The sequence below is a fragment of the Miniopterus natalensis genome, chromosome 2 (assembly GCF_054644295.1).
Source record: "Miniopterus natalensis isolate mMinNat1 chromosome 2, mMinNat1.hap1, whole genome shotgun sequence".
NCBI classification, from domain to species: Eukaryota; Metazoa; Chordata; class Mammalia; order Chiroptera; family Miniopteridae; genus Miniopterus; species Miniopterus natalensis.
Window position 1 is genome coordinate 91,941,256 of NC_142082.1, and position 144,179 is coordinate 92,085,434.

Below are 144,179 nucleotides of genomic sequence, written 5' to 3' on the forward strand. Positions count from 1 at the left end.
CCTGGCAGATATGCTTGCTTTTGATTTTGTTGTGTTTCTTTTCCCCATATGTAAATTAAAAACACTTTATCTAGTTAAAAATAATTATTGGTGTTTTATAGGAATTGCATTAAATTCATAAATTCATTTAGGGAGCATTGACATTATTCTGAGATTAAATCTACTTATCCTAGACTATGGTGTTTTTTCCCATGTTCTTCTGTGCCATTTGGTAGTTATACTTTTAATCATATTGATCCTGAATGATTCTTATAAAAGTGTATTACTAGGCATTATATTGTTATTTTTATATGTTTATTTTCCCTATAAGTAACCTTGTACAAAAGAAATCTTTTCTTCCATTATATCTTTTAACTAGTTGTTATTTAAATACATGATAGCTTTTTTTTTTCATTTTGATTACTCCTTGTTGATGAATTCTCTTATTCTTTGTGTACTTTAGATGATCCCACCAGCTTTGGACCTGATGCTTAAGTGAGAAATAAACTTCTATTGTGTGAAGACACTGAGATTTTGGGCCTGTTATTGCAGCATTTCCTGGCTATCTTGACAGATGTGATTTTTTTAAAAAAAGATGCCCAATACACTATTAGGGTAAAATTTTGTAGGAGCAGTGGAATGGAAGCAAGAATTCAAACAGAAAAAGGAACAACGAAATTTCATACTGTTACAGAACTTATTCATGTACTTTTAAAATGAACAATAGTGGCAATCAAATCACCATGATCTCTACATTCCAGTAGATGTTTCAAAGAATGACATCCAGTTTTATTTAAAACTCTCTGTATTTACAGTGTTCCAGAAATCACGTCCTTTGCAACTACCTTAACTTGCACTGAAATCTTATAGATGCTAAGTAGAGTCTTTAGGAATGGTATGGGGTGTTCCTCAAGAACAAGTTGTTCTCTGCTCCATCAGGGCAAGCTAGACTGCCTGGGCTCTTTCTGATAAATACAGGTTCACAGGGTTGCCCTTTCTCTTGGCCCTAGCCAGATGACTTATCCCAGCCTGCGCCAGAGGACTTCTCAACCTCCCTTCAAGGAAGACCCATTGGTTCTGAGCTCAGGCAGGGAACTTGTAGTACTTGTAGTACTATTAATGCTACAGAGACAGTGAGAAGAGTTCTGAAAGTCAAAAGGTCACTGCCATCAATCCAGTGTCAACAGGAGTCCCCAATTCAGGGTGCAGTAAAAGGACAGGCTTAATTCAGGTGAACAAGAAAATGCAGCCTCCAGCAGAAATGGAAAGCACACTCCCACGAACAGACAGGAGGCTGGCTGTTTGTACCTGCCCTAATCCTTGATTGGTTCATTGTTATGCAGTCCAAATTTGCCTTCTATTGATCCAAATTGCACTGTCCTGATTGATCCTTATGGAGCCACTGCATTGGGGTAAAGATGCAAATAAGGATATATCTGTGCACCTCCAATTGGACAGGCAAGTCTCAGCCAATTGGTCAAAACAGGATTCCAGGAACTCCTTTATAAGATTGGACTCAGAAGACAGGAATGTAGTGCAGGAGGCTTGGCAGCTTAGTTTCTGACTTTTCCTGACATGCAGGTGCATGGGAGACCTCTGTAAATAATGGCTGCTAGACTCTGGTTATGACTTTGGAGCTCAGTTAACCAGTTTTTTGACATGTATATTTCTTCCTGGGGTCAACATGGGAAAGCTAAAAGCCAGAACTTCCCCTTTAAGAGCAAACACTCTGAAGTCAGAAACGAGTTTGAATCTTGGGTCAGCTTCCTAGTAGTTGTGTGTTGAGCAAGTTTGTCAGCCTGTGTCTGAATTTCTTCATTTGTAAAATGATTTATTATGTGTATTAAGTGACTTAATGAATGCAGAACATTGAAAAGTGTCTGGGAGAGTGAGTGCTGTGTCGACACTGGTAGCCACTGCGTGGTACTTCTGCTTCATGGCTGAAGCATGCTCTTGGCGAGGTAGCATATACCCCTACCCTCACCACCGCTAAATCAGCCCTGGCTACAGGAGTTAGGCCTGGTGCTCAGCTCTCTAGAGCATCACAGCCAGGAGTGGGTCACCCACCAGCATCGCCCCTTGGCATGTTTACATGAAGGTTCTTCCAGGGCAGAGGCTATCTTTAAATACAAAATCAAATACATTTTCTCATACCATTGTAATTAACCTAGTTATTAATAACAGGAAAGGAGCCAAGTTAAGGCCAAATATCATGGGCATATTCTTTGTTCAGCTTTGCCAGGAAGCTGCAGTTTAACACTCCGCTGGTCTATTCCCTGCAGGTCGATGGGGGAAGGGACTGAACAGGTGGAGCATAGCCACAGGCCCAGTAAAGTCTGAGTGTAATAGGGAAGGTGTTTATCTGTCAGTCACACCTGGGAACAGATCATTGGCCAAAGTAGGTGTCTCGGCTGCAAGCACGGGAAGATTTGTGATAGTTAATCCCCTAAACAAAAAAGTCCATTCTTTTGCCGCCCCTGCATCCACCTACATGGCTAACGGCCTGTGGACCCCACACAGTGGACTGCAACTAGGCTGATGCTGTATCAGGCCCAACTTCACCATGGAAACTTTAGACTCTGGTGCTGGCTTTGCTTCTAGCTCTACTGAATCCCCAGCTCCCCGTCTTTCAAAACTGAATTAAAGGAAATGGGACTTTGGAAACTTGGAGATGTAATTCCACTCAAGTAAAAATCACTCATCCCTCCCACGCGAGTCTCAGAAAATTATTTTTCTCTAAATATAAGGACCCCAGCACTCAATAGGAAGAGGGATACCCCACTTCCACTGATGATAATAAAATGTTAATAAACCGGTACAATTACGTTCCAATATGTTCTTTCCATAATGCATCAGTAGGAGCAGCAAAAAAGGCTTGAGGAAAAACATTCCATATGAGCGCTTGAAAAGGGAAACAGAAACCACCCCGCTGGCGCCATGGGCCTCTGGCTAAGCGCCTTTCAAACCATCTGGATGCTGGGAGGGTCGCCACAACACTCCTTCATTTCCGTCTCCCGCAGAGGCACCAGGCGCCGCTTCGAGGCCCAAGGGAACTTGCACGTCACCTCCCCAGCCCGGAAGGTGCAGTGGATTGACGTGCTCCGCACCCCAGCCTGGGCGCGCTCCAAGCGGAAGTCAGAGGTCCGGGCTGCGCAGCTTCAGTGGGGAAGCGGGGTTTTGGAGACGGGGGCCGGGCCTAGGGGGCCCCAGAGACCCGACAGCGAGGCTCAACCCACGCGACGAAGTAGGCCTCCGCGGCGCTCTCTGCTTGCGGAGCCCCAACGTCAAGCCAGTCCCGAGCAGACGTGTACTCGTCCTCCAGGCCTAGAAGGCCACCGCTGCGCGGTGAGTGCGGCGAGCGTCCCACTCGCTAGGCGCTGCTGCCCGCCGGAAGTGCGGTGCTTTATGCAGCCCGCTTGGGGCGGCACCGAGGTCGAGCTCGTCACTCTGGTCCTTCCGCGCCCCGGAAGGAATCCGCTGCGCTTTGTTCCGCTGGGCCAAGCTGGGCGGTGTTGGGTACGGGGTCCTGGGACGCGGAACCTGGTAGGGGAGCGGGGCGCGGGCAGGTGCGTTGTGGGTCGCGGGAGCTGCTGCGTAGGTGGAGACTTTGCACAAGAATGTTCTCTGGGTCTCTTTAAGGTCTGAGTTAGATCAGATTAGGAAATTGGATGAAAAATGGGGAAGCATCGGGTTTTTGTTTCTGTAACTTAGGTTTAGATTCTTATGATTTTAATAATTTCATATATGTAAACTACTCTGTCTACCCACGAAGTAAAAATTTCTCTCTTTGCCTGACAGAAACCTAGTGTTTGCCCTCCAGCTGGATGAAAGGCTTTTAATGTTTTCTTCAGAAAGGGCATTTCGTGGCTCAGTCTGGGTTAACTTTGAAAAGGAGTGGTGGAGTTTTACAACCTGTCTACAAACAGGGTATTTCTCCTTTATAGTGTAAGTGGGCACTCAATGGGTTGTATAAGTTAATGCTTAATTAAAGTCATACATAAAAATATTTTGGAATGTCTTGGCATGCAAGAAAAATTTTTAAATGAAAAGGTTTGTCTAGTTTCCACTCCTTAAATTTTCAAGTCACCTTTGTGTTTGTAATTTAAGGTTACTTTCCCAAATAGTATATGAAAAACTAGATTAAAAGTTTCTGTATTTGGCAATAATAGGGGCGCATTTTTAAACTTTGGTAGGTATAGAAGTAGTGGATTATTTTTGCATTGACAGCCAAGAATTGAACAATTCAAAGCTATTTTTTCTAATGTTGAAGCTACTGTGGTACACATTGTGAAATTTTTTTGTCTCTCTTAAGCTACGCGGGCTCCCAACGAGTGTTTGCATACATTACTTATGTTTAGTCCTGGTGTGGTCTGGTAGAGGTCCCTGAAGGCTTTAAGAGTTGGAGACAGCCTGCTTCCTTGGGTTCTGCTTGGTGTTTTTTGTGTAGTGGTTGCTAGAAATGCTGAGCTGGTAGCGCCCCCCTCTTCCTGCCTCTGCTTTTCAAAATAGTGGATTGGGCTCTGTGTGTAGAGCAAGTGCTTGCTACCCATGAGGAGGGAGGAAGCATTATCTGCTGCAGTTGGTACCCATGCCATCCTATCAGGTCCTCCTGTATTTGTTAGGATTTTCAGTTATTCCACTCCACAACTGCGTTTCAGATCATTTCCATTTTAAGGTTAGAGAGAATTGCAATGCCAAAATTATTTGAATTTTCAAACATTGGGACAATGAGTAAGTAGTGTAATGCTACAGAAGTAGAGGATTAGAATTGGAAAAAAAACTTAAGTACCCTTAAAAATATTATTTTAACTTTTTATAGGTTTTGTAGTTTAAAGGGAAATTTTTGTGTACCAAACTTGTCTTACATAAACATCTTCTTTTCGTGGATCAGTTAACAATTTAAAAAGTGCAGTCAGTATATGTGTTCCACTCTATACCATTGAAGTTTCTCCAATTGTTCTATGCAGAAATACATGAATTTATCCCAATAGATTGCAAACCTTGGTAGTGAAGGTAAAGTTTGTGGGAATTGAGAATTTTCTCCTATTACATGCTCTTGATGATGTCATAACGTCACTGAGAATTTCCAGTGTTGATTGTACAAAGGGGTATCGTATCTTGTATATTAGTGTCTCATAGGTAGAATTTAAGCCCCTTAAGATTAGTTTTGTTGACATGAAATACTAATATATAAGGCCTTTAAAATTTTATAATTACTATTTTGTGGGGGAACTTTATTTAGGTCATATCATGTTTTGAAACTAGAGAAAATAGTACAGTGATGGGTTTTAAATATACTTTTCCTGTGGTTATTATTGGATTTTCAAATTGAAGACTTTTTACTGTCATCTCTTCTAAAGGTAAACCTGAGGTTTTTCTTCTGATGCAGGTATCAAACCACTCATAGGAATTCTGACAGTTGAGTCATTACAAATGGGAAACTTAAAAAAAAGAAAAAGTGATATCCTCTGGATCCAGCCTCAGATTTGGGATTCTTGGTCCATACCAACCAAATCAGACTGGGAAATTGAGGGTTTCTGAGTAGCCAAAGGCACTAGAATTCCAGACAGAGTAGTGATGGTGTGTTTTTTCCTTACATTTTCATTATGCAAATTTCAAAGTATAACAATCCAGTATACAGCCACATACCCAACATCTCAGTGCAACAATTATTAGCATTTTGTTGTAGTTTTTTTAATTACTATAGGCATCATATCATTTTTATTCTTATGTGTGTTAGTATGTATTTCTAGGGGAAAAAAGACCTTTATTAACCGAAATACTATTATCACACCCAACAAAATTCACAATTATTTAATGCCATTTGATACCTAGTGCATATTCAGTTGTGTCCCAAAATCTTTAACATACCATTTTACAGTTTTTTCCAATGTAAATCAGGATACAAACAAAATCCACGTATGGCCTTTATGTCTAAATATGTTTTAATCTAGAACTGTCCTCCCCACTCCTCCACCTTTTTTCAGACCATTGACATACTGAAGAAACTGGGTCATTTGCCTTCTAGAAAGCCCACCTTTTGGGTTTGTCTGATTGCTTCATGGTATTGTTAGGCATATTCCTCCAACTCCTGTCTTTTCCTGTAAACCAGAAGTTATGGAACGGTTCCGTTAGATTCAGATTTTAATGTTTTTGTAGCAGTACACCTTAGATAATGCAGAGTAATGTCATCACATTAAGATGGACATAACATTAACTACTTTGACTTTTAGTGATGTTAAGATTGGTCAGTGGGTTCAGCTTTCATATTCACTAACCAATAAATAGATGTATTTCATCAATTATGAATTAGATTTTAAAATGTCTCATCATATTTATTACTATGAAAAGTCCTATATTTTCTGTTGGATAGTTCTTTTATTCAGGAACATTCAGAAGATATTTATGAGCCACCTCTGTGCCAAACACTGTGCAGGGAGACAGGGCCAAATAAGTTGTTTTCCCTCCCCTTGAAGCACACAATATTGGGAGGGAATCTCTTTTTAAAAAAAAAAATTTTTTTTAATTGAGAGAGAGAAATCGGTTGCCTCCCCAACAAGCCCCCCAAACATGCTCCTAGAACATGCCCCGACCCCACAACCTGGGTATGTGCCCTGACTGGAAATCAAACCACAACCTTTCGATGTATGAGATGACACTCCAACCAACTGAGCCACACTGGCCAGGGAGAGAAACTCATTTGATCAAGTAACTTAAGGTGCTGTTTGACGTGTTCATAGACCTTATTTTTGTATTACCCAATGCAAGCCCTTTTGTTGAATTGGAGAGGGAACTGCAACATTTCTTTCATCAATTCTGTTACCATGTTTTCTTACCTATAATTTTTATTTATTTTTAAACATATCTTTATTAATTTCAGAGAGAGGAAGGAAGAGAGAGAAACATCAATGATTAGAGAGTCATTGATTGGCTGCCTCCTGCACACCCCTGAATGGGGATTGAGCCCACAACCTGGGCATATGCCCTGACTGGAAATCAAACCATGATCTCCTGGATCCTAGGTCAATGCTCAACCGCTGAGCCATGCCCAGCTGGGTCTTACCTATAATTTTTAATTCACTATGACTTTTTAATCACTTTAGGAAATATTTATCATTAGCTTCTGGGAAGTAAAAGTGTTTTCAGGAAAGGTAACCTCTGGGTGGTTTGGAATTAATGGTATTTAGAATTCAAATGCAATTCTATAAATTTTTTAGTGGTGAGTGTAGAGTATATTTTTATTATTGGTTAAACTATAAGTCAGGTCATTTTGGAAGGAGAGCCTTGTGGTGTTCAGTGCTTTGAGTTGTTTGCAATTGTTTGCCATTATGCATAACATTTGTGTACAAGTTTTCGTGTGATTGTATATTTGCACTTCTCTTGAGCAGTTTTCACTTAGGAATGGAATTGCCAGGTCATCTGGTAACTTGTTTTTAACTGCCATGCTATTCATGAGCTTTATTGCCTGCCAGGTGACATCTCCTACTCAGTTCCACATTTAAGATTTTCTACATGATGGTTCTAACTTAACCTTTGTCTCTATATCATCTGCTGATTCCCTACATATAGCCTAAGCGCCGAATGAGACTTGTTGCCCAATATTCCTAAAGTGCATCTTGCATTTTCTCATTTCCATGACTTTTTGAGATCTTACCTGCTGTTTAGAGCTGATTGGAAATACCTCCTCTGTAATCAAGTTTTCCCTGACCATTCCTCCCCCACTCAACCCTCACTTTATTCTTTTATGGCGTTTAACACTCTATGCCTTGTATCACCATTATTTGTGTCTTGTCTTATAGACCTGTGTTGTCCAATACAATAGCCATCACCTACTGGTGACTGTTTAATTAAAACTTAAATTTAAGCTAAGATGTAGTTCCTTAGATGTGCTGGCCGCATTTGAAGTGTTCAGTAGCCATTAGTGGCTACTATATGTGGACAGCAGACACATTTCCATCTTCACAGAAAGTTCTATTGGACAGCACTTTTCTATTTTGTAAACTCAGAACAGGGACTGTGACTTGATTTTTTGTTTTCTCTATGGCCTTTGCCTAGTGCTTTGCTTGTCTTGAATTCAATTAAGGAAATATAATTAGATCCTGGAACAGAATAGAGAAATCATTTTGAGAAATACTCAATTCTTGAGAGATGATAGTTGAACCAGAAAGCTAGATGAAATATGTGAGGGACTCCACAATTCTTATGTTGTAAATCTACCAAGAATGGGTTAAAAGTGCAGGATAATAGGGATTGGCAGTTGCCAATTTGGTTATTCTTAAACTATGGGGTAAAAATTCACAATTGATTCTCCTGCTTACTTGTTATATACCTTCCTATCCTTGTTTTCTCTGTAGTCTGTTTGTAGGCCTGTGCTGTTCAATGTGGTATCCCCTAGCCACATGTGAGTAAATTGAAATTGAAATTTAGTAAAAGTAAAATAATCATATCTTATACTAGCCACATTTTTGGGGTGCCCAATAGTTCCTTTTAGCTAATGGCTATCACGTTGGACAGCACAGATAGAGAATATCTGCCTTGTTGCAGAAAGTCTTCTGGATAGCATGGATCTAGACTTATTTTTTTCTTAGCTCTAGTTGTAGATGTCATGGAAAATTTGGCATCTGCCTTTGGTTTAGAAGTTTAAATAAATTAGACAGTTATTCAGGTAGTGAATGTCCCAGTCACTGATGTCCCCAGTTTATTCCTAATTTGGATTAGAACTTGTTACAAAGGTTAAGGATGTGACTGATTATATTTTTTGTGTGTATGGAACTGCTTGGTTGTGAAAATTCTAAAGGAGTCGCGTGAACTGAAAATTTGAAGTGGTTTGTTTTTGTATTTTGTCTTTGTAATGGAATTTGATATCTAGAGTTTTGAGGTGCATGTTTTTTTAGATAGCCAGCAGGTAGTTGCACCTGTTTTGTGCCAGACATTGTTACTGGTGCTGGAGGTACTGCAGTAAATAGGTCCAAGTCCCCTGTTCCCTACCTGCATGGGGCTACATTCTAGTTGGGGGTGTAGTGGAGAAGGCTGAACAATGCATGTGCATTTTATGTGTTTTTATTTTTTAAATAGACCTTATTTTTTAGAGCAGTTTTAGGATCACAGCAAAATTAAGCAGAAAGTACAGAGAATTCCTGTGTACTACCATTTGCCCACTCCCCCCCTTCCCCTTCCCGCTTCCCATGGTATTTTTATTGTTAAATGTAAGGTTGCCTTAATCCTCACTACCACATAAATCAGTGAGTGGTTAGATGAGAATACTGAAGAGTCTTAATTAAGCTCACACTTTAAAAATACATTGGGTGATAAAATTCAGACTGGCTTGCTGGAGATATTAAAGATAATCATTTTTGGGGGAAGAGTGTAAAATCATGATTGTAGATGTGCAAGTTCTTGAACTTTTTAGGAAAAAATGTTATGAACGATAGAACACTGAATGGGTAATAGAGTTGCTGTACCGTAGCTAATTTGTCTTTTTTAGGAAATATATGTATATTTAACAGAAGGTATTTAAGAAATAAGAAAAGTGCAAAAAGAATACTAAACCCACCCCATCTAAAGACAGTTATTCTTTATTTTTATTTCCTCCCAGACTTTTTTCTGTTTGTGCTGGGGGTGCCATGCCTATACGTCTAGGTACAAATTTAAGATCATGCTGCATAATGCAATATTGTCCCCTTCTGTTTTTCACTTAACATTTTTAAAAGCAGCTGCATGAGCCCTAGCCAGTTTTGCTCAGTGGTTAGAGTGTTGGCCGGAGGACTGCAGGGTCCTTTGGCCAAAGGCACATACCTTGGTTTCAGGCTCCCCTGGATCAGGGTGTGTGCTGGAGGCAACCAATTGATTCACATCGATATCTGTATCTCCCTCTCTTTCTCTCTCTCTCCCCCATCCACCCACTTCTACTCTCCCTGAAAAGCAATGGAAAAATATCCTCCAGTAAGGATTAAAAAAATTTTTTTTAAATATAAGCAACTGTATGATATTTCATGTTGTGGGTAGATCTGTTTTACTTAACTATTCTTTTCTGTTATAAGGACATTTAGGTTATTTACAGATTTGTTTTCACTCTTTTAAGCAGGGACATAGAGAATACTTTTTTTCCTTAGCTTGTGATGAACTGAAGCAGTTGTAAAGAAAGTTTACAGTGTCCTGGTGGGTACCTGTGAGGACTTTGCTGTTGATTTTCTGTTCACTGTGGGTTGGCAGCAGCATGAGATACCTTGTTTATGTAAAGGAGAGGAAGGACTCTTACTACCTGCTTTTTTGAGACTGATGCTGGAGGAAAACCTGAGAACAATAGTGTTTGACTAAATCACTTATTTTTTCTTTTTAGTTCTTAAAGTCATGAATCCTGTTTATAGTCCTGGTTCTTCTGGGGTTCCCTTTGCAAATGCCAAAGGGATTGGTTATCCAGGTAAGCAAGTACAATTTTGTTTTCATTATTGAACTTTGAATTTAAACACTGGTGAATTTCCATGTCACTAAGAATGCTTTCAGTTGAAAACCCAGCACAAAGTGGCTTAGTTAAGGAAGAAAATGCATTGGCTCATGGAACTGAAAAATCAGGATACTGGAAAATCGAGAGCTCTAGTGACTCCTGTGGTTTGGACTAGGATCTAGTTTCTCTGCCTCCTGGGCTCAGCATTACTTCCTCAGTATTAGCTCAGTGTTTGTCACAGGTCATACTTCTCCCCATTGTGGTTGCTCTGTTTTTAGTTTTTACTATCTGTCCCTTGGCTAGCAGCCTTTTTATCTCTGACTTACAGGGAGGCCCCATGGGCATTGTTATTCTCTGTTCAAACCAGTAGTGTGCTTTGTTCTAATTAGTGTCAGCTCCTATCCGTGGACCACATGCCCACCATTATTATTATTATTTTAAAATTTATCTGTATTGAAAGTATTACAGATATCCCCTTTTCTCTGCATTGACCCCTTCGACCCCGCACCCACTCCCCACCTCAGGGCTTCACCACACTATTGTCTGTGTCCCTGGGTTATGCATATATGCATATAAATTCTTTGCTTAATCTCTCCCCACCTACCCACCACCACCTTCCCTCTGAGATTCGGCAGTCTGTTCCATGCTTCTCTTCACTGAATCTGTTTTGTTCATCAGTTTATTATGTTCTTTACATTCCACATATAAGTGAGATCTTATGATATTTGTCTTTCTCTGCCTAGCTTGTTTTGTTTAGCATAATACTCTCCGGACCCATCCATAATGTCCCAAAGGGTAAGAGATCCTTCTTCTTTGCAGTTACATAGTATTCCGTGGTCTAAATGTCCCACAGCTTTTTTATCCACTCATCTACTGATGGGCACTTGGGCTGTTTCCAGATCTTAGCTATTGTAAATTGTGCTGCTATGAACATAGGGATGCGTATATTCTTTCTGATTAGTGTTTCGGGATTCTTAGGATATATTCCTAGTAGTGCGATCATTGGATCAAAAGGCAGTTCGATTTTTAATATTTTGAGGAACCTTCAGACGGTTTTCCATAGTGGCTGTACCAGTCTGCATTCCCACCAGCAGTGTACCAGTATTCTCCTTTCTCTACATCCTTGCCAGCACATGTCGTTTGTTGAGTTGTTGATGTTAGCCTTTCTGACAGGTGTGAAGTGATAGCTCATTATGGTTTTAATTTGCATCTCTCTGATGATTAGTGATGTTGAGCATTTTCTCATATGTCTCTTGGCCATCTGTATGTCCTCTTTGGAGAAGTGTCTATTTGGGTCCTTTGCCCATTTTTTAATTGGATTATTTGTCTTATTCCTGTTGAGTTGTATGAGATCTTTGTATACTTTGGAAATTAGCCCCTTATCAGATACATCCTTGGCAAATATGTTCTCCCATACCATGGGATTCCTTTGTATTTTGAGAATGATTTCTTTTGCTATGCAGAAGCTTTTTAGTTTGATGTAGTCCCATTTGTTTATTTTTTCCTTTGTTTCTCTTGCCCTATGAGATGCATCAGTGAAAGTTCTGCTGCTTGAGATGTCTGTGATATAACTGCCTGTTTTCTTCCAGGATTTTTATGGTTTCTTGACTTACATTTAAGGGTTTTTTTAATCCACTTTGAATTTATTCTAGTATATAGAGTAAGTTGGTGGCCTAGTTTCATTTTTTTGCATGTACCTGTCCAATTTTCCCAGCACCATTTCTTGAAGAGACTGTCTTTACTCCATTGTATGCTTTTGCCTCCTTTGCAAGTATTAATTGACAATAATGGCATAGGTCGATTTCTGAGGTCTCTGTTCTTTTCCATTGATTTATATGTCTGTTGTTGTACCAGTATCAGGCTGTTTTGATTACAGTGGCTTTGCAGTATAGTTTGATATCCAGTAAAGTGATCCTACCAACTCTGTTCTTCTTTCTCAAGATTGCTGTGGCTATTTGGGGTCTTAGTTGGTTCCATATAAATTTTTGGAATATTTGTTCTAGCTCTGTGAAGTATGCTGTTGGTATTTTAATAGGGATTGCATTGAATCTATAGATTCCTTTAGGTAGTATAGACATTTTAATTATGTTAATTCTTCTAATCCATGAACACTATATATTCTTCCACTTGTTTATATGTTCCTCTATCTCTTTTTGCAATGTCCTGTAGTTTTCCAAGTACAGGTCTTTTACCTCCTTGGTTAAGTTTATTCCTAGGTATGTTAATTTTTTTGTTGCAATGGTAAATGAGATTGTTTTTTTAGTTTCTCTTTCTGAGAGTTCATTATTGGTATATAAAAGGCCATCGATTTCTGGGTGTTAATTTTGTATTCTGCTACTTTGCTGAGTTCATTTTTTAAATCTAGTAGTTTTTTAGTGGTCTTTAGGGTTTTCTATATACGATATCATATCATTTGCCAATAATGACAATTTTACTTCCTCCTTTCCAATTTGAATACCTTTCATGTTTTCTTCTTGTCTGATTGCTGTGACAAGGAATTCCAGTACAATGTTGAATAAGAGTGGTGAAAGCGAACAACCCTTGTTCTTGTTTTTAAGGGAAATGGTTTTAGTTTTTGGCATTGAGTATGATGTTGGCTGTAGATTTCCCTCTATTCCCACTTTGCTGAGAGTTTTTATCGAAAATGGGTGGTGGATTTTGTCCAGTGCTTTTTCTGCATCTTTTGATATGATCATATGATTTTTGTTTTTCATATTGTTTATGTGATGTATTGCATTTATTGATTTGCAGATATTATACCAGCCTTGCATCCCTGGAAGAAATCCCACTTGGTCGTGTTGTACGATCTTCTTAATGTATTGCTGGATCTGGTTTGCTAGTTTTCTGTTCAGATTCTTTGCATGTATATTCATCAGGGATACTGGCCTGTAATTTTCTTTCTTTATAGTGTCTTTATCTGGTTTTGGGATTAGGATGATGCTGGCCTCATAAAAAGAGTTTGGGAGTTTTCCCTCCTCTGAATTTTCTGGAATAGTTTGAGGACAATAGGTATTAATTCTTCTTTGACTGTTTGGTAAAACTTGCCTGTAAATCCATTTAGTCCCAGACTTTTGTTTGCTGGGAGTTTTTTGATTACTGCTTCAATTTCATTAATTGTTATTGGCCTATTCAAATTTTCTCATTCTTCCTGATTCAACTTTAGAAGATTGTATGTTTCTAGGAATTTGTCTATTTCACCCATGTTGTCCAGTTTGTTGGCATATAGTTGCTCATAGTGTTTTCTTACAATCCTTTGTATTTCTGTTGGGGCAGTTGTTATTTCACCTCTTTAGTTTCTGATTTTATTTATTTGGGTCCTCTCTCTTTGTTTCTTAGTGAGTCTGGCTGAAGGTACATCAATCTACTTATCTTTTCAAACAACCAGATTTTGGTTTCATTGATCTTTTGTATTTTTTTTTTTAGTCTCTATGTCTTTTTTTTTTTTTAATATATCTTTATTGATTTCAGAGAGAGGAAAGGAGAGGGAGAGAGAGACAGAAACATCAACGATGAGAGAGTCATTGATCAAGCCTACAACCGGGCATGTGCCCTGACTGGGAATCGAACCCTGACCGCCTGAATCCTAGGTCGATACTCAACCGCTGAGCCACACCCGGCCGGGCTCTATGTCTTTAATTTCTGCTCTGATCTTTATTATTTCCTTCCTTCTACTTCCCAGGGCTTTTCTTGCTGTTCTCTTTCTAATTCTTTTAGTTATTGTGTTAGATGGTTTATTAGAGGTTTTTCTTGTTTCTGAAGATATGCCTATAATGCTGTGAAATTTCCTCTCAGGATTGCTTTCATTGTGTCCCATAGATTTTGAGTTGTGTGTTCGTTTTCTTTTGTTTCCAGGAGGTTTTTGATGTCTTCCTTGACCTCCTTGGTAACCCATTCATTGTTTAATAACATACTATTTAGCCTTAATGTGTTTGAATATTTTTGAGTTTTTTATAGTGGTTAATTTCTAGTTTCATGCTATTGTGATCCAATAAGATGCTTGATATTATTTCAGTCTTCTTGTAGAGACGTGTTTTGTGTCCTAACATGTGGTTTATCTTTGAGAATGTTCCATGTGCACTTGAGAAGAATGTATATTCTGCTGCTTTGAGGTCAAATGTTCTGTATACATCAATTAAATTCATTAGCTCTAGAGTGTGTGTCAGTTAAGGTCTCTGTTTCTTTGTTGATTTTTTGTCTAGATGATCTATCCAGTGATGACAGTGCAGTGCTAAAGTCTCCTACTATGATTGTGTTGCTGTTGATCTCACCCTTAAAGTTCACCAAAATTTTTTTTATATATATAAGTGCTCCTCTGTTGGGTACATATATGTTTATAAGGGTTATTTCCTCCCGTTGGATGGATCCCTTTAGTATTATGTAATGACCTCCTCTGTCTCTTATTATGGTCTTTATTTTGAAGTCTATTTTGTCAGAAAAAAGTATTGCTATCCTAGCTATTTTTTCATTTTCATTTTCATGGAATATTTTTTTCCATCCCTTTACTTTCAGTTTTTCTGAATCTTTTGTTCTGAGGTCGGTTTCTTGTAGACCACATATATAGGGGTTGTTTTCTTATCCATTCAGCTTCCCTATGTCTTTTGATTTAAGCATTTAATCCATTTACAATTAAGCTTATTATTGATATGTACTTGTTTAATGCCATTTTCCCCCTTTATGCCTGTATGCCTTACTCTCTATATTTCTTCTTCTTAAAGCAGCCCTTTTAGCATTTCTTCAATGCTTATTTGGTGGTTCTGAACTCCTTTAGCCTTTTTTTTTATGGGACACTCTTTATTTCACCATCAATTTTTTTTAAAAAATATATCTTTATTGATTTCAGAGAGAGGAAGGGAGAGAGAGAGACAGACAGAAACATCAATGATGAGAGAGTCATTGGGGATCGAGCCCACAACCCAGGCATGTTTCCTGACTGGGAATCGAACCTGGATCTTCTGGATCCTAGGTCTATGCTCAACCGCTGAGCCACGCCCGGCTGGGCTCCACTGTCAATTTTGAATGACAGCTTTGCTGGATAGAGCAGTCTTGGTTGCAGGGTCTTGCTTTTCATTACTTTGAGAGCTTCATGCCAATCCCTTCTGGCCTGAAGTCTGTCTGTTGAGAAATCCGCTGACAGCCTTATGGGGGTTCCCTTAGATGTCACTGATAGTCTCTCTCTTGTGACATTAGGATTCTCTCTTTTTCCTTAACATTTGCCATTTTAATTATGATATGTCTTGGTGTGCATCTCTTTCAGTTCATCTTGATTGGGACTCTCTGTGCGTCCTGAACTTATGTAGCTTTTTCTTCTACCAGGCTACAGAAGTTTTCTGCGATTATTTCTTCAAACAAGTTCTCTATCCCTTGCTTACTTTCTTCTTCCACCCCTATGATGTGGATGTTGTTACGTTTCATGTAGTCCCAGAATTCCCTTAAACTATCCTTGTTCTTAATTCATTTTTCTTTTTGTTGCTCTGTTTGGGTATTTTTTTCTACCTTGTCTTCCAAATCACTGATTTTATCCTCTGCCTCGTCCAGCCTACTTTTAATTCCTTGCAGTGTGTTCTTGATGTCAGTTATGGTATTTTTTATTTCCAACTGGTTTTTATTTAGAGTTTCTATCTCCTTCACATTGATGTAGTTGTCATTAAGTTTTTCGTAGTTCCACTAAGTTGTTTGAGCATCCTTATAAGCATTATTTTGAACGCTGTGTCTGAGAAATTGAGTGCTTCTCTTTCATTTAGTTCTTTTTCTGGGGATTTTTCCTTTTCTTTCATTTGGGGGTGGTTTCTTTTTCATCCTATTTTAGTTGTTTCTTTGCTTTTGTTCCTATGTATAAGATAGAACTACTATAACTCCCAGTCTCTGTGGGGTGGCCTTATGTAGTAAGTGTCCTGTGGGACAAGGTGGTAAAGTCTCCTTGAACTCCTGAGCTGAATGCTTTAGTAATGTACCTTGTGTGAGTTATGCAGACCCTCCTGTTGTATTTGGGACCTAATTGTTGTTGGCTCGTTTGTGGATGGGATCGACTTTCACCCCACAGAATTGAGCTTAGCAGGATGGAGCCAGCTGGAGATGGGAGTGCAAATCCAATCCTCCCTTTAAATGGAGTGACACAAGATCTCAGACCTCGAGTGGGGAGCTAGCTTTTTGCCTTCTAGCTTAGTGGTGTCAGAAACCCTGAGGGGAGGCTCTGAGGGGATCTTGCCAGATGCCCTGGCTCTGGGATATGTCCCCTTTCTCCTGTGTGTCTTCCTCTGCAGGGATGTGTAGGCAGAGCTTGGAGGAAGAGAACAAGGCTGCCCCCCATCCACTTGGGGTGTCACCTTTCCTTGGAAGGAGTGAGAGAGAGCTGTTTGCTTCCTTCTCTCTTTGCAGTGCTCTGCCACAGGCCCTGTTGGAGTGCTCTGAGTCAGGTCCAGTGTCCAAGCTCTGCTTTACGCCCCGTTCCCCCGGTGGATATGAGATCATGAGGGCATTGCCAGCAAAATCTGGGAATGCTCATCTAATCCACCCTTTGACTGAGGTGGTGAGGGTCCTTAGCCCTCAAGAGGGGAAGGTAGGTCCTCTCCTTTAATCTCCATGCCAGAGCTCTGGAAGGGAAGCTCCAAGGGGGACACATCAGATTTCACAGTTCTGATTTGTTACCTCTTTACCATGTGAGATTGCACCTACAGGACAGTGGAGGCAGGGCTTAGAGATTAGATCAAGGCCGCCCCCTCTACTTGGGGTAGCACTGGCTCTTGTGGGGGGTGGGAGAGAGCTTTTCACCCCCTCTCTCCTTGCAGCCCCCTTGGAGACGCCCTGATGTAGTAGTCCTCCAAGGGGGTAGCTCCAGATGCCTCGGTTCTGACCTGCAGTTCCTTTCCTCTTTTAGTTTGCACTTGGCTGGTGGTGCAGACAGGCTTTGGGAATGCAAATCCAGGTCGCCCCTTGTTGGGGGCGCTCAAGAAGGGAGCTAGGTGCTTGCCCTACAGCTCACGGGCACCCCACCAGAGCCCTGGAAGGGAGGCTTCTAAGGGACATACCAGGTTTCACAGTTTTGATTTGTGACCCCTTTTCCCAGCAAGTCTGCTCCTGCAGTATAGAGTAGATGGGGTTTGGAGTGATAGCACAAGGCTGCCCCCTCTGCTTCGTGTTACAACAGCTCTTGTGGGAAGAGTAGAGAGCTTTTCACCCCCCCTCTATCCCTGCAGCTCACTGCCAGAGGCCCTGGTGAAGGCCTCTGAGGAGGGGGGGCCTCCAAAGTCCCAGCTCTGGTTTGCTCTTTGCTCCAGCTGTGGATCTGCTCTTGGCTTGTTGTGCTGGTAGGTTTTGGAATGCAAATCCAGGCTTTGGGAATGCAAATTTAGGCATCCCTTTGTTGGAGGTGGTGCAGGATCTTAGCAGGTTAGTTAACTGTTGGCTTTCTAGCTTTGTAGCACCTGGCCAAAGATGTGAAGAGATGTTTGCAAGTGCATACCTCCCCCTCATTCCACAGCTACCTATAGCCTGAGACACTGCCCAGGGATCCTTCTTTGGGGATTGTGCCTGCCTACCCCATGGGAGGGGTGGAATACTGGCTATTATTCCCCAGCCACTCAGTTCAATGTTCGCCTAAAGCTGTCTATAGTTTCTCCAGAGGAAAAAGCACTGTTCAGGTCTCTTTTGGGTACAGCCTACAGTTCTTTATGCCAGACTCAATCTTGGCAGGGTGGTGTCACCAGCATTTGGAGGATAGGGTTAGTGCACTTTCTTCAGCTGGTACTATAAGAATAGAAGTGCTGGACCCTGGGAGATGGTGTCTGGGGACTTTGTAGGATGTTGGTTCTGGACTGGGTCCTCAGAAGCCTGCCTTCCCAATCTCCAGCACTATCCCACCATGATCTCCTTTTGGCTTCTGTATGCCGAGTCTTGTTCCCTCTACCAGAGCCCTGGGTGAGTGCCTGAGAGCTAGTCCCTGTGAAGTGGCCTTTATGGAGAATGCCCTGGATTCAGGCAGACTCCCTCCCCTTCCCAGTGGGCCAATTCCCCATTTAGTTTTTGCTGCCAAATGTTATGCAGGCTCTTCTTTCAGGCCCTGGTGTTCTGGGTTTGGGGTCCTGGTGTGGAATTGAGACACCTTTTTCCTCTGGGGGTGCTTTTATAGCCATAATATTTCTCCCTCTAAAGCTGCTGCCCTAGGGTGCAGGGACCAACCCTTTCTGCTTCTCTGCCTTTCTTACTAGTCTCTGTGTAGCTTCTGTTTTTCAATCCTTGGATATACTACTCCTGTTCCGGTGTCTTTTTGTTGTTAATTCAGGTTAATTGCTGTAAGTTTTAACTGTATCTCTGGTTTGGCACCAGGATCAGGTATATTTTGCTTTCATCTATTCAGCCACCATCTTCAACTCCTGCCCACCCTTATTTGAGTCAACTAGTCAAACATGGGATGTGAGGGAGGGAAGAAGCAAAATTTGGGGGAATAGGAGCGGGTTGGTAAAAAATGGCAAATGAGGCCCTGGCTGGATAGCTCAGTTGGTTAAAGTGTCATCCTGATGTGCTAAAGTTGCAGGTTTGATCCTCAGGGTACATACGAGGATCAGCCAGTAAATGCATAAATAAGTAGAACAACAAATTGATGTGTCCTTCTCTCTCAAATTAAATAATTTTTTAAAAAAGCAAATGGTTGTCTTAATTGTTGACTTTGAACAAGGAGTAATTATTTGTAATGTTACAGTTTCATTTTGGGTTTTGATAATATGTTGGAACAAATAACCTTAAAATTTTGTTGGTTAAAGAAAAACTAGAAAATTGAATAAAACATGTAAAAATAAATGTAACTGAACTTGCAAGAATGTAAGAAAAATATCTTCAGGTAAATATTGAAGTGATATAAAAGCCAGTCCATTTTGCTATTGAGCTAATGTTGTGTCTGTCCTTGGGGCATTTACTATTTGTGGGCTTAAATAACTCAACGTGGGGACAGAAAGTGAGGCCTTAGGCCCTTGTGAGGCTGGGAGTTGGAGTGGGAGCTCTCATCAATGTGGTTCCTCCAAGGGTGATACTCCCTGTGAAGAGGTAGACTGAAGCAATTCATTCACTGGCCCAGAAGGAAATTAGTTTTTGCTTGGGCTGTGGGAAGGGGGAAATCTTTCCTAAGAATATGTAACATAAAAAATAGTTTTTAGCCTGCAATATTCCCTGGAACACCTGACAGCAGCAAATGTAGAATTGCTATAGAGGCATTTGTTCTCAAACCAGGTTATGAGGTTTTTCCACATACTTCTGTCTGTTAACAGTGCAAAATTATTGGTGTACACTCAGTCCTCACTGGTAAAGAGTTTGTACACTTTCCTGCAGTGGCCCCCAGTTCCCTCTCCTTTCTGAGCCTGTCAGCAGACCCAAGTTTGAAGCGGCAACACTGACATTTGGAAAATGTTACCAGATAGTCGGTTAGGACTGCAGCTGCATTAAAGGCTCTCCGCCTCTCCCGAACCCCAGGAACAGGAATAACACTTTTGGGGGGGAAACTAAGTTAATGGCTACAACGCTTGGCTATGTAGCTGATTGCCTTTGAGGTTATTTTTAAAGTTTTGAGTTGTACAGCACTTGATTCTTTTGCTCCATTGTGGAAACACCTCTTCATAATGATTGCTTCAGAGTTACGAGTGTTACAGGATTCAACTAATGAAACTACTGCTCATTCGGATGCTGGCAGTGAACTCGAAGAAACAGAGGTCAAAGGAAAAGGAAAAAGGGGTCATCCTGGCAAGTTTCCATCTATAAATAAGAAACCTCAAAAATCTCCGGGATAGAACAATAGAATTGAAGCTGGAGTTAGAATTAAAGCCGTGGAAGAGCTAATGGGCACCTTAACTGAATGGTTAAGGGGAGCCTGTCACATTATTTGAAGTGGTGAAACTGGGAGAAAGTGCAGTGCAGTACTCGTGGATTACTGGATTGAATCATATAAACAAGACAGAGACATCACACTTCTGAATTTAATCAACTTTTTTATGCAGTGTTAAGGATATTGAAGCACTGTGAAAATAAACATGTTTTGAAATATGCAGAATGCAGAAATCGTCAGAAAAATTACTGAAGAATTTGATGAGGACGGGGTGATTATTTTCCTTACCATGCCTGGACCTCAGTGGAAAAAAATTTGTGAACTTCATTGGAGTTTTGATTTGACAGTATTAATACATCATAATTTATGATGAGTATATGATGAACACAGTAATCTCCCTTTTGACTGGTTTGTCAGACTCCCAGATCAGAGCTTTTAGCCATACAAGCACCCTTGCTGCCATGAAGCTCCTGACTGCTTTGGTGAATGTTGCCTTAAACCTCAGAACTCATTAGGATAATACACAGAGACAATATGAAGCTGAAAGAAAAAAAAGGATTGGAAAAAGAGCCAATGAAAGGTTAGAGGTACTACTTTAGAAATGCAAGGGGGATACAGGAAAATTAGGATGAAATTGAAAACATGATGAGCTCTATTTTTAAGGGTATGTTTCTTCATAGATACTGTGATGCTATTGCTGAGATTAGAGTCATTTGTATTGAAGAAATTGTAGTATGAAAGAAAATGTATAGTGATGCCTTCCTAAATGACAGTTACCTAAAATATGTTGGTTGGACTCTTCACGACAGGCAAGGAGAAAACAGGCTGAATTTTTTAAAGCTCTAGAGTCTCTATGCCAATAGAGAATTATTCCCCAAATTGGAGTTATTCACAGACCAATTCAAGGATTGCATTGTATCAGTGACACTTGATAAGGAATACTATGTTGCTGTGGCAGCTATTCGATTGGTTACTCTGATATTTCATAGAAGTAAAGAAGCTCTTTCTGATAAAGACTGTGAAAATGTTTGCCACTTGGTGGACTTAGCACATTGCCCTGTTGCTATGGCAGCTGGAGAATCCTTCACAGAAAGCTGTTCAGCAGACATGACCCACAAGCAGAGAAGCATTAGCAAAGAGAAGGGGAAAAAACTGTCCAAATGAGAATCTCATTATGATGCTGTTTTTTTTCTTTCTTGAAAGCTTTCATGTTACTCTGTGATCTTTTGTTGATTTTTAGCCACTAATTAATGACAGGTGGTAGGGAGGGCCTTCAGCCTTTGGTGTTTAATCCAGATACTGGACTCCAGTCTGAACTCCTCAGTTTTGTGATGAATCATGTTTTCATTGACAAAGAAGAAAAGAACCAGAGCATGGAGAGTGATGAAGAAGATGAAACAAATAAAATTGGGTCCTTACATAAAAGAAGGAATCTACTTGCTGCCTTTAGCACACTTATCATTTAGGATATTGTTGACTGCAGGCATCTTTAAACACTACATGAAGTATTGCTATGACTGTGGTGATATTAATAAGGAAACACTGAGTAAACCCAGGCAGACTGAAAAAATTCAGTGTGCCAAGATACTCATTCTCAATTTATAGTGGTTTAATGAACTGTTCAAGAGCAGGGTCCCAACTTATATAGGATATCTGCCTACGTCACAAGAATGGCATAGAATTTGCCTTTAAATACCAAAATCAGGACAGAATATCTACCTCCTAATCTGGCTTCTAAACTTTTTCTTCTAAACTTTAGAAAAAGAATTTTCTTCTAAACTTTTTCTGCAGGACAAAAGGACTGTTGTTCATACATACCTAGAAAAAAATCCTTATGGAGCAGATGATGGAAAGGGTGGAAGATGTATGGCTTTTATACATCTCTTATAGAAATTTGTTAGTCACTAGAAGTGTAGCTGATAGAATGTGTGGAAGTAGCAGCAGCAAAACCTCCTCAGTAAGGAATAAGAAAAGACAGCCCCCACTTCATAAGAAACAACTAGAAGGTGAAAGTCTGGATAATATGTGGCTAAACAGGACTGACACCATGATTCAGACTCCTGGACCCCTGCAAGCACCATAGCTCACTTCCACTGTCCTGTGGGAGAATAGCCAGCCCATGGGAGAGCAAATTCAGGAACCTGAGTTCTGAACCTGACTTTTTACACAATCACAGATGCAGATCTCTTGGTTAGGCAAGCCAAAATTAGAAGATTTAAATCAGAAGGACAGAACAGGAATGAACTACGTGAAAGTGAGAACTGGAGTGAGTCATGCTGTTTGGGACCTAATGGAAGAAGATGCTAACCCTGTCTTTGAAGATGTGATGTCATTCTGGAGCCAGTTGGAAGATATGAATGAAAAATTTGAAGACACCGTAGTTATTGATCTGCCCCCATCAAGAAATTGGTGAGAGAGCTGAACTGAGGCTAGATTTCTTTGATTCTGCAGCTGTTGTAGATGATTCAGGATTTGGAATGCCTATGTTCTGAAGTCTGAAGAAAATTTACAAATCTGGAACTCTGCTTTTAGAGCTAGAGGCCTATATACTGTGATAGGTGGTATGGGGAAAAAACACTTCTGATGTGATCTGATTTGTTTTTTAATCAAGTGATTGAGGTCAATCCCTTTTTGCAGTAACAAAAGAGGAGCATGTAAATTACTCAAGGGAATGTTGGTGAATGTCACCTCAGGAAGACTGACCTGAAAAATCATTTGTGTCCTAATATTGGACTTACCCAATACAGATGTGTGTTATTTTGGAGGGAGGGGAAAAATTTAAAACAGCTGTCAAGATAAACACTGTTATACACCTGTTTTATGAAAACTCAGCATTGAGTAAAGAAAATATTTTAAACTTTATTTTCCTATTGTACTATTTAAAAATTGTTTCAACATTTTGCTTTTTTATGTTTTAAAAGGCCACTTTTTATGTTTGAATAACCATTTTTATTAAACCTATGAGTAAGCAGCTCATTTTAATTGCTGAAGAGTGTTTTGGATCTCACTGGATTTGGTTGACCTTGTGGAATACAGAAATATAGAGGAGCAGAATATTGATAGGCTAAGATGAAAATCTGACATTGCATCTCTGCCAAAATCCACACGCCCTCTATGGATATGGATTCCCTGGTTTTATATACTCTTGAATAAAAAGGTTTTATTTTATTTGTAATGAGGGCATAAAATAAGAAATGTCCATGTAGCCATTTTTCCAACAGATTCTGTGCACCATTCACTATATAGGATAGAGAGATTCAAATACAGTACATTTTCTATTGGTATTTGCTCTGTGCATTTTTAGTAACTTCTACTAGCAAAGTATTCTCAGTAAAAACAAACAACAACAAAAAAAGTGCAAAATTATTATAAAACACGACATAATTTATCAATAACAGGCACCAATCACAACAGACTGCAGGAATAGGACATCAAGTAGAAGCCATGTCACACAACAATGCTTAGAATAACAAAAGATGTAAAATTCTGAGTCAAAACATGAGAATGAGAGGGGAATGAGACACTTGGTGAACAAAAAGTGGGCCCAGCTGGGTATGGCCCAGCTGGGTATGGCCCAGAGGTTGGGCCCAGCTGGGTATGGCCCAGAGGTTGGGCATTGACCTAAGATCCAGGAGATCGTGGTTCGATTCCTGGTCAGGGCACATGCCCCAGTTGCGGGCTCGATCCCCATTTGGGGGTGTGCAGGACGCAGCGGATCAATGACAATTCTCATCATTGATGTTTCTCTCTCTGTCTCTCCCTCTCCCTTCCTCTCTCTGAAATCAATAAGGATATAGTTAAGAATAATAATAATAAAGTACCAACTGGAACTTAAATGGGGAAAAAAGGCATTCGAACAAAATTTAGGTTAAATTGCAGGTAAAACTGCTAAATAGAGAAATAGCGTAAGGAAAGGGGGAAATAAACTGGTTAAGAAATAAAGGTGTTGCCCAGCCGGGCGTGGCTTAGCGGTTGAGCGTTGACCTAGGATCCAGGAGATCAGGGTTCGATTCGCGGTCAGGGCACATGCCCGGGTTGCGGACTGCAGCCAATCAATGACTCTCTCATCATTGATGTTTCTATCTCTCTCTGTCCCTCTCCTTTCCTCTCTCTGAAATCAATAAAGGTATATTTAAAAAAAAGAAAAAGGAAAAAAAAAAGAAATAAACATGTTAGAATGAAAAGATTTGAGAAGAGCTCCAGAAGGACTGAGTAGAATCTAGAAGAAAAGGAACAACAGAATTTTCCAGAATTGATAAGAGGTAATTTAGTAATAAGACCTACTGTTTTTAAAATGTTAACACTTAACCTAGTGTTAACTTAAACTAGGGAAATGCTAAATAGCTGAAAAGAATTCTGAGTGGATCCAGAGCCAGTGAAATAAATAGGCATTACCTGAGAGTCCATATAAAAACATTGATTGATTGTCTGTCATACACCAGCTCTACAAGGCTGTGAGGATACTAAAGACATATACATATATTTTGTTCTGCTCTTTGGTTGGTCAAAAGCAGGGTATGGCAAACTTTATGTAAAGGTCCAGGTAGTGTAGTATACAGGGTGTGTGGGTCACACTGTCTCTGTGGTAATTACTCAACTCTGTCTTTCCATCACAAAAACAGCTGTAGACAATACTGAATGAGTGTCTTTTTCAGCGCAACTGAAAGCAGACAGTGGGCTACAGTGTCCTGTGGCCTGTAGTTTGCTGACCTCTGGTCAGCAGCAATGGAGTAAAACACTTGAGTTTTTTGGGTGTTTTTTGGTCTTGAAATAACATTTAAAAGAAAATTTCTATAATGTTATAGCAGTCGTAAATTTTGTATAGTTTCTCCTTATTTTATCTATTTCTTTAACACTTATCTGGCTTATTTTTATGATTTTGGTATTTTTAGTTTCCTTGACTTTCATTACACTGTATCGGGAAAGTACAATGCAGGAACCTAGTAATCATTCTGGGTATTTTAAATGTGGGAGGGGTGTCAATATAGGGAATTAATGTGCCTACAGAATTTTGAATCTAGCATAATTGCAGTACCTAAAACAGACAAGACCATCTTACTCTTAAAATTGATAGCACCTGTTTTCATTCACTTTCTTTTTCTTCTTTTGACTGGAAAAATCAAATATATATTTTCTTAGTTTATTATTTTTTTATTCTTAACAATATTATAAATGTCCTCCATTTTACCCCCTTTGCTCCACTCAACCAAGCCCCTGCCCACCCCAGACCTTCACCACACTATTGTTAGCGATCATGGGCTGTGCATATATGTTCTTTGGTTGATCTATTTCTCTCCCGCACACCACCCTTCTCTCAGATATCTGTCAGTTTGTTCCATGCATTTGTGCCTCTGGACCTATTTTGTTCATTAGTTTATTTTGTTCATTAGGTTCCACATATAAATGAGGTCATGTGATATTTGTCTCTTTCTGAAGGGCGTATTTTGCTTAGTATAATAATCCAACCATGCTGTCTACAGCTTCATAGTATTTCATTGTGAAAATGTAACATAGCTTTTTTTATCCACTCATCTACTAATGGGCACTTGGGGTTTTCCAGATCTTGGCTATTATAAATAACGCTGTTATAAATATAGGGGTGCATATATTCTTTCTGATTGGTGTTTCAGGATTCTTAGGATATATTCCTAAAAGTGGGATTGTTGAGTCAAACAGTAGTTCCATTTTTATTTTTTTGACCAAACTTCATACTGTTTTCCACAGTGGCTGCACCACTCTGCATTTCCACCAACATTACACTAAGATTTCATTATCTTCACAACCTTGCCCGCACTTGTTTGTTGATTTTAATGATGGTAGCCATTCTGGCAAGCGTGAGGCAATACTTCATTGTAGTTTTAATTTGCACCTCTCTGATGACTAGTGACATTGAGCATTTTTTATTAGTCTGTTGGCCATCTGTATGTCCTCTTTGGAGAAGTGTCTGTTCAGGTCCTTTGCCCATATTTTAATTGGATCGCTAGTCTTCCTGGTGTTGAGTTGTATAAGTTCTTTATATATATTTTTAAATTAACCCCTTATCAGATGTGCCATTGGCAAATATGTTTTCTGATACAGTGGGTTCCCTTTTTATTTTGTTGATGCTTTCTTTTGCTGCACAGAAGCTTTTTAGTTTGATGTAGTCCCATTTGTTTATATTTTCCTTTGTTTCTCTTGCCCTCGGAAATGTATCAGCAAAAATACTGCTGTGTGAGATAGCTGAGATTTTTAATGCCTATGTTTTCTTCTAGGATTCGATAAAAAAATTCAAGCCTTTTACCCATTTTGAGTTTATTCTTGTGTATGGTGTAAAGTTGTTGGTCTAGTTTCATTTTTTTGCATGTATCTGTCCAGTTTTCCTACGACCATTATTGAAGAAACTGCCTTTACTCCATTGTATGCTCTTGCCTCCGTTGTCAAATAGTGATGACAGTAATGGCGTGGGTCGATTTCTGCAGTCTCTGTTCTGTTCCATTGATCTGTATGCCTGTTCTTGTGCCAGGCCCAGGCTGTTTTGACTACAGTGGCTTTGAGGTATAACTTGATATCTGGTATTTGATCTCTCCCACTCTGTTCTTTGTTCTCAAGATTGCTGAGGCTATTCAGGGTCTTGTTTGGTTCCATATAAATGTTTGGAATATTTGTTCTATATCTGTGAAATATGCCATTGGTATTTTAATAGGGATTGCATTGAATCTATAGATTGCTTTGGGTAGTATGGTCATTTTAATGATGATAATTCTTCCAACCCATGAAGACAGTATATGCTTCCACTTCTTTGTATCTTCCTCTGCTTTTTTTCAATGTCCTATAGTTTTCCGAGTACAGGTGTTCTACCTCCTTAGTTAAATTTGTTCATAGGTATCTTACTTTTTTTGTTGCAATGGTAAATGGGATTGTTTTTTAGTTTCTCTTTCTGAGAGTTCTTTATGGGTATATAGTAATGCCATTGATTTCCGAATGTTAATTTTGTATCCCGCTACCTTGCTGAGTTCATTTTTTAAATCTAGTAACTTTTTGGTGGAGTCTTTAGAGTTTTCTATGTACAATTTCATGTCATCTGCAAATAATGACAGTTTTACTTCCTCCTTTCCAATTTGGATGCCTGTTATGTTTTCTTCTTGTCTTACCACTATAGCTAGGGTTTCCAGTAGTATTTTGAATAAGAGTGGTGAAAGTGGACACCCCTGTCTTGTTCCTGTTCTTAGGGGAAATGCTTTTAATTTTTGCCCATTGAGTATGATGTTGGCTGTAGGTTTGTGATATATGGCATTTATTATGTTGAGGTATGATCCCTCTTTTCCCACTTTGCTGAGAGTTTTTATCAAAAATAGGTGTTGGATTTTATCAAATGTTTTTTCTGTATTTATTGATATGATCATGTGATTTGTGTCTTTCAGTTTGTTTATGTGATGTATCATGTTTATTGATTTGCGATTATTGTGCCAGCCTTGCATCCCTGGAATAAATCCCACTTGGTCATGATGTATGATCTTTTAAATATATTACTGGATTTGATTTGCTAATATTTTGTTGAGGATTTTAGCATCTATACTGGCTTGTAATTTTCTTTCTTTGTAGTATCTATCTGGTTTTGGAATTAGGATAATGCTAGCCTGGTAAAGAGAGCTTGGAAGTCTTCCTTCTTCTTGGATTTTTTGGAATAGTTTGAGGACAGGTGTTAGTTGTTCCTTGAATGCTTGGTAAAACTCCCTTGTGAATCCATCCATGCCAGGGCATTTGTTTGCTGGGAGTTTTTTTTTATTACTGCTTCAATTTCAGCTGTTTATTGGCCCATTCACATTCTGTGATTCTTCCCAACTCCACCTTGGAAGATTGTATTTTCCTAGGTTTATGTCCATTTTGTCCACGTTGTCCAACCTGTTGGCATATGGTTGTTTATAGTGTTTTCTTACAATCCTTTGTATTTCTGTGGTTACAGTCGTTACTTCATTTCTTTTGTTTCTGATTTTAATTATTTGGTTTCTCTCTTTTTGTTTCTTGATGAATCTGGCTAAAGTTTCATCGATCTTGTTTATCTTTTCAAAGAACCAGCTCTTGGTTTCATTGATCTTTTGTATTTTTTTTCTATCCTCTATTTATTTCTGCTCTGATCTTTATGATTTCCCTCCTTCTACTCACTACATTTTTTTCTCTGTTTCTTATTCTTATTACAGCAGTCCCTTTAACATTTCTTGCAGTGCTGGTTTGGTGGCAATAAATTCCTTTAGCCTTTTTTTGTTTAGGAAGGTCTTTATTTCACCATCTATTTTGAATGATAGCCTTGCTAGGTAGGGTATTCTTTGTTTCAGGTCCTTGCTTTTCATTTCCTTGAATATTTCATGCCATTCCCTCTGGCCTGTAGGATTTCTGATGACAAATCAGCTGACAGCCTTATAGAATCTCCTTTGTAGGTAACAGATTGCTTTTCTCTTGCTGCCTTTAAGGTTCTCTTTGTCTTGAATTTTTGGCATTTTAACTATGATATGTCTAGGCATGGACCTCTTCAAGTTTTTCTTGTGTGGGACTCTCTGTGCCTCCGGAACGTGTGTGACTTTTTCTTTCACCAGGTTAGGGAAGTTTTCTGCTATTATTTCTTCAGACAAGTTCTCTATTCCCTTGTTCACTTTCTTCCCCTTCTTTCACTCCTATGATGTGACTATTGTTATGTATCGTGTTGTACTACAGCTCCTTAAACTGTCCTGTTTTTAAATTGTCTTTTCTTTTTGGATCTCTGATTGAGTGATTTTTTTTCTACCCTGTCTTTTAATTAGCTAATCCAGTCCTATTCCTTCCAATGTGTTCTTTATGCTGTGTCGTTCTTAATTTCCTTCATGGTTTCCATATCTTTTTTCATGCTGTTGAGCATCCTTACTATCAGTATTCCTAACTCTGTATCTGATAGATTGCTTATCTCCATTTCATTTAGCTCTTCTGGAGAATTCTCTTGTTCTTCCATTTGGGGCTTGTTTTTTTATCTTCTCATTTTTTATCTTCTCATAAAAGCTAAAAGTGTTAGCTTTTATTTTTAGGTTCATCTGCTAGGACTCCCAGTCATTTTGGAGTGTCTCTGGTGGAGGCCAATGTCAAACGCTGTTTGTGACTGGCCTTGAATACTCTGTTTGGAGCTATCAACAGTCCATGGCTTGTGGTCCCCTCTGCTGGGGTTGGGTGTGTTTGGACAGTACCAAGATGCACACCAAAATTGCTTTTCCAAGGCCTTGGTCCAGAAGCAGATCAGGCAAGACTCAAAGCATCCAGAGGTCCACCTCTGCCTGCAGCCTGATTAATCTTAGTCTCTTAATGAGCTTTAGGCTGTAGACCAGAGCAAGGCATATATTCCCAGTGTGTGGTAAGAGGTTTTCCAATACGTGGAGCAATTGCTTCCCCCCTGGCAAAAGCGCCTGGCTGGCAAAGGTCTGCCTGAGAAAGATTTCCTGTGCAGTATGTGGGCGTGATTCAGTGCAGGAATCCCTATGGCTGCCCTCTGAGCTCTATCCTCACATCTGGCAGCCCTGGATTCTCCTCACACAACTCTACTCCACTCTGCCCTCCCTCTGCCAGAGCCCAAGGTGATTGGCTGAACTAAATTTTGTGTATTGGTTCTTTAAGGTGGTGCCTGATTTGCAGCTCTTTCCCTGGCAGACAGAAACCCTGCTGCTTTTCGCAGCCAGATGTTATGTGGGCACCTTTCTGAGTTCTGGTGCTCTACGTGGGGCAATCCAGCTTGGGTTTTAGACCCCAGAGTTCTTAGTGGGAACCCCATACAGCTGAGATATCCCACCTGAACTTCAGCTGCTGCCTGTGGTGGCCCTGCCAGCCCTCTCACCCTTCTGCACTTTCTACCAGTCTCTATACGGTCTCCTCTCTAGGTCCTTGGTTATGAGGGTGCTCTCCAGCTCATCTTCAGTTGATTATTCAGGCTGGGTATTCTATATTTTAGTTTTAATTCCAGTTTGGTCCTCGGAGAGTGTCAGTGTTATAGTCAATATATTTAAATGCAAGGTCACTGCTCATAAATAATGTTCAGCGAATGAGTAGCTTGTGGTCACACTGCATCACATGCAGTAATTGGTTCTGTTGTCATGTGGCGTGACTGCACCAGTTTTAACACATGCTTGCTTATGTTCCTACGTCAGCTAAGCCTTGCCCCAGCCTTTGCATTGGTTAACTCACAGTATTTAGTGAATGCATGAATTTACTAGACCCATTCATTATCAATTTTAAATTACACTAATATATATAGAAAGCTTTTCTGTGAAATTAAACTTTTTGTATATACTTAATTTTAATTACACAAATGTGTCTATATAAGTAAAAACTGGTAAACTAATTTGTCAATTTTTTAGCATAGGCATTCTTAAAATCTACTTTATTATATAATGGACCTTTGTCATTAATGGGTACCCCCTCCCCCATATTATTCTGTTATATTGAGGTTTTACTGTATTCCTATTTTATTTTTCTTATTTTTTACCTTTCCTCCTCCTTTTTTCCTTCTTCTTCTTCCTTCCCTCCTCCCCTCCCCCTCCTCCTCCTTCTCCCTTCTCCTCCTCCTCCTTCTCTTCCTTCTCCTTCTCCTCCTCCTCCTCCTCCTCCTCCTCTTCCTCCTCCTCCTCCTTCTTCTTCTTCCTTCTTCTCCTTCTTCCCCCCTCCTCCTTTTCCTTTTCTTCCTCCTCCTCCTCCTCCTGCTCCTCCTCCTTCTTCCTTCTCCTTCTCCTCCTCCTTTCTTCTTTCTTCATTCTTCTTCTTCTCCTTAATATTTCTTGTAAAACTAGTTAAGTGGTGATGAACTCTTTTAGCTTTTTCTTGTCTGGGAGGCTTGTTATCCGTCTTTTGATTCTAAATGATAGCCTTGCTGGGAAGAGTGATCATGGTAGTAGATCCCCCCTTTTTATCTCTGAATATTTCATGCCAAGCACTTCTGGCCTGCAAAGTTTCTGTTGAAAATCAGCTGACAATCTTATGGGAGCTCCTTCATAGGTAACTAACTGCTTTTCTCTTGTTCCTTTTAAGATTTTCTTTTGTCTTTAACCTTTGACATTTTGATTATGATGCATCTTGGTGAGAGCCTCTTTGATTTCATCTTTTTTGGGTCTCTCTATGTTTCTTAGACTTGTATGTCTCTTTTTTTCACCAAGTTAGGAAATTTTTAGACGTTATTTCTTCAAAAAGGTTTTTAATTTCTTGCTCGCTCTCTTCTTCTTCTGTAACCCCTATGGTGTGAGTGTTGTCATGCCTGATGTTCCCAGAGGCTCCTTAAACTGTCCCTTTTTTTGGATTCTTTTTTCTTTATGCTCTTCTGATTGGATGTTTTCTGCTACCTTATCTTCAAATCACTAATTTGACCCTCTATCTAATATGTTGATTTCCTCTAATGTATTCTTCATTTATAACTAGCTCTTTTGTATGTTTTCTGTCTCTATTTTTATGTTTCCTCTTTGTTGAAGTTCTCACTGAGATCATTGAGCATCTTTAGAACCAGTGTTGAAGCCTGCATCTGGCAGATTGCTTGTCTCCATTTTGTTTAGTTTTTTTCTGCAGTTTTGTTTTGTTCTTTCATTTGGGACATGTTTCTTTGTGTCCTTATTTTAGCTGCCTCTCTGTGTTTGTTTCTATGTATTAGGTAGATCTGTTATGTCTCCCAGCCTTGGTAGGGTGGCCTCATGTAGTAGGTGTCTTTTTGGCCCCAGTGGCTCAGTCTCTCTGGTCATCTGAGTCAGGTGCTCCAGAGATGTCCCTTGTGTGAATGACCTCTGCCCACTTGTTGAGTTGAGCCTTGATTGCTGTTGGCAAGCGTTGATCCTTACTCTGATTGGTTGTGAGGATTGTCCATGACTACAGTCAAGGAGCTGTTGTGTAGGGGTTGACCCTATGTAGCAGGATTCACTTTAGTGAGTCATTGGTACTTGCCTAGTCTGTTCTTTGAGTGTGTCATTTGTTGAGGTGGTGGGTGGTGCTCTGGTATGTCTGAAGCTGGCCGCCAGGTGTGTTGGTTCTGGGGCCTTTTGGGAGGTGTAGGCGAAGGTCAGCTGCTGCTTGTGCCCTGCCTGGGGCCACTTTGTATGAGCTACAAAGTCATCTGCAGATGGTTGCCACTTGCACTGGGTGTGGAAATGCCTGTGAGGAACTAAGCTGCGAACTAAAGCCAACTGGTGCTAGTGCCAGGCTTGGGGCTGCTCAGCAAGAGGTACAAGGCACCCCAAGGCTAGATGCTGCTTATTTGGTGTTTGTAAACCTTTGAAAGATTTTAGGAAAGTCTACAGCATAAGCCAAGATGGCAGTTAGTATAGAAAAGCCATTAGAAGCAGCTTGATTGGGCCTGTAAGTTGGGTGTGACAGTCTCAGGGAATCATCAAGGAGTGGAGTACAGTATTAGCCAGGTTGATGGTGACTCAGATATGGCACCTGCCTGTGGGCTCTGTGGGGAGAGGGCTCAGCAAAGGAACAGTGAAGGGGCTCTGCCAGAACTTCTGTTTGGGAGAAAGATGCCCCTGCAGCCTTCCAGCCCTCACCCTGATGCCAGACAATTCATTTCCTCCCCATACGTCCCTGTGCTTTTCAAGCTGCTGCTCCAGCCCTGGAGCTCAGAATAAGTAAGTCCAAGTAAGTTCCTTTGCGAGCTCTTTAAGAGGAACCCTGGGACTTTAGGAGTCCTCTGTCTCACTCAGCCATAATCTAAAAATGATTTTTATAGCCAAAAATTATGAGGACTTTCCCTCTGGCACCGGAACGCTGTGCTCAGGAAGCCTTATGTGGGCCTGGGACACCCCACCACCACCACTCTTCAGCGAGGACCTCCACAGCCGAGATTTTTATGACACACATGGTTGTGGAACCAGTGTGTTCTGCTTCTCTGCCCCTTTACCAGTCTTGATGTGGCTTCTGTATATCCTTAGTTATAGGACTTCTGTTCAACTAAATCTCAAGTGGTTCTCACTGATGCTTGTTCTGTAGTTTAGTTGTAATTTTAATTTTAATGTGGTTGTGGGAGGAGGCAAGTGCAGTGTTTACCTATCAGCCGTCTTGACTAGAAGCCCATCTGTGTGTTTTTTTATGTACACACTTGTCATTAGATTTAGGGCCTATCTGGGTAATCCATGATGATCTTATCTCTAGATCCTTATATCCGTGAAGACCCTGTTTCCAAATAAGGTAGTCTTTACTAGTTCCAGGGGTTTGATGTGATTTATTTATTTTAATTTTTTGTATTTTTCTTGTTTAGTGCTCATAGAGCTTCTTGACTCTTGTGGACTGATTTTTTCCAGCAGTAACAGTATCTCTTCAAATATTTTTTCTGCCCCTTTCTCTCTGTCCTGGAACTCCATTTATAAGTATATTAGGTCATTTCACTTTGTCTTATGTCTCTTACATCCTTTTTGATTTTCCTTTTCTGTGTGTGTGTCTGTCTATGGGTTTTAATATAGATAATTTTGTTCTTATCTGCTTTCATTTTGCTAATTCTGCTTATTCTGCTCATGTATTGAATCAAGTTTTTTTATTGATTCCATTTTCTGTTTTCTTTAACATACTACTCACAGTTATTTATTTTAAAGACCTTGTTGGCTTACTGCTGTCCCTGGATCACTTGTGGATCTGTTTCTGTTGTCAGTTTATCTTTTCTTCTGTTTTTAGCCATATGGTCCTGTTTCTTGGGATGCTTAGTGTTTTAACATTGAATGTAATACACAGTGTATTAAAAGTCATAGGTAGCCCGGCCAGACGTGGCTCAGCGGTTGAGCGTCAACCTAGGATCCAGGAGATCGTGGTTCGATTCCTGGTCAGGGCACATGCCCAGGTTGTGGGCTCAATCCCCAGTCAGAGGCGTGCAGGAGGCAGCCAGTCAATGATGACTCTCTCATCACTGATGTTTCTTTCCCTCCCTCCCTCCCTCCCTCCCTCCCTCCCTCCCTCCCTCCCTCCCTCCCTCCCCCCTCCCCCCCCTCCCTCCCTCCCCCTTCCTTTCTCTGAAATCAATAAAGATATATTAAAAAAAAAAAGTCAGTTGATTTCTTCTTTTGTTAGGCAGATAGCATCTTTTTTTCCAATGATTGACAAAAATTGTATATGTCTAGTTTGTACGTTTTATAAAGCTGTTTGTGATGATTTAATATATGTGTACATTGTGAAATGATTACTGTTGAGTATCTCCAAATACCATCACATTGGGGTTAGGGTGTCAACATACAATTTTGAAGGGAACACAAATATTTAGTCCATGTCATGCCCCTAGGCCAACTGCATCCATATATTCTAATTTCTTCTTTGTTACACAAAAGGTGGTACATACTTAGATGGAATTAGAAATGCAGACATTTTAGGGGAGGATGACACTTTTGAAAGGTCTAGTGGGGAAGAAGCAGAATTGGGTAGGGGAGCCTCAGGATTGTGATACAAATTTGCCGAAGTCTTAGCCAACTCAACAGGAGCTCTGGGGCAAGGATTGGCAGTGAGAGGAAGCCCTCATTAGGCCAAAGTGGCCCCGGAAGTTGCTGCTGCTGGACACTGTTGACCCACATACTCCTTATGGCTGAACCACAGGTCCTTTTCTGGAATGGAGATGTAGGTGTTGTTCACTTTGTTTTGTCATCTTAATGCATTCTAGGAACCATTCCAAATCAGTTCACAGAGGTTACTTTGTTCTTTTTATATTTTACATACTACTGCTGCATAATTCTTCATCTGCCAATGGCAAGGATTTTGACTATAATAATAAGTCTTATTTGCTGTTTCTTTTGTGTTCACATGAATTATTAGGCTGTGGTTTAGTTTTATGAAGGATTCCTCGTTTGTATTAATAAATCTAAGGTTGCTTCCAAGTAGATTATGAGATTGGCTTTTTCTCAGTTCCGTGTGTCTTTGGTCCCAGTTAGAGCCCCTTCAGCACACAGTGCTCTTAGCAGTCTTAAATTATGGGATTAGAATCTAGAATAAAACTGCCACAGTATTGGCAGTTTTTGACTTATATTTGGATGTGTATTTGTTTTTTTCGTTTTTGATATTTTGATTCTTAGTTTGTCAAATTTTTTCAGTTGTTGAATGTTGTAAGCATTTTTTATAAAATGTTTTTTTTTATTTTTAGAGAGAAAGGGAAAGGGAGAGAGAGAGAGACATTGCTGTGAGAGAGACACAGCAATCGGTTGCCTCCCGCATGCACCCCAACCTTGGATGAAATTCACAGCTTGGCCATGTGCCCTGACTGAGAATCGAACCGGTGACCCTTCGGTGCACAAGATAACGCTCTACCAGCTGAGCCACACCAGCCAGGGCAAAAGTTGTAAGCATATACTCATAGGCTTAAAAGACATAATTAGAATTGTGACTCATAATAATTCTGAGGAAAGGAGACAACTAGAGACAAACTGTTCAGCCTATATAACACTGTTGGGCTCCTTAAGTCAGTCATGAGTTCTGATGAAGGAGATAAGAAGACTGTGTATGTGGGAACCCTGGTTGTAAAATCATGTTACTCCTTCAGGTGATGACATCAGATTGTTCTGTGTGTTTTTCTCTAGCGGGTTTCCCCATGGGCTATGCAGCAGCAGCTCCTGCCTACTCCCCCAACATGTACCCTGGAGCAAATCCTACCTTCCAAACAGGTATGCATGTTTTATGTACTGGGTCGCAAAAGTGCTTTTTCCATGTAGCTGGGGGAGAATGTAAGGTGGGTGGATTTTGAGAGGAGTGGTTATAGAATTAAGATTTGGGGTTGATTTCTTGGTTCATAAGATTAGTCTTGTTGATAAGGGCAATCAAAACTGAATTATTCTTGCATGTAAAGCTTTAGATATCGTATTTCTGATGTCCTTCCACAACACAGATCTTCATTCTAAATATAGGTTGTTACAGGTAAATAGTTGTGCCAGAACGTGTATTTATGAAATAGAATTGATTACAAGAAATTAAAGATCATCATGCTATTTCCATGTTGCTAACATTTTTAGATATTTCTTTTAAGATCATTTAGCACTTTGTTTATAGTGTTAAAAGAAAGTCTTATTTTTTATGTAAGTTTTCTATATAGTTTTCAAAGAATAATAATTGTTGTTGTTGAGTTTTTGTTTGGTTTTTTTTTTTTGGTTTTTAACTCTTATTTTCTACCCATGAGAATTTTTTACATTTTAGAAATTACTGATGAAGTTGGAATTGGTTTAGGTATGAACCTTGTAAAGATAGCATATTTAGTGAAATTTTCCTCTGCAAGCCCGCAATATGGTGTTGGCTCATTCCAGGCTTTATTCACTGAGACTAGACTTTGTGAATCTGCTGCGGCAATGGTGGCCCATGCTCTGACTAGAAGGCTTGGCCTCACTGGTCCACCGAGCACTTCTTTGTCCTTTGGAACTCCTAGCCTCACGCAGTTAACTTTGACAGAAGAGAAGACAGCAATAGTGTCCTTTTCCTGAATTCTTCCTATTTTGTTAATCATAAAATTCTTCCTTCTATCCATCTCTTTGCTTTTCATTTCCACTCTGACCACGTTTGTTCAGCCTGTAGTTCACACTCAGAGATGGCTGCTGCTTTACCAAATGATTTTCGTTTTTTGCTTTTGCCCAACTTTTATTCACCCTTTCTCTCCTACCTGAACTAGAGTACCTGCTACTTTGCAGCTGTCTTTTGGTGTTTGTTATGGAATATTCCTTCCCTGGGGTCAACAGTATTATGTTCTGTATTTTTCACCATATATTTAGGCCAAATAGCACCATCCATTTCCTTATATAAAACATCTCACCTTGTTTAACTTTTTTAAACAGTTCTCTTGAGGTATAAATGGCATATAGTAAATTACACATACTTAAAGTATATAGTTTGATAACTTATGATCTAATATATACCACCCTTACAATTGAAAGTGAGCATATCTTTTGCCCATAAAAGCTTTCTGCTGCCCCTTTGTAATCTCACCTAGGCTCCGGGAAATCACTGACCTGTTTTCTCTCATTATAGATCATTTGTATTTTCTAAAATTTTATATTAATGAATCATATGGAATGTACTATTTTTTGGAGTGGGCATGGCTTTGAAGGGGGGACTGGCTTCTTTTAGCACAATTATTTTGACACATATGTTGAAGTGTATATCAGTAGTTTATTATTTCTTTTTATTGTTGGGTGGTCCATTGTATGGACATCCACGATTTGCTTATTTATGCACCAGCGATGGACATTTGAATTGTTTGCAGCTTTTGGCTGTTACAGATGAAACTTCTATGAACATTTATATCCAAGTCTTTGGACATATGCTTTCATTTTCTTAAGTAAATACAAAGGAGAGGAATAGCTGGTTTTTAAAGCCAGGGGTATGTTTAACTTTGTAAGAAATTGCCAAACTATCTTCCTAAGTGTTTGCGCTATTTTATGTTCCTACAAGCAGTGAGTTTCCATTCCTAACCTTGTTAACACTTGATATGGTCATGGTTTTTAATTTGAGCCATCTTAGTATAGTGATATTTCTTTTTTATTTTTATTAGCAATAATCACGCCTCAGATAAACCTCATTGGCTACAATACTGCCACTGCACGAAGCTTCATTGTAGTTTTAATTTGAGCTTATCTAATGACTGATCATGTTGAATATCTTTTCACATGCTTATTTGCCATTTTTATGTCTTAACTGTTTGTGTACATCTTTTAGTTCTTTTTCTGGCGATTTCTCCTGTTCTTTTGTTTGGGACATGTTTCTTTGTCTCCTCATTTTGGCTGCCTTCCTGTGTTTATATCTATGTATTAGGTAGATCTGCTGTGTCTCCCAGTGTTGGCAGAGTGGTCTTATGTAATAGGTATCCTGTGGGACCCAATGGCTCAGTTTCTCCGATCACCTGAGCCAAGTGCTCCAGGATTGTCTCTTGTGTGGGTTATGTGTGTCCTCCTATTGTGGTTGAGCCTTGGTTGCTATTGGAATGTCAGGTGGGATTGATTCTCAGGCAATTGATTATGAGGGTTGGCTGAACCAGTGTTCGAACTGCTGTGTGGAGGTTGACCCCATGAAGTGGGACTTTGGAGCTAACTGGGTTGTTTTCTGAAGCCAGCCACAGGGTGTGTTGGTTCTGGGGCCTCTAAGGAGGGGCTGGGGTGCATACCCAGGTCAGCCACTGCCTGTGACCAGCCTGGTGAAAACTAAAAAGTGATCTGTGATTGGTAGCTGCTTTGCTAGGCCTGGAGTTATGTGGGAGAGGCCACACTGTGAACTATGATCAGCTTCTACCAGTACCAGGCCAGAGGCTGGTCAGCAAAAAGGTGCTTTGAGACCTGCTGCTGCTAGTACCTGCTGGCTGCCTGTAAGGCTCACTGAACAAGCCTCAGGCAGCAGGCCAGTTGGGTGAGGTGAGTTGGGTGAGGTAGGGTTTCAGATTCACCAAGATGAGGTGCGTGGGTGTTCACCAGGTTAATGCAGATTCAGAATTGGTGCCAGTGCATAGCCCAAGGACACTCTTCAAAAGGTACAGGGCACTGAGGCCATTCACAAACACTGCCTGCCTGGGTCCTGTGGACTTCTGAGAGTTTTAAGAAAGACTGCAATGCAGGCTGAGGACGGCTGCCTGCCTTTGGCCACCTGCAAGCTGGGTGGGGGCATGGGCTCAGGGAGTCACCAGGGTGGAGCAAGTAATGTTCACCAGATTGATGCAGATTCAGATTTGGCCCATGTGGTGGTAGGTTCAACAACCAGAAAGATGGCACCCACCTGTCTGCTGTACAGGAGGAGGGCTCAACAAAGGGACAGTGGCAGCTGTCCTTTCAGCCCTCTTCCAAAGCCACACAACTCAGTTTCTCCCTGTATGTCTCTAGCACCCCCTAAGCTGCTGTTCTTTTGTTGGAGCCTAGGGTAAGTGCCTGTTGAGTGACTGAGTCTGTGTGTGGGCCCTTTGAGATGCCTGGGTTTACACCAGCCTTTTGTTTCATGTGGTTGGATGGAATCCCTGCCAATTTGCAGAGCCAGATGTGAGGGCTCTCTTCCCGGCACTGGTGCTCCAGGCTGGGGAGCCTGGTGTGGGATTGAGACCCCTCGCTTTTAAGTGGGGACTTCTGCAGCTGAGATATCCCTCCCAGTTCTCAACTGCCAGACTTGGCTTTGGGGCCAGCCCTTTTCGTATCTCCTTCCCTCCTATCGTTCTTGATATGGCTTATATATTTCCTTAGTTACAGGACTTCTGTTTAGCTAGTGTTCAAATGGTTCTCCCTGTTGATTGTTCTGTAATTTAGTTGTAATTTTTATGTGGTCATGGGAAGAGGTTAGCACAGTGTTTACCTACTCCTCCATCTTGACCAGAACCCGCCCATTGGTACATAATTTTAAAAAGATGAAGATGTTGCTAAGAGTGATTAAATAGCTTCCTTGGTTGCTACTGTGCATTACTGGATAGAGGATTAATAAGGTAAACTTTTGGAGAACAATTTGGCAATGTATTAGAAAGAAGCTTAAAAATGAGTCCTTTTGCCCAGCCGGATGTGGCTCAGCGGTTGAGCGTCAACCTAGGATCCAGGTGATTGGGGTTTGATTCCTGGTCAGGGCACATGCCCGGGTTGCAGGCTCGATCCCCAGTCGGGGGCATGCAGGAGGCAGCCGATCAATGACTCTCATCATTGATGTTTCTCTCTCTCTCTCTCCCTCTGCTTTCCTCTCTCTGAAATCAATAAAAGATATATATTTTTTTAAAGTGAGTCCTTTTGACTCACTTCTAGGAATGTATCCTAAAAGAATAATCAAATATGCAAACATTAATGTACAAGTGCAGATTTATCTAATAACAAAGTAATATTTTAATTAAACTGTTGGTTTATTTCACAGTGTTTAACTGGTCTTACTACTTCTTTATGAAGGATCTTTAATAAGTAAAAGGCTTTACAGCACACCCCCTTTTTTTAAACCCTGGAATTAGGTACATGAAGTAAGACCTCAGGTTTATTTAAAAGTTAAGCTTCACATGGCAGCCACATAGGAGAGAAAAGCGTTAGAATGTTAACAGGTTGTGAGGTCATGGAATCTATCCCTCTCTTGCTTAAATTAAAAGTTTACATGCAAATAATTTGAAGATTTCTTCCCATTCTTGTTATTGTAACCATGTGAGCATTATGCAGTGTTGTGAATATATGGCTATTCTGCAACTACTTTTCCCTTCCTGGACCTGGAATCCTTGATTAAATTTCTGTAACCATATGATTAATTATATTAATAATACGAGTATTATTATAACCCAGGTATGGGGAACTCTTCTCAGTATTTTATGTCACATGAGGGTTCTTTTTGTATGTTTTATTTTATTGGTGACCTCTTTTGAAGCCCCCTCTCTTGCTCTAATCTGGACTGCTTGTCCTCTTGGCCTTACCCTCGGTGGTTGTTCTTTATCACCCCAAAGCATTCTTTTGCCTTTCCCTTCTATTTGATTCCTGTCTTTCTCAGTTTACTCTTTGGTTTTAGTGGAGGATTTCCTTCAGTAATCTGCCAAGAGAGTATGAAAGAGTCACAATTTTGATATTTTTCATGTCTGAAAACAATTTATTGTGCACTCATACTTAATAAACAGTTTGTCTGGATATAGACTTTGAGGCCAGAAATTATTTCCACCCAGAATTTTGAGAGCATTCCTTCACTGCTTTGCAGCTTCCATTGTTACTGCTGATTGCTGATGCTTGATTGTAACCTTTGGTTTCTCTTTGGTGCTCTGTGATATTTTTGCCTTCAGTGTTCTGAATTTTCATGATGCTGTGCTCAGCACAGCTCTTTCCTTCTCACACTTTGTATCTTAATTTTCCAAATTTTTCTAAGTAAATATCTTTTATACTCAGAAAACTATATATATATAATCTGTGTCTTATGCAGTACTGTTGGAAAAAATGATCCATTCAAATATTAAAAGCTCTGGCACCTCACAGTTAGCAGCCTAAGAACTCATGAGTTCTTCCCTGAGAGGAAGTCAGCTACATTTTGGTGAGTAAAAGGAGAAAGGTTCTAATTATTTTGTTGTCTATGTTGCATTGGTAGGGATTGTCTTTTTAGGGAAGGAGAACCTGGAAAGCTATTACTGTTTTTGAAAGGCCTAGCAATTTATATATTTGGTTTTGTATTGTTAATGGTTGGCAAGCCTAAAAATTATTTCAGAGAGGTAGTGTCTAGTTTGGATAAATGAGTTGTGTATGTGTATATGTATGTATTTTAAGTTTGTAAGGTTCTTCTTGAGACTTTCTGGTGTGATACAATGGATCTAGTGCTATATAAAAGAAAAAAGGAAGGTACCTGACACACACTTAGTATTTTTTTTTTAATTTTACTGATTGATTTTAGAGAGAGTGAGGAAGGGAGAGAGAGGGAAACATCGATTTGTTGTTCCACTTATTTCTGCATTCATTGGTTGATTCTTATATGTGCCCTAACTGGGCATCACACCTACAACCTTGGTGAATCGAGTCAACGCTCTAACCAACTGAGCTGCCAGGCCAGGGCACACTTATTCTTTAATTGACTGGGAGACATGCTTGCTTTCCTTGAATGTGAATAGAGTAATGTAATATTCATGCCTGTACAAAAATAAGTAAATAATCTGGTGATTATTAGGACATAGCTCTCCGTTATAAGAATAAGCAGTTTATTTTGTTCATTAGAGTCTACATATAAGTGAGATCATGTGATATTTGTCTTTCTCTGACTGGCTTATTTCACATAGCAGGATACTTTCCAGGTCCCTCCTTGCTGTCTCAAAGGGTACGTGATCTTTCTTTGTTACAGCTGTATAGTATTCCACTATGTAAATGTCCCACAGCTTTTTTATCCACTCACCTACTGATAGAAACTTGGGCTGTTTCCAGATCTTAGCTATTGTAAATTGTGCTGCTATGAACGTAGGGATGCGTATATTCTTTCTGAGTGGTGTTTTGGTATTCCCAGGAGTGGGATTACTGGTTCAAATGGCAGTTCCATATTAAATTTTTTGAGGAAACTCCACACTGTTTTCCACAGTGGTTGTAGCAGTCTGCATTCCCACCAGCAGTGTACTAGGGTTCCTTTTTCTCCACATCCTTTCCAGTGCTTGTTGTTTGCTGATTTATTGATGGTAGCCATTCTGGCAGGTGTGAGGTGGTACCTCATTGTGGTTTTAATTTGCATCTCTTTGACGATTGGTGACATTGAACATTTTTCATGTTTCCTTGCCATTTGTATGTCCTCTTTGGAGAAGTGCTTATTCAAGTCTTTTGCCCATTTTTTAATTGGGTGGTTTGTCTTTTGTTGAGTTGTATGAGTATTTTATGTATTTTGCAAATTAACCCCTTATCAGATATATCATTAGCACATATATTCTCCCATACAGTGGGATCACTTTTCATTTTGATTCTGTTTTCTTTTGTTGTGCAGCAGCTTTTTAGTTTGATGTAGTCCCGTTGTTTATTTTTTCCTTTGTTTCTCTTGCCCTAGGTGATGTATCTGTGAAAATTATGTTAACTTGTGTGTTATTTTGCTGCCTACATTTTTCTTCTAGGATTTTTATGGTTTCACGACTTCCATTTAAGTCTTTTATCCATTTTGACTTTATTCTTGGGTATGGTGTAAGTTGGTGGATGTGATTCTCAAGTTTTAAGTCTAGCATATGTTCTCAAAATATTACATAATAGTGGGCAGTTCTGTGTATAATTTGATTATATGAGTTTTATAAAGAATCGATAACCTTTTGATTTGGTGTGAATTTACTGACTATTGGGAGGATGCAAACTAGTGGAAATAATGAAAAGAAATGGATTAAGCCAAGTAGTGGGAACCACATTTGGTAGTGTCCTTCTATAAATTAATCCAGTGATACCTTGCTGCAAGGTGAATGAAGAAGGGGAGGGTGGCTTAAGAAAAAGGGAGCTATCTAGACACAGTCTTCTCCTTCATTGACAAGGTTCCTTTTCTTGAGGCAACTTGAATCCTGCTTTTGCCAGCCAAGACTGAGTCAATGCTACTCTATTGGTGGTCTGTTTACCTGTGATTTTTTCCTGAAGTCAGTACCTTGTCAAGAGAGCCAGACCTTACCTGATCAGCTCTGTGTCAGGTCCTGGATCTAAGCATGAATAGCCTTTTCTGGTGCCATACTTCCATCACCATGACTGGTTACTAGTCTGCGCACCATGCACCAACATCTCATTTCCTCCTCTGATCTACCCAGTCACTTATGGGAAAATAGGAGCTGTCACAACCTTCTCCTGGGAATATCAGTGTGTGGTTAGAAATTGATGGCTTTCACATTACCTTTTTCTTTATAATTAAAGAAGATGTTTTACAACTATATTATGGTATAATTGGCATACAAGAAAATGTACATATTTAAAGCTTCAATTTGATAAGTTTTAATATCCACAAAACCATCACTTTTGTTTTTCATCCCCTTAAAGTCTAGAAGATGAGCAAATAGAGAGGCACATTTTTAACTGCTCCTGTCTTTAAAATTTTGCAAATCCTAACTGAAAACTGAGCTCCCTTTTAGCTAAGCAACTAATATTAAAATTTGATGTATTCAAATTTTGGCATTTTTTTACTTACACTTAACATAGCAATTAATAAATTTCAGAATAATAAAGGAACAGACTGACTAATCTCAGGTGGGTGGGTAGGTGGAAGGAGATTGACCAAAGAATTTATATGGATAGCCCCTGGACACAGACAATGGTGTGGTGAAGGCCTGGGGTGGACAGGGCATCGGCAGGTGTGGGGTAGAAGAGGTTAATGGGGGGAAAAAGAGGGCATCTGAAATACTTCCAACAATAAAGATAAAATTTTTTCAAAAGAATAATATAGGAAAACCTGGGAAGGTCTTTTCTCTCTCTAGTCAGAAATTAATTGAGCTTGGGAGATACCTGATTTGGGCAAAGGAGTCAGGACTCGATGCAGCCAGATCTGAGTTTGAGTACCTCCTCTGCTACTTAGGACTGTGTGAACTTTTCAAGGGTTAGAATCTTTATCACTGTCTTCATCATGAATGCCATGAAAGGTGTTCTGAAGAGTAAATGAGAGAACATGGCATTCAGGTCTTAACATAGGCACACAAAGTACAGTTCTAAGAATGACTTGCCCCCTTAGGGGAAAGGGATTTCTTTCAAAGGATCATTTAAAACTGCTACATATCCTGGGAGTCATTCATTCTCTTTCTCTTTTTTAAATTAAAAACAGAATATAGATACACTGTTCAACACAATCAAGTAGTGTAACTTAAAATTTTTTAGTTTTAATTCTTTTATATTCAGCTCATTTTTTAATATAATTTATGCATAAATTAAGTGTTCAGTTGGATGAATTTTAAGAATTATACATACTCATGTAATCACCACCTAAAAGAAAATATCGAACACTTTCATCATCCCAGAAACTTTCCTTTTACCCTCTCCAAATCATTCCCTCCTTCTGATTTTTCCTTTTGATACCGAGTAGTTTTTATATGGATGTATCATAATTTATCCACCCTCCTGTTGATGAACATGTGGATTATATCTCTCATTTTTTGGCTATTATGAATAACACTGGGGAACATATTTTCAAGTCCCACTGTGCATGTATGTTTTCATTTTTCTAAGGAAACTACCTGGGAGTGAATTGCTGGGTTCTGTGTGAAGTATATCAGTAGCTTTATGAAAAGTTGTGCTGACACTCCCATGGACTGTGTGAGCACTTCACCATATCAACTCTTCTAGTGAATAAGAAATGGTATCTCAGACATTTTAGAAAGCAGTTTTATTGAGGTATAATTTACATATATTAAAAGTCACTCTTTTAAGTGTGTACAGTTTGTTGTGTTTAGGCAGATGTATAACACCACCCCAGTCAAGTAACTTCATTCCCCTGGGAGGTTCCCTCATGCCCTCTGGCCCCTGGGAACCACAAATCTGTTTCCTAATCTGTGTAGATGAGAGATTCAGATTAGTGAACTCAGACAATGTGTATTATTTTGTCTGGCTTCTTTTGTATATTATCATTTTTTTGAGATTTATCTCATGTTGTATGTATTAGCAGTTTTATCCCTTTGGTTGCTGAGTAGTATTTCTTTGTGTGGAAGTACCCCAATTACTGGCAGACATTTAGTCATTATGAATAAAGCTGCTATGGCTATAGCACTTCAGAGATACTCGCTTACCCTCCCAGGAGAATAAACCCCTATTCTCTGTTGAGATGAGGGGGCCAGGAAAGGGATCCAGGCATCTCACTCCTTAACAGATAGACTCAGCCACTTTTCCATATCATAGCCCTTAATCAGCTCCTGGAAACAAGTGCTAACAGCTGCTAGATCTTGGGGAGGGGGCTATCCTGGTGTCAGGTTGCTTCTTGACCCTCTTCACTGCTGGCTGAGAGTGTATCTTTTGAGTCTGCTAAAATCATTTTGCACTTCTGCTTTTTAGATTACAAATATTTAGGTTCCAAATGTTATCTTATCTACAATTCTTGATCTGCATGGCTTTGTTTTTATTTATTTATTTATTAATCTCCTTTATTGTCATTTTGGGTGAGGACAGAGGCAACCTGTGTTCAACCTGCTCTATTAACCAGAAATCTTTTTACCTAAGCTCTGGTGTTTCACCAATATCTCCCTTTGTTTTTACATGCTTACAGTTAAGCCTTTCTTCAAATCCATGTTTCTTCTCCTTTTTTTAAATTGAAGTAACACTGATTTATAACATTATGAGTTTTTGGTATACAACATTATAATTTGACATCTGTATACACTATAGTGTGCTCACCACCAAAGGTCTAGTTTCCATCTGTCTGATTCCTTATTCATTTCACCCTTCCCCTGTGGTAACAGCCAATCTGTTGTCTGCATTTATGAATTTTTTTCTTTAGTTTTGTTTGGGATTTTTTGTCATGTTTTAAAAAATATTTCATATTTGAGTAAAATGATGATGCTATTTGTCTTTTTCTTTTTCACCTATTTCAGTAAGTATAATACCCTCAGGCTTCATGCATGTTGTCTAAAGTGGCAATGTTTCATTTTTTCTGGGTGAGTAATATTCCATTTGTATATATGTCATATCTTCTTTATTCATTCTTCCATTGATGGACGCTTAGATTGCTTCTGTTTCTTGGCCATTGTAAATAATGCTGCCAAGGTCATAGGGGTGCATAAATTGCTTCAAATTAGTGTTTTTGTAATCTTCAGACAAATAACCAAAAGACGAAAAGCTGGATTATGTGTGATAGTTCTGTTCTTAATATTTTGGGGAACCTCTGTACTGTTTTCCATAATGGCTATGCCAGTTTACAATCTCACCAACAGTGTACAAGGGTTTCCTTTTCTCTACATTCTCTCCAAAATTTTTTTACTTCTTGTCTTTTTGATAATAGCCATCCTAACAGGTGTGAGTATCTCATTATGATTCTGATTTGCATTTCCCTAATAATTAGTGGTGTTGAGCACCTTTTTCATGTACCTGTTGACCATCTGTATGTCTTCTTGGGGGGGAAAGAAAGTGTTCAGATCATCTGCTCACTTTTTAATTGTTTTTGTTGTTGAGTTTTATGATTTCTTTATATATTTTGGATATTAACCTCGTATCTGATATATGATTCACAATTATCTTTTTTTCATTTGGTAGGTTGCCTTTTTCTTTTGTTGACCATGTCCTTTGCTGTGCAGAATGTTTTCAGTTTGATGTAGTCCTATTTATTTTTGGTTTTGTTTCCCTTGCCTGCCATTAGGGTCAAACCCACAAAAATACCCCTGACGCCAAGGTCAAGGAGCTTAGCACCTATGTTTTTTCCTATGTATTTTATGGTTTCAGGTCTTACATTCACGTTTTTGATCCATTTTTAATTAATTTTGTGTATGATGGAAGATAGTGATTCAGTTTCATTCTGTTGCAAGTCCTGTTCAGTTTTTCCAACACTGGTTATTGAAGAGACTATTTTCTTTTAATTGTATGTTATTGGCTCCTTTATTGTAAATTTGTTGACTATATATGTGTGGGTTTATTTTTGGCTTCTTAATTTTGTTCATTGGTCTGTGTGTGAATTTATGCCAATGCCATACACTTTTAATTATTGTAGCTTCGTTTTATAGTGTGAAATCAGGCAGTGTGATACCTCAAGCTTTTTTTTTTCCCCCTCAGGATTGGGATCTTTTGTGGTTCCATACAAATTTGAGGGCTTTTATTTTGTTCTGTTTCTATGAAAAATGCCATTGGGATTTTGATAGTGATTGCATTGAATCTGTAGATTGCTTTAGATAACATGGACATTGTTATAATGTTAATTCTTCCAGTATATGAATACGGAATATCTTTCCATTCTTTGTGTCATCTTCACTTTATTTAAATGTCTTCTAGTTTTCATTGTACAGGTGTTTTACAACTCTTGGGTGAAATTTATTCCTAGGTATTTTACTCTTTTTGTTGCGATCTTAAGTAGGATTGTTTTCTTATTTTTTCTTTCTTATTCTTTGTAGTTACTGTATAGAAACACCACAATTTTTGTAAATCGATTTTGTACCCTGCACTTTACTGTATCTGTTAATAATTTCTAATAGTTTTTTTGGTAGTCTTTAGGGTTTTCTTTATGTAAAATCATGCCATCTGCAAATAGTTTTACTTCTTTCTTATTTGGATGCCATTTACTTATTTACTTATTTATATATTTTATTTTTTTGCCTAATTACTCTGGCTAGGACTTCCAGTAAAAGTAGTGAGAGTGGGCACCCTTGTCCTGTTCCTGATCTTAGAGGAAAAGCTCTCAGTTTTCATTGTTGAATCTGATGCTAGCTGTGGGTTTGTCACATATAGCTTTTATTATGTTGATGTACTTTTCCTTCTGTATCCATTTTACTGGGAATTTTTAAAAAAATCATTAATGGATGTTGAATGGTGCAAAATGCTATTTCTGCATCTATTGAGATGGTAATGATTTTTTTTAATCCTCACCTGAGGATATGTTTTTGTTGATTTTGAAGAGAGAGAGAAACATCAGTGTAAGAGAGAAACATCCATCAGTTGCCTCCTGTATGTGCCCCGAACAGGGATAGAACCTGCAACCTATGTATATGCCCTGACCAGGAAGTGAACTTGCATTGCAACCTTTTGGTGTATGGGACGACACTCCAACTGACAGAGCCACAAGGCCAGGACGAGATGGTAATACTTTTTATTCTTATTCTGTTAATGTGTATCACATTTATTTGCAGAAATCAAACCACTTTTGCATCCCTGGAATAAATCTTACTTGACCATGGTAGTATATAATTCTTTTAATGTATTGTTTTATTCAGTTTGCTAATATATTGTTGTGGATTTTTGCATCTATGTTTATCTGAATAATTTCCTTTGTGTTCTTGTCTGTTTTTGGTATCAGGGTAATGTCGGCCTCGTAATATGAGTTTGGAAGCATTCCCTCCTCTTTAATTTTTTGGAAATGTTTGAGAATAGGTATTTACTGTTTTTGAGTGTTTGGTAGAATTCAACAGTGAGCCCATGTCTGGCCCTGTACTTTTTTTTTTTCCCAAAACATAACAGATGTCTCTTTTTCTCTCCATTGACCCCTTCAACCCCACCCCCGCCCATCTCCAGTCCCTCACCATACTATTGTATTTGTCCTTGGGTTATGCATATATGCATATAAATTCTTTGGTTACTCTCTACCCCCCACCCCACCTTCCTCTGAGATTTGTCAGTCTGATCCATGCTTCCATGTCACTGAATCTATTCTGTTCATCAGTTTATTAATTTCTTTAGATTCCACATATAAGTGAGATCATGTGATGCTTGTCTTTCTCTGCCTGGCTTATTTCGCTTAGCATAATACTCTCCAAGTCCATCCATACTGTCCCAAAGGGTACGAGATCCTCCTTCTTTACAGCTGCATGGTATTCCACAGTGTAAATGTCCCACAGCTTTTTTATCCACTCATTTACTGATGGGCACTTGGGCTGTTTCCAGATCTTAGCTATGGTAAATTGTGCTGCTATGAACATAGGGGTGCATATATTCTTTCTGATTAGTGTTTCAGGATTCTTAGAATATATTCTTAGAAGTGGGATCACTGGGTCAAAAGGCAGTTCCATTTTTAATTTTTTGAGGAACCTCCTCCATACTGTTTTCTACAGTATCTGCACCAGTCTACATTCCCACCAGCAGTGTACTAGGGTTCCCCTTTCTCCACATCCTGGCCAGCACATGTCATTTGTTGATTTGTTGAGGGTAGCCATTCTGACAGGTGTAAAGTGATACCTCATTATGGTTTTAATTTGCATCTCTCTGATGATTAGTGATGTTGAGCATTTTCTCATATGTCTCTTGTCCATCTGTATGTCCTCTTTGGAGAAGTGTCTATTCAGGTCCTTTGCCCATTTTTTAATTGGATTGTTTCTTTCCTCTTGTTGAGTTGTATGAGTTCTTTGTACGCTTTGGAAAATAGCCCCTTATCAGATACATCTTTGGCAAATATATTCTCCCATGCTCTGGGGTTCCTTTGTATTTTGAGGCGGATTTCTTTTGCTGTGCAGAAAATTTTTAGCTTAATATAGTTCCATTTGTTTATTTTTTCTTTAGTTCCTCTTGCCCTAGGAGGTGTATCAGTGAAAATTCCACTGTGTGAGATGTCTGTGACTTTACTGCCTGTATTTTCTTCCAGGATTTTGTTGATTTTATCACTTTATGTCTTAACCATTTTTAATTTATTCTTGTACATAGAGTAAGTTGGTGGTCTAGTTTCATTTTTTGCATGTACCTGTCCAATTTTCCCAGCACCACTTATTGAAGAGACTGTCTTTACTCCATTGGATGCTCTTGCCTCCTTTGTCAAATATTAAGTGATCCATAATGGCATGGATCTATTTCTGGGGTCTCTGTTCTGTTCCATTGATCTATATGTCTGTTATTGTACCAATACCAGGCTCTTTTGATTACGGTGGGTTTGTAGTATAGTTTGATATCCAGTAAAGTGATCCCTCCCACTCTGTTCTTTCTCAAGATTGCTGCAGCTATTCATGGTCTTTCTTGGTTCCATATAAATTTTTGGAATATTTGTTCTAGATCTGTGAAATATGCTGTTGGTATTTTTAAAAGGATTGCATTGAATCTATAGATTGTATGGGATAGTATGGACATTTTAATGATATTAATTCTCCTAATCCATGAACATGGTAGATTGTATATTCTTCCACTTGTTTATATCTTCCTCTGTTTCATTTTTCAGTGTACTGTAGTTTTCCAAGCACAGGTCTTTTACCTCCTTGGTTAAATTTATTTCTAAGTACCTTATTTAGTTGCAGTGGTAAATGGTATTGTGTTTTTAGTTTCTCCTTCTGAGAGTTCATTGTTGGTGTATAAAAATGCCGTCGAATTCCAGATGTTAATTTTGTATCCAGCTAACTTGGCGAATTCATTTATCAAATCTAGTAGTACTTTGGTGGAGTCTTTAGTGTTTTCTATGTACAATATTATGTCATCTGTGAATAATAACAGTTTTACTTCCTCCTTTCCAATTTGGATACCTTTTATGTTTTCTTCCTGTCTGATGGCTGTGGCAAGGACGTCCAATACTTTGTTGAATAACAGTGGTGAAGCGGATATCCCTATCTTGTTCCTGTTTTTAAGGGAAACGCTTTTAGGTTTTGACCATTGATTATGATGTTGGCTGTAGATTTGTCATATATGGCCTTTATTATGTTGAGGTATGTTCCCTCTATTGTCACTTTGCTAAGAGTTTTTATCAAAATTGGGTACTGGATTTTGGCCAGTGTTTTTTCTGCATCTATTGATAATGATCATATGATTTTTGTTTTCTTGATTTTTATGTGATATATCACATTTATTGATTTGCGACTATTATACCAGCCTTGCATCCCCAGAATAAATTTAAATTGGTCATGGTGTATGCTCTTTTAAGTATATTACTGGATCTTGTTTGCTAAAATTTGCTGAGGATTTTAACATCTATGTTCATCAGGGATATTGGCCTGTAATTTTATTCCTTTGTAGTGTCTTTATCTGGTTTTGGGATTAGGATGATGCTGGCCTCATAAAAAGAGCTTGGAAGTCTTCCCTCCTCTTGAATTTTCTGGAATACTTTGAAGAGAGTAGGTGTTAATTCTTCTTTGAATGTTTGGTAAAACTCTCCTGTAAATCCATCTGGTCCAGGATATTTGGTTGCTGGGAGTTTTTTCATTACTACTTCAATTTCATTAGTTGTTATAGGCCTGTTCAGGTTGTCTGACTCTTCCTGATTCAGCTTGGGGAGACTGTATGGTTTTAGGAATTTTTCAGTTTCACCCATGTTGTCCAGTTTGTTGACATATAGTTGCTCATAGTATTTTATGATACTTGTATTTCTTTTGGGTCACTTATTTTATCACCTCTTTCATTTCAGATTTTATTTATTTAGGTCCTCTCTGTTTCTTGCTGAGTCTGGCTAAATGTGTGTCAGTTTTATCTTTTCAAAGAACCAGCTCTCGGTTTCATTGATTTCTTTTCTTTCTATTGTTTTTTCAGTTTCTATGTCATTAATTTCTGCTCTGATCTTCATTATTTCCTTTCTTCTACTTCCTCGGGCCTTTCTTGCTGTTCTCGTTCTAGTTTAGTAGTTGTGTTAGATGGTTTAGTGGAGCTTTCTCTTGCTTCTTGAGGTCTGCCTGTACTGCTATGAACTTTCCTCTCTGGACTGCTTTCGCTGTGTCTCATAGATTTTGGGTTGTGTGTTCATTTCCCTTTTTCCAAGAAGTGTTTGATTTTTTCCTTGATCTCATTGTTAACCCATTCATTGTTTAATTACATACTATCCATGTGTGTGAATATTTTTGAGTTTTTTTAATAGTGGTTGATTTCTAGTTTCATGGCATTGTGTTCCGAGAAGATGCTTGATATGATTTTGAAAAGTCTTCTTGAATTTGTAGAGACATGTTTTTGTGTCCTAATATGTGACCTAGTTTTGAGAATGGTCCATGTGCACTTGAGAATGGTCGATGTGCATTTGTGAATTCTGCTGCTTTGGGATGAAATGTTCTGTAAATGTCATTTAAATCCATTAGAGCTAGTGTGTCATTTAAGCTCTAAGTTTCCCTGTTGATTTTTTGACTTGATGATCTATCTAATTATGATAGTGAGATGTTTAAGTTCCCCACTATGATTGTATTGCTGTTGATCTCCCCCTTAAAGTCTACCAAGAAATTTTTTGTATATTTAGGTGCTCCTATATTGGGTGCATATATGTTTATAAGGGTTATTCCCTCCTGTTGGATTGATCCCTTTAGTATTATGTAGTGACCATCTTTGTCTCTTGTTATGGTCTTTATTTTGAAGTCTAACTTGTCAGAAATAAGTATTGCTACCCCGCCTTTTTTTTTGGTTCAATTTGCATGGAATAATTTTTTCCATCTCTTCCCTTTCAACCTGTATGAATCTTTTGCTCTGAGGTAGGTCTCTTGTAGACAGCATATATTTGCATCCTATTTTCTTATCCATTCAGCTACCCTGTGTCTTTTGATTGGACCATTTATTCTATTTACATTTAAGGTTACTATTGATATATACTTATTTAGTGCCATTTTGCCCCTTTAAGCTAATGTACCTTTCTCTCAGTATTTTTTCTTCTTAAAGCAGTACTTTTAGCATTTCTTGCTATGCTTGTTTGGTGGTACTGAACTCCTTTTGCCTCCTTTTGTTTGGGAAGCTCTTTATTTCACCTTCAGTTTTAAATGATAGCCTTGCTGGATATAGCAGTCTTGGTTGCATGTTCTTGCTTTTGATTACTTTGAGAACTTCATGCCACACCCTTCTGGCCTGAAGTCTTTCTTTTGAGAAATCTGCTGTCAGTGTTATGGGGGTTCCCTTGTAGGTCACTTCTTTTCTCTCTCTTACAGGCCTTAATATTCTCTCTTTGTCCTTAACATTTGCCATTTTAATTATGATGTGACTTGGAGTGGGTCTCTATGGGTCCTCTTGCTTGGAATCCTCTGTGCTTCCTGAACTTGTGTGGCTTTCTCCATCACCAGCATAGGGAAGTTTTCTGTCATTATTTCTTCCACCAGGTTGTCTTCTCTTGCTCACTTTCCTACCCCTCTTGTACCTATGATGCAAATGTTATTTCACTTCAAGTTGTCTCAAAGCTCCCTTAGACTGTCCTCATGCTTTTTAAGTGTTTTTTCTTTTTGCTGCTCTGATTGAGTGTTTTTTTCTACTACATCTTCTAAGTCACTTATTCTGTCCTCTGCTTCATTGAGCCTGACTTTAATTCCTTCCAGTGTATTCTTGATATCAGATATAGTATTCTTCATTACTCCTGGTTCTTATTTATCATATCTAGCTCTTTTTTCATTCTTTCACTAAGTTCCTGAATCTTTCCATTAAGTGTCTTGTTGTTCTTGAGCATTTTTATAACCATTACTCTGAATTCTATTTCTGATAACTTGCATAACTCCTTCTCATCAAGGTCTTCCTCTGGTGACTTTTCCTTTTCTTTAGTTTCACGTTGTTTCTTTGTCTCCTCATTTTGGTGGCTCTTAGTGTTTGTGTCTTTTTTAGATATATTTGCTGTCTCACAGCCTTCGGGATGGGATTTTGTAGTGTCTGTCCAGTGGAGGTAGGAGGTGTGTTTTCCTTATATTTCTGAACTATTTGCTCTAGGTGTGTCTCTCTTGTGGGTGTCCCTTTTGTGGGTTCTTTGAGCTCTCCTGTTGTGATTGAGTCTAGATTGTTATTGACCCGTTCTTTGGGGGACTCTCCTCTGTGGTTAGTTAACTGTGTGTCTGAGCCCCAACCATGTTGTGTTCGTTGTTGTACGGGTGCTGGCAAGGCAAGACAATACACAACCAAACTCCCAGGAAACAAGCAATATCTTACACAATATCCTGACAATCACAGTGAAAACACCCCAAGTGAAAGCAGAATTGGGAGAGTGATGTGAGAATACAAATGCTAAAGAAAAAAAGGAAAGAGAAAAAAAAGAGGTAGAAAAGTATGATATTGCTAATAGTAATGAAAAATAAATGTTAAGAATAATAAATTAAAATAAAAAGTAAAAAATGCAGAAGCTACTGGAAGATAAAAGGGGAAAAGATTCTGAAAGAAGGGCGAGCAAAAAATTAAGGGTAGAGCATAGGATGGAAAAATAGTTGAAAATTTTTTTAAAATACAGTAAAGAGACAAACAGAAACAAACAAAAAGACAGAAAGATAGAAGGAAGAAAAATAAAAGAAAGAAAGAGGGGGGAAAAAAGGTTATGCCAAAGGAATGAGAAGAGAGAGATAAAGCAAGGGCTGGGAGGGAGTCCAATAAGAGATATGGGGAAGACAGTAGAGAAAAGAAGGAATCTTATTGGTTATAATGATAATGTCCCAGCAGTTAAGCAGAGAATGTCAATAAAATCTTGATAATAGAACAAAAGACACACACACCAAAAAAAAGCTAAACAAATTTTTTTTTAATTAATTTAAAAATTAAAGAAAATTTTCTCTCTTTTTTCTAAGGAAAAATAATAATAAAAGTCAATCAGGTGAGTTTCATCTGGGCAGCTTATGTTGTCTGAGGCTAACTGTTTTGTATGCTGATTTCAGTTTTCCTGGTAGGTACTTATGTACTAGCCAGTGTCAGGAGCTGTCTAGGTTTGGCTCTGGCATCCTTAGGTAGTTGGCTGGTCTGAGGCTCTCTGTGAACCCTCTCCACTTGTCAGCTCTTTTTCCTCCCCCTTGTGGTTGCCTGACCTTACTCCAGAGTCTTCTGAAGTGTCTCTAGGGTGGAAGCCTGCTAATGTAGCTCTGGATATTTCTTCCCTTACTTAGAGGTTTCACTGTCAGGCACTCACTGTGGGGAAATCAGTCTCTGTTTCAAAGCCAACTCCTCAGTCTCTACCTTATCCTCCAATTCTAGTTCCCCATACAATGGCCTGCTGCAGTTTCAGATTGACTTCAGTTTGTTGCCTTTTCTGTATGAGCAGTTTTAGCATCCTGGGCTCAGTGGGTTTGATTTAAAAAAAATATTCTGGTGACCACATTGCCTGCCCAGCCCCCAGGAAGGGTTTTAAGCTTTTCCTCCAGTTTCCAAATAGTAGTTCCTGAGAGTCTTATTCTTGTATTTTCTCCTGTGAGCTGTTCCCTCTTCCTCCTCAGGACTGTGCCCTGCGGGTGATATCTGGGGCTTCAGTGACCTGAACCAGTCCCTTTCCTATTGGGGTGGTTCTCCTAGCTGCAGGAGAGGTGGGTGTGCTCCGCCCCTCCTTTCCCAGACCTGGTTGGCGGATTGCATATGACGCTCGGTTCAAACTCTCCACATTGCAGACACAAATCCCAGCTTTCACTGGTTTGTTTCCCCAATGCAAGCCAGGAAGGTGGACATCCATTCAGGAATCAAAAACTTAAAAGCACACAGAACAACACATAGGCAGTAAACCCGCCCTGCGAGGTCCCGTTGCCCCTGTGCCTTATTACCATGCAGGAAGGGTCACAAAGTCAGCCCCCTGCAGGCCCCCTGCATGGCTGATCTCAGTAAAGTTGGGGCAGCTCCTTGCGCACTATCCGGGCTCCCCTCAGAGCGACTCAAAAATCCTAGATTCGTAGCACCTGGCAGCTCTGGTGGCTGGAGTCCCGATTCACCCTGTTGGAGGCTCTGGACCCTTTCTGGTGGTGGGAGGGCTCTCTTTCCCTTCTCCAGGCCACACAGATCAAATGGTTTCTTGGGTTCTACACAATATCCCTGTATGTGGCTGCTCAGTGCAGCCTTCTGGCCCCTTTCTATTCAGGAGCCACACAATGTGGGATACCCTTTCCTACGGTCAGCACCCGGTGTGAAAGCCTGCTGCCCCTTCCACCTTTAGCAGCTGTATTTCACTGGGAAGGTGTGGTCCCCTCCTTGCAAGCACACTTTTCCCCTGGCTCCCTCTGCCCACCCTGCATGACTCTCCTTCCGTTCTCCTCTGCTCCGGGTTTGAGATTCCAGCTTTTGGATGCCCTTCCACACTCCGGGAGAGCTTTGCAGCCTCTAGGCCTTGGGCCTCGTAGCCCAGCACAGGCTTTAGGGGGTACTCCCCCTTTCTATGCCTCCCTTCTCTTACCAGAGCCTATGATGTTTCTTCAGTGCTCCTTCCTTGAAATATGTCCACTCAGGTATATTTCTCTGGTTTTTCTAAGCTGGTTATGCAGTCTTTTAGCAGTAAATCAAGTCCATGGCTGGGAGCAAGGGCGCTTTGCTTCTTGTCACAGTGCTACCATCTTCCCGGATCACTCACTTTTTTGGTTTTTGATTAATGTTTCAATCTCCTTACTGGTGGTTGGTCTGTTCAGATTCTCTATTTTCTCATGATTCAGTTTGGAAGGTTGTCTGATTCTAAGAATTTATCCATTTCTTCTAGATCATCTAATTTTTTGGCGTATAGCTGTTTATAGTAATCTCTTAAGATTCTTTGTGTTTCTGTTATCCATTGTAACTTCGTTTTTTTATTTATTTGAGCCTTCTCATTTCTTTTCAGTTATCTGTTTAAAGGACCAGCTTTTAATTTAACTGATCTTTTCTATTGTCTTTTTAGTTTCTATTTCATTTATTTCCACTCTGATTTTTATTAGTTCCCACCTCTTTTGATTTTGAGTTTCATTTGTTCTTCTTTTTCTGTTTTCTTTAGGTGTAAGGTTGGATTGTTTATTTGGGATTTTTCTCGTTTCTTGAGGTAGGCCTATATTGCTATAAACTCCCCTCTTAGTACTGGTTTTGCTGCATCTCAGACTTTGGTGTGTCATATTTTTGTTTTCATTTGTCTCCTTTTTTTGATATCTCTTTTGATTTCTTCATTGACTTAGTCTTTCAGTAGCATGTTGTTTAATCTCCACATATTAATGATTTTTCAGTTTTCTTGTAGATTTCTAATTTCATACTATTGTGTTTGGAAAAGATGCTTGATATGATTTCACTCTTCCTAAATTTATTGAAACCTTTTTTTGTACCAACATATGGTCTGTTTTTGAAAATGTTTCATGTGCACTTGAGAAGAATGTGTATTCTGTTGCTTTTGGGTGGAATGTTCTATATAGAGATCTGTTAAGTCCATCTGGTTTAATGTGTCATTTAAGGTTGATATTTCTTGGTTGACTTTTTTTCTGGATCACCTTTGATGTAAGTGGAGTATTGAAGTTCCCCGTTGTGTTGCTATCTATTTCTCCCTTTAAAATTCTCTTACTGATGGCTTTATATATAACTGTTCTGTCTTCTTGATGGATTGTCCCTTTTTGTCATCATATATCCACCTTTGTCTCTTATTATCTCTTTTGGCTTGAATTCTATTTTGATACAAGTATTGGTACTTATTTAAATTGAGATATTAATAACTACACCTGATTTTTTTGGCTATCATTTGCTTGGAGTATCATCATCCACCCCTTCACTTTGAACATGTTTGTCTTTAGGGCTGAGTCTCCTGAAGGCAACGTACAGTTGGATTTTGTTTTTTATATCCAACCATTCCATGTCTTTTGATTGGTGAGTTCCATTTACATTTAGGGTGATCATTCATATAAAAGAGTTAGTAGCACTATTTTATCTTTTATTTTCTGTTTTTTTTTATCTCTATTGTTTGTTTTTCCTTGTGTTTCTATCATTTTGGTGATTTTCTATTATATTTCTCTCAGTTTCTTAATGTTTCAAGTCTTTGCTCTAGATTTTTGTTTTATGGTTACTGTGGAGTTTATATAATATGTCTCATAGCTAAAATCGTCCTTTTCCTGCTTATATTATCTTCATTTACCTATGCAGGATTCTGTCCTTTTCTTCCTCTCCTTTTATGTTATTATCACAAATTGTGTTTTTTTAAATATTGTGAATTTATTACCAGATTGAAGTAGCTATAGTTATTTTTTAATGCTTTTTGTTTTCCTTAAACCTTTACACTCTAATTGTCTAACAACCTTTTCTGATATAGAGTTGCAAACTTCTGATTCTGTTTTCTTATCACCTTACTCAAAATTTTGGATACTCATGCCTTTTTGTTTCAGGTAGAAGAGCTCCTTCCCTTAAGCATTTCTTGCAAGGCAGGACTAGTGGTGGTGAATTCCTTCAGCTTTTGATTATCTAGGAAATCCTTTATTTCGTTTTCATACCTAAAGAATATACTATTCTTGGCTAACAGTTTTTATCTTTTAGCATTTTAAATGTCATTTCACTCTCCTGGCCTGTAGGGTTTCTGTGGAGAAATCAGCTGATAGCCTGATGGTGTACCTTTGTAGGTTACCATCTTTTATTCCCTGGCTGCCTTTAAAATTTTTTTTCATTGACCTTTGACAGTTTTGATATATCTTGGAGAAGGTTTTTTTTGCACTGAGGTATTTAGGGTGTTCTTTTAGGTGTGCAGTTTATATAATATGTCTCATAGCTAAAATCATCCTTTGTGGACTTGTACATTCAGTTCCTACCTCAGGTGTGGAAAATTCTCATCTATTATTTCTCTAAATAAGCTCTCTGCTCCCTTCTCCCTCTCTTCTCCATCCAGAATACCCATTATCCTAGGTTGCCCTTTCTAATGAAGTTGGGTAGTTCTCGTAGAGTTCTTCATTTTTGAAAAAAAATCTTCTCTTCACTCACCTGCCTGAATTATTTGTAGATTTCTATCTGCGAGCTCACAATTCTCTCTTCTGTATGATCTGCTCTTTAGCTCACAATTCTCTCTTCTGTATGATGTGTTATATTTCCAGTGCATTCTTGATCTCATTTATTGAGTTCTTCACCTCTAGAATTTCTGTTTAGGTCTTTGTTAATTTACTTATTCTGCTTATTAATTTTATTCTTGAGCCTATTTAACTGCCTTTCTGAGTTTCCTTTGTAATGGCTATTTGGAGTTCTCTGTCAGTTAGATCATAGTCTTTTGTGACTTTAAGTGTGGTTTGGGAAGAATTATTTTCTTTTTTTGCTACCATGTAACCATGATTTTTGATGGTGTTTGAGTTATTCCTCTGGGCACATTTGAAGTAGCCAATACCTTTCTTATTTTGGTATAGCTTTGTTATTTACTTTGATTCTGAAATTTCAACAGGTTGGTAATTAGAGGCCTCTCTTTTGTTTTCCAGTAGAAGGTGCCATAGGGCACATTTTTGCTTTCTTTTACCTAAGATGCCTCTGGCTATATTTGAGAACCAGTGCTTTCCATCCACCAAAAGTGTCTCTGGTGCCCTTGTCCTTGCTGTTTGTGCCTCTGAGATCACTAGTGCCTTGCTGCTGCTGCTGGTGTCACTGGGGTCATACCCCACAGTCACCAGGATAGCGGGTGCCTCCACCACATCTGAGTCATCTGGGTCATGGGTACTGCTATGGCAGTGAGATGGGGGTTGGAGGGTAGAGAGAGCTCAGGTTGCCTGTGGAGCTATGACTAGCAGGCTGAAGTCGTGTACACTGTCTCTGTGGGGTGGCTAGAGTTGTGGTGGTGGGAACAGGGTTGTGGGTGGCACCTCTGCTCTTCTCCCAGTTTCTACTCGTCTGTGTGTTCTAGTCCACCCATTTTCAGCTGTACAGATGCATGGATCTCTCCAGTATCCTGGTATGTTGGGTGAGGAGTCTTTGTTGAGTCATGGCTGTTTTACTTGTTACAGATAGAAGGGGAGAGATAAGGGAACATCTCATGCCACCATGATGCTAAGGTCATTGCCATGCTTCTTTTTTTAAAAGAATTTTTTATTTTTAATTATAGTTGGTGTACAATATTGTATTAGTTTTAGGTGTAAAACCCTAAATGTGATTAGACATTTATAGAATTTACCAAATGAACACCCTCATAAATCTGGTACCCACCTGACACCATATATAGTTAATTACAATATTATTGACTGTGTTCCCTGTGCTGTACTTTACATCCCCATGACTATTCTGTAATTATCAATTTGTACTTCTTAATCGCTTAACCTTTTTCACCCATCCTCCCAAACCCCTCTAGTCTGGCAACCATCAAAATGTTCTCTGTATCTCTGAGTCTGTTTCTGTTGTGCTTGTTCATTTATTTTGTTGGGGGTTTGTTTTGTTTTGTTTTGTTTTAGATTCCACATATAGGAGAAATCATCTGGCATTTGACTTTCTCTGTCTTATTTCACTCAGCATAATACCTTTTAGGTCCATTCGTGTTGTTGGAAATGGCAAGATTTCATTATCTTTATGGCTTACTCATAATCCATTGTATATATGCACCACTTCTGTATTCATCTATTGATGGACACCTAGATTGCTTCCATATCTTGGCCATTTTAAATAATGCTGCAGTGAACATATGGATGTATATGCCTTTTTGAATTAGTGTTTTGGGTTTCTTCAGATAAATACCCAGAAGTATAATTGCCGGATCCCTCTTTGTCTCTTGGTATAGCCTTTGTTTTAAAGTCTATTTTGTCTGTTATAAATATTGCTACCCCAGCTTTTTTGTTTGTTTGTTTCTGTTTTCATGAAATGTCTTTTGCATCCCTTTACTTTCAGTCTGTGTCTTTCTATCTGAAGTAAGTCTGTCATAGACAACATATGTAAGGGTCTTGTTTTGTTATCCATTTAACTGCCATGTCTTTTGATTGAAGCCTTTAATCCATTTGCATTTAAAATAATTATTGATAGATATCTATGTATTGCCATTTTATTCATCTTTTCTGTCTTTTTAAAAAATTTTTATTAAAGAAGACCCTTTAACTTTTTTGGTAATACTAGTTAGGTGGTGATGAACTCTTTTAGCTTTTTGGGGGAGGAAGCTCTTTATCTGCCCTTCATTTCTAAACGGAGCTTTGCTGGGTAGAGAAATCTTTGTTGTAGGTCCTTGCTTTTCATCACTTTTAATATTTTGTGCCAAGCCTTTCTGGCCTCCAAAGTTTCTGTTGAGAAATCAGCTGACAGTCTTATGGGAGCTCCCTTGTAGGTAACTAACCGCTTTTCTTTTGCTGCTTTTAAGATTTTCTTTGTCTTTAACCTTTGGCATTTTAATTATGCTGTGTCTTGGTGTTTACTTCTTGGAGTTCATCTTGTTTGGGACTCTGTGCTTCCTGAACTTATATATCTATTTCCTTTACCAGGTTAGGGAAGTTTTTCATCATTATTTTTGCAAACAGGTTTTCAATTTCTTGCTCTTTTTCTTCTCCTTCCGACATCCTCATGATGTGAATGTTGGTACACTTGAAGTTGTACCAGAAGCTCCTTACACTATCCTCCTGTTTTTTATTCTTTTCTTTTTGCTCTTCTGGGTAGGTGTTTTCTGCTTTCTTGCCTTTCAAATCACTGATTTGATCCTCTACTATGATTCCCTGTAATGTATTCTTCATTTCTGACTGGTTCTCTTTTATGTTTTCTATCTCCATTTTTATGTTTCCTATCTCTTTATTGAAGTTCTCACTAAATTTTTCTACTCTTTACCTAAGTTCATTAAGTATCCTTATACCAGCATTTTGAACTCTGCTTCTGGTAGATTGCTTGTTTCTATTTTGTTTAGTTCTTTTTCTGAAGTTTTGTTCTGTTCTTTCATTTGAGAAATGTTTCTTTGTGTCCTCTTTTTGGCTGCCTCCTTGTGTTTGTTTCTATGTATTAGGTAGAGCTACTGTGTCTTTCAGTCTTGGTAGAGTGGCCTTATGTAGCAGGTGTCTGTAGGGCCCAGTGGCTCAGCCTCCATGGTAACCCAAGCTGGGCACTCCAGGTGGCGCTTCGTGTGTGGGCTGTGTGCACCCTCATGGTCAGCTGTGAGGGCTGGCTGTGACCACTGGAGGATCTGCTATGCAGGGGCCGACTCCTTGGAGTTGTAATCACTTCAGTGGAGCTTAGGTAACTGCTCTGTCCACCCCTAGAGTGTGTTGCTCATGGAGGTGGTTTGGTGGTGCTTTGATGTGGTCTGAAGCTGTCCACCTTGTGTGCTGTCTCTTGGGCCTCCCAGGAGATGCAGGCCAAGGTCAACTGCTGCTTGTGCTTTACCCGGGACCACTTGGCATGACCTACAAAGCAGTCTGCAGATGGCTGCTACTTGCATTGGCCTTAGAGGTGCCCAGGATACGCCAAGCTGCAAACCAGGTTAGGCTGATTTTAGTGCCTGGCCTGATGGTGTTTGAGAGATTTTAGGAAAGTCTGCAGCATGAGCTAAGATAGGCCCTTTGTTAAAAAAAAAAAAAAGCCACTGGAAAGGGCTTGGGTGGGTCTTCAAGTTCGGTTGGGCAGGGTTGCAAGGAATCACCAGGTTGATGGAGACTCAGATATGGAGGCCACTCATGGGGGAGGACAGCAAAGGAGTGATGGCTTCTGCTAGCACTACTCTCTGGAATAAAGCTGCCCTTCTAACCCCCGCTTTAATGCCAGAGGATTCAGTTCCTCCCCATTTATCCCTGGTACCCTTTGAGCTTCTGCAGCCCTCTGTCTCACTCGGCTACAATCCCTGCTGGTTTTCAAAGCCAAAAATGATGGCACTAGGAGCCCTTGTTCCACAGCCAAGATATTCCTCTCTTTCACTGCTGCATATGGCTGTGGGACCAGCCCATTTAGTGTCTTCACCCCTCCTACCAGTCTGACATGGCTTCTTTATGTCCTTAGCTATAGGACATCTGTTCAGCTAGATTTCAGGTGTTCTCAGTGATGGTTGTTCCATAATTTAGTTGTAATTCTTACGTGGTTGTGGGAGGTTTCGAGTACTGAGTTTACCTACACTGCCACCTTGACTGGAAGCCCTTGCTTATTTCTTTAAAACAAATTTCTACAAGTGAAATTATGGAACTAAGAGAAATACATGCTTTTAATGCCGTAGTATGCCCCAGGAATGCTGTACCAATTTATATTCCATCAGGACAGGTGTTTTTTCCTTTTTCTATATGAGTATACTTTCAGTATGACTTTTTCCTTTGTTTTTTATTCCTTCTTCCCAAGTGACTCCCACTCTATACACACATTCTTGTACATTAAGTAATGAAGTCAGATCTTAGTGGAACGCAGATGGGGCCACAGTGGAGTCATATCTTATACAGTCAGGGCTGGAAAACTGCTTCGCTTCTCACTGCATATTTGGTTCCTTCCCTTTGTATGGCCAAATGTGGGTTTGTGATAAGATCATTGGGCTTCTTTGTTTCAGGTTACACTCCTGGCACACCTTACAAAGTGTCCTGTTCCCCTACCAGCGGGGTGGTGCCACCGTACTCCTCCTCCCCCAACCCCTACCAGACTGCTGTATACCCTGTGCGAAGTGCCTACCCCCAGCAGAGCCCATACGCACAGGTAGGCCTGGGGTGCACTGTGAGGCTCTTGATAGTGCTCTTGGGCACTGTACATGTAGATCCCATCTGGGCCCTTAACCCCCTGTGTGTAGGACCCTGTTGCAGTTGTCTCTCTTCCTCCCCACAGCAAGGCACATTCTACACACAGCCCCTGTATGCAGCACCCCCTCACGTCATCCACCACACCACGGTGGTGCAGCCCAACGGCATGCCGGCGACAGTGTACCCTGCTCCCATCCCTCCACCAAGAGGCAACGGGGTCACCATGGGCATGGTGGCTGGGACCACTATGGCCATGTCAGCAGGTGAGTCAACTCTGGGTTGCCTATTCTATGGTGGCATGACAGCTGGGAAGGGAGAGCTAACTAATACTCTGACCCTTGGCCTTGATTTCCCATTCTAGATTTGTGTGGAAGAACATACTCTTTTGGGAAGGAACAGCATATTACTTTTTTCTTTTCTTCCCCTTCTCATTTCATTCCTGGTAGAGTATGCTGGATGGCATTCTCTGAATTTGAGAGCGCCACCTTGTTGGTGAGCTGAGCCATTTGGCAGTAGGAACTAGGAATGACCAGCTCTCCCTTATGAGCATGTAAAGCTTAAGCAGAAGGGCAATTTTATATTCTGGGGTACTGGACCTCTTGTACTTCCTTTTAGTATGGGCTCCTTTGCAGGCCAAGTTGTCTGTCTAGGAAAGCTAGACTTATGTTAACAGAGATCGCATCTATTTGTAGAAATCCTTTGGCATTCATTGACTTTATTTCCCAGGGAAAGTAAACCACTGAGATGAGAACCTTGGCTAGAACTGGCATATCTACCTGGAGTCCTGGCACCTCTGTAGCAGGGGGCCAGGTATACACTATGCACTTGGTTGTCCATGGCTGGGATTTTTTTTTTAAAGTACTGTTCCCTCTGTTTTCTAGATTTTACTTCAGTGTAAGAATATTGTGCCAGAGAGAAAGGTGTTTCTTCTTAAGTCTCTATTTTAGTTGGTTTTCCCATACTTATCTTTGAAGGCAGAGGAGATTGTGGCACGGATAGAACTGCATGTTTGAGGCAGATAGAGGGAGGTGAAGATAAATCTGTGATGGGTGTGGGCAGAGAGACAGGAGAGTGAAGAAGTGCAAGATGAAGGTGTTATGTTTGAGGTAGTGCTTGTCTGTAAATGGACTCAAATAATTGCTGACTTTTCTTCAGGTTAGGGAAAAATACCTTTCTCTTAATGTACTCAGAAGTTTATATAGTTTGTAACCTCCCTCAATCCCTCTCTTCCATTTATTTGTTATCATATTATCCATTTTTCAGCGTACAGTTCAATAGTGTTAAGTATATTCACACTGTTGTGAAACATTTCCAGAACTATTTTATCTTGCAAAACTGAAGCACTAAACAATTTCTCTTTCCCCCTGAACCCCAACCCCTGACACCGCCATTCTTTCTGTCTATCAATTTGACTACTCTAGGGACTTCAAATAAGTGGAATCATACAGTATTTGTGTTTTTGTGACTGTTTTTTTCCCACCTAGCATAATGTTCTCAAGGTTCATATGAGTTGTAGCATGTGACAAATTTCTTTCTTTTTTAAGGCTGAATAATAATATTTTTATTTTGTCTTTTATCATCTAATCCACAAAAATAATTGAGTATGCTTATATGAAGGGAAGGCATAAAGGTTCCCACAAATGTATTACCAATACGAGCTTTCTTTGTTTATACATCTTTGAGTTCTTATATAATCAGAGTTCTGACAGCACTCAAGGTCAAGGCCTTTCCCCTCTTTCTGACCTCCCTCCTTGTCAGAGACAGTGTAAAGCTGTGCAGTGATGATATAAGGCCAGCATTGAGTGTGGGCTATGCTACCTACCACTGAGACGTGCTGCTCTTTCTTACAGGTACTCTGCTGACTGCCCACTCCCCAACTCCTGTCACCCCTCACCCAGTCACTGTGCCCACGTATCGGGGTCCAGGAACGCCCACCTACAGCTATGTGCCCCCTCAGTGGTGATCGATCACCTGCAAATGTAAGTGACCAGTGAAGCCTGGGTTGGCTCTTGACTAAAGTGCATTTTTTCCAGTGGAGAATGACAAATCTACCATAATTTAAGCACTAATAAGAAAAATGCTACCTGACTGTTCACCCAAGGGGAATGCAGTGTTCAAATTTTTGTTCATATTTGGTCTCTACAGAGTAGAAGAAAGACGGAAACCATTGAGTACTTGCTATGTACACTATACACTTTGTTCCTTGTACCCGCCTCCTGCAAGATAAGTAGCATTCCAGTTATACTTGGAAGTCTCTGTGAGGTTGGCGGGAACCAGGAACAGTGGCATTTCCTTCTGCTGCCCTTTTTGGTTCTTGTGAATTTCATCCTCCTCTAATTAAAATGCCTTCTTTTCAAAGCAGCAATGCCAGAGGAGCTCTGTGATTTTGTATCTGTCTTTCTCCCCCCACCCAGGTTTGAGGATGGAGCTGTGCAGTCACATCATGGATGTTCCACAGCTGGTGCTGCAGGCCTCGTGCCTCCAACCAGGACTTTCTTCTTAATGCTCTCGACACTTAGCTAAACACTACTATGGCCTGGCCTTGCAGATCTCAGTGCCATTAGTCTCCAACTAACTGTGGGTTGGTCATAATCCTGTTTTGGGGCTGCCTGGCAATTTTTTTAGCTAACTGTAATGATAAAAAGGGAGTATTAAATGTATTCTGAAATCATATCTAGTTGCATGCATGTTTAAAAAAACAAACACAAAAACAAAGCTTGCTCAAACTACCTGCAGTGACTGATGCAAAACCATCATATGCAAAATCCAAAGGAACGGAAAAATATTTTACAACTTATATCACTAATGCAGTGTTGTAATATATGCAGAGTCTTAAAGATGTGTTAAAGTGGATTTCTTCATAGAACATCTGAAATCTCTTAAGCGATTCTTCAACCTTTGGGGTTGATGTGGGTTGCCAGTTGGAAACACAAAATTTGAGTTTTTAGCCATCTGTTTCTTTCACACTGATTGCACTGGAAGAGAGTTGCAGGGACGGGGAGTGTGGGGTGGGCCACAGCTACATGGGATAGCCAGGTTAATGGGCATCCCTGTCTTTTCATTTAAGCTTGTGGGATCAGTGTGATGTGGACATTCTTAAAAGATCATGAAAGATTAGAGTTGTATGGCCAGTACATTTAGGGGTAAGAGGCAGTTTGTCTATCAGCAAAGCAGTTTTCTCTAGATTGCTATATAAATTTTCATTATAAACCTATTACAGACAGAGATGCTGTTTTCTGTATCTTTATTAGAAAAGCCCTATGTAGAATTAAATTACTTTCCTGGGGTGGAAGATAAGTGAAATAAACAGACAGACTTGGAGAAGGTATTGTTCTCTTCTTGATTTAACTTAGAAAATCATTTCTGTTTTTCCTTTCCTGAGAAATGTTTGAGTTAGCTGAAAACATATGTAGGCATTGCTATTCTTTCCCCCACAAAGAAGGGTAAAGATATCTCAGCTGTCCTGAAGAAAGTTGTATATTTAAGAACTATTAAAAAGGGAACAAAACTTTATTTCAAATTGATTACTTGTTGAGAGGCGTAGGGCCATGGCTATGTTTGGGCCTGTCCACTTGATGGGGACTTAATCCTCTGAGACCATGTAGAGCTGGTTTTGGGAGGTGAGGGAAGAAGACCTGATGTCTGTTGTTTGTGAGCCTCTTTTGCCATCTCTACTGGCAGCTGAGGGCACTCATCACATAGCAGGTATGGACAGCAAAGGGTCAGGCAGCATCAGAATGCATTTGCCTGCCGGGGTTTATTATAGAAAGGATTTTTGTGTTTAAAATATGAATATTGTACATAAGAAATCAAGGATTTTTTTTTTTTTTTTGCCTAAATGGGCTCAACTTGTATTGATAGGAGTGAGCCTGTTCTCAGATAAAGTCAGAGTGAGTCTCAGCAGTTTATCAGACAGGTTGGGGGAAGGGTGTTCCCCTGTTCCACCCCATCATTGTTTCAGGTGCTGTGTACTTTGGTTAGGGAGGGGACCCTACTCTTCTTATGTCTCTGGCAACTAGGTCAGGGCTCTAGCTCTGATTAGGCATTCAGTCAGATTGGTGAGTGGGACTCTGAGCCTTTGGTAACCTTATTTTTTATAGTAAGTATTCTTCGTAATGTTTTTTCGCATATTATTTTATAAGAAGTTTAGGAATATTTTTGCATGGGTCATTATAAAGAAAAGATTTCTTATTCCTAATGTCTGTTAACATAGTGTGTTTACTGATAAGTACTTTAAATTGCTTCATGAGCACTTAACCTGTATGTGTGTGTGTGTGTACACTTATTAAACTTTTGTGTTGTAATTCCATCTGTATAGTGGATGGTTTATAATCATTAGATTCCAGGAACTGAACTGACCAAGTAACAGAGAACTCAGTTTCCCTAATTTAGTGTAGTAGGTAGGAGAAAATGTGATTTTAGTGTATGCTTTTAAAACATCCCAAACAACAAAATGGGAAAACATACACATACACATACACACACACACATATGGCTACCTGTAAGGGGTGGAGTCATTTGAAATCAAGAGGAAGCTATTTGAAGTTATATAGGATGTTTCTTCAGGCTTGCTTGAGACTTGGCACATACAGGGTGAGTGTTTTCACAAGCACTAAATTAAATGGTGTTTTCAAGAGAAAGCAGAATGAGTTGCATTTTCCGCCATTTATATTAGCTTCATAAACACTTTCCCCCTATAATTTTCTTTTTAAATCTTTTCCCTTTTGTCAGGTTGAACTGAGAGACATTACCAAATACTTTTGCATTACGGAATACATCTTTTCAATTTGAAACTATCAGGGCATCAGCTATCAAATATGATGGTGAAATGTAGATCTTGTCTGGTGTGTATGAATCTGGACTTATGAACAGTAAAAGTATGATAGATTATAATTTTAGCAGTGTTTTTAATTCTTCCTAGTACAATTAACTGAGGAATAGAAGTCCTGTTATAAACTTGCATAATTTGATATCCAACGCACAATAATGTAACATTTAAAGAAATTTGGCTTCCTAATTTGTGAGTCTTTTAGCTGAATTGCAGTTCTTTTATAAGTTGAGACAGGCAACTTCATGGACATCAGGGACATGGACATCATCATGGGTATTTAATTTGTTTTGTTTTACAGCCTCTTCCCTAAAGTTTAGGAGGTCTGTTTCCCTGCTTATGGAACTCTTGTTTGGCCCTGGGCCGGATGACTTAGTGTTTAGCAATGAACAAGCCATGGTCCCATTAACTCACTGCCTCTGAGAAGGGAGGACAACATTAGGGCTAGGGCCATTTGTGGTAAACAGGCACAGAGGTGCTTCCAGAACCTTTTATGTTTCTTGTGTTAAATCTTTTCAGAGCATTCTCGTTGGTGTGGTTATTAGGCCTACCCCTTGCTATTCTGTGAATGTTTCTTGTGTGCAGTGCAAATGTAGTATTTATAGGAGATAGAGGAAGGTTGTGAGGCTTAGGCTGGGCACCTACCTGATCATTAAGCATTCTGCCCTTCCCAGTTTGGAAAGACAATGCCTGACTCTCTCTGGTAGCATCATAACTTCAAATAATGAGAGGAAATATATTCTTAAGGCACTTTGGATATGCTAATATCTGGCAGTTGTCCCCTTATATGGGTTTCTGTGAATGTGCCTGCCAGTGGTGGTGGAAGGATGGTAAACACAGGCCACATCAATAGTGGAGCCTGTTTTAAAATGAAAACCCAGACTTTTCCTGTCCTTTGGAAACAGTATTACTCTGACCAATTAGGCGACCTTCTCCTCATCTGGCCGCTAACAGCAGATGGATGACCCAGTCATTCCCATCCTGAGCATTGCCGAGAAAGGACAGAACATCTGATATCCTCCATTGGGTGCAAAGGCAGTTTAAGGGTGCATGGTTTGAGGTTGGAGGCAATTTCTGGTCCTTCTCTGGTGCTTTCTATGGTATAGGGATGTCTGTAAAGAGGAGTGTGGTTGGCTTAGGGAAAGGGCAGACTGTTCAGCTCTCCTCCCTGGCACATCTCAAGTGTGTATATGTGTGTGTCATTCCACGTGTCCCCCTGTGTCCTTGTCCCTGAGTTTCCTGAAGGTACAGCAGACTTGAGTAGACTGCAGATGACACGCTTCAGAGGAGGGTCTGATCTTTTCAGGTAGAAAGTTGCAAAGTTGATCTTTACATGTTTCAGAGGATTTGTCTCTTTATCCACCCTATTCACTTGAACAGAAAACCTGTGGAATCACTTTATAAGAGTCCCCAGGACTAAAGTCAACTCACTTGGGACAGGGACAGAGGAGATGCAGACATCTCTGTCCAGGGAATCTGAATGAGCTATGGGAGATGATATTCTCTCGGATTTGTACATTGGAGATGACAGGCTGCTCATCTCAGCCTCCTGAGCCCTGTTGGAGTCTCCCCAGGTCCTTGTGCAGATGACTGATTAGTGGGGTGGATCTGAGGCCAGCACTCTTGCACGCCATGCAGGATTGTTCTGACAGCCACTTGAAGGAGAGGCACCAAGGAGTCACATAGGTTGTAACTGACTAGGAAATGGTTCCTTTTAAAAAAATTTTTTAATGATTTCTAAATACTGTTTTTTAGACTGTTCTCTTGGTACATTTTTAAGCTTAAGGTCAGCATTGTCTTCCAGTGTTAAAGGTATCCTTCACCTCTGCATTGAACTTAGGTGTCAATCAATACAAAGGAATGGAATATCCATCCTGAGCCAGTTCTGTTATGTGTAAATTCATACTGTTTTAATTTTTTATGCAATTTGATAAGTAGATGAGTTCAGATTTAAAATTATTAAAAGCACGTGTATTGTAACAAGAGTTATGTATTAACACTGCAATTTTCAATAAAGATGAACTTGTGTTGCATATTAAGGTTTTCATGATTTTTTCCCTGTAGATTTTGTCTCAAGGTGGTTCGCCTGGCTGGGAGGTGGTGTAGTTTCTAGGGGTTCTGGACAAAGATCCTTGTGGTGCTCAGCTTCCTCCCAACTCAAGCCATGTACTCTTGACCTTGGCAATGTATGTGGAGGCAGCAGGTGGTGGGGACTGTTTCCCCAGGTGGGAAGGGTAGGGAAGCCATCCTCATTCCTCTTCTCCTGGTCCTGTAGCCTACGTCCTCCTGGGAGACACATTCTTTCCCTTGTCGCTAAGGAAGATGCTGAGACCCAGAAAGATTATGGACTGCCTGTCCCCCAAACACACTTGCTAACTTCAACTAAATACAAATCCTGAGAGCAGTCCAGGCTCTAAGGGGAGGGAGAGGCTGAACCAGCTATACCCTACACCTGGACAGCTCCCAGCTATTTTACCAGATGCCCTGAGCTTCTCTGAAGCACTCAGCCTGGCCACCTTAGCCTCTCTCCACCAAATCCCTGAGGCATTGTCCCAACTAGGTGAGGCCCCACCCCCACCTCTGGGTGCTACTGGGCTCATTTCTTCCAGGTTAAGGAAAGTCCTGGGGTAGAGACAGATAACAAGCACAGAAGGATGGACATGCAAAGAAGAAAATGCACAGACACCAACAGAAAACAAGGGCTAGCAGCCAGATTATTTTTCCCAAGTTTCTTTATGAAATTAAATGTGGTTTTTGGCCTGGAGAAGGTACAGTAGTGGAAGTGACTATGTGCTGCCAGAGGGGCTGCTCGGTACTTTGCACCCACAAGCCAGGCCCTGGCTGCACTCACTGGCACCCCTCCTTGGGGAGGGATGTGGGCTTCCCTCCAACCCACATGTACACTGTCCTCTGGGTAGGCAGGTCAGTCCTGGATGCTGGGCCATAGAACTCAGTCCTTGTGGCCTCTCATCATGCTCACTTAGGGTAAGACAATCTTCCTGTGTCACTAACAATTCTTTTCCTTTATTTTTAGAAAAACAAAATCCAAACAAAAAACTGGAACCAGGTTCTGGAGTCAACACATGGCTATATGTGGATATACCCTGATGGAAGTTTGCAGTTGATTATAAAAACATCAGCCAGGAGTGTCTAGAGAGGAACTGGGAGGTGAAATGGGTGGGCCCTGGGGTCAGGTATGGTCATATGCAGAATTCCTGATTCCTACCCTCCAGGGATGCCAGCTGCCTGGCACCACCAGCTGGAGGCCTGCAAGAGAATTGGAGGGCAGAGGGGCACACAGCCCAGCTTTCCAAGTGGTGGGAGGCAGACAGCCTCTTCCTGCCCAGAGAAAACAGGAGGAGGAGGAATGATTAGATGCCCAAAGAAGGTCTGAAGTGGTCAGTCCTTTCACACATGTCCACCTGGCTGGTGTTTCTCAGCTGTGGCTCCAAGGAGACCCCACAAAACTCTGGAGGGTGGCGGGAGGTTCCTGTGCTATGGGGCTCCTGCCCCTCCAGCTGATATCTTCAGTGCATCAGTAGTGAGGAAGAACCAAGAACAGGTGCAGAGCCTGGTACATATTGGTGGCACCAAGCCACTTTCTTGCTCAGCCCTGCTCACTTCCAGTTTGCAGAATAGGCAGAGGAGGGCAAGATGCCATGGGTAAGCCTTGGGGAGGAAAACCTGGAGGCAGCAGGCATAGCAGGTCCAGACAGTGCTGTTGGATAGGGCATAGGCTCACTTGCGGAAGGAGGCCAATGCTGTGCCAGAAGGTGGAGGGCTTCCACTTGGGCTCTGCCAGCACCAAGATCTGTTGCTGGGGCAGGCTGGTTGGCAGTGCTAGGTGCTTCTGGCGCATCAGGCAGTAGGGCTGGCCAAGGGCTGGGTAAGAAGGCAGAAGGAGTTATATAGGTGCCTAGGGAGTCAGTGGTACAGGGCAGAGTGGCATCTTCTGCTGTGGGGTGATGGAATGGGGCCTGTCTCAAGGCTCTGCCTCAGACCCCCATGGTAGGGAACTTGCTTCCTGTGGAGCTGATTACACCCAGGGACCTGGGCCGCCCTCCTATAATCTGCAGAGATGATGGCTAGGGGGCCTGGGAAGGTGTGAGGCCCTGGAGCTTCTCCATGGAACAGACCCTATGCAAGGCAGTGACAGTGCCTCTGTAGGATGGGGATATGAGCTTCTTGCCAGGTAGTTGTGAGGATGACTGCCCACAAAGCAGGCCTTGCTGAGGAAGTGAGCACTGTCACTAGTGGTATTGCTTGGGGGGGGAGGGGGTTGAGGGGATGTAGAAAAAGAATATCAACTGCATACTGACATGTTTCATCAGTGGTGACCCCTTATCACAACCTTTGGGAATATGCATCTGCAAAGGGCAGTGGTAACTGAGGACCCAGGTCCTCTTTACTTTGGGGGTCAGAGAAGGGTTTGATCATGACTAGGACTAGGCTGCTAAGGGTGGAGGTGGGACTACCACCTGCTTGCCTTTGGGCTTCCCAGCTACCTTGCTGGCATTCAGCATGGCCTGCTTCCTCTGTAGCTCGGTGATGGAGAAGCCCGGGAGGGAGGGGCACAAATGAGACACCTGCTTCCCTGCTAGGACTTGGCTGCTCTTCTATCTCCCCCTCACCCCCTGCCCACAGTCCTCTTGTCCTATGCTTCCTGACCGTGGTGCAGCCCTCTGTGTACCCTGCTCGTCCCACAGAGCTCAGGGCTCATCATGCTGCAGGGACTCAGTGTCCTGCTCAGCCATCTGGCCTTGGCTCCTGGCAGACCCAGGGTACCCCTCCTGGTGCCCCTCTCAGGGCCTTCCCCATATCCTCCCCTTGCCCTTCCCCATCTTTCACCAGAGGCTTTTCACAGGCCAAGAGCCAGTCTGGCCCCTGCTGAGTGTGAGGGGCCAACCTCACCTGCCCTCTCTCCCTGGTGAAGGCACTGAGCCAACGCTGGCTCTGCTCAGGCTTCCTGGCACACAGAAGGTAGCTCTCTCCCATGGTTCCACAGTGCAGCCAGAAGGCATTCTTGATGCTCATGTGGAGGTCTCTGTCCTTCCAGTCCTCTAGATCCACCACCTCCAAGCTATCCATCTCCCCTCGGCCCTTATAGTATGGCACATCCTGGTGTAGAAGGTCCTGCCAGAGATGCCATGAGCCCCTGGCCCAGCCTGTTTGTTCAACTCCTCTCCATCCTTTGAACTGCTCTCCTGACTGTCCCCAAGGCCCGGCCTCATACTCTGCCCTGTAATTGGAAGGGCTAGTGGGCCACACCTACCTCCGCAGCAGAGGATGAGCTCATGAGGGCAGAGCGAGCCTAATGCAGCCCCCAACTATGTGCCAAATCTATGATGAGGAGCTTCACACCTCCAGTTAAGTTCCTGGCTAGCCTGAGGGTCTTTTAGGGCACCTGTAGTTTTGTGGGCAGGCAGCCATGAATACAGACAGTGAGCCATGGCTTATACCACAGCAGAAGAGCACCAGGTATACATGGGCCATGTTTTGAAAGAGGAGTAGAAGTTAGTAGCACAGAGGAAGTAGGGAAGTTACTGGAGCAGAGGACCCCAGGGTGGGGGAGGTGAAGGTGAGTTTTGTTCAGAGAGAAGGAGGGTATTCTCAATAGCACTGCACCCTGGTTAGGCTGTGAGGGCCACCCCATGGCCCCTGGGCTACTAGGCTCACTCTGCAGAGAGCCACCTTCATCCTGGCCCAAAGGGCAAGACCAGGGAAGGGCCTGCTGTACTCAGGGCTCCTGGAAAAAAAGGAACCACCTGTGTGTGGCACCTTTTCTCTGGGCAGCTGTTTCCAGCCCTCAGCTTCACTTTCTCCATTCCTGCTCTAAATAGGCTCGTCCAGGAGGAAAGAGAGACTTTACAGTACCTTCTTACAGTAGATGAATTAGTGGTCAGAGAAAAAATATCCTCTGCTGGCTCTTGGCTTGTGGCTGTTTAACTTGAATCAGCTCCTCCAAGTAGATGAGTGCAGAGCTCCTGATCAGGAGATCTTCCTCCTGAGAGACAGCAAAGAGAGCAGTGAGCTTCAGACAACATCATAGCAGGACCCAATAAGCTTCACAAGCAACATATCCACAGAGGGATCTTGGCAGGCACCAGACACTGCAGACGCAAATTCCACTTCATGTGGTCAGCACCTGTAGAGCAGGTAACACGCTGTGGTGGAACTTGAGCCTCATAACCCATCTGAGGGTCAGTGCCATGTTTGAACAAATCAATAGCACTCAATTACAGAGGAAAGGGAAGATGGTGGCACTCTGACAATAAGCAGAGCGCCCTTGCTCTTAGCCAAGAGCTTGATTTACCGCTAAAATATGGCATAACCAGCTTGGAAAAACACAAGAAATATACCTGAGTGGACATATTTCAAGTAAGGAGCACTGAAGAAACATAGAGTCTGGTAAGAGAGGGGGACCATTGAAAGGGGGGCCATTGAAAGCCAGTGCTAGGCTGTGAAGGCTGGGGGTTAGAGGCTGCAAAGCTCCCTCCCCTTGGGAGTATGGACTGGCATCCAAAAGCTGGGATCTCAAACCCAGAGTGGAAGAGAAAGGAAGGAGAGCCTGGGCAGGGCAGGGAGAGGGAGCTAGGGCAAGTGTGCCTGTGAGGAGGGAACCATTCCTTCCCAGTAAAACAACACACATAATGGCAGCAGCCGGGACAGTCTTTCACCCCAGGTGCTGACTGCAGGAAAGGCTGTCCTACAGTATGTGGCTTCTGAATAGAAAGGGGCCAGAAGGCTACACTCAGCAGCCACCTACAGGGATCCTCTGCTTTCCCATAAGGCATTGTGTAGAACCGCAAATAGCATTTTAACTGTGGCATGAGGAAGGGGAAGAGAGCCCTCCTGCCACTGGAGAGAGGACTGGAGCCACCAGTGGGGCAGATCAGGTCTCCAGCCGCGTGAGCTACTAGTGAGGAGAATCTGAGATTTTTAACCTGCTCTGAGGGGAGCCAGGATAGCGCCCAAAGAACTTCCCCAGCTTTACTGAGGTCAGCTGTGTAGGGAACCTATGTAGGGCTGATTTTGTGACCCCCTCCTTGGTTCCGAGGCACCGGGGCAATGGGACCTTGCAGGGCCGGTTCTCTGCCTGTTTGTTGCTTTGTGCATTTTTGAATTTTTGATTGCTGAAGGGTTGTCCACCTTCCTGGCTTGCATTGGGGAGACAGACCAGTGAAAGCTAGGATTTGTGTCTGCATTGCGGAGAGTTTGAACTGAGCACCCTGTGAGATCAGCCAAGCAGATCTGGGAAAGGAGGGGCAGAGGATACCTAACTCTCCCTCAGATTAAGAGCACCACCCCCAACAGGAAAGGGGCTGGCTCAACTCACGGAAGCCCCAGATATCCCCCGCAGGGCACAGTCCTGAGGGGGAAGGTAGACCAGCTCACAGAATGACAATACAAGAATAAGACTCTCAGGGACTATTGTTTGGGAATTGGGGGAAAACTTAAAACCCTTCCTGGGCGCTGGGCAGGCAGTGTGCTCACTGGAATTATTTTTTAATCAAACCCAGTGAGTGCAGGCCACTGAAACTGCCCATACAGAAAAGGCAACAAACTGAAGTCAATCTGAAATTGCAGCAGGCCGTTCTATGGGAAACTAGAATTGGCGGATAGGGTAGAGACTGAGGAGTTGGCTTTGAAGCAGAGATTGATTTCCCCATAGTGAGTTCCTGACAGTGAAGCCTCAAAGTAAGGCGAGCAATAACCTGAGCTACTCTAGCACGCCTGCACCCTAAAGACTCTTCAGAAGACTCTGGAGTAAGACCAGCCAACCACAAGGGGGCGGAAAAATAGACAAATGGAGGTGGTCCACAGAAAGCCTCAGACCAGCCAACTACCTAAGCAAACCTAGACAGCTCGTGACATTGGCTGGAACACAAGTACCACCCAGGAGACCCAAAATCAGCATATAAATCAGTGAGCCTCAGACAACATAAGCTGCCCAGATGAAACTCATCTGATGGGCTTTTTTTTTTTTTTAATAGAAAAAAGAGAGAAGAACAAAGTTCTCTTTTTAAAATTTTTAATTGTTTTTAATTTCTTTAAATGTTTTGTCTTGCTTTGCTTGTTTTGCTTTGTTTTGTTTTTTGTCCTATTATCAAGATTTTCTTGATATTCTCTGCATTATTGCTGGGATATTTTCATTATAACGTATAAATTTGTTGCTTTTCTCTATTGTTTCCCCCATATCTCTTACTGGTGTCCTTCCCTGCCCTTACATTATCTCTATCTCTCTTCTTATTCCATTGGCATAACTTTCTTTTTTTCTTCGCGTCTTTTTCTCCCCTTTTATTCTCTATCTTCCTGTCTTTTTGTTTCTTTGTGTTTTTCTATTTAATTTTTATTTTTTATTTTTCAACCATTCCTATTCCTACTCTCTACACTTAATTTTTGGCTAACCTTTCATTCCTTTCAAAATCTTTTCTCTGCCCTTTTTATCTCCCAGCAGCTTCTCTATCTTTTACTTTTTATCTTATTTTATTATTATTATTATTTTACTATTAACAATAATATCCTTCTCTCTCTCTGTCTCCTTTTTTTTTGCTTTAGCATTTGTGTTCTCCCTTCACTCTCCCAATTCTCCTTTCTCTTGGGTTGTTTTCATTGTGATTGTCAGGATATTCTGTAAGTTACTGTTAGTTTCCTGGAAGTTTGGTTCTATATTGTTTCGCCCTGTCAGCACCTATACAACAGTTCACATGACGTGATTGTGGCTGAGCCTCACAGTTAGCCAGCCTGAGAGGAGGGTCCTCCTAGTAATGGGTCAACAACAATCTAGACCCAATCACAACAGGAGAGCCCAAAGACCCACAAAAGGGATACACCGAGAATATATAGTTCAGAAGTATAAGGAAAACACACCACTGGATGTACACTACAAAATCCCACCCCACAAGACTGGGAGAGAGCAAATATATTTAATACACATATACAAACACTGAGTCAGTAAAGTGGGGTACAGAGAAACAACACCCAAACTAAAGAAAAGGAGAAGGCACCAGAAAAAGACCTTCATGAGATGGAGTTAAGCAAGTTATCAGAAATAGAGTTCAGAGTGATGGTTATAAAGATGCTCAAGGAAATTAATGAGAACCACAAGATACTTAATGGGAAGGTCCAGGAATTTAGTGAAAGCTTCATCAGCATGAAAAATATACAGATATGATAAATAAGAACCAGGCAGAAATGAAGAATACTATATCTGATATCAAGAATACACTGGAAGGAATTAAAAACCTGAATAAAGCAGAGGATAGAATAAGTGAATTAGAAGATGTGGTAGAAAAAAAAAAAAAACTGCATCAGAGCAGAAAAAAACAATACTTTAAAACCATGAGGATAGTTTCAGGGAACTTTGGGACAACATGAAGCAAAACAACATTTGCATCATAGGGGTACCACAGGGGTAGGAAAGTCAGCAAGGGATAGAGAACTTGGTGGAAGAAATAATGACAGAAAACTTGCCTTTCCTGGTGAGAGAGAAAGCCAAACAAGTTCAGAAAGCACAGAGGGTTCCAAACAAGAGGAACCCAAAGAGACCCACTCCAAGACACATCATAATTAAAATGGCAAATGTTAAGGACAAAGAGGCAATATTAAAGGCTGCAAGAGAGAGACATGTGGTGACCTACAAGCCAACCCCCAACAGATTTCTCAACAGAAACACTTCAGGCCAGAAGGGGGTGGCATGAAGTTCTCAAAGTAATGAAAACCAAGAATGTGCAACCAAGACTGTTTTATCCAGCAAGGCTATCATTTAAAATTGAAGGTGACATAAAGACCTTCCCAGACAAAAGGAGACAAAAGGAGTTCAGTACCACCAAACCAGCATTGCAAGAAATGTGAAAAAGGACTCTTTAAGATGAAGAAAGGGTATTGAAATAAAGGTACATCATCTTAAGGGGGAAAAATGACATTAAATAAGTATATATCAGTAATAACCTTAAATGTAAACAGATTAAATGCTCCATCAAAAGACATAGAGTAGCTGAATGGATAAGAAAATATTACCCACATATATGCTGTCTGCAAGACCCCCACCTGACAGCTAAAGATTCACAGGAGCTAAAAGTGAAGGGATGGAATAAAATATTCCATGCAAATGGAAAGAAAAAAAGAGCTGGAGTGGCAATACTTGTTTCTGACAAAACAGACTTCAAAATAAAGACCATAACAAGAGACAAAAATAGTCACTACATAATACCACAGGGATCAGTCCAACAGGAGGAAATAATCCTTATAAACATAGATGCACCCAATATAGGAGCACCTAAATATATAAAAAATATCTTCATGGACTTTGAGGGGGCAATCAACAACAACACAATCATAGTGGACGACTTTAACACCCCTCTGTCATGGGACAGATCATCAAGACAAAAAAATCAACAGAGAAACACAGACCTTAAATGACACAGTACCTTTAAAGGACATAGAGACTAAAAAACCACTACAAAAAAAAATCAATGAAACCAAGAGTAACTTCTTTAAAAAGATAAATAAGATTGATGAACCTTCAGCCAGAATCACCAAGAAACAGAGAGGACCCAAATAAATAAAATCAGAAATGAAAGAGGCGATATAACAACTGACCCAACAGAAATACAAGGGATTGTAAGAAAACTCTATGAGCAAATATATGCCAACAAAGTGGACAACATGGGTGAAATGGATAAATTCCTAGATACATACAATCTTCCAAAGTTAAGGAAAAATCAGAAAACGTGAATGGACTGATAATAACTAATGAAATTGAATCAGTAATCAAAAAACTTCCAGCAAACAAAAGTCCAGACCAGATGGATTTAGAGGTGAGTTTTATGAAACATTCAAAGAAAAATTAACACCTATTCTCCTCAAGCTATTCCAGAAAATTCAAGAGGAGGGAAAACTCCCAAGCTTTCTTTATGAGGCCAGCACCATCCTAAACCCTAAACCAGATAAAGACACTTCAAAGAAAGAAAATTACAGGCCAGTAACCCTGATGAATATACATGCAAAAATCTCAACAAAATACTAGCAAACTACATGTAGCAATACATTAAGAAGATCAGGTGGCAGGGAAGATGACAGCACTGTGAGAAGCAGGAGAGTGCACCTCCCCCCCCCCGCCCCGCCCAGCCATGGACGCAATTGACTCCTAAAATCCTACATAGCCAGCTTGGAAAAACCAGAGAAAGGAGTGGAAGGAGTGCAAGTGGGGAGAACTGAAGAAACATCGCAGAGTCTGGTAAGAGAGGGGGGCATAGGATGGGGGAGTCCTCCTGAAGCCTGTGCTGGACTCCAAGCCCAGAGGCTTGGAGGCTGCAAAGCTCCCTCCACTCGCACGGGAGTGTGGACCAGCATCCAAAGGCGGGGATCCCACACCCGGAGCAGATGAGAGGGGAAGGAGCGCCCCATGGAAAGGGCAGAGGGAACCAGGGAAGCGGTGATTCCACAAAGAGGGGATAGCACCTTTCTAGGAAACAAAGCCTCTAGTGGTGGATGGTGCCTTCCTAAGGAAACAAAGCTTCTAGTGGCAGAAGTGACCAGCGTCTAGTGCTCAGGGTGCTGACCTTAGGAAGGGCTGTCCCAAAGTGGGTGGCACCCAAGTGGTAAGGGACCAGAGGACTGTGCTGAGCAACCACACACAGGGACCCTCTGTGCCTGTGTGTGGCAGGCCTCCCTGTAAGGCATTGTGTTGAGCCCCAGAAAGCACTGAATCTGCATGATGTGGGGGAGGGGAGGAGCCCTCCAGCCCTCCAACCCTGAGCTCCTGCTTCAGAGAGGCTGGGATCTGTGACCAGCCCTGAGGTTGTCCTCCTGCCCTGAGCTCCCGGTGCCATGCGGATGGGATTGGTGAGCAGCCCTGAGGGGCACCATGGTGGTGTGTGAAGCTGCCCCAGCTTTGTTGAGACCAGCAATGCAGGGAGCTGCGTGAAGCTGACTTTGGGGCCCCTCCAGCTGGGTGCCTTGGCACCCAGGCTGTGGGACCCTACAGGGCAGACACTCTACCTGTGTGTTGCTTTGTGCATTTGTGAGTCTGATCACAGAACTTGCTCCCACCTTCCTGGCATGCACTGGGCAGACAGACAAGCGGAGGCTGGGATTGGGGTCTTCACAGTAGACTGTGTTAGGAGCAGGCCTGGTGTGAACAGCCAACCAGAGCTAGGAAGGGAAGGGCGGAGCCTGCCTGCCTCTCCTGCAGCCAGGAGCACCACCCCCAATAGGAAAGGGGCTGGTCCAGCTCACTGAGGCCCCAGACACACCCAGAGGGCACAGTCCTGAGAGGGAAGGGAGAACAGCTCCCAAGAGTACATTACAAGAATAAGACTCTCAGGGACTGTTGTTTGGGAGCTGGAGTAAATGCTGAAAACCCCTGCTGGGGGCTGGGCAGGCAAAGGGCTCACTAGAATGTTTCTTTAATTGAACCCACTGAGCCAAGGCTGCTAAAATGGCCCGTACAGAAAAGACAACAGGCTGAAATCAATCTGAAACTGCATCAGGCCAGTGCATGGGGAACTAGAATCAGAGGACAGGGTAGGGACTGAGGAGATACTAACTCCCGCACAGTGAGTGCCTGACAGCGAAACCTCTAAGGGGAGTGATACCCTGGGCTACACTAGCCATCCTGCACCCTAAACACTCTACAGAAGACTCTGGAGTAAGAAAAGGCAACTACAAGGTTGCAAAATAGCTGACAAGAGGAGGTGATCCACGGAGAGTCTCAGATCAACCATCTACCTAAAGACACCAGAGCCAAACCTAGACAGCTCCTGAGATTGGCTGATACGCAAGTACCTCCCAGAAGAACGGAAATCAGCGTACAAAACAGTGAGCTGCTGATGACATAAGCTGCCCAGAAGCAGCTCACCTGATTGACTATCTTTTTTTCTTCTGATTTTTTGTTTGGTTTTGGTTTTGGTTTTGTTTGTTTCTTTGTTTTTTCTCTTTTTTCCTTAGAAAGAAGAGAAAGGGGGGGAAATTTATTTGTTTTTTCTTCTTTAAATTTTATAATAATTTTTTAAAATTTTTTTATAAAACATTTTTAACTAAATTTTTTTTTATAAAAGAATTTTATCTTGCTTAGTCTGTTTTTAGTTTTGTTTTGTTTATTTGCTTTGTTTTGTTTTATCCTTGCTTCCACTATCAAGACTTTCTTGATATCCCTGCTTAACAACTGCGACTTTATCATTATAACCAAGCTTACTGCTTTCCTCTATAGTTTCCACCAAATCTCTTACCAGACTCCCTCCCTGCCTGGGCTCTCTCTCTCTCTCCTCTCGATCCATTGGCATAATTTTTTTTCTTTTTTTTTTTTCCTTTTTCTACTTTCCTTTCGTTCTTTTGTTATCCTCCCTTCTGTATTCCTGTCTTTTGTTTGTTAGTTTCTCTTCTCTTTATTGTATTTTTATTTTCTCACTTTCAACTATTATCCTATTCCAATGTGCTACCTTAATTTTTTGCTGGCCCTTCTTTCAGAATCTTTTCTCTGCTTCTGTTATCTCCCAGTAGCTTCTCTATTTTTATATTTTAGTTTATTATTATTTTCAAAATTTTCACCATTAACAACAATATACATCTCTCTCTCTAAGAGTTACTTTTCTTTCTTTTTTTTAAGTTTTTCTTTCTGTGTGTGTGTGTTCTCCTTTCACTCTCCCAGTTCTATTTTCACATGGGTTGTTTTCATTGAGACTGTCAAGATATTTTATAAGATACCTCTTGTTTCCTGGAAGCTTAGTTGTGTATTGTCGTGCCATGCCAGCACCCATACAACAGCTTACATGACGAGGTTGGGACAGACACAGTTAGCCAACCTGAGAGGAGAGTCCTCCCAAGGACTGATCAACAACATTCTAGACCAACCACAACAGGAGATCATAAAGAAACCACAAAAGGGACACCCACAAGAGGGACACGCCTAGAGCAAAGAGCTCAGAAGTATGAGGAAAACACACCTCTGGGCTCCACTGGACCCACAAGACAAAATCCCATGCCACAAGACTGGGAGACAGAAAATATATCTAATATATAGATACAAACACTAAGACCTACCAAAATGGTGAGACAAACAAACAACCCTCAAATTCAAGAAAAGGAAACATTGCCAGAAGTCTTTGATGAGATGGAGTTAAGCATGCTATCAGAAACAGAGTTCAGAGTATTGACGATGAAGATGTTCAAGGAACTTAAAGCGAAAAACAAGGCAATAGAGGATAAGATTGAGGACTTTAGGGAAAAAATGAAAAAAGGGATACATAACATGAACAAAAATCAGGCAGAAATAAAGAATGCTGTATCTGCTATCAAGAATACACTGGAAGGAATTAAAAGTAGGCTCAATGAAGCAGAGGATAGAATAAGTGACTTAGAAGACAAGATAGAAAAAATCAGAGTAGCAAAAAGAAAAAACACTTAAAAAGCATGAGGACAGTCTAAGGGAGCTTTGGGACAACATAAAGTGAAACAACATTCACATTATAGGAGTACCAGAGGGGGCGGAAAGACAGCATGGGACAGAGAACCTGGTGGAGGAAATAATGATAGAAAATTTCCCTAGGCTGGCAAGGGAGAAAGCCACACAAGTTCAGGAAGCACAGAGGGTTCCAAATAAGGGGGACCCAAAGAGACCCGCTCCAAGACAAATCATAATTAAAATGGCAAATGTCAAGGACAAAGAGCAAATATTAAGGGCTGCAAGAGAGAGACAAGCAGTGACCTACAAGCCAACCCCCATAAGGCTGACAGGTGATTTCTCAACAGAAACTCTTCAGGCCAGAAGGGAGTGGCATGAAGTTCTCAAAGTAATCAAAAGCCAGAACATGCAACCAAGATTGCTTTATCCAGCAAGGCTATCATTTAAAAATTGAAGGTGAAATAAAGAGCTTCCCAGACAAAAAAAAAAAAAGGGTAAAGTAGTTCAGTACCACCAAAACAGCATTGCAAGAAATGATAAAAGGACTGCTTTAAGAAAAAGAAAGAATAGTGACATAAAGGTACATCAGCGTAAAGGAGAAAAATGGCATTAAATAAGTTTATATTAATAGTAATCTTAAATGTAAACGGAATAAATGGTCTAATCAAAAGACATAGGGCAGCTGAATGGATAAGAAAACAATACCCAAATATATGCTATCTACAAGAGACCCACCTGAGAGCAAAAGACACACAGGCTAAAAGTAAAGGGATGGAGTAAAATATTCCATGCAAATGGAAAGGAAAAGAAAGCTGGAGTAGCAATTCTGATTTCTGACAAAATAGACTTCAAAATAAAGAGCATAACAAGGACAAAGATGGTCACTACATATTACTAAAGGGATCAATCCAACAGGAGAAAATAACACTTAGAGACACTTATGTACCCATTAAAGGAACACCTAAATATATTAAAAAATTCTTAGGCGACTAAGGGGGAGATTGACAGCAACACAATCATAGGGGGGACTTTAACACCCCACTGTCAGCATTTGACGGATCATCAAGACAAAAAATCAACAGAGAAACACAGACCTTAAATGACTCACTAGACCTAATGGATTTAAATGACTTTTACAGAACACTTCACCCCAAAGCAGCAGAATACACATTCTTCTCAAGTGCACATGGAACATTCTCAAAAATAGACCACATATTAGGGCACAAGGCAAGCCTCTACAAATATAAGAAGATTGAAATCATATCAAGCATCTTCTAAGATCACAATGCCATGAAACTAGAAATCAACCACTTTAAAAAAACTCAAAAATATTCAAACACATGGAGGCTAAATAGCATGTTATTAAACAATGAATAGGTTACCAATGAGATCAAGGAAGAAATCAAACACTTCATGGAAAGTAACAAAAATGAACAGACAACAACCCCAAATCTATGGGATAAGGCAGAAGCAGTCATGAGAGGAAAATTTGTAGCATTACAGACCTATCTGAAGAAACAAGAAAAAGATATAATGAACCATCAAACACAACAACTAAGAGAACTAGAACTAGAACAGCAAGAAAAGCCCTGAGGAAGTAGAAGGAAGGAAATAATAAAATCAGAGCAGAAATTAATGACATAGAGACCAAAAAAACAATACAAAAAATCAATGAAACCAAGAGCTGGTTCTTTGAAAAAGGTAGATGCACCTTTAGCCAGACTCACTAAGAAACAAAGATTGAGGACCCAAATAAATAAAATCAGAAATGAAAGAGGTGATATAACAACTGACGGAACAAAAATAGAAAGGATAGTAAGAAAATACTATGAGCAACTATATGCTCACAAATTGGACAACATGGAGGAAGTGGACAAAATCCTAGAGGCATACAACCTTCGAAAGCTGAACCAAGAAGAGGCAGAAAAACTGAATAGATTGATACCAACTAATGAAATTGAAGCAGTAATCAAAAAACTCCCAGAAAACAAAAGTCCTGGACCAGGTGGATTTACAGGTGAGTGTTACCAAAAATTCAAAGAATTAACACCTATTCAAACTATTCCAGAAAATTCAAGAGGGAAAACTCCCAATCTCTTTTTATGAGGCCAGCATCATCCTAATCCCAAAACTGGATAAAGACACTGCAAAGAAAGAAAATTGCAAGCCAATATCCCTGATGAACATAGATGTTAAAATCCTCACTAAAATACTAGCAAACTGGATCCAGCAATACATTAAAAAGATCGCACATCATGACGAAGTGGGATTCATTCCGGGGATGCAAGGCTGGTACAATATCCACAAGTCAATAAATGTGATACATCACATAAACAAAATGAAGGACAAAAATCATATGATCATATCAATAGAAGCAAAAAAAGCATTTGACAAAATCCAGCTTCTATTTCTGATAAAAACTCTCAGCAAAATGGGAATAGAGGGATCATACCTCAACCTAATAAAGGCCATATATAACAGACATACAGCCAACATCATATTCAAAGGGCAAAAACTAAAACCATTTCCGTTAAAAACAGGAACAAGACAGGGATGTCTGTTTTCACCACTCTTATTCAACATAGTACTGGAAGTCTTAACCACAGCCATAAGACAGGAAGAAAACATAAAAGGTATCCAAAGTGAAAAGGAGAAGGTAAAACTGTCATTATTTGCAGATGATATGATATTGTACATAGAAAACCCTAAACACTCCATCAAAGTACTACTAGATTGGATAAAGAAATTTGGCAAAGTAGCTGGATACAAAATCAACATCCAAAATCAATGGCATTTGTATACACCAACAATGAACCTTCAGAGAGAAACTAAAAAAACAATACCATTTACCAATGCAACTAAAAAAATAAGATACCTAGGAATAAACTTAACCAAGGGTGTAAAAGACCTGTACTCAGGAAACTACATGACACTGAAAAAAGAAATAGAGGAAGATTTAAACAAATGGAAGAATATACCTTGCTCATGGATTGGAAGAATTAATATCATTAAAATGTCCATAGTACCCCATATACTCTGTAGATTCAATGCAATTCCTATTAAAATAGCAACAGCATATTTCACAGACCTAGAACAAACATTTCAAAAACTAATATGGAACAAAAAAGGCCCCAAATAGTTGCAGCCATCATGAGAAAAAAGAACAGAGTGGGAGGGATCATATTACCAGATTTCAAACTGTATTACAAAGCCTTTGTAATGAAAATGGCCTGGTATTGGTACAACAAAAGGCATATAGATCAATGGAACAGAACAGAGTGCCCAGAAGTAGACCCATGCTATTATGGTCAGTTAATATTTGACAAAGGAGGCAAGAGCATCTAATGGAGTAAATACAGTCTCTTCAATAAGTGATGCTGGGAAAATTGGACGGATACATGCAAAAAAATGAAACTAGACCAACTTTCATCATAGACAAAAATAAAAATGGATAAAACACTTAAATGTAAGTCACGAAACCATAAAATCCTGGAAGAAAACATAGGCAGTAAAGTCACAGAGATCCCATGTAGTGGAATTTTCACTGAGACATCTCCTAGGGCAAGAGAAACAAAAGAAAAAATAAACATATGGGACTACATCAAACTAAAAAGCTTCTGCACAGCAAAAGAAAACAGCCTCAAAATACAGAGGAACCCCAAAATACAGAGGACTGGGAAAACATATTTGCTAAGGATGTATCTGATAAGGGGCTATTTTCCGAAGTGTAAAAGAACTCATATTACTCAGCAAGAGGAAGACAAACAACCCAATTAAGAAATGGGCAAAGAACCCGAATAGACACTTCTCCAGAGAGGACATACAGATGATCAAGAGACACATGAGAAAATGCTCAACATCGCCAATCACCAGAGAGATGCAAATTAAAACGACAATGAGGTATCACTTCACACCTGTAAGAATAGCTACCATCAACAAATCAACAAATGACATGTGCTGACGAGGATGTGGAGAAAGGGAAACCCTAGTACACTGCTGTTGGGTATGCTGACTGGTGCAACCACTATGGAAAACAGTATGAAGGTTTGTCAAAAAATTAAAAAGCAAGCTGCCTTTTGACCCAGTGATTCCACTCCTAGGAATGTATCATAAAAATCCTGAAACACTAATCAGGAAGAATATATGCACCCCTATGTTCATTGGAGCGCAATTTATAATAGCTAAGATCTGGAAACAGCCCAAGTGCCCATCAGTAGATGAGTGGATAAAAATGCTGTGGGACATATGCACCTTGGAATACTATGCAGCTATAAAGAAGAAGAATACCCTTTGGGATAGTATGGATGGACCTGGAGAAAATTATGCTAAGTGAAGCCAGGCATGGAAAAATAAATCACATGATCTTGCTTTTATGTGGAATCTAAAGATCTTAGTAAACAGATTAACAGAATAGATTCAATGACATGGAAGCATAGATCAAACTGACCAATGTCAGAAGGATGGAGGAGATTGGGTGGCTGGAGGAGGAGAGAGTAACCAAAGAATTTATATGCATATATGCACAATCCAAAGACACGGACAATGGTGGGGAGAGAGACTGGGGAGGGGGATGGGACAGGGTGGAATGGCTCATTGGGGAGAAAAAGAGACACCTTTAATATTTTAAGCAAAACAAAAAATTAAAAAAAAAATCATACAACAGGGCCAAGTGGTATTTATTCTGGGTTTGTAAGGCTGGGACAATATTCAGAAATCAATAAATGTGATACATCACATAAAATGAAGGACAAAAATCATATATAATAGATGCAGAAAAATCACAGGACAAAATCCAGCACCTATTTTGATTAAAACTGTCAGCGAAGTGGGAATAGAGGGACTATACCTTAACATAATAAAGGCCATATACCACACACCTACAGACAACATCATACTCAGTGGTCAAAAACTAAAAGCATTTCCCTTAAAAACAGGAACTAGACAGGGTTCCGAACTCTTATTCAACATAGTACTGGAAGTCCTTGCCACAGCTACCAGAAAGGAAGAAAACATGAAAGGTATCCATATTGGAAAGGAGGAGTTAAAACTGTCATTATTTGCAGATGACATGATATTATAGAAAACCCCAAAGGTTCCACCAAAGTAATACTAGATTTGATAAGTGGATTTGGCAAGGTAGCTGGATACAAAATTATCATCAAAAAATCGATGGCATTTTTATCTACCAACAATGACCTCTCAGAAACAGAAACTATAAAAGCAATACCATTTACCATTGCAACTGAAAAAATAAGGTACGTAGGAATAAAATTAACCAAGGATGTGAAAGAACTGTACTCAGAACACTGCATGGAACTGCCAAAGGAAATAGAGGAAGATATAAACAAGTGGAAGAATATACCATGTTCATGGATTGGAAGAATGAATATCAGTAAAATGTCCATACTAGCCAAGGCAATCTATAGATTCAATACAATTCCTATTAAAATACCAACAGTATATTTCACAGAAGAATAAATATTCCAAAAATTTAAATGGAAACAAAAAAGACCCCTAATATCCTCAGCAATCTTGAGAAAAAAGATCAGAGTTGGAAGGACCACTTTACTGGATATCAAACTATACTGCAAAACCACTGTAATCAAAACAGCCTGGTATTTGTACAACAACAGACATATAGATCAATGGAATAGAACAGAGACTCTAGAAAAAGACCCACGCCATTATGATCAGTTAATATTTGACAAAGGAGGCAAGAGTAAACAATGAGTAAAGACAATGTCTTCAAAAAATGGTGTTGGGAAAATCAGACAAGTACATGTAAAAATATGAAACTAGATTACCAGCATACTCCATACACAAGGATAAATTCAAAATGGATAAAAGACTGAAATGTAAGTTGCAAAACCATGGAAATCCTGGAGGAAAACATAGGCAGTAAAGTCAAAGACATCTCACATAGTGGAATTTTCACCTATATATCTCTTAGGCAAAAGAAATTGAAGAAAAAATAAACATATGGGATTACATCAAACTAAAAAGCTTCTGCACAGCAAAAGAAATCAGCCCAAAAATACAAAGAAACCCCATGGTATGGGAGAACATATTTGTCAAGGATGCATCTGATAATGGGCTAACTTCCAAAGTGTACAAAGAACACATACAACTCAACAAGAGGAAGACAATCCAATTAAAAAATGAGCAAAGGACTTGAATAGACACTTCTCCAAAGAGGACATACAGATGGTCAAGAGACATGAAAAATGCTCAACATCACTAATCATCAGAGAGATGCAAATTAAAACAACAATCAAGTATCACTTCACACCTGTCAGAATGGCTACCATCAACAAATCAATAAAGGACACTTGCTGGTGAGGATGTGGAAAAAGGGGAACCCTGCTACACTGCTGGTGGCAATGCAGAGTGGCGCAGCTGCTATCAAAAAGAATATGGAATTTCCTCAAAAAATAAAAATGTACTGCCTTTTCACCCAGTGATCCCACTTCCAGGAATACATCCTAAGAATCCTGAAACACTAATGAGAAACAATATATGCACCCCTATATTCATAGCAGCACAATTTACCATAGCTAAGATTTGGAAACAGCCCAAGTGCCCATCAGTAGATGAGTGAATAAAAAAAGCTGTGGGACATTTACACCATGGAATACTATTCAGCTTTAAAAGAAGGATCTCTTACCCTTTGGAACAGTATGCATGGACCTGGAGAGTATTGCGCTAAGCAAAATAAGCCAGGCAAAGAAAGGCAAATCACATGATCTCACTTATATGTAAAATCTAGAGAACATAATAAACTGATGAACAAAATAAATTCAGTGACACAGAAGCATGAAACATACTGACAAATCTCAGAGGGAAGGTTGGGGTGTGAATAGGGTCAGGAGAGATTAACCAAATAGTTTATATGCATAACCTATGGACACAGACAATAGTATGGTGGAAGCATGGGGTGGGGAGACATTGGCAGGCAGAAAGGGCCAATGGGGAGAAAAGGGGATATCTGTAATATTTTGAACAATTGAAAAAAATACATAAAATAAAGAATTACAGCATGAGGACCAACATACACCACATAAGGAAGTCATGGAGCACCCAGTTCAGGTGATCAAGCACACTGCACCACTGGACCCCACAGGACACCTACATATGGTCACCCCATTAAGACTAGGAGTTATAACAAATCTATCAAATGCAAAGAAACAAACACAGACAGCTAGAATGGGGAGACAAAACAGGCACCAAATGGAAGAACAGGGAAAACTCGAGAAAAAGAGCTAAATGAAATAGAGGCAGGCAACTTATCAGATATAGAGTTCAATGTAATGGTTATAGGATTCTCAACAACCATGCAAAAGAACATATAAACCATAAAAAGGACGAATCAGAAATGAAGAATACAGTATAGGAAATGAAGAATACACTGGAAGGCATAAACAGATGGGATGAAGGAGAGGATCAAATCAGTGATCTGAGCAAAAAAGTAGAAAAAAACACCCAGTCAGTGCAGCAAAAAGAAAAAAGGAATTTTTAAAAAATAGTTTATGGGACTTTTGGGAAAACATGAAGCAAAATATCCACATAATAGGGGTACCAGAAGAGGAAGATAGCAAAGGATTGAGAATCTATTTGAAGAAAAATAATGACCAAAATCTCCCCTCACCTGGTGAAAGAAAGAGACCCATTAAGTCCAGGAAGTGTGGAGTCCCAAAAAAGTTATACCCAAAGAGGCCCATACCAAGACATATAATTAAAATTGTACATCTTAAAGACAAAGAGGGAATCCTAAAAGCTGCAAGAGAAAGGGAATTACCTACAAAGGACCTCCCATAAGACTATCAGATGATTTCTGAACAGAACATTTCCCACTGGAAGGGATTAGTATGAAATATTCAAAGTGAAGAAAATCCTGGATCTACAACCCAGACTACATTAGTCAGCAAGGCTATCACTTAAAAATGAAGGAGAAATGAAGAGATTCCCCGACAAAAAAAGCTAAAGAAGTTTTTTACCACCATACCAGTATTATAAGAAATGTTAAAGCACCTATTTCAAGATAATGAAGCAGCAGCCCTGGCCAGGTGGCTCAATTTGAGTGTCGTGGCATGCACCAAAAGGTTCTGGGTTCGATCCCAAATTGGGCAGATACAGGAGGCAAAGGATTGATATTTCTCTCACATAAAAGTTTCTCTCTCCCTCCCCCCGCCTTCTCTCCTTCTCTTCCTCTCTCTCTAAAATCAATAAAATACAGAGATTAAAGATGGTGACAACCTGAGTGGAAGTTACACTGACACTCTCCTGGGACCAAACTGGAATTACAATTAAAATACAGAAAAACTATCCTGAATAATTAATTATAACTGAAGAAGAGCTGGAGAGCACCCTCAAACCAAGGAGGAAAAGTGGAGACCACATAGAGACTGGTAGGAAATGCAGAGGCAGGAGAGTGAAGACTGGGCTCCCATAGGCAACAGCTGAAAGTCCAGAAGGATATCTCAGCTGTGGGGGGGTTCCCAGTGAGGACTTGGGCCTAAATAACCAGGCTAGGCTTCCCAGCCAAGAGCACCAGACCTGAGAAAGGTGCCCACATAACATCTGACTGTGGAAAGCAGCTGGGTTTCTGACTGCCAGGTAGAAAAAGCTGGAAGTGCAGACACCCTCTTATAGAGCCAAACACAAAGTTTCCTGTGCAGCCACTCACCTCAGGCTCCAGCAGAGGGTGGTCTGGAGTTGTGTGAGGGGAATCTAGGGTTGTGGGGTTTGGAGATAAAGCTCAGAGGGCACCCCTCTGGATGTCTGCCAAGTCATACCAGGTACTGCATAAGCAGACATTTACCTTCCAAGCAGCTTTTGCCTGAGGGGGAAGCAATTGCCCCACCCTGCTGGAAAACCTCTTGCCCTACTCAGAGGACTTTCTACAGCTGGGGCTCATTAAGAGACTGATAGCAGCCAGCCACCCCACCCTGTGGAGTTTCTTCAGCCTGAAGCTCATTAAGAGAATCATTAATCAGCTTGCAGGCAGAGACAAACCTCAGAGGGCTTTGAGTCTTTGCCTGATCTGCTTCTGCACCCAGATCTTGGAAAAGCAGACTTTGGTATGCATCTTGGTCCTGTCCAAGCGCACCCAGCCCCAACAGAGGGGACCTCAAGCCATGGGTTTTTGATAGCTCCAAAGAAGGTACTCAAGGCCAGTCACAAACAATATCTGACACTGGCCTGCACAAGAGACCTTCCAAAAAGACTGAGCATCCTAACAGGCCTACCTAATACATAGAAACAAACCCGATAGGCATCCAAAATGGGGAGACATAAAAACAAGCTGCAAGTGAAAGGACAAGAGAAGTCAACAGAAAAAGAGCTAAATGAAATGGAGATAAGCAATCTATCAGATACAGAGTTCAGAATACTGATTATAAGGATGCTCAACAGCATGAAAAAATGTGGAAACTATGAGGGAAATTAAGAATGACAGCAGAAATAAAGAATACACTGGAAGGAATAAACAGATTAGAGGAAGCTGAGGATTGGATCAGTGAATTAGAAGACAGGGTAGAGAAAATCCCTCAATCAGAGATCTAAAAAAAAAAACCCCAAAACATGAGGAGAGTCCAGGGGATCTATAGGACAACATGAAATGTAACAATATTCCCATCATAGGAGTGCTAGAGGAGGTCTAAAATAAGCAAGGGTTAGAGAACTTGTTTGAAGAAATAATGGCAGAAAACTTCCTTAACCTGGTCAAGGAAAAAGTCACACAAGTTCAGGAGGCAGAGAGTCCCAAGCAAGAAGAATCCAAAGAGGCCCACACCCAGACACATCATAATTAAAATTCCAAAAATTCAAGACAAAGAGAATATTAAAGGCATCAAGAGAAAAGCAATTTGTTACCTACAAAGGAGCTTCCACAAGGCTGTCAGCTGATTTGTCATCAGAAACTCTACAGGCCAGATGGTAATGTTGTGAAATATTCAAGGTAATGAAAAGCAAGAACCTGAACCAAGACTACTCTATCCAGCAAGGCTATCATTCAAAAATAGATGGTGAAATAAAGACCAAAAAAAAAGGCAAAAGGAGTTTTTCACCACCAAACCAACGTTGCAGGAAATGTTAAAGGGACTGCTGTAATAAGAAATAGAGAAGCATAGGCATAAAGAATTAAAATGGAAATAAATAAGGACCTATCAATAATAACCTTAAGGACTTTAATGGAGAGATCAACAGCAATACAGTCATAGTCGTGGACTTTAATACCCCACTGACTTCACTGGATAGATCTTCCAGACAAAAAACACAGGAACAGTGACTAAATGACACACTAGATCAGATGAGTTTAATTGATAGTTACAGAATATTTCACCCTAATGCTGCAGAACATACATTCTTCCCAAGTGCACATGGGTCATTCTCAAAGATAGTCCACATATTAGGACACAAAACCAGTCTCTACAAGTTCAAGAAGTTTGAAATCATATCAAGCATCTCAGATCACAACTGCATGAAACTAGAAATCAACTATAGTAAAAATACTCAGAAACATTCAAACACATGGAGGCTAAATAACGTTATTAAACAATGAATGGGTTAACAATAAGATCAAGAAAGAAATTAAAAACTTCCTGGAAACAAATGAAAATGAATACACAACAACCCAAAATCTATGGGATGCAGCGAAAGCAGTCCTAATAGGGAAGTTCATAGCACTGTAGGCCTACTTCAAAAAGGAAGAAAAATTTTAAATAAATTATCTAACCCTACAACTTAAAAGAGTTAGAAGCTCCCCTGTGAAGCCATCCGGACCAGGGCTTTTGTTTGCTGGGAGTTTGTTTTTGTTTTTTTATTACTGCTTTGATTTCATCCGTTGTTATTAGCCTATTCAGGTTTTCTGATTCTTCCTGATTCAGTTTTATATGATCTAACTCTTATGTGGAATCTAATTAAAAAAATAGACTGAGGAACGAAATAGATCAAGAGACATAGAAGCATGGAACAGACTGATGAATCTCAGTGGGAAGGGGTGGGTATGGGAGTAGGTGGGGAGAGATTAATCAAGGAACTTACATGCATATATGCATAACCCCTGGACATGGACAATAGTGTGGTGAAGACCTGGTGCGGGGGCACGGATGTGGGGTAGAGGTGATCAATGAGGGAAAAAAGGGGAGATATCTGTAATACTTTCAACAATAAAGACAAATTTAAAAATAAATAAAATAAGTTTTAAAAAACTTATCCTAAGGTGAGGATTTAAAAAATCAGCAGGAAAAAACCCCCAGGAACTTAGTAAAAAGAATAAAATGGCAATAAGTATGTACCTATCAATAATCACTTTAAATGTAAATGGTTTAAGTGCTTCAATAAGTAAAAACATAGGGTAGCTGAATGGGTAAGAAAACAATACCCATATATATGCTGTCTACAAGATACCCATCTCAGAGTGAAAGATACAAACTAAAGGTAAAGGGATGGGAAAAGATTTCATGCAAATGAAAATGCAAAAGAAGAAAAAAAAAATACACCTGGGGTAGCAATACATACATCGGACAAAATAGACTTTAAAATGGTATAGGAAGAGACAAAGAAGGACACTACTTAATGATAAAGGGAGAAATCTAACAAGAGGATATAACCCTGGTAAACATTTATGCATCCAGCATAGGAACACCTAAATATGTAAAGCAATTTTTGATGTATATAAAAGGAGAGATTGATAGTAATACAGTCGTATTTGGGAATTTTAACACCCCATTGACATCAATGGATCAATCTTCCAGACAGGAAACAACAAGTAAACAGATGCCTTAAATGACACACTAGATCAGTTTAATTTAATTGATATATTCAGAGCATTTCACCCCAAAGCAACAGAATATACATTCTTTTCAAGTGCACATGGGACATTTTCTAGGATAGACCACGTTTGGACACAAAACAAGTCTCAGTAAATTTAAGAAGACTGAAATCATAACGCTATGATTATGACCATAACGCTATGATACTAGAATGCAATTACAAGAAAAAATCTGAAAAACACAGAAAGGCATGGAGGTAAATAACATGTGACTAAACAATTAATGGGTTACAATGAGATCAAGGAAGAAATCGACAGATACCTTGAAACAAATGAAAAAGAGAACACAACAACCCAAAATCTATGGGAGACAGCAAAAGCCACCCTAAGAGGGAAATTCATAGCATTTAGGCCTATCTCAAGAAACAAGAAAATCTCAAACAATCTAACTTAACACTTAAATGAATTTGAAAAACAAACATAAAAAAACAAAGTCCTAAGTGAGTAGAAGGAAGGAAATAATAAAGATCCAAGCACAAATAAAATAGAGCCTAAAGAATACACAAAAAAATCAATAAAACCAAGAGATGGTTCTTTGAAAAGATAAACGAGATTGACAAACCTTTAAACAGACTTGTCAAGCAAAAAAGAGAGAGGACCCCCCCCAAAATATAATCAGAAATGAAAAAGGAGAAGTAACAACTGATACCAAAGAAATACAAAGGGCCCTGACCAGGTAGTTCAGATGGTTGGACTGTTGTCCCAATGCACCAAGGCTGTAGCTTCAATCCCTGGTCAGGGCACATAAAAGCATCAACCAATGAGTGCACAGAAGGATGGAGCAACAATGTTTCTTTTTCCCTTCTATTTCTCTAGAATAAATAATAATAAAAAATTTTTAATACAAAGGATTTTAAGAAAACACAATTATATGCTAACAAATTGGACAATCTGGACAAATGGGAAAGCTCCTAGAAAAATACAATTTTCCAACACCAAATCAGAAAGAATCAGAGAATCTGAATAGACAGATTACAACTAGTGAAATCCAAGCAGTAATCTAAAAACTCCCAATAAACAAAAGTCCTGGACTGGATGACTTCACAGGTGAATTTTACCAAGCATTCAGAAAAGAACTAACACCTATCCTCAAACTATTCCACAAATTCAAGAGGAGAAAAGACTCCCAAGCTCATTTTACAAGGCCAGCCTCATCCTATGTCCAAAATCATGTAAAGGCACTACAAAGAGAGAAAATTGTAGGCCAGTATCCCTGATGAACATAGATGCTAAAATCCTCAACAAAATAGTAGCACACTGAATCCAGCAATGCATTGAAAAGATCGTACACCATGATCAAGTGGGATTTATTCTGGGGATGCAAGGTTGGTACAATATCTGTAAATCAATAAGTGTGATACACCACATAAAATAGGGATAAAAATCACATGATTTTATAGATAGATGCAGAAAAAGCATTTGATAAAATCCAGCATCTATTTATGACTTTTTAAAAAACCTCTCAGCAAAGTGGGAATAAAGAGAACATAATGAAGGCCATATATGACAAATGCACAGCCAACATCATACTCAGTGGGCAAAAACTACAATTGTTTCCCTTAAGATCAGAAAAAAGAGGGATGTCTGTTTTCACTACTTTTATTTTTATTTTTTACTGATTTCAGAGAGAGGAAAGAGAGGGGGAAAGAGATAGAAACATCAATGATGAGAGTCATCGATCAGCTGCTTCCTGCACGCCCCCTACTGGGGAGCTAGCCTGCAACCCAGGCATGTGCCCTGACCAGGAATTGAACCATGACCCCCTGGTTTATTGGTCAAAGCTCAACCACTGAGCCACCCTGGCCAGGCTGCTTGTACCGCTCTTATTCAACATAGTACTGGAAGTCCTAGCCACAGCAATCAGACAAGAAAGAGAAGTAAAAGGCATATATATTGGAAAGAAAGAAGTAAAACTGCCATTATTTGCAGATGATACTGTATATAAAGAACCTTATAGATATCACCAAAAAGCTATTAGAACTGATAAATGAATTTAGTAAAGTAGAAGGATACAAAATAAATATCCACAAGTGAGCTGCATTTTTTTACACCAATAATGAACTATCAGAAAGGGAAACTAAGAAAACAATCCCATTCACAATTGCTTCAAAAAGAATAAAATACCTAGGAATAAATTTATCCAAGGATGTAAAAGATTTGTACTCAGAAAATTATAAGACAATGAAGAAAGAAATTGAAGATACAAGTAAGTGGAACCACCCTTGTTCATGGGTGGGAAGTATTAACACCATTAAAATGTCCATACTACCTATAGGAATCTATAGATTCAACTATCAAGATACCAATAGCTGCCCTAGCTGGTTTGGTTCAGTGGTTAGTGTTGGCTGCGGACTGAAGGGTCTCAGTTGCAGGCTCGAACTCCAGCCCCAGTCAGGGCATGTGTGGGAGGCACCCAAAAGATGTGTCTCTCTCACATCGATGTTTCTCCTGTCTCTCTCTCCCCCTCCCTTCCACTCTGTCTAAAAAATCAATGGAAAAAAATATCCTCAGGTGAGGATTAACAAAAACAAAAAAGATACCACTGGCTTATATTGTTATTTCACAGAACTAGAAAAAATATTCCTAAAATTTTATGGATCCACAAAAGACCCAAATAACCACAGCAATCTTGAGAAAGAAAACAAAGAGGAATCACACTACCTGATCAAACTCTACTATAAAGCCATAGCAATCAAACAGCATGGTACTGGCATGAAAACAGACATATAGATCAGTGGAACAGAATAGAGAGCCCAGAAATAAGCCCAGGCCTGTATGGTCAATTAATATTTGACAAAGGAGGCAAAAACACACAATGAGGTAAAGATAATCTATTCAATAAATGGGTGTTGGGATTATTGGACAGATACACTCAAAAAAATAAAACTAGACTACCTTGTTATACCACATAGCAGAATAAACTCAAAGTGGGTTAAAGACTTAAATGTTGGACTTGAAATCACAAAAATCCCACAAAACATAGGCAATAAAATCTCAGACATTTTTTGTAGCAATATTTTTTCTGATATATCTCGGGCAAGGGAAACAAAAGAAAAAATAAATGGGACTACGTCAAATTAAAAAGTTTTTGCACAGCAAAGTAAACCATCAACAAAATGAAAAGACAACCCACTGGATGGGAGAACATACTTGCTGATACATGTGATAAAGGGTTAATATCCAAAATATATAAAGAACTTATAAAACTGAACACCAAAAGACCCCAAGCAATCCAATTAACAAATGGGCAAAGGATCTGAATAGACGTTTCTCTGAAGAGGACATACAGATGGCCAATAGGCATATGAAAAGACGCTCAGTGTCACTAATCATCTGAAATGCAAATTAAAACCACAATGAAATATTACCTGACACCTGTCAGAATGGCTATCATCAATAAATCAATGAGTGTTGGCAAGGATGTGGGGAAAATGGAACCCTTGTGCACTGTTGGTGGGAATGCATATAGTTGCATCCATTATGGAAAGCAGTATGGAGTTTCCTCAAAAAAATAAACATGGAACTGCCTTATGACCCACTGATTCCACTTCTGGAAATTTATCCAAAGAAACTAGAAACACAAATTTAAAAGAATATATGCACCCCTATGTTCATTGCAGCATTATTTACAATAGCCAGGATCTTGAAGCAACCCATGCCCATCAGTAGATGAGTGGATAAAAAAGCTGTGGGACACTTATACAATGGAATACTACTTAGCCATAAAAAAGAAAACCTTACCCTTTATGATGGCATGGATGAACCTAGACAGCATTATGCTAAGTGAAGTAAACCAGTCAGAGAAAGACAAGTACCATATGATTTCACTTTTACATGGAATCTAATAAACATCACGAACTAACAAGCAAAATAGTGATGGACTCAGATAAAGATTAGGCTGACAGCCATTGGGATAGGAGCTGTGTCTGGGTGGGGATAGAAGGACTGGGCAAAAAGGAAAAAACTCATGGACACAGATAACAGTGTGGTGACTGCTGAGGGGAGGAGGATGGAGGGACATGGAGGAACATAGAGTGGGGATACATGGTGATGGACTTGGGGTGGTGCACACACAATACAGTGTACAGATGATGTGTCATAGAATTGTGCACCTGAAACCTGTATAATTTTGTTAACCAGTGTCATCACAATAAATTAAATAAAAAGAAAGAAAAGGAATGGCTCTTGGAGGACTGGAATGTTACCATTAGTTCAGGCCTCCATGTTGCCTTAAAAGGCAAGACTGGCAAATACAAGGGGAATGTGCAAGCCAGAAAAAAAGAACCAGGAGGCTCTGATTCATGGCACTCCATCTTTGGTGATACTTCGGCAGGCCTGAACCCTTCTGTTGGGAATCCCAAAACTTGGGGATCTTGCCTGTCCCCGAGGACAGAGGACCAGCTCCTCTTGCCAGGCTGGCTGGCTGCACTTTGGGAGCAACATCATAGTTATCTCTTGTGGCTGTGTAATGTGAGTCAGCTCTCACACACTCCTCCAGGAAACAGGCCACCAGGCCTACTCTGGGTGGCAGCACTAAGGGACTGGGGCCCAGTGCTCAGTTGAGTCACCTGGGCATAAAAGATTGGATTTCCTGCCACCAGCTCTTGTTTGCTAGCTCCAGGAGTATAGTCCTCTGCCCCTGCTCCCTCCTAGATTTTTCAGAAGTATGATTTTAAAGCAAGTGGTCAAGCCCCATGGTATTTTCTGGAGTGTTGGGCCCTCACCTCCCAGTCCTCTATTGAGCTCTGCAACTGAGCAATCTTGTTGATGTTTTCAAGTCTCCATTTCCATTTGTTGATGAGCTGGATGACATTCTTCATGACATGTAAGGCAGTTTCCACATCCTTGAAATCCCTGGGGCAGAACAGAAATGGAAGAGGGCTGAGAGGTGGAGAGCAGATAAGGGCTGGGAGCCTCATCGAGCCCCAGGTGGAGCTGCTTCCCTCTGGGGCCCCTTAACTTATTAATTTCTTCACCTGTCAATGCACACCCCCATCTTCTCCATAAGTGCCACATAGGGCAGAACATAAAATTCTATTTCTGTCCTCTTCCCTCATTCCAACAATAGCTCGTGAGAGCAGGAATGGTTTTACTCTGCTGCCACCCCAGTACCTACACACCAGGAGTACTCAACAAACTGGCTGACCCAAGGCATGAGGAGCCTCTGGCTGTCTCCCTCCTTCAGCAGCCTCCTACCTGTGCTGGGGGAGAGTGTACTCGAGCAGCTCAACCAGCTGCAACAGGTACTTGCAGATCTGCAGTGGGGTCAGCAGGAAATCGTCTAGGGAGATGTTGATCTTTTGCAGCAGGCAGCAGGCCTCAAAGAAGTACACGTACTGACTGAGCTTGGTGAGCCGGGAGAGCTCCATGCAGGCGTTGGGGTGGTTGTTGCAATACTCTGAGTAGATTTGGAAGTTTGCTTGCTGGGGGGCACAATTGGAGGTTAGGATGGCTGTCTCCCCAGCAGGCACCCAGCATGTGTGGGTGGGGCAGGAGTGGGAATCTCTGCATTTCCTTCAGGAGTTGCACTCGGCGCCCAGGCTCTACATACTGCATTGGCCCAAGCTACAGTAAGTCACACGTAGGGATGCAAAAGACCTCTGAAAGCTCCAGCATGTGCTATCCCTGTCACCATGGGGCTTTCTCAGCAGGACACTCATCAGATACTTTGACTGACATACAGTCAAAATATCTTTTTTTTTGGATGACATCAATGATGCTAATAAGAAAGGCCAGAAAGGAGAGAGAGGGAGAGGGAGGGAGACAGAGACAGAGATGGAGACGGAAGGAGAGGAAGATAGAGTCAGTGGATGCCAGGGTCCATGATTGGATTTCCTGCCACCAGCTCTTGTTTGCTAGCTCCAGGAGTATAGTCCTCTGCCCCTGCTCCCTCCTAGATTTTTCAGAAGTATGATTTTAAAGCAAGTGGTCAAGCCCCATGGTATTTTCTGGAGTGTTGGGCCCTCACCTCCCAGTCCTCTATTGAGCTCTGCAACTGAGCAATCCTGGGTTTTCATTCTCAGTCCAGTGTCCTGCTTCTTCCTTGCAAAGTCCTAGCCTTTCTTTCCTTTTTTTTGTTTAAGGCTTCATCTACCTGGAGCCAAAGGAAGGCCAGGCCTGCCATGTAGTGATCTATGACATCATGGACTTAAGTGACCAAGGAGGGTAACAGCTGCTGGCTGGTGGTGGGTTTCTGTGATGCTCACACTAGGTGATATCGATAAAGTGCCTGTTTCCATCCCTCCAGTCACAATTCAGCCTGCTGAATAACTGGACCCCAATCCCACACACACTCAGGTGTTTAGACCCAGCCTGCTCCTGTGCGTGGACAGACCAAAGTCTCCCTTCCCAACCCCCACTGGAACCACATTGTCCCTAATGGGCTGGGGTTGGCATCCTCTGCTCAACTCCACAGCTCACAGGAGAGGCATAAAACCTGTGCCTTCCCTATCAGGCACAGGAGTTCATCTAACCCAGACCAGTCCAGGGAACCTTGACTAAATAAATGCCAGTTGGCATTTGAAGTGGAAGTAAGCAATGTAAATTACACATAAATTTGCTCACTGTATGAAGAACCCCAGAATTTGCTATGAAAAGCCTATCAGGTGCTCAACAGGCAGCCCAGCCTACCTCTGCCCTCTACTCTGGCCCAGGAAATCCTGGGACTGATCCCAAGCCCACTGCTCCAAGGAGCCTTCGCTGATGTGGTCTCCCACAGAACCAGCCACACTTCTAAAACAGTGTTGAAGGGTGAGGGCATTGGGCAGGCGATGGAGTGGAACCTAGAAACTTCCTAGAAAAGAGTAGCAAGTTGCCTGGCCTTTAGCCTGCAGGGTGACTTCTGAGTGGGCAGGTGGGCTAGGGCATGGGAGGGGGTCGGCAGGCTGAGGATCCCCCAGCACAGGTGGGTGGGCAGGGACAGACTGGGGTGGACTCACCTGCTCCAGGAAGCAGGCGCCCAGCTCGCTCGGGTGGGAGTGCTCCCTGTTGAACGTATGCTCCAGGGCCTTCAGGAAGGCCTTACGCACTGGTAGATGTGTCCTTGATGTTCCCGAAGATGGTGCGCAGCTGCTCCTTGCTGAACATGTCGGAGCGCTTGCAACACTGCCTGATGTAGTCCTGGGAACAGGGTCGGGGTGGTCAGGTCCCGGCTTGAACCAGCGCACCCTGCGCTGCACAGGCGGCCTCACCTCGCGGATATCCTGCAGGTGCTTGTTATAGTCTTGCTCTGTGCTGAAGATCTCGTTGATGATGTTGGTTCCTGCTGCTGCTCTGCGCCTTGGCTCTGCTATCCCCCGTCCTCAGCGCTTCATTGTCCAGGGGCTCCTCTTGGTTCACCTGCAGCTGCAGGCAAGGCTGCCTGTCAGCGCTAAGCAAGGATCGACGCCCCTCATGTCTGTGGCTGTGTGGCAACTGGGTGTCTGAGAGCTGTTAGGGTGCACAGGGGCAAGCTCCCGCCACCCTCGCCACCTTTGAACAATGCTCATCTGGACAGGGGGACTTCAGGTCCAATGACCATTGCTGTTGTCAGTGTCATCTGAGACCACGCCTCCTCCAGAGTGCCTTGCTCTTTCTCTTCTACTTACACTTGGCTGTGCTGGACACAGGGGTTAAAACAGAGGGATTGCTCACTATAATTTCTGAATTGTGCCTGCTCTTTAGGAACTGGGCTCTTTAGGAACCATGAGAGAAGTGGATGGTGACATGGCTTTGGTGGCTCTCTGACCCATGACTAGGGAAGTTTAGGGAGTCTGGGCAGGGAAAGCAACAAATGGAATTCCAGTGCCTAGGATCTCCCCTCCCTACTGTCCTCTGCACCTAGATTCCTTCCTTGAAGACCAAAGGTCTCCTTAGGGAGAATCTGGGTCCCTCCCTGCGAAGTGTTGGGCTAAGGACCTAACTTGTCCATGCCTCAGGTATAAGTGAGGTTTCCAGCTCCCAGGGCTGTTGTGAAAGTTATAACTGAGAGGACTCAGGTGAATGTCCTACGTGATGCTTAGTCAATACTTGGTAAACCAAGTTGTCTGTGGTGGTGTTCTCCCCTTGGAGAGATCCACACACCTTTATTCTGACCTATTCCTCTCTGGCTACTGAGGGGCCCCTGGAAGGAGGGGTGGGAACAGGTGTTGGAGTTAGTGATGGCTCTGCTGGAGGAGGAAGGCTATGTCACAACTGCCTGGACTGTTCCTGACCCTCACGCACCCAGCTCATAGCTGGGAATGGGAAGTCCATGCCCAATACCAGAGCAATTTCAGGCTTGAGTTTCTGAGCAGAGCAAGTTGGAGATTTATGGTCTTGGGGGAAGCTCAGGCCAGCACCATACCCGCACAAAGCTAGCTGGAAACCAGCTCTCGCCATCAGTGACACAGCCCCACCACCACTCTCTGTTGGTGGCATCCATTACTTCGATGACATCCCCAGCTTTGAAGCCCAGTTCCTGGTTATCCATGGTGACAGTCCCAGAGTGCTTCCGCACAGACCACACTGCCATCACTGATGAGCTGTGGAGAGAGCCATGGACAGGCAGATTAGTGGAGTAAGGCTGCCATGGATCTCCTGATGGGGCAAGGTGCTACTGCCCTCTACGTCCACCCCTCAGCAGCCATGGGAAGAGGGGATCCTGACTCATGTCACAGAAGAGGGGATGGAGCATCTCTCTGAGCCAGCAGTTCTTTGGGGGGCAGGGTTATGCCCTGGGCATGCCTAAACTGGCAGAGCTCATGATGAAGTCTGAAGTGAACTTGATCACTAGAATCTTGGTAAGCCACAGAATCTGGAAGTCAGGCATGTTGCTTACTCCCCTGTACCGGGCACACCTTCCTCCCATCCCCATTGGGCCAGTGATGACACTATTATCTCTGAGCTTCATCTATTATCTCTGCTGAGATACTGGGGCTAGGACACTTCAAGCTGCATTTCTGTTGTGCCAGCTACTCCGCATTAGGTCTCCTAATGTGACATTAGAGGGGACCACAAAGCTGCAGGGATAAGGGGCATGCTCCATCCTGTTGGCTTCTTGTGGACTTGCATTACCTGTCAAGTCACCTGACAAGCAACAATGCTGCTTCACCCAGGTATGGCTGTGCCCAGACATTGAAACAGCGGGATCCAGTGTGCAATGTTTTTTGAACACTTGGCAGAACCAGTCTCATGGCATCACCACTGCCCCCAATCAACACCAATTAAGCAGTAACCCTCCTCAGAGTTCTAGGTCCCACACCCACAGGATTTTCAGTTCTAATTATTCCAACCTCCTTCCTCTATTCCCTAGGCCTAGAAGAGATAGGTAGCTCTTGCAGCTGCTCCCTCTGTAATAAATACCTCATGATTGTTGTGCAGTTGGTTACCAAGTCAGCCACTTTGTATCTGGCTAACACTCTTTGTATTAATTTCTCTCTGCTGCAATAATTGGTGTGGATCCATCTTCCTGCATAGTCATTGACCTCACATCAGGAGGTACAGAGAGTGCATGGACCTCACATTACATGGACCTCACCCCGAAATGCAGGCAGCCCTTGTGCTCCCAGCTCCATTTCCCATTGGGCTGACACCTACTTTCCTGGAATATGGACCCAGTTTCTGCTCCTCAAATAATGAATGTGCCCCCCATTAAGGGCAAGAGGAGGGGTGTTCTAATGAGGTGAGGTCCATGCCCCTCTCTGCTGGGACCAAGTGTGGCTCTGATTTTTACAGTCATGGGCTGGCTCTTTGGCTAAAAAGTCAAGCCCTTGCCCTGGTGAGGTGGCTCAGTTCGCTGGAGCATCATCCCATACATCAAAAGGTTGCAGGTTCAATTCCCAGTTAGGGTATATACTTAGGTTGCGGGTTCGATCCTCAGTCAGGGTGTGTACAACAGGCAACAGATCAATGTTTCTCACATCAATATTCCTCTCTCTCTTTCTCTCTCTCTCCCCTCCCCCCTCTAAAATCAGTAAACATATACTCAAGTGAAGAATTTTTTAAAAGTCAAGGCCTTGGCAATCATCAGACAGGCCTCCTGAGCTGAACTTCTTGCCCTGCTCCTCATGGGGTTGAGTTCCCCCTTGGCTTCAGGCACACTCGGGCCTTCCCTGGATGCTACCAGGCAGTATGAATGCTCATCCTCACAGAGAAATGGGACCCAAGAAGATCCAAGCAGGGATAGCTGTGTCTCCACCTGAGTGACTTCCATTTGCTGTCTAACAGGTGTTTATCATGCCCCAAATGGGCAGGATAAAGGGTGGGCAGGCTGCCTAGGCACAGGAGGCCACTCAGACTGGACCTTTCCTCCAGATAGGGCCTGAGCAAGCCCATGCAGAAACTACCAGTTCTTCGTGATTTCTGAGGGTTAAACCTGCTCCAAACCCTGATGAAAACCACTCCTGAGAATAATTGACACACTATTTATACACCTGCTCTCACATGCAGTAGCCTCTCAGGGGCTGCAGAGTTCTGAGGCCCACCCAGGGACTACAGCACAGAGCACTGGGATATTTCTGGAATGCTGCAAGTCTCCTCAAAGGACCACTGCACTTACCCAGCTAAAAAGATTTACTATAGGCACTTCTTCTGCAGAGATGCCTGGCCCCAGAATCAAGAGCTCCTGGCAGCAATATGGACAGGGTAAGACAAGAGGATTCATTGAGGCCACGTGAGAAGTACCAGACTGCTGCATGTAAGGAGCAGGAACTCAATGGGGCAGCTTGCAGTGCACAATCCACACAAGCAGACCACCATGCCAGGCCTTGGGGGTTCTGGCATGAGGACAAGAAAGAAGCAGAGTACTCAAAGGTGGTCCACATGAGCCAATGAGAATGCAGGCTGCAGGTGAATGTCCCCATTCAGGGACAGTGGCCATAGGTTAGTATGAGCATAAGAGCAGAGGGTGTGTGACCACAAGTGACTTAGGCATCAGGACTGAGGGTGCATGTGACTATGGGTGAGTATTATCATCAGAATAGAGAATATGTTTGACCACCAGTGAGTGTAAGCATCAGAACAGAGAACTGGTGTGACCATAGATGAGCATGAGCATCAGGTGTGAGTGTCAGGACAGAGGGTGTGTAACCACCAGTGAGCATGAGCATCACAACAGAACCTGTGTAACCACAGGTGCTAGTGAGCATCAGGACAGAGGGTGTGTGTGACCACAAATGAGTGTGAGCATCAAGACAAGTCCTGTGTGACCTCAGGCACATATATGCATTATGAAGATTTGTATGTTTTAATGAGACAATGACTTAATGAGACAATGGAACTTCTTGGGTAAACTGAGGTTTGGATCCAGCACGTAACAAGACTTCTTGTTCAAGTTTTGTAGTTTTGATCCTGGAGAAGTGGGTGTTCTAAGACTCCTTCTTGCTGTACAGCCCCTGGCATGCACCTGCCAGCACATATTCACATGCTCCCTCATAGATGCTACACTTTGATCTTCTGAGAAGAGGTTGTGGATTCTTTCTATCCTCAGTACACACCAGCTGCACACACAAGTGAGGCTGCCCTCGCTGATGGAGCCCAGGCAGGGGGAAGTAATGCTTACACACCCAACACAGCCCAGCTGCACAGTTTCCTTCCCAGGTTGTTCCTGCCTGATATTAATCAGGTCAGGCATCTGCCCCTGCCCCAGCTTCCTTCAAATGAGCCCTAAGCTAAAGCCTCTCTTGTATGGCCCAGTGCCTCCTCCCCTGCTTTACTGTGCCAGCCCTTGCAGAGGTGCAATCCTGCACAAATGGTTTCTTACATAGCTGCAGGGAAGGGCACAGGTATAGCACAGTGTCAGGGCTTCTGAGAGAGACCAGGGTTTCCTACATTTTTATAGACAGGCCCCCATACCTGGCCTGCCCAGTCACCCGAAAGCCCTTGATAGTGGTGGTGGTGGAAGGGTTGGTTGCCTTTGTCACTTCCTTGTACCAGTACCTTGCCAGAGGCACTTGGTAGACACACAGCCTGGAGCAACTCCCTTGATGTCCCTGTGCCTCTCTCCCCATGGATGCCTACAGTAAAAATGTACTCCATGTGGGTCAAAAAGATTTTGTGCTCCACAAATGGGAAGCACTCTGATGAGTTACAGCAATGACATTAACAGTTTACGGATGTCACCAAGACAATGTAGTTCCCAGTGCTCGGAGAAGCACTCTACCTCCAGGACAGCCCAGAGGCTGACAGGGCCCAAGCTAAGTGGGTTTCTGGGCAGAGGCCCTTCCTGGCCACTCTATCCAAGGTGCAGTTGCACAGAAGCCAAGATGACCTTGGCAGGCTGGGGGAGAAGGGGAAAGGATTAGGCTTAATTTTGGCCTGGCAGTGGGCGGAAGCTGGCTCTGAGGTATGGGATGTTTACATGAGGCAGGTGGGGGACTGTCCTAGTGAAAGAGCAAGTTCAAGGCTGAGACAAGCAGGGACAAGGGGCAAGATCCCCTCCTGTGCCCCTGGGATTTTGAAAGGTCTCAGGATACTAGGCTCTGCCTCATAATGCCCTCTAACGACCACCTACCACCTGTCCCACCCTGCACCATGTCCTCCTCTCTCACATGTGCAGGCTGAGGGAGGACTGCAATGGGCACCTGGGAATGCAGCTCCCCAGGCCCTTAAGCAGCCAGGGCTGGGGGCTGTTCAGGGTGCCACTTGCAAGGGGTGGGTACTCTGTAGTGGGTGGGGGCACGCTAACTGAGACCATTTTTCTTAAGACCGAAAATGGGAAAAAGTGGTAATGTGCAGAAGAGCCCCCTCATCTTCCACAGACATCTCTTAAACCCACACAGAAGTACATGTCCAGTTGCAGTCACATGAGCAGTTTCCAGACAACCACAGCAGCCAAGGCCACAGCTGCATCTGCATCTTCAGTCACCCACAGAGATGCACCATTTTAGGCACACACATGCACGCGCGCGCACACACACACACACACACACACACACACTACAGATGACAGACTGAAGGACCTCTGGCACATATGTCACCAATCTCCCAGGCAGGCGGGGGCGCAATCCACAAGCGGCATCGGTAAGGGGCGCTAGGGGCCAGGGCCAGCAATAGCTTCACCTTAGGTCACGGAGTTGGGAGTGGGCTGGAAGGAGAGACACGTGGCGCGGAGGGTGCGCAGTGGTGGTGCCACTCACCCGGAGGAGCCCGGGGCGCCTGGCCTTGGCGGTCAGCGGAAGGCCAGCAGGAAGACCAGCACGACATTTATGAGGACGAGGAGCGCCAGCACGGCGAACACCACCACGAGTTGAGCGCCTGGTGGCAGGTTGCAGCGCAGCACAGCGCGCAGGGCGCTTCCGGGGGCTGCGGGGCGGTGCCCGGCCTGCGGCACCCTGGCCATCTCTCGGTTCAGGACCCAGAGATCCCAAGGCGCGGGGACACAAGCACGCCAGGAGCGCCGGGAGAGGGCGGCGCCGCCGTGCTTTCAGTCCGTCTTCTTCAGCGCAGGCTGCAGGTCCCTGCACGAGGTGGGGTGGGCAGGCAGCGGTCACGAGGGCTCAAGGTAGCGCAGTGCTCTGACCTCAGCGAATCCGTGGGATGGCTCAGGGAACCAGCGCTGCCAGGCGCACAGATGGTGGCTCTGGGGTGCCATGGGCCTTGCAGATACAGGCATACCTGAGCCGTGTGGATGGGCCAGGTTCTGATTCCTAACACCAAGAACTGCACTTGGCCCGCACTCCACAGATAAGTAAATGCAGCTCTGAAAGGTCAGTCATCAAATCACACAGGAATACAGGGATGGTGAAGCTAGGATTTAAACTGGGCAGACTGAGGTTGATCCACGCTGAGGCACTTCAGGAAGGCCCTGACTCAGGATCTCTCTTTACTGACTTTGCCCGTCAGAGAATCATTTTGTTCTTGTAGGAAAGCAACTGGCTTCTTCGGCTGCTAACCATCCCAACCCTCTCAGTTTTATTGAGGTATGACAAATAAAAATTGTATATATTTAAGGTGTACAACTCTATGTTTTGATATAGGTATTCATTGTGAAATAATCACCACAATCAAGCTAACTACCATACCCATCACCTCACATTGTTACCATTTTGTGTGGGTGGTGAGAACACTATTGTCTCAGCAAATTTCAAGTGTACAATGCAGTATTATTAACTATAGTCACTATACTGTACATTACATCTCCAGAATTTATTCATCCCACATAACTGTAACTTTGCACCCTATGACCAACATCTACCTATTTCCTCCCTCCCCAAGTCCCTGGTAACCAACATTACTCTCTGTTTCTGAGTTTCACTTTTAGATTCCACATGCGAGAACATACAGTATTTGTCTTTATGTGTCTGGCTTATTTTGCTTAGCATAATGTCTTCCAGCTCCATCTGTGTTGTAACAAATCACAGGATTTCCTTTTTTTTAAGGCTGCATTATATTATATATATATATAAACTCAGGTTTTCTTTACCATTTATCTGTCAAAGGACATTATGTTGTTTCTATATCTGGGCTATTTCGAATAATGCTACAGTGAACATGGGAGTGCAGATATCTCTTAGACATCCTGATTTCTTTCTTTTTTTAATATACCCAGAATTGAGATTGTTGCCTTATATGGTAGTTCTGTTACAAGATACTGAAAAGCTGGAAAAATTCCAAGGCAGGAGGAATAGGGAAACTGAGACAAGAAAATTAAATAAGACCAAACAGTTTGGCAGCCTGCAGCCAGCTTGTAAATAGCAAGCCCTTGTCTTCCCCCAACTAAGGACACTTGAGAGCAAATGGTTAATGTCTGTCCAAAGAATGCAGGAGAAGAGGAGGGAGGGTAGGGGGAGAGAAGGGGCATTTAATGCTTCTTCTCCCCAATCAGAGTATACATGGTATAAGTCACCCTAAAACTAACAGCAGAGAGGAGGGAGGAGGGAGAAGGAAAGATACAGTCTTATCTTCTCCCATAGTTTAAACAGAAAGCCAGCAGTCTCAGGATTTAATTGCCAGATGCTTTTCATAAATTCTGAGAAAGCCATAACAAAGTAAATGAGAGAGAGAGAGACCTTCAGAGTTAACCTGTACCAGGATATCTAGCAGAAAAATTTAAAATCTATAGACAGAAAAGTGTATAAGGCAAGAAACCCCCTACTCCACTTGCTTTTCAGATTAGCTGAGAGCCCATCTACACTTCATAAGCCAGATGTATATATTCACTTGCCTAGCTGCTTAAATAAAATTGCATGCTTTAATATTTTAATAAATTGGCTTTATCACAATGCAATCATCCAGGGTCACTCATTTGCATTCATTCATATGAGCATAATAAGAATCGAGGTGGGGGGGTATGGATAAGATGGCGGCAGATTGAGGGGAAGCTACACTGACACTCTCCTAAGACCAAACTGAAATTACAACTAAAATATAGAAAAACCATCCTGAATAATCAACTGGAACTGAAGGCTAGCTGGAGAGCACCCTCATAAGCAAGGACATAGAGTGGAGACCACATAGAGACTGGTAGGAAGTGTGAAGGCATGAGAGGGCTGGCCGGGATCCCACAGGCAGCAGCTGAAGGTCCAGAGGGATATCTCAGCTGTAGGGGGGTTCCCACTGAGAACTATGGGGCCTAAACCCCAAGCTGGGCTTCCCAGCCCAGAGCACCAGAACTAAGAACAGTGCCCACATAGCAACTGGCTGTGAAAAGCAGCGTGGTTTAAGTCAGCCAGGGAGAGACAGCTAGAAATGCAAGCACCCTCTTAAAGGGCCAATGCACAAAGTTTCATTTGCAGCCACTCATCCTTGGGCTCTGGCAGAGGGAGAGCAGAGTGGACTAGAGCTGTTTGAGGAGAATCCAGGAGCACTGGCTGGGAGAATAGAGCTCAGAGGGCAGCCATCTGGATTTCTATGCTGAATCATCCCCCCATACTGCAGAGGACATCTTTCTTAGGCAGACATTTTACCCCTCAAGAAGCTTTTGCCTGGGGGAAGCAATTGTCCCACCCTGCTGGAAAACCTTTCACCCTACCTTCTGGAGTTTCTACAGCCTAAGGCTCCTTAAAAGACTGATAACAATCAGCCACCCCACCCTGTGGAGTTTCTACAGCCTGAGGCTCATTAAGAGACTAAAAAACAGCCTTTGGGTGCTTTGAATCTTTGCTTGATTTGCTTCTGGATTCAGGGCTTGGAAAGCAGACCTGGGTTTGCATCTTGGTCCTGTCCACACACACCCAGCCCAGCAAAGGGAACCACAAGTTGTGGAGTGTGGAAAACTTCAAACAGGGTACTCAAGGCCAGTCACAAACAGCATCTGACATTGGCCTCTGCCAGAGACCATCCAAATGACTGGAGTCTTAGCAGATCTACCTAATACATAGAAACAAACCCAAACAGGCAGCCAAAATGGGGAGACAAAAAAACAAGCCCTAAATGAAAGAACAAAAGAATTCTCCAGAAGAAGAACTAAATGAAATGGAGATAAGCAATCTATCAGATATAGAGTTCAGAATACTGATCATAAGGATGCTCAATAGCATGAGAAAAGAAATGGATTATGCATATATGCATATAAATTCTTAGGTTAATCTCTCCCCATTCCCCCACCCACCCACCCCTGCCATCCCTCTGAGATTCATCAATCTGTTCCATGCTTCTATGTCTCTGGATCTATTTTGTTCATTGGATTCCACATATGAGTAAGATCACATGATACTTGTTTTTCTCTGACTGGTTTATTTTGCTTAGCATAATATTCTCCAGGTCCCACCATGCTGTCTCATAGGGTAAGGGAACCTTCTTTTTTTACAGCTGCATAGTATTCCATGGTGTAAATGTCCAAGAAGATGCTTGATATGATTTCAATCTTCTTGAACTTGTAGAGACTTGTTTTGTGTCTTAAAATGTGGTCTATCTTTGAGAATGTCCCATGTGCACTTGAGGAGAATGCATATTCTGCAGATTTAGGGTGAAATGGTCTGCAAATGTCGATTAAATCTATCTGATCTAGTATGTCATTTAGAGTCACTGTTTTTCTTCTTGACTGAAACATCACGGATATGGCCTTCACTGAGCACTTGTTACCCTCCACTTTCCCCTCCCCAATTTCCTGTATTTGAGATAAACAAAACTGGTCTCAACTAGATTCAGCAGCCATTCTGAACAAAGTCATTATATGATCTTTATAATAAATTGATATCAAGGTTTTGGGGCCTCCCCAAACCCCAAATCACCACTAAAGTTCCTGGAGGACCAAGAAGGAAATCACTATCTGGAGAGGAGGGATGAACACAAGCCGCCAGAAGTCACCCCACGAACATCAGAAGCCTGAGGACCACCCTCCCCTCCTCCGACCAACGTTTAATAAAAACTTTCTACCCAGACACCATGGGGCGTCTTGTTCTCCAAGGTCACCAGCACTCACTTCTCGAGTGCATTATATCACTTTAATAAATTTACTGTTCTTTGCTAAATGTTTCTGTCATGCTCCCAAATCCTTTCTTGGGCTGTGATAAGAACCTGGACTCTAGTATCAGGTTGAGGCCTCCTTTGGACTCCTCAGGTACCACCTGGCATCACTAGGGTCAAATGCTCTGGAGAAGACAGATGCACTTGGGAGAAAGTCAAATGACTCCACGGAGCAGCAGTCATGAGCTGGCTTGCATCTAACAATATACTTTATGTTTTTGATAAAGAAGTACTGGGAGTGTGAGGACAGCAGGGCTTCTAACCTCAGTGGCCCTATGGCTTGGTGGGCTGGGCAATCATGCTCCCAACCTGCTGTGCTGGCCTGATATTTGCAGAGCTCCTCCTATGCTACAAGACAGAGACTGTGGACATCTATGCCTGCATGAGTGCTGGAGTCATCTTGACAACCAGGCCATCCATCCCAGCCCCCTCCCTTTATCCACATAGCCCTGAATCTACCTCATTGGTGGCCAGCTGCTCACTGCCCCATCCAGGGTGGCTGGAGTGGTGGCTGAAGCTGTGCACATCCTCATAAAGTTCCTCTTCACTCCCTGTATTGTCAGCAGGGATGGTCATGTCCAGAGCTCCATCAGGGATGTTGGAAGGAGAGAGACCCATTGGCAAAGTGGAGCTGAGGGAAGGGGGCATGAGGAAAATAGCACAAAACTTTTCAGGGTAAATGTTCTTTCTTTGAGAGGAGGGAGTAGATCTGAAACTAGTTTCTCAAACCATTCCTGTTGCAAAAACACGGTCTGGTTGAAAGAGCGCACTGGTCAACTTTCACACCATCACTTTAATCACCTACCATTTGGTTCCCACCAACTCTGTAAACAAGGAAACCCAAATATCTGCCATAGCATGACACTCAAGAGTCCCCACCAGTTGAATCCAGTTCAAAACCATTTACTAGTGTGTCAAGTATAGTATAAGGCCCTTAAAAAATATGAACAATTTATTATGAAAAAATATTATGAAATATATGTATATAGTATACCCAAAGAAATATACATTATATAGATGCAAAGTTTGGAAATTAATAAAATAAACACCCATGGTACTTATCATCCTGCATAAGAGAAATACCAGAATCTTAGAATTCAACCTCTTGTATACCCTACTCCAATCCTATGCCCTTTTATCTCCTTTAGAGAAATGTCCAATATTCCCAAATTTTTATAAATCACATGCTTGTCTTTGTTTCACCATTTTTAAAATATGTTTTATTGATTTTTAGAGAGAGAGGAAAGGAGATGGACAGATAGAAACATCTATGAGAGAGAAACATCATTGATTGGCTGCCTCCCTCATGCCCCTAGTGGGGATTGAGCCCACTTGGTTCCTGGGTTGACCCTCAACTACTGAGCCACACCTGGCCAGGCTGTTTCACCATTTATTTCTGTTGACTTTTGTATGGTTTGACCTTATATAAGTAGCTTTTCTTTTCTGACTGGCTTTTTTTTGTTCAACTGCTCGTGTAGCTGTGATTGATTCATTCTCTCTGATGCACAGTCTCACATTTTATGACTATTTCAAATTTTACATATCCATTTTACTTCTCGAGAACAGTGGATTGTTTCCTATATTGTGACTAGTATAAATGATGGTGCACCAGACATTCTACACACCTCCTGAGCACACATCTCAGAGTTTCTCTAAGACAATGTTTTGCAACCTCTTTTTCATTATTGCACCCTAAAGAGCCTTATATTCATTGTTTTTCCTAATCCTCCAAATGAAATTTTAATACCACAAATATACTGAATATTGTTTTGTACCGTGACTCTTGGAGGGCCACAAAACCATTGTGATATTTAAGATTTTTGTCTGCTTTGGAGAAACCAAAACCCCTGGTGTAAATTCATAGTCTAGGGTACAGACACCTAGGTGTGGCATCCCTGCGTCCCAGGTACACCAAACTGTTTGCCAAAGCTACTCTACCAATTTAGACTTCTAACAGTAAGTATGACTGTTCCCATCATGAAAATCAATACTCAGAAACCTCATTTAAACTGGAGTTGGGAGGCTAGAAGACAGAACTCTCACCCTTGTGTCATTTGACATATGAAGAGATGTGCTTTTCATCTTAGACAGGAAGTAATACCACTTTACTATATCAGCAGAAGAAAGAAAAGAGTCCTCTTTGGCCAGTAAGAGCTCAACCAATGGGACACTGCCATAGCTCAGCCAATGGGAGATTGCAGTAACTCAGCCAATGAAAAGTCACAATACTTCAAACTTTCATTTTCCTGCAATGAACTTTTTGTTTATAACAGCTCCTTCTAAGTCTATAAAAGAGGTTTCTTTCTTTTGTTTCTCTGGACATCTAGTGGTTTGTCCTTATACCACATGTCACAAATTGCAGTTTATTTTATTATTTTATTTTAATTTTTAAAAATTTATCTTTATTTTGAGAGTATTGCAGATGTCCCCCTCATTGCCCCCTCCACCCAACCCTCACCCCACCCAGGCCTTCACCATACTATTGTCTGTGTTCAGGGGCAATGCATATATGCATATAAGTTCTATGGTTGATCTCCTTCTGCTCCCACCACCCCCCCTTCACTCTATGAGTCATCAGGCTTCCATGTCTCTGGATCTATTTTGTCAGTTTATTTTGTTCATTAAATTCCACATATAAATGAGATAGTGATATTTGCCTTTCTCTGACTAGCTTCTTTCAATTAGCATAGTAATCTCCAGGACCCTCCATGTTATGTAGTTTGTCATTAGAACACATATCCCAAATTGCATTTTTTTAAATTAATTTTTTTAATTAAATTTATTTGGGTGACATTGGTTAATAAATTATACCAAATAGCAATGTTTGCTGTTCCTGATAAATCCATTTTGATGGTGAATATTTGGTTATTTGTTTAAGGGCAACACAATTTGGTGGCCCACTGAGGTTCCAAGAAGACCCTGACAGCTACAAGGTTGGTGAGCAAACAGGTGTGGTACCCACAGAACCCACTGAGCTGTTTCATTGCCCATCTTGGAGTTTGAGGATAAGTCTTTCTCCTAGATATTCGCTTCTACTCTCTGCATTTTGATGCTCTCCAGGCTCTATTTGGCAATCTCACTTAGGACTTCATCCTTTTCTGGTTGAGGCCTTGTTTTGTCCATGAGTACTCAATTGGCACTTTGGCCTGAATCTTCTAAAATGAAGCTGTTTCACTGGAACTGTGCTATTCAGCCTTTGGTCTATTTCCATTTATAGCTGGTCTGTTCCTAGTGGAACAGTGCTGATATTTGGCCTGCAGGCCATTTAGTCTTTTGCTCTAGAGATTTATGTTTAGCAACCGTGGTTCTTTCTTTTGTGCAACTCTAACTAAATGGACTGATTTGACCAAAAGTAATTTAGAATACCAACTGCCATTATGGAAAACTTTTGAACTTTTATTTTTCTTAAAAACAAATTGGACAACTTTAAGTCTGATATTTTCAAAACTGAATGTAATGCCTATATTGATTGGTATTTCAAGGCTTCCTTCAGATGTTAATTCCACTTGGGCAGCTTTTAACTTTATATTTATTAACAGGCTGAACTGAGACCTTTCCCTGTTAAAAGGTACCAGGATGGAATGAGAGACCATGTCCTCTCTAAAGTCAGTCAATTGGCAAATCAGCTTGCTCACATGCTAGATGAGTCATCTGAAAGAAAAAACACTAATATCCTTAATTTTCAACTCCAGCAAATGAAGGGCCTTATATGAAACCAAAACTTTCTCATTTCTGCTATGATTGCAAAGGTCCAGGACATTAGAAAAGTGATTGTCACAAATTTAAGCACTTCAGGTGCCTTTAACCTTCTAACCAGCCTTCTAATTTCCTCCTAATTCCCCATGCGAGGGCTCAGAGCAACTCTAGGGGCTCTTCCCAATCCTCCTTCTTAACTAGCTTAGAGAAACTACTCTCCAGATTGGAAATGAATCTCTCTCTGTCTTTATTTATACAAAAGCCACACTATCAGTGCTCAACCCCACTCACTACTATAATGCAGCCCCTGCTTCAGAGTAATAAAACAGTTCAAACCTGGGCAGAATCTCTAGTACACTTAAACAAGTTCCTGTCTACAAACCCATTTCTTGGGTTTCTTCTTAGATTTCTTAGACTTCTTAGAGAAGTATCAAGCCATAAGGTGGAAATAATTCCAGAACTTGACATTAGCCATCAAAATAACCAATCAACCCTGGCTGGTGTTGCTCAGTGATTAGAGTGCTGTCCTGTGCACCAAAAAGTTGTGGATTCAATTCCCAGTCACATTGATGTTTTTCTCTCTCTCTCTCTCCTCCTTCCTCTCTCTAGAATCAATGAAAAACATATCCTAGGTGAGAATTAAATATATCCACTGAGGTGAATTAAATGGCCCTTTGATATCTTTTATTTGCTCTATTTAAATAGCACTGTAGCTGAATCTGGAAGCACTAATCATTTGTCCCTATTGAATCAGCTACCATCCTCTTTATGGGCAAAATCTCCAACTGATATTGGCAGAATCCATGGTGCACCTCCCCTTCAAGATTCAAATAGAGCCCTCAAAACCCCTTCCCAGAATAAATCCATCAATAATAGAAGAGTACAAGACTCAGGGCCTCATTTTCCCTTGCACTGGTCTCTATAAAACTTTTATATTACCTGTGAGAAAACCCTAGAACCAAAGGTGGTGGTTTGTGTAGGACCTCTGAACAGTGAACATTGTTATCCCTTAACACCCTGTTGTGCCTAACCCTTATATGCTTCTAGTGTCCTTCCCAACTGAATGTAAATTCTTTACTGTAATTGATTTATGATGCGCATTCCTTAACATTCTGGTTGATGAAGTTAGCCAATACTTATTTTCCTTCGCTTGGGAAGGAAAATAATTCACCTGGACAGTAATGCCTCAGGATTTTACTGAGAGTCCTTATTTCTTGCAAATCCTGAAGGCTGATCTGGGTGATGTAAAGTTCCCTAGGAGTTCTACTTTCTTGCAATATGCAGATTATGCTTTTTTGCTCTTCCAAGTTTCATCAATAAAAGACAGCATCCACTTGCTAAATGTTTTAGCTTTTAAGGAACATAAGGTCATCAAGAAAAAGCTGCAGTTTGCCCAAACCTAAGTTAGATATTTAGGGAATCTGATATCAGAACAAGGGCTGCACCTTGATCCTGATAGGCTTCATTGGGTCCTAAGTTTTCCCAAACCCAAAACTAAGCATCACCTGTGAGGTTTTCTTGGGCTAGTTGGTTATTGCCAAAGTTGGACCTAAAATTTCTCTCTTAGGGCCAAACCTCTGTATATTTTATTAACGAACAACAACTTTGACCCAATTTTATGGGAAGGCCAGGATGACATAGCCTTTAAAACTTTAAAAAGGGTTTATTGAACCCACCTGTCCTTGGGCATTCCAACCATCAGATTACCCTTTTTATTTTTGAATATGAAAGAAAGAGAATGTCACTGGGGTACTCACCCCCAAAACATAGGGAACACCATCAACCTATGGGGTATTACAGCCAACAACTGGATGTTGTGGCATGGGAATAGCCCCCTTGCCTTTGAGTCATTTTTGCCACTGCCCTTTTGGTTAAGGCCACTGAGGAAATCATTGTGAGATCCCTTTTAACCATCTTTGTACCCCATGAATAGAAGCCCTCCTGAGTTCTCATTATACACAACATTTTTCAGTCAGCCACCTCACTCCTATGAAATACTTTTGTAAACTTCTCTTCACATAACCCTTTCATGTTGTAATACCCTGAACCCTACAGCTTTCTCCCCTCCATTACCACAAATACCCTCATGACTGCTTAACACTGGTGGATCACCTCCTGAATCTTCCTGATGATCTACAGGAAACTCCTGAGTGATGCTAACTTCTCATGGTTTACTGATGCTTCTAATTTAAAAGATAACAATAGCAAATATTGTGCTGGATATGTGATAGCAACACCTTTTGATGTAAGTGAAGTGGCACCTTTGCTTTTGGCTACTACAGCCCAAGAAGCCAAATTATATGTGCTCATACATTGCCTGCACCCTAGCCAAAGAAAAAACTGCCAACATTTATACTGATAGTATATGTGCTTTCAGGGTAGCTCAAGATTTTGGAAACTTGTGGGAGCAATGGGATTTCCTTACCTCCAGTGGAAATAAAATTCAGAATAGTATGTTCAGTAATTATCGGATGCTATACTTTACCTGTTGCTTTAGCTATTATTAAGATCCCAGAGTACAAGCCATCAGCCTTGGTCTGAGCAATGGACATTCCTAAAATCTCTGAAAGGTCCTCAAACTTCAAACAAGCAGTGGCTGGCCTTGGCTTATCCTGTACTTCTTCCTAAGTGGCCCCAAAGATGGCACTAGGGGCATTCAACATTGGTTCACAGCATAGCCTCTCCCAGGAATCTCCCAGCCCAGCACAGTAGCTACAAACAGCAGATCACTTTATAGTTTCTACCAGGAGGCCCTGGGCAGGGGACTAGCTGCATTTATGTATGAGCCCATCCCAAGAGGCCCCCAAACCAACACACCTGATGGCCAGAGTAAGGTCACAACAGAGCACCACCTAGTTAGCTCCACAAATAATAAACCCAAAGGGTGGACTCAGCAAGCACAAGACAACCACTACAGCAAATCCCACTCCACAGGGTCAGCCCCTATGCAACAGCTCATCCACTGTAGTCATGGCCAGTTCTCAAAGCCAGTCGACCTGAGGGTCAGTCCTACACACTGATGTCCAAACAGCAATAAAAACTCAACTGCAACAGGAAGGCATACAAAACCCACACAAACAACACCCATGGAGCAGCCAGTTCAGTTGACCAAGAAGACTGAGCCACAGGACAACTGCTACATAAAGCCACCCAGCCAAGACTGAAAGATGCAGCAGATTTACCTAATATGTAGAAACAAACACAAAAAGGAAACAAAAATGAGGAGACAAAGAAATATGCACCAAATTTTTTAAAAATTCTGTTCTTTTAACAAAATTCTAGAAGAAGAACTGAACAAAATGGAGGCAAGCAATCAGATACAGTTAAAATCACTGGTTTATAAAGATGCTTAATATACTTAGAAAACAATGGATGAACTCAGTGAGAACTTACACAAAGAGATAAAAAATGATTTTAAAAAAACAGTCATAATAAAAATATAATAACTGAAATGAAGAATATATTAGATAAAACCAACATCAGATTAGATGAAACAGAGGATGGAATCAGTGACTTAGAAGACAAGTTAGCAGCAAATACCCAATCAGAACACAAAAAGAAAAGAAAATTAAAAACAACAAGAATAGTTTAAGGGACCTCTGGGGCAACATCAAGCGTACCAACATGTGCATCAAAGGGATACTAGAAAAAGAACAAAGAGAGACCAAGAAATTAAAAACCAATTTGAGAAAATAATGACTAAAAGTTTTCCTAACATGTCAAAGAAAATAAACATACAAGTCCAAGAAACACAGAGAGTCCCAAACAAGATGAACTCAAAGACTCCCACATCAAGACACATCATAATTAAAACAGCAATGTTTAAAGACAAAGAGAGCATCTTAAAAACAGGAAGGAAAAAAAGACAGTTACTTACAAGGAGGCTCCATTAAAACTGTCAGCTTATTTCTCAACAGAAATTGTTCAGGCCAGAAGGGATTGACACTAAATATTCTAAGTTATGAAAAGCAAAATGTACAACCAAAACTACAAAGCTATAATAAGAAACAAAGGAGAATATTTTATGTCAATCCAACAAGGGGATATAACACTTGTAAATATTTGTGCACCCAACATAACAGCACCTAAACATATAAAGCAAATATTGATGGACATATAGGAAGAGATCAACAGTAATATCATCATAGTAGGGGATTTCAATACCTCAATGACATCAAAGGATAGATTTTCCAGACAGAAAATTGACAAAGAAACATCAACTTTAAATGACACATTAGAACAGATAGATTTAATTGATATTTTTAGAGCATACCAGAATATGCATTCTTTTCATGTACACATGCAGCATTTTCCAAGATAGACCACATGTTAGGTCACAAAACAATTTCAATAAATTCAAGGAAATTGAAATTAAGCATAACCTCCAACTATAATTTACAAAACTAAAAATCAATTACCAAAAAAACAACCACCCTGAAAAACACACAGACACACAGAGGCTAAATAATATATTCTAAACAATGAATGTGTTAAAAGTGAGATCAAGGTAGAAATCAAAGATACTTTGAGACAAATGAAAATGAAAACACAATTACCCCAAATCTATGGGACACAGCAAAAGCAGCCCTAAGAAGGAAATTCAGATCAAGAAACAAGAAAAATCTCAAATAAAAAATCTAACCTTACATCTAAGGGAAGTAGAAAAAGAAAAACGAACAAAGCCCAAATTGAGTAGAAGAAAGAAAATAATAAATATCAGAGCAAAAATAAATGATACAGAGTCTAGAAAAAATACAAAAGATCAATACAACAAAGAAATGATTCCTTAAAAAGATAAACAAGGGTATTCCAAGTTGGCGGCAGATTGAGTGCAAGCTACACTGACACTTTTCCAGGATCAAACTTAAATTAAAATTAAAATATAGAAAAAAACATCCTGAATAATCAACTGAAGATTATCTGGAGAGCACCCTCATAACCAGGACCTAAGGTGGAGACCTCATAGAGACTCGTAGGAAGTGTGAAGGCATGAAATGGCTGGCTAGGCACCCACAGGCAGCAGCTGAAGGTCCAGAGATGCAGGGGGTTCCCACTGAGAATTCTGAAGCCTAAACCCAAAGCTGAGATCCCCAGCCCAGAGCACCAAAACTGAGAAAATTGCCCACATAACATCTGGCTGTAAAAAGCAGCAGGGTTTCTGTCTGCCAGGGACAGATGGCTGGAAATGCAGGCTCGTTCTTAAAGGGCCAATGCACTAAGTTTTGTGTGTAGCCACTCACCTTGGGCTCCCACAGAGAGGTGTGAGGAGAATCCAGGGTTGCAGGCTCTGGAAAAAGAGTTCAGAGGGCAGCCATATGGATTCCTATGCTGAATCATTTCCCCATACTGCAGAGGACATCTTTCTCAGGCAGACCATTGCAAGCCAGGCAGTTTTTGCCCTGGAAGAAAGGAATTGCACAACTAATTTGAAAAACTTCTAGCCCCACCCTGTGGAGTTTATGCCATACTATGGCCTACAGCCTGAGCCTCATTAAGAAACTGAGATTAACCTGCCCGAAGGCAGAGGATGGCTTATGGGTGCTTTGAGTCTTTGCCTGATCTGCTTCTGGACATGAGCTTTCAAAAAGCAGACTTTGGTATGCATCTTGGTCCTGTCCAAATGCACCCAACTGCAGCAAAGAGGACCATAAACCGTGAATTGCTGATAGGTCCAAACAGGGTCCTCAAGGCCAATCACAAACAATATCTGACATTGGCCTGCCCAAGAGACCATCAAAAAAGACTGGGAGTCCCAGCAGAGCTACCTAATACATAGAAACATATCCAAACAGGCAGCCAAAATGGGGAGATAGGAAAAAAAAAAAAAACAAGCCCCAAAGGAAAGAACAAGAGAAGTCTCCAGAAGAAGAGCTAAATGAAATGGAGATTAAACAACCTATCAGATATAGAATTCAGATTAATGATTGTAAAGATAATGAGAAAAGATGGGGAAACTCTGAGAGAAATTAAGAATGACGTAGCAGAAACGAAGAATATAGTGGAAGGAATAAACAGTAGATTAGAGGAAGCTGAGGATCAAATCAGTGAATTAGAAGACTGGGTAGAAAAAACTCACTCAATCAGAGATCCAAAAAGGAAAGACAATTAAAAAACAGGAGGACAGTTTAAGGGAGCTGTGGGACAACATGAAAAGTAATAATATTCACATCATAGGAGTACCAAAAGGGGAAGGAAATAAGCAAAAGATAGAGAATCTATTTGTAAAAATAATGGCAGAAAATTTCCCTAACCTGGTAAAGGAAGATGTCACATAAGTTCAGGAGGCACAGAGAGTCCCAAGCAAGAAGAATCCAAAGAGGCCCACACTCAGACACATCAAAATTAAAATGCAAAAAAAAATCAAGACAAAGAGAGGATCTTCAAGGCAGCAAGAGAAAAGCAATCTATTACCTACAAAGGAGCTCCCATAAGGCTTCCAGCTGACTTCTCATCAGAAACTCTACAGACCAGAAAGGAATGGAATGAAGTATTCAAGGTAATGAAAAGCAAGGATCTGAACCGAGACTACTCTATCCAGCAAGGCTATCATGCAAAATAGATGGTGAATTAAAGAGCTTCCCAGATCAAAAAAAAAAAAAAAAAGCTAAAGGAGCTTATTACCACAAAACCAGCATTGCAAGAAATGGTGAAGGGACTGCTGTGATAAGAAGTAGAAGCAGAGGAGAGAAACATAGGCATAAAGAATTAAAATGGCATTGATAGTTATCTATCAATAATAACCTTAAATATAAATAAGTTAAATGCCCCAATCAAAGGACATAAGGTTGCTGAATGGATAGGAAAACAAGACCCAAATATGTGCTGTCTACAACAGACCCACCTCAGAACAAAAGACTCACAAAGGCAGAAAAAAAACCCCAACAATTTCAGGAGGAATTTAAAGAAGAGATCAACAGCAATACAGTCACAGTAGGGCACTTTAAAACCCCACTGACTTTACTGGATAGATCTTCCAGACAAAAAATAAACAAACAGGAATAAAATGAAGGAGGGAAGATGGTGGCACTGTGACAAAAAGCAGAGCACCCCTGCTCCCAGCCACAGACTCTATTTACTCCTAAATACTACATAACCAGCTTGGAAAAACCAGAGGAATATACCTGAGTGGAAATATTTCAAGTAGGGAGCACTGAAGAAACATCATAGAGTCTGGTAAGAGAGGGGGAGTCCCCCCTGAAGCAGTGCTGGGCTCTGAGCCCCAAGGCTTAGAGGATGCAAAACTCCCTCCCCTTGGGAGTGTGAACAGGCATCCAAAAGCTGAGATCTCAAACCTGAGCAGAGGAGGAGGGAAGGTGTGTCCCACACATAGGGCAGAAGGACCCAGGGGAACAGCATACCGGTGAGGAGGGGACCACAACTTCCTGGTGAAACAAATCATCTAATGGTGGCCACAACCAGCATCTCATGCTCAGGGTTCTGGCCATAGGAAAGGCAGTCCCAAAGTGTGTGGCACTCAAGCAGTAAGGGACAGAGGTCTGCACTGAGCAGCCACATACAGGGACTCTCTGCCTTCCTGTAAGGCATTGTGTTGAGCCCCAGAAAGCATTTAATCTTTGTGGTGTGGGGAAAGGGAAGAGAGCTCTCTTGCCCTGAGCTCCTGGTAGGGAGATTCTGGGATTTTGGACCAGCCCTGAGGGGTGCCATGGTGGTGCACATGGAGCCGCCCAGTTTTACTGACAGGAACCATATAGGGGAGCAGCATGGAGAGGACTTTGTGTCCCCTCCTGCTGCGTGCTTTGACACGGGGCTGGCAGGACCTTCCAGGGCTGATTCTCTGCTTGTGTGTTGCTTAGTGTGTATTTGAGTTTTTGATCACTGAACTGGCTCCCACCTTCCTGGCTTGCATTGGAGAAACAGTCCAGTGAAAGCTGGGATTTCTGTCTGCATAGTATAGTGCTTGAAATACGCGCCCTCAGTGAACAGCCAACCATATCTGGGCAAGGAGGGGCTGAACACAATTGTCTCTCCTGCAGCCTAGGAGCACCACCCCCAACAAGACAGGAGCTGGTTTAGCTCACTGAAGCCCCAGATACCCCCCCACAGGGCACAGTCCTGAGGTGGAAGGGAGAACAGTCTTATTACAAGAATAAGACTCTCAGGGACTATTGTTTGGGAACTTGAGGAAAAGCTGAAAACCCCTGCTGGGGGCTGGGCAGGCAAAGTGTTCACTGGAATGTTTTTTAATTGAAGCTACTGAGCCCAGACTGCTGAAACAACCCATACAGAAAAGGCAACAGGCTGAAATCAATCTGAAACTGCAGCAGGCCAGTGTATGGGAGCTAGAATTGGAGGATAGTGTAGAGACTGAGGAGCTGGCTATGGAGCAGAAACTAACTCCTTCACAGTGAGTGCTTGAGAGCGAAACCTCTAAGTAAGGGAAATGATATCCTGAGTTACACTAGCCATCCTGCACCCTAAAAATTCTGCAGATGACCAGATTAAGACCAGGAAACTACAAGTTTGCAAAATAGCTGTCAAGAGGAGGTGGTTCACAGAGAGCCTCACATCAACCAACTACCTAAGGACATGAGAGCCAAACCTAGAGAACTCCTCACATTGGCTGATACACAAATACCTCCCAGGAGAATGAAAATCAGCACACAAAACAGTGAGCTGCAGACAACATAAGCTGCCCAGAAGAAACTCACCAGGATGACTTTGACTTTCTTTCCCCCCTCCCTTAGAAAAAAGAAAAAGAAAAAAAAAAATTGTTCTTTTTAAATTTTATAATTTTTTTAATTTTTAAATTTTTTAATTATTATTTTAATCTTGTTTTGCTTAGCTTATTTTTTGTTTTGTTTCTTTGTTTTGTTTATTTGCTTTGTTTTGTTTTATCTTTGCTTCTAATATTCTTGATATTCTGTGCTTAATGGCTGGGACTTTATCATTATAACCAACAAGTTTACTGCTTTTCTTTATAGTTTCCCTCATATCTCTTATTGGACTCTCTCCCTGTCCTATCGCTCTCTTCTTGATTCATTGGCATACATTTTTTTTTCTTCTTTCTTTCTTTCTTTCTTTCTTTCTTTCTTTCTTTCTTTCTTTCTTTCTTTCTTTCTTTCTTTCTTTCGTGTTTCTCCCTTCTGTCTTCCTGTCTTTTTGTTTAATTGTTAGTTTCTGTTATTCTCTTTAATGTATTTTTATTTTTTCATTTCCAACTAAGGTACATCAGCATAAAGGAGAAAAATGACTTTAAATAAGTATATATCAATAGTAACCTTAAATATAAACAGAATAAATGGTCTAATCAAAAGACATAGGGTAGCTGAATGGATATGAAAATAGGACCCAAACATGTTGTCTACAAAAGACCCACCTGACAGCAAAAGATTCACACAGGCTAAAAGTGAAGGAATGGAATAAAATATTCCAAGCAAATGGAAAGGAAAAAAAAGCTGGGCTTGCTGGGTGTGGCTCGGAGGCTGAGCATCGACCTAGGATCCAGGAGATTGCAGTTCAGTTCCCAATCAGGGCACATACCCAAGTTGAGGGCTCGATCCCCAACTGATCCCCAGTCAGGGGCATGCAGGAAGCAGCTGATCAATGATGACTCTCTCATCACTGATGTTTCTGTCTCTCCCTCTCCCTCTCCCTTCCTCTCTCTGAAGTCAATAAAGATATATTTTAAAAACAAAACAAAAAAGCTGGAGTAGCAATACTTATTTCCAACAAAATAGACTTCCAAATAAAGACCATAACAAGAGACAAAGAAGATCACTACATAATACTAAAGGGATCAATCCAATAGGAGGAAATAACACTTATAAACATAAATGCACCCAAAATAGGAGCACCTAAACATATAAAAAATTTGTTGATGGACTATAAGGGACAGATTGGCAGCAACATAATTATAGTGGGGGACTTTAACACCCCACTATCAGCATTTGACAGATAATCAAGACAAAAAGTCAACAGGGAAACACAGACCTTAAAACACACCAGATCTAATAGATTTAATTGACATTTACAGAACATGTCATCACAAAACAGCAGAATACACATTCTTCTCAAGTGCACATGGAACATTCTTAAAAATAGACCACATGTTTGGGTACAAGGCAAGTTTCTACAAATTCGAGAATATTGAAATAATTTCAAGCATCTTCTTGGATCACAATGCCATGAAACTAAAAATCAGCCACTTTAAAAAAACTCAAAAATATTTAAACATATGGAGGCTAAATAGCATGTTATTAAACAATGAATGGGTTACCAATGAGATCAAGGAAGAAATCAAAAACTTCCTAAAAACAAATGAAAGTGAAAACACAACAACCCAAAATCTATGGGACACAATGAAAGCAGTCCAGAAAGGGAAGCTCATAGCAGCACAGGCCCACCTCAAAAAAGAAGAAAAGCTTGTAATAAACCATCTGACGCTGCAACTTAAAGACTTATAAAGAAAACATCAAGAAAAGCCTAGAGTAAGTAGAAGGAAGGAAATAATAAAAATCAGAGTGGAAATAAGACATAGAGACTAAAAAAAAAATAAAATAAAACAATCCAAAAGATCAGTGAAACCAAGAACTGGTTATTTGGAAAGTTGAGCAAGATTGATGAACTTTCAGCCAGACTCATCAAGAAACAAAGAGAGGATCCAAATAAACAAAATCAGAAATGAAAGAGGTGAAGTAACAACTGACCCAACAGAAATACAAAAGATTGTAAGAAAATACTATGAACAACTATATGCCACCAAGCTGGACAACTTGGATGAAATAGACAATTTCCAAGAAAAATACAACCTTCCAAAACTCAGTCAGGAAGAGTCAGAAAACCTGAGTAGGCAGATAACTACTGATGAAGTTGAAGCAGTAATCAAAAAGCTCCACCACAAAAAAGCCCTGGTCCAGACAGTTTCACAGGGGAGTTTTACCAAACATTTATAGAAGAACTAACACCTATCCTCCTCAAATTATTTCAGAAAATCCAAGAGGAAGGAAGACTTTCAAACTCTTTTTACAAGGCCAGCATTAGCCTAATTCCAAAACCAGATAAAGAGACTACAAAGAAAGAGAATTACAGGCCAATATCCTTGATAAACATAGATGCTAAAATCCTCAACAAAATATTAGCAAGTCGGCTCCAGTAATATATTTAAAAGATTATACACTATGACCAAATGGGATTTATACCAAGCATGCAAGGCTGGTACAATATTCACAAATCAATAAACATGTTATATTACATAAACAAATTGAAAGAAAAAATCACCTGATCATATCAATAGATGCAGAAAAGCATTCAACAAAATCCAACACACATTTTTAATAAAACCTCAGCAAAATGGGAAGAGAAGGATTATACCTCAACATAATAAAGGCCATATATGACAAACCTACAGCCAACATCATACTCAATGGGAGAAAACTAAAAACATTTCCCCTAAGAACAGGGACAAGATGGGGCAGCCACTTTCACACTCCTATTCAACATAGTACTGGAAGTCTTAGTCACAACAATCAGACAAGAAGAGAGCATAAAAAGCATCCAAATTGGAAAAGAGAAAGTAAAACTGTCATTATTTGCAGATTAAATGATATTTTACATAGAAAATCCTAAAGACTCCACCAAAAAACTACTAGATTTAATAAATGAATTCAGCAATGTAACAGCATACAAACTTAACACCCAGAAATCCCTGGCATTTTAATACACCAATAATGTACTTTCAGAAAGAGAAACTAAAAAAACAACCCCATTTACCACTGCAACAAAAAAGTTAAGATACATAAGAATAAACTTAACCAAGTAGGTAAAAAAACCTGTACTCAGAAAACTACAGGACATTGCAAAAAGAGATAGAGGAAGATATAAACAAGTGGAAGAATATACTGTGTTCATGGATTGGAAGAATTAACATCATTAAAATGTCCATGCTACCCAAAGCAATCTATAAATTCAATGCAACCCCTATTAAAATACCAATGGTATATTTCACAGATCTAAAACAAACACTTCAAAAATTTATATGGAAACAAAAAAGACCTCAAATAGCTGCAGCAACCTTGAGAAAGAACAACAAAGATGAAGGGATCACAATACCAGATATCAAGTTATACTACAAAGCCGCTGTAATCAAAACAGTTTGATACTGGCACAAGAACAGAAACATAGATTAGTGCAACAGAACAGAGAACCCAGAAATTGACTCAAGCCATTACACTCAATATTTGACAAAGAAGGCAAGAGCATACAATGGAGTAAAGACAGTCTCTTCAATAAATGGTGTTTGGGGAAAACTACAGTAAAGATGGTCAGAGAGACTTTCGGGGAAGATGGCGGCACTGTGAGAAGCAACAGAGTGCAACCCCCCCCACTCCCACTCCTAGCCACGGACTCAATTTACTCCTAAAATCCTACGTAGCGAGCTTGGAAAAACCAGAGAAACATACCTGAGTGGAAGGAGTGCGAGTGGGGAGGACTAAAGAAACATCGCACAGTCCAGTAAGAGAGGGGGGCATAAGGTGGGAGAGTCCCCCCTGAAGCCTGTGCTGGGCTCCAAGCCCAGAGGCTTGGAGGCTGCAAAGCTCCCTCCCCTCAGGAGTGCTGATGGAATCCAAAAGCGGGGATCTCACACCTGGAGCAACAAGAGGGGAAGGAGCGCCCGAGCACAGGGCAGAAGGACCCTGGGAAATGCTGAGTCCACGAGGAGGGGTCGGAGCCTTCCTAGGAAACAAAGCCTCTAATGGTGGAAGGTGCCTTCCTAGTGAAACAAATTTTCTAGTGGCGGCTGTAACCGGCTTCTAATGCTCAGGGTGCAGAGCATAGGCAAGGCTGTTCCAAAGTGTGTGGCACCCAAGTGGTAAGGGACCAGAGGACTGCACTGGGCAGCCGCACACAAGGACCCTCTGCCTCCCTGTGGGGCATTCTGTTGAGCTCCAGAAAGCACTGAATCTGTGGGGCATGGGGGAGGGGAGGAGCCCTCATGCCCTGAGCTCCCGGTGCTGAGAGGCTGGGATCTGTGACTAGCCCTGAGGGACGCCATGGTGGCACATGAAGCCAATCCAGCTTTGCTGAGACCAGCAGTGCAGGTTGCTGCGTGGAGCTGACTTTGGGTCCCCTGCTGCTGGGTGCCTTGGTGTGTGGGCGGCAGGACCTTAGAGGGTGGACTTTCTGCCTGTGTGTTGATTTCTGTGTTTGCAACTTTAATCATGGAACTGGCTCCCATCTTCCCTGCGTGCGCTGGGCAGATGGAACAGCAGAGGCTGGGATTGAGGTCTGCACAGTAAAGGGTCTGAGGGGCGGGCCTGAGGCAATCAGCCAACCAGAGCTGAGCGGGGAGGGGCAGAGCCCGCCTGCCTCTCCTGCAGCCAGGAGCACCGCCCCCAACAGGAAAGGGGCATGTCCAGCTCACTAAAGCCCCAGACACACCCACAGGGCACAGTCCTGAGGAAGAAGGGAGAGCAGCTCACAGGAGGACATTACAAGAATAAGACTCTCAGGGACTGTTGTTTGGAAACTGGAGGAAAAGCTGAAAACCCCTGCTGGGGGCTAGGCAGGCAAAGGACTCACCAGAATATTTTTTTAATTGAACCCACTGAGCCCAGGCTGCTGAAATGGCCCATACAGAAAAGGCAACAGGCTGAAATCAATTTGAAACTGCAGCAGGCCAGAGCATGGGGAACTAGAATCAGAGGACAGGATAGGGACTGAGGAGCTGGCTGTGGAGCAGAGAATAACTCCCGCAGAGTGAGTGCCTGACAGCGAAACCTCTAAGGGGAGTGATACCTTGGGCTACACTAGCCACCCTGCACCCTAAAGACTCTACAGAAGACTCTGGAGGAAGACCAGGCAACTACAAGGTTGCAAAATAGTTGACAAGAGGAGGTGGTCCACGGAGAGCCTCAGATCAACCATCTACCTAAGGACACCAGACCCAAACCTAGATGGCTCCTCACACTAAGTGGTACACAAGTACCTCCCAGGAGAACTGAAATCAGCATACAAAACAGTGAGCCTCAGACAACATAAGCTGCCCTGAAGAAACCCACCTAATTGTCTTTTTTTCTTGTTTTTTTGTTTTGTTTTGTTTTTGTTTGGGGTTTTTTTTTGTGGGGGGAAATTTGTTTTTAATTTTTTTGTTTGTCTTTTGTTTGTGTGTTTGTTTCTTTGTTCTCTTTTATCCTTAGGAAAAAGAGAAAGGGGAGGAAATTTGTTTTTTCTTCTTTTTTAAATTTTATAATAATTTTTTAAAAATTTTTTTAAAAAACATTTTTCAACTAATTTTTTTCTCTTTTTTATAAAAAAATTTTGTCTTGCTTAGCTTGTTTTTGATTTTTTTGTTTATTTCTTTGTTTTGTTTTATCCTTGGTTCTACTATCAACACTTTCTTGATATGCCTACTTAATGCCTGGGACTTTACCATTATAACCAAGTTTACTGCTTTCCTCTATAGTTTCCACCAAATCTCCTACTGGACTCCCTCCCTGCCTGGGCTATATATCTCTCTCTCCTCTGGATCGACTGGCATAACTTTTTTTTTCTTTTTCTCTTTTCTTTTTCTACTTTTCTTTTGTTCTTTTGTTATCCTCCCTTCTGTATTCCTGTCTTTTTGTTAAATTGTTAGTTTCTTTTATTCTCTTTATTGTATTTTTGTTTTCTCATTTTCAACTGCTATCCCATTACTATTCTCTCCCTTAATTTTTTGCTGGCCCTTCTTTCAGCACCTTTGCTCTGCTTCTGTTATCTCCCAGTAGCTTCTCTATTTTTTACATTTTCATTTATTATTATTTTCTAAATTTTTACCACTATTAACAATATACATCTCTCTCTCTAAGCGTTACTTTTCTTTCTTTTTTTTAAACATTTTTGTGCGTGTGTGTGTGTGTGTGTGTGTGTTTTCTCCCTTCACTCTCCCAGTTCCATTTTCATGTGGGTTGTTTTCATTGTGACCGTCAAGATATTTTGTAAGATACCTCTTGTTTCCTGGAAGTTTTGTATTATCCTGCCTTGCCAGCACCCGCACAATAGCTTACACAATAAGGTTGGGGCTGAGACACAGTTAGCCAACCTGAGAGAAGGGTCTTCCCAAGGACTGATCAACGACAATCTAGACCCAACCACAACAGGAGAACATAAAGAAACCACAAAAGGGACACCTACAAGAGGGACACCCCTAGAGCAAAGAGCTCAGAAGTATAAGGAAAACACACCTCTAGGCTCCACTGGACCCACAAGACAAAAATCCCATGTCACAGTCTGGGAGACAGCAAATATATCTAATACATAGATACAAACACTAAGACCTACCAAAATGGGGAGACAAATAAAAAACCCCAAGTCAAAGAAAAAGAAATATCTTCAGAAAAAGACTTTGATGAGATGGAGTTAAGCAAGTTATCAGAAATGGAGTTCAGAGTATTGATTATTAAGATGTTCAAAGAACTTAAGAAGAAACTAGATGATAAGATCAAGGAACTTAGTGAAGACATAAAAAAAAGACATACATACCCTAAACAAAACTCAGACAGAGATAAAGAATGCTGTATCTGATATCAAGAATGCACTGGAAGGAATTAAAAGCAGGCTCAATGAAGCAGAGGATAGAATAAGTGACTTAGAAGACAAGGTAGAAAAAAATCACTCAATCAGAACAGCAAAAAGAAAAAATACTTAAAAAGCATGAGGACAGTCTAAGGGAGCTTTGGGACAACATAAAGTGAAACAACATTTGCATTATAGGAATGCCAGAGGGAGAAGAAAGAGAGCAAGGGATAGAGAACTTGGGGAGGAAATAATGATAGAAAACTTCTCTAGGCTGGCGAAGGAGAAAACCACACAAGTTCAGGAAGCACAGAGGGTTCCAAACAAGAGGGACCCAAAGAGACCCACTCCAAGACACATCATAATGAAAATGGCAAATGTGAAGGACAAAGAGAAAATATTAAGGGCTGCAGGAGAGAGACAAGCAGTGACCTACAAGCCAACCCCCATGAGGCTGACAGCTGATTTCTCAACAGAAACTCTTCAGGTCAGAAGGGAGTGGCATGAAGTTCTGCAAGTAATGAAAAGCAAGAACATAAAACCAAGATTGCTTTATCCAGCAAGGTTATCATCTAAAATTAAAGGTGAAATAAAGAGCTCCACAGAAAAAAGGCTAAAGGAGTTCAGTACCGCCAAACCAGCATTGCAAAGAATGCTAAAAGGACTGCTCTAAGAAAAAGAAGGAATAGTGAGAGGAAGGTACATCAGCATGAAGAGGAAAAATGGCAGTAAATAAATTTATATCAATAGTACACTTAAATGTAAATTGAATAAATTCTACAGTCAAAATACATAGGGTAGCTGAATGGATAAGAAAACAAGACACAAATATATGCTGTCTACAAGAGACCCACCTGAGAGCAAAAGACTGATACAGGCTAAAAGTGAAGGGATGGAGTAAAATATTCCATGCAAATGGAAAGGAAAAGAAAGGTGGAGTAGCAATTCTTATTTCTGACAAAACAGACTCCAAAATAAGGACCATAACAAGAGACAAAGGTGGTATTATGTATAATACTAACGAGATCAATCCAACAGGAGGAAATAACCCCTATAAACATATATGCAACTAGCCCAGCCGGCTGTGGCTCAGCGGTTGAGCGTCGACCTAGGATCCAGGCGATCGGGGTTCAATTCCAGGTCAGGTCACATGTCCGGGTTGTGGGCTTGATCAATGACTCTCTCATCATTGGTGTTTCTATCACTCTCTCTCCCTCTCCTGCCCTCTCTCTGAAATCAATAGAGATATATTTAAAATAAATAAATAAAATAAATAAAAATAAAATAAATAAAAATAACATATATGCACCCAATATAGGAGCACCTAAATATATAAAACATTTCTTGGGGTACCTTAAGGGGGACCTTGACAACAACACAATCATAGTGGGGGACTTTAAAACCCCACTGTCAGCATTGGACAGATCATCAAGACAAAAAATCAACAGGGAAACACAGACCTGAAATGACTCACTAGACCTAATGGATTTAATTGACATTTACAGAACATTTCACCCCAAAGCAGCAGAATACACATTCTTCTCAAGTGCACATGGAACATTCTCAAAAATAGACCACATATTAGGGCACAAGTCAAGCCTCTACAAATATAAGAAGACTGAAATCATATCAAGCATCTTCTAAGATCACAATGCCATGAAACTAGAAATCAACCACTATAAAAAATACTCAAAAATATTCAAACACATGGAGGCTAAATAGCATGTTATTAAACAATGAATGGGTTACCAATGAGATCAAGGAAGAAATAAAACACTTCATGGAAAGTAACGAAAATGAACAGACAACAACCCAAAATATATGGAACATGGCGAAAGCAGTCCTGAGAGGAAAATTCATAGCATTACAGGCCTATCTCAAGAAACAAGAAAAAGATCTAATGAACCATCTAACACAACAACTAAAAGAATTAGAATGAGAACAGCAAGAAAAGCCCCGAGGAAGTAGAAGGAAGGAAATAATAAAGATCAGAGCAGAAATGAAAGACATAGAGACTAAAAAACAATACAAAAAATCAATGAAACCAAGAGCTGGTTCTTTGAAAAGATAAACTTGATTAACGAACCTTTAGCCAGACTCATTAAGAAACAAAGACAGTGGACCCAAATAAATAAAATCAGAAATGAAAGAGGTGATATAACAACTGACTCAACAGTAATACAAAGGATTGTAAGAAAATATTATGAGCAACTATATGCCAACAAATTGGACAGCCTGGATGAAATGGCCAATTCCTAGAAGCATATAACCTTCCAAAGCTGAATCAAGAAGAGGCAGAAAAACTGAATAGACCGATACCAACTAATGAAATTGAAGCAGTAATCAAAAAACTCCAGCAAACAAAAGTCCTGGACCAGATGGATTTACAGGCGAGTTCTACCAAACATTCAAAGAAGAATTAACACCTATTCTATTCAAACTATTCTAGAAAATTCAAGAGGAGGGAAAACTCCCAAACTTTTTATGAGGCCAGCATCATGCTAATCCCAAAACCAGATAAAGATATCATAAAGAAAGAAAATTAAAGGCCAATATACCTGATAAACATAGATTCTAAAATCCTCACTGAAATACTAGCAAACCAAATCCAGCAATACATTAAAAAGATCATACATCATGACCAAGTGGGATTTATTCCGGGGATGCAAGGCTGGTACAACATCCACAAATCAATAAATGTGATACATCACATAAACAAAATGAAGGACAAAAATCATATGATCATATCAATAGATGCAGAAAAAGCATTCGGCAACCAGCACCCATTTCTGATAAAAACTCTCAGCAAAGTGGGAATAGACGGATCATACCTCAACATAATAAAGGCCATATATGACAGACCTACAGCCAACATCATACTCAATGGGCAAAAACTAAAACCTTTTCCATTAAAAACAGGAACAAGACAGGGATATCCACTTTCACCACTTGCCGGAGCCCGCCGGCAGAGTCGAACGGTCCTGAGGAAGGGGTGAGGATGGAGAAAAGACAGACACAAAAAAGATGGGATCGGGAGGACTGCAGCTCATGACGGCTGCAGCCCTGAGTTTATTTTCCAAGCTCAATTTATACCGGCGTTGTTGTTTTTGCTGAATAGCACCCTGCCCCACATTCCTTCCCCTTGCCCGATACAAAGTGGTTCTCTCCAGGCTGCACAAACACACTTTCAGCGTAAACATCCTGCCTCCTGCAGGAGCTCAGACCTTGGTAACTATCTTTGTCTCAGCTTCTAATAGGAACTTGTTGGGAAGGATTGAGTCCTTGGCTCGGTATGTAGCTTGACTGTCCCTTAACCCTTCAGGCCAGGGCCAGCTTCCTAATAAGCCTTTCTAGAATTTAAGGCTGCAAACTAAATTAGTATCACCTTGGTGCCTCAAGGTCTGGGTCAGGGAGCAGGAGAGCACATCTGCAGCTCACCCAGGCAGCTCCTCCATGCCTGGGGTCACAACGGCTCCCCACAACCACTCTTATTCAACATAGTGCTGGAAGTCCTCGCCATAGTCATCAGACAGGAAGAAAACATAAAAGGTATCCAAATTGGAAAGGAAGAAGTAAAACTGTCATTATTTACAGATGACATCATATTGTACATAGAAAACCCTAAAGACTCCATCAAAGTACTACTAGATTTGATAAACAAATTTGGGAAGATAGCAGGATAAAAAATCAACATCCGGAAATCAATGGCATTCTTATACACCAACAATGAACCTTCAGAGAGAGAAACTTAAAAAGCAATATCATTTACCATTGCAACTAAAAAAATAAGATAACTAGGAATAAACTTTACCAAGGATGTAACAGACCTGTACTCGGGAAACTACGTGACACTGAGAAAAGAAATAGAGGAAGATTTAAACAAGTGGAAGAATATACCATGCTCATGGATTGGAAGAATTAATATCATTAAAATGTCCATGCTACCCCATACAATCTATAGATTCAATGCAATTCCTATTAAAACACCAACAGCATATTTCACAGACCTAGAACAAACATTTCAAAAATTTATATGGAACCGAAAAACCCCAAATAGCTGCAGCCATCTTGAGAAAAAAGAACAGAGTGGGAGGGATCACATGACTGGACTTCAAACTGTATTACAAAGCCATTGTAATCAAAAATGCCTAGTATTGGTACAACAACAGACCTATAGATCAATGGAACAGAACAGAGACCCCAGAAATAGACCCACACCATTATGGTCAGTTAATATTTGACAAAGGAGGCAAGAGTATCCAATGGAGTAAAGATAGTCTCTTCATAAGTGGTGCTGGGAAAATTGGACAAAGACATGCAAAAAAAATGAAACTAGACCACCAACTTTCATGATACACAAAAATAAACTCAAAATGGATAAAAAACTTAAATGTAAGTCACGAAACCATAAAAATCATGGAAGAAAACATAAGCAGTAAAGTCGCAGACATCCCATATAGTGGAATTTTCACTGATACATCTCCTAGGGCAAGAGAAACAAAAGAAAAAATAAACATATGGGACTACATCAAACTAAAAAGCTTCTGCACAGCAAAAGAAAACAGCCTCAAAATGCAAAGGAACCCCATGGTCTGGCAAAACATATTTGCCAAGCATGTATCTGATAAGGGGCTAATTTCCAAAGTGTACAAAGAACTCATACTACTCAGCAAGAGGAAGACAAACAACCCAATTAAGAAATGGGCAAAGGACCTGAATAGACACTTCTCCAAAGAGGACATACGGATGGCCAAGAGACAAATGAGAAAATGCTCAACGTCGATAATCATCAGAGAGATGCAAATTAAAACCACAATGAGGTATCACTTCACACCTGTCAGAATGGCTACCATCAACAAATCAACAAATGCCATGTGCTGGCGAGGGTGTGGTGAAAGGGAAACCCTGGGACACTGCTGGTGGGAATGCAGACTGGTGCAACCACTATGGAAAACAGTATGGAGGTTCCTCAAAAAATTTTAAATGGAGCTGCCTTTTGACCCAGTGATTCCACTCCTAGGAATGTATCCTAAGAATCCTGAAACACTAATCAGAAAGGATATACCTACCCCAATGTTAATAGCAGCACAGTTTATAATTGCTAAGATCTGGAAACAGCCCAAGTGCCCATCAGTAGATGAGTGTATAAAAAAGCTGTGGGACATTTACACCATGGAATACTATGCAGCTGTAAAGAAGAAGAATCTCGTACCCTTTGGGACAGTCTGGACGGACCTGGAGAAAATTATGCTAAGTAAAATAAGCCAGGCAGAGAAAGACAAAGATCACATGATCTCACTTATACGTGGAATCTAAATAACTTAATAAACTGATGAACAGAATAGTTTCAATGACATGGAAGCATAGATGAGACTAACGAATGCCAGAGGGCTGGAGAAGGGAGGGTGGGTGGAGGGGGAGAGAGTAACCAAAGAATTTATATGCATATATGCACAACCCAAGGGCATGGACAATGGTGGGGAGAGGGACTGTGGAGGGGGGTGGGATGGGGTGGAACAGGTCATTGGGGAGAAAAAGGGACATCTGTAATATTTTAAACAAAAATAAAAATTTTAAATTAAAATAAATAAATAAATAAATAAATAAATAAATAAATAAATAAATGGTGTTTGGAAAATTGGACAGGTACATGCAAAAAAATAAAAATAAAACTAGACTACTAGCTTACACCATACAGAAAAATAAACTCAAAATAGATAAAAGACTTAAATTCTTGTGTGAAACCATAAAAATCCTAGAAGAAAACGTAGGCAGCAAAATCTCAGATATCTCTTGTAGCAGTATGTTTGCCAATACGTCTCCTAGGGCAAGAGAAACAAAGTAGAAAATAAACAAGTGGTGCTATATAAAAATAAAAAGCTTCTGCCTGGTCAGCATGGCTCAGCAGTTGATCATCAACCTATGATCCAGGAGACTGCACTTCAGTTCCTGGTCAGAGCACATATCTGGGTTGGCAACTCGATCCTTGGTGTGGGGCTTGCAGGAGGCAACTGATCAATGACTATTCATTGATGTTTCTCTCTCTCTCTCGCTCTCCCTTTCTCTCTCTGTAATCAATAAAGATATGTTAAAAAATGAATAAATTTTTAAAAATAAAAATTAAAATCTTCTGCACAGCAAAAGGAACCATCAACAAAATGAAAAGAGAGCCCACTGTATGGGAGAACATATTTGCCAATGACATATCTGAAAAATATATAAGGAACTCATACAACTTAACAAAAGAAAGACAAACAATCCAATTTAAAAATGGGCAAAGGACTTAAATAGACACTTCTTCAAAGAGGACATACAGATGGCCAAGAGACCTATGAAAAAAATGCTCAAAGTTACTAATCATCAGAGAGATGCAAATTAAAGCGACAATAAGATATTGCCTCACACTTGTCAGAATGGCTACCATCAAAAATCAACAAATGACAAGTGCTGGTGAGGATGTGGAGCAAAGGGAACCCTAGTTACACTGCTGGTGGGAATGCAGACTGCTTCAGCAACTGTGGAAAACAATGTGGAGTTTCCTCAAAAAATTAAATATAGAACTGCCATCTGACCTAGTGATCTCACTTCTAGGAATATATCTTAAGAACCTTGAAACACTAATCAGAAAGAACTTATGTACCCCTATGTTCATAGCGGTGCAATTTACAATAGCTAAGATCTGGAAACAGCCCAAGTGCCCATCAGTAGATGAGTGGATGAAAAAGCTGTGGTGCATTTACACCATGGATTACAAGCCAGTCAGAGAAAGACAAGCATCACATGATCTCACTCATATGTGGAATATAATGAACAAAATAAACAATGAACAAAATAGATCCAGAGACATAGAAGCATGGCACACACTGAAAAATCTCAGAGGGAAGGCTGGGGTAAAAGAGTGGGTGGGGGGAGATTAATCAAAGAACTTATATGCATAACCGTTGTACACAGACAATAGTATGGGGAAGGCCTGGGGGTAGGGGGGATGGAGGGTGGAGAGGATCAATGGGGGGAAAAGGGAACATCTATAATACTTTCAAAAATAAAGATACATTTTAAAATGAAAGAAAGAAAGAGAAAGAAAGAGAGAGAGAGAAAGAGAGAAGAAAAAGAAAAGAAAGAGAGAAGAAAGAAAAAGAAAGAAAGAAAGAAAGAAAGAAAGAAAGAAAGAAAGAAAGAAAGAAAGAAAGAAAGAAAGAAAGAAAGAAAGAAAGAGAAGAAAGAAAGAAAGAAAGAGAAAGAAGAAAGAAAGAAAGAAAGAAAGAAAGAAAGAGAAAGAAGAAAGAAAGAAGGAAGGAAGGAAGGAAGGAAGGAAGGAAGGAAGGAAGGAAGGAAGGAAGGAAGGAAGGAAGGAAGGAAGGAAGGAAGGAAGGAAGGAAGGAAGGAAGAGAAAGAAGAAAGAAAGAGGAAGGAAGGAAGGAAGGAAGGAAGGAAGGAAGGAAGGAAGGAAGGAAGGAAGGAAGGAAGGAAGGAAGGAAGGAAGGAAGGAAGGAAGGAAGGAAGGAAGGAAGAGAAAGAAAGAAAGAAAGAAAGAAAGAAAGAAAGAAAGAAAGAAAGAAAGAAAGAAAGAAAGAAAGAAAGAAAGAAAGAAAGAAAGAAAGAAAGAAAGAAAGAAAGAAATTAAGGAGGAAGGGAGGGAGGAAAGGGGAGGGAGGGAGGGAGGGAGGGAGGAAAGAAGGAAAGAAGGAAAGAAAGATCCCTGCTGGGTGCAACCCACAGGCCCCTCTGCTGGACCCAAACACTACAGTGCAACCTTGCCAGCAGTCAGAGCCCCAGCAAACTTCACAGGCAGGGCCTGCTAACAATAGAAGCGCTCTTTCACTGGGAAGGTGCAGTCCCAGATTCTCAGGCAGACAAGGTTCCCCTGGTTCCCTCTTCCCAATGCTATGCTGACTCTTCTTCCAGTCTCTGTTGCCTGGAGTTTGTGACCCCTGCGTGGTGTTGAGACCCCATTCTCCCAAAGGGAGGGAGCTTTGCAGCCAGTATTAGTTGGGCCTCTCAGCTGTGGCACCTGCTCCAGGGTGGCTACCGCTTTCTGCAACCCACTCCTCTTACCAGTCTCTAAGTGGTTTCTTCAGTCCTCCTTAGATATAATATGTCCAATCAGCTACACTTCACTTGGTTTTTCAAGTTGATTGCACTGTATTTTAGCTGTAAACCTGGTCACCAGCTGGGAGCAAGGGAACACAGCTTCCAGCTACTCTACAGCCATCTTGCCTCTCTCTCCTACCCCTTTGTTGAAGTTCTCACTGAGTCCATCCATTCTTCTCCTAAATTCCTTGAGCGTTCTTATAACTAGTGTTTTGAACTCTGCCTCAGGTAAATTCCTTGTCTGCATTTCATTTAGTCCTTTTTCTGGTTATTTTATTTGGGGCATATTCCTTTGTCTCCTCATTTTGTCTGCTTCTCTGTATTTGGCTGCCTCTCTATGTTTGTTTTTACAACAACAAAAGATTATATATATATATTACATCTCCCAGTCTTTTCAGCATGGCCTCATGTAGTAAGCATCCCATGGGGCCCAGAAGTTCCATCTACCTGGTCACCTGAGTTGGGTGCTCTCTTGTATGAACTGTGTGTGCCCTGCTGTTGTAGTTGAGCCTTGATTTTTATTGGCACATTAGTTGGTGGGTTTGACCCTTAGGCTGACTGGCTGTGAGGACTGGCCATGACCACAGCAGTCAAGCTGCTGTGCAAGAACTGACTTCATAGAATGGGATTCACTCCAGTGGGCCTCTGGTGGCTGCCTAGACCACCCTTTTGGTTTGTCATTTGTGGAGCTAAGTAGGTGGTGCACTGTTGTAGTCTGAAGCTGGCCACCAGGTATGTGGGTTCTAGGGCCTTTTGGGAGGGGCTCCAGTGCAGGCCAACTCAGTCAGTTACTGTCCCTGCCCCAGGGCTCCTTGGTAAGAGCTACAAAGTGATATGCAGATAGTTGCCACCTATGCCAGGCTTGAAGGTGCCTGGAAGAAGCTAAGCTGCAAACTGAGGTCATCTTTCACTTGTACAGCACCTGAGGTCACTTAGCAAGATGTACAGAGCATGCCTCAGTCAGGTGCTGCTTGTTTGGGGTTTGTGAACCTTTGACAGATTTTATGAATGTCCAGAGTATGAGTGGAAGTTGGCCATTTTTGTGGAACTGCAGTTGAAAGAGGTTCTGGCTCATCGATGGGGTCTCTGGGAATTACCAGGGCAGGATGAATAATGCTACCCAATTTAATGGAACATTCATATTTGGTGCCCCTACAGTATCACATTACCCATTACCTTTAGTTGTCATGTCTCCTTAGTCTCTTTGGAACTATGTCAGTTTCTCAGACTTCCCATTTTGATGATCTGCCAGTACTTAGAAGTATTAGCGAGTTGTTTTATAGGTTGTCCCTTAAATTGATTTTGTCTGATGTGTGTGTGTGCACGTGTGTGTTGTAGTTAGACTGAGGTGATGCATTTTTAGAAGAAAGACTACAGAGCTAAAGTGTCATTCTCACCACATAATATCAAAGTACATGCTTTCAATATGATTTATCTATAATTACCTGGCTAAGATAATATTTTCCTGGTTTATCCACTATAAAGTTACTTTATACCCTCTTTCTACACGTACTCTAAAAGCAAGTCACTAAGCACAGCTTACACATTCTTTGGCCTACAGTGCAGCACTATATTATTTGGTTGGTGTTTTTTTTTCCTCCAACTGTTTCAGCTTTAGTCCTTGGAAGCTTTTTCATTTGTCTCCTGTTTCCCTACCATCACTCTGTGTGTCTGTGTGTGTGTGTGTGTGTGTGTGTGTGTGTGTGTGTGTGTAAACACTTGTTTACTTTCTGATGCTCTGGGCTCATCTTGTATATTCTCTCTCTAGTCCTTGAATTAGCCATTTCTCCTAAAAGAAAAGATTGCTTTATTAGAGAATAGTTTTATAAACTAAGATCTGGGGGCTGGATGTACTCCTGCTACTGCAGTGCCATTGCTTCTAGGTCCTCTCAGCAGAGAGACCAAGGACATATATGTATGTATACTAACCCATATGTATACACATATCTATAACTAGTTTTATGTTTGTCCATCAGTACCTACATTAAGCTAAACACAAGTTCATGCTAAAGTCTCTGACTCTAACCCATTCTCATATGTTTTATTTTAGCCTGTTCTTTTTGCTTATCTGTAAACTCCAACTCCAACAGTAAGAACTTGGCTTCCACCCTCTGCCAGTTATCATCCCTTTACTCATTTGTGCAGTTCCTGTATATATATACAGTGGATTTTAAATTGTTAACCTGTGCCTTCATGGGAAAATACTCTGTATAATTACTATACTTTTCAAGAGGTTTTGTTTCATGGCCCACGTGTGGTCTATTTTGTGAATGTTTCATTATGCTTGAGAAAAATGTGTGCTCTGCTATTATTGGATGGAGTGTTCTGTAAATGTCAATTAGATCAAGCTGATTGATAGTGCTGTTCGGATTGTCTGTATCCTTACTGATTTTCTATCTGTTTATCTATCAGTTACTGACGAAGTAGTGTTATAGTCTCCAACTATAATGGGCTTGTCTATTTCTCTTTTTTAGTTCTATCAGGTTTTGCCTCATGTATTTTGATGTTATACTATTAAGTGCATACCATTAGGATTATTGTATCTTGGAGAGTTAACTCCTTTACAATTATATAATTGTCCATTTTACCTATGATAATCTTACTTGTTCTAAAATCAGCTTTGTCTGAAAGTAATAAGCTACTCCTACTTTCTTTTGATTAGTGTTAGCATGGTATATCTTTCTCTATACTTTCACTTCTAACCTATGTATGTCATATTTTAAGTGAGTTTCTTGTAGACAACATGTATGTGGATTTTTTTAAATCCAATCTCATGTTCTCATTCTTCTATCTGGTGTTCTCATTTAAAATTATTGTTGATATAATTGGAGTAAAATCTATCATTTTTGGTAAGTGCATTTATTCATTGCATATGTTCTTTGTAGTCCCCCCTCCCTGCCCCCCCCCCGGGCTTTTTCTATTTGATTCCATTTATCTCCATTTTAATGTATAATTTATATTCATTTTAAGCTCCTTTTTCTGTAGTTGCCTTAAGGTTTACAACATGCATTTAAATTTCAGTCCACCTTCAAATTACAGTGTACTTCTTCATGTGGATTATAGCAACCTAAAATCAGAGTTTATTTAATTCTTCCCCACTGTGCCTTGTGATGTCGTTGTTATTTATGTAGCTTATCCATATGCCATAAACACCCAGTACATTGTTACTATTACTGCTTTAAGCAGATAGTTATCTTTTAGATCAAGTAAGAATTTAAAAATAAAATAACTTACTTTTCTTTATTTTCTGATGCTCTTTTTAAAATGTAGATCCAAGTGTTTTACCTGTATTAATTTCCTTGTCTAAAAAACTTATTTTAATATTTTTTATGGTTTCTAAAAAGAAATTTACTCTAATTCTTATTTTTGATCCTCTGTAGTAGAGGTGTCCATCCTCCATCATCCTGGTTTTATTCAAGTTTTTCTCTTTGTCTTTGGTTTCTACAATTTGAATATAATAAAATATAATAATGTCGAGAGGTGTGTGTGTGCATGTGTGTGTGTGTTTAGTAGTATTTGTCCTGTTTTGTGTTCTCTGAACTTCTCAGATTTGTGGTTTGGTGTCTGTTCTTAATTTTGGAAAGTTCTTAACCATACTTTTTACCAAGTTCTTACCAATACTTTTTAGGCCTTATTCTCTTCTACTTCTTATAGTATTCCAGTTACATGTATGTTACACCTTTTGGCATGCCTCGCAGTTCTTAAATGTTCTCTTCTGGGTTTTTTCCAGTTAATTTTCTCTTTGTGTTTCAAATTGGGAAGTTTCAATTACTTATTTTCAAACCACTGATTTTTTTTTCTTTTTTTATTGTGATAAAAATGGACAACATAAAATTTACCATTTTAGCCATTTTTAGTGTACAATTGAGTGGCATCAAGTACATTCACAATCTTGTCAAATAATTACACTATACATGTCCAGAACTTTTTCTATCATTCCAAACAAATACTGTATCCATTAAAGAATAACATACTATTTTTCCCTCCCCAGTGCCCCCATTCTCTGGTTACCTGTATTCTACTTTCTATCTCTATGAAGTTGTCTATTCTAGGTACATAATATAAGTAGAATCATTCAATATTTGTCCTTTTGTGTCTGCCTTATTTTACTTAACATAATGTTTTCAAAGTTAATCCACGTTGTAACATGTATCAAAATTAATTTCTTTTTCAAGTTGAATAGTATTCCATCATATGTTTATACAATGTTAATGAATAGCTTAACAAAATATGGTATAAGCACACAATGGAATTGTTGAACATTTGGGTTGTTTCTACTTTTTGACTATTGTGAATAATGCTGCTATAAACAGTGGTATACAAATATCTGTTTGAGTACCTGTGTTCACTTCCTTTTAGCATAGACCTAGGAGTGGAATTGATCAGTAATATGGTAATTCTATGTTTTGTTTTGTTTTTTGAGAAACCATCAAACTGTTTTCCACATGGCTATACCACTCTATATTCCAACAATGCACAAGGGTTTTAATTTCTTCATATCCTTGCCAACACTTGTTATTTTCCTTTTTAATATATGTAATACCACCTTAATGGTTGTAAAGTAATATCTTGGTGTGGTTTTGATTTGAATAGCCCTAATGGTTAGTGATGTCCTGTATTTTTTAATGTGTTTATTGGTCATATGTATATCTTCTTTGGAGAAATATCTATTTTCCAAAAGGCCTTTGCTCCTTTTTAAAATAAAGTTGTTTATCTTTTTGTTGCTGAGTTATAGGAGTTCTTTATATATTCTGAATATAAATCTGTTTTCAGACATGATTTGACAATATTTTCTCACGTTAATGAATGGCATAACAAAATGTGATATAAATATACAATGGAATTGTTGAACAAGAATCCACACCTGAGGATATGTTTTTATTGATTTTTTTGAGAGAGAGAAAGGGAAGGAGAAAGAGAGAGAGACATTGATGTGAGAGAGAAACATTGAACAGTTGCCTCAAGTATGTGCTCCAACTGGGGATTAAACCCGAAAACTAGGTATGTGCCCTGATTTGGCCAGGGTTATACCTTCTCAATAATGTTCTTTGATGTGCAAAAGT

The 144,179-nt window shown here is 40.8% G+C and overlaps 2 protein-coding genes and 2 pseudogenes across 7 annotated transcripts; 2 read left to right on the plus strand and 2 right to left on the minus strand.

Annotated features, from left to right (window-relative positions):
* The first annotated feature begins 3,181 nt into the window (after nt 1-3,181).
* FAM168B (family with sequence similarity 168 member B) lies at nt 3,182-70,254 on the plus strand. Of its 6 annotated transcripts, none has more exons than XM_016215779.2 (7): nt 3,182-3,324; nt 10,319-10,399; nt 35,747-35,830; nt 63,210-63,352; nt 63,479-63,656; nt 65,244-65,372; nt 65,808-70,254. In XM_016215779.2, the coding sequence occupies exons 2-6, from the start codon at nt 10,330-10,332 to the stop codon at nt 65,354-65,356; spliced, it is 588 nt and encodes a 195-aa protein (XP_016071265.1). In that variant the 5' UTR covers nt 3,182-3,324; nt 10,319-10,329; the 3' UTR covers nt 65,357-65,372; nt 65,808-70,254. The 6 variants fall into 6 exon arrangements, with proteins under 6 accessions (XP_016071265.1, XP_016071268.1, XP_087670513.1 ...); XM_016215780.2 differs by lacking the exon at nt 3,182-3,324 and adding an exon at nt 3,447-3,522; XM_016215781.2 differs by lacking the exon at nt 3,182-3,324 and adding an exon at nt 3,504-3,545.
* LOC148093741 (cohesin subunit SA-1-like) lies at nt 20,029-23,065 on the plus strand (annotated as a pseudogene).
* Nucleotides 37,628-37,758, minus strand: LOC148093742 (U4 spliceosomal RNA; annotated as a pseudogene).
* A 1,189-nt stretch (nt 70,255-71,443) lies between the features above and the next one.
* Nucleotides 71,444-112,416, minus strand: ARHGEF4 (Rho guanine nucleotide exchange factor 4). Its single transcript, XM_016215761.2, is given in 14 exon segments — nt 71,444-71,488; nt 71,964-72,103; nt 72,708-72,782; nt 73,114-73,354; nt 74,096-74,123; nt 74,125-74,225; nt 99,180-99,309; nt 99,652-99,878; nt 101,394-101,489; nt 101,491-101,574; nt 101,646-101,718; nt 101,720-101,799; nt 102,779-102,956; nt 112,279-112,416. Coding segments are annotated over 14 exon segments (1,572 nt in total). The 5' UTR covers nt 112,353-112,416.
* Nucleotides 112,417-144,179: the final 31,763 nt, after the last annotated feature.

Coding starts and splice junctions, on each gene's coding strand:
- FAM168B (XM_016215779.2), top strand. CDS start 10,330: ATGAATCCTGTTTATAGTCCTGGTTCTTCTGGGGTTCCCTTTGCAAAT. Junction 63,353..63,478: donor AGCAGAGCCCATACGCACAG/GTAGGCCTGGGG, acceptor TCCTCCCCACAG/CAAGGCACATTCTACACACA. Junction 63,657..65,243: donor CACTATGGCCATGTCAGCAG/GTGAGTCAACTC, acceptor TCTTTCTTACAG/GTACTCTGCTGACTGCCCAC.